Below are 144,179 nucleotides of genomic sequence, written 5' to 3' on the forward strand. Positions count from 1 at the left end.
TGAGCAAAAAATGGTAAAAACCTCTCTTCTACCTTTGCAAGTGATATTTAGTATGGTGCTATCAAAGGACTATCAAGCAATATTAATACATCAGCATTTTCTAGTGTATTTGCAGTTCTGCACTTTTTAAAATAAAAATGGTCTAATAAGCCATAAATTTACATTTCTTAAGTTACCCTGTCTGGCTCCCTTAACAAAATGACTGCAATACAATTTATACAGCAGTGTAAATCTGTAAAACCGTAGAGCTCCAAATATTAATCAGAAGCTTTCATAACAGAAATTAATAAATGGAAGTCCAGAAATTTAATAAGGAATGAAATTTCACAAGCTGTTAAAAGACCAGCAAAGACAGATTTCATAATATTTTATAGGGCATCTAAAGTAAATCCAATACTTTTCAATGGCATTATGAAACAAAAATCACTTAACTGACTGTAGACTTGAGATGTGCTTCAATTCAAGGTTGATATTACAGACTCTTGTCTTGTTTGCTGAGGTGACAATCCTGAACTTCAGTTGGTAGTGCAAACACCTCTGGAAAGCGTGGGACCTGAAAAGGAAGGGGTAGCAAAGAAAGTACTAATACCTGATAAATACAGCTCTGGGATAAACCTGGAGATACGACTGCAATTGAGACAATTTCAGTAGAAAAAAATGCAAATCTTATGTAAGCAAGAATGGAGAGTAATGTGGAATATGTCTTATCTTTCAATACCAATCACTACGTTCTCATCAATGATACTGTAGAATAATTGAGATTACTGTAATAACTGTCTCTCCATTACGTTTTTTTTGTCTCCATTTGCTTCTTGCTGTCATATACAGTTGCTGACAGGACGCTAATAAACACTTTCTTGAATGGTTGCAGCACATCTTTCATTCTACTAGCCTGACTCACAGGTGGGGCCACTAGGTGCCACCACAATAGAAATAATTAAACAATCAGGAAAAAATAACAGAGCAACTTGTAGTGATCCTCTATTTAGAGCAACAGAGATACTATGGGTTTACTTTGTACATTAAATCAGAACTCAGTCTTATTTTTTCCTTTGGCTTAGATTAACCCACATGATGGCAATCTCTGTCATTAGCATACGGCGAGTTCTTCCTTCAAACACTGCCAGTTTAACATATGTTTCATTTGCACAATACCAAAAATAAGACGAGAAAAATCTGCTTGGCTTTCAATAAGTATATGAAACAGCCAGGAATTTTCTTGACAAATAACGAATAACCTGTAACACTGCAAAGGCGAACCGTTCATACTGGCTTTAGCACAATGCTCTGGCGTAGCATGCAGAGGACAGAAGAGCCTGTACAGAAGCCATGTAGCATCTACAGAAGCTGCACCACTGCTGTATCCATTTCATGTGCTCTGCTTAACCAAAACCACTCTCTCCATTTGTAGCTGGATAATGAATATAAAGCTGAAAATGCCATGAAGCAGGTGTTCTGCTGACATCTCAGCCTTCAGGTGGGAGCTGGTGAAAGAAGTGAGGAAGGGAAAAAAAAAGGCCAACTACACACAGTTGGATAAGTCAAAAGAACTGAAACTGAACTTTATTATTTTTTTAAAAAGTATTCTACAATAATGGCTCAGAATACTACCACAACGTACAGGGACAAGGCAGTGCTCTGGGCTATGACTGTAGATTACTCTAGTATATATACGTTTGTAAGAGCTTAAGAAAGGTTGAAGCAGGGACGTTCAACATTTCTTAAGCACGTATTTAATAATTTTAACATTTTCTAGATCTCTCATATTGTAGCAGGATTTATCAAATGCAATGTAGTCACAGAAGTCTTGCATAAATACAAATATTGATACTTTACCTTGAATACTGTATATGATATAAATTCTGCCTTACCTTTAAAAAAATCTCCAGATCATTATGTGACCTGGGAGTCTTTCCTTTTCTTTCTCTTTAAGAGTTTTTAAATATATATATATATTTATATATATTTGCTATCATACATCAAAGTATATATGAATCCCATCATTTCTGTTATATTTTCTGCAGACATGGTCTGAAACAAAATCACCGACAACTAAATCAAATGCTTCCTGGTTATCATAGGAAAGCCAAAGAGGATCTTTCCTCTTTTTCATGTTTCAGTACTAGTATTTTTTTAAACTCGTAAGGATTCTTCATAAACTAGAGGTCCGTAGATCATTTAAAGCAGTCTTTCTTTATAAGCAAATTTACATACTTGGACATGCTTTTGTGAGGCAGTTAGTATCAAAATCCAATAGCATTTCTTACAGAACCATATGACTTTCTGCGATGCAGATATACATTTCATTTCTAAAAAGCCACAGTTCTTTTTCTACATCTGCTCTCATCAAATCCCCAGGATTCATTCATAAAACTACTGCTGTTCCAAATGCTGATGCTGTTATCCCTGCTGAGGATTAAGATGTACACCCAATCTGGTGACATCATCGCGTGGAAGATTGATAAGTAGGAAAATACCCTCCCCAAATCCACAGATAGTCTTTTCTATCTCTAAATCCTCATGATTCATGTCACCCAACAGTGCAATGTGACGAAGACACATCTCTGTGCAGGCTAAGGGTCTTCTTCCATCAAAGGAATCTCTAGGGGAAAAGAAGAAATAGCATTGATTGTTGACTGTAACTTTCCTTTATGCTTTTGCAGAGTATTAGTATTAGCAATTCTATAGAAATAGAATTGCGAAAATCTGAATAAGACATACAGTATCGCCAATTCTAGACCCACTTGCCTTCTAGCACCTATATGAAAATTAAACTACTAAAACTGCCCAGATTTTCTAAAACAAGTTAGGCCTGCAAAAACCTAAATGCAAACATCCTTTCTACTACATTAATCACTGAAACAGCATTCAGTGTAGTCAGGGACTTTTACTGGCATAATTCCTCCCTCCTCCTAGCTGTCCTCTTCCCGTTGTGATACCACAGTTAGCCCCAACCCTATGAAAGCAGGAAGACTTCCTCCATCCAGACCTTCACCACACTCAATTTAGGACACTGGGCTTCAGCTCTTTGCCTAATTACTCTCAGTGACTGTGGAGAGCAGGATCAGAGCCACTCCTTCTAAATGTCTCTGAGGAAAACTATCTAGTTTCCTTAACACACCATATAGCTCCATTAGAACTCAATGAAATTATATCAATGCATGCTCATGTTCGATTTAAATGCAGATGATAATATATGGCAATCTCCGTTCTCACACATGGTCCTGTGAGTACGTTCCCCTGATGCTGTGACTCCTGTGTCCATGGCTTGATGCGTACGTGCCTCAGACTGAACCGTTTACTGTATGCACAGCCATGATGGGTTTGTTAACAAAGGCTGCTAATTTTGTCTGAGTATGAAAACATGATTTGCTTTCCATTTTAAGGAGAAAATCCTGTTCTTTGCTGTGAAAGCCATGGCATGTGAGGGAGTTGTGAGCGTAGGAGCTGAGGAGCAGATGAACACACCAACACAGGCAAGATGATGGTTGGCTTCGCTGCTGTACACAGGTGCTTGCTGACACCCCTGTTGATGAAACTGCTGTTACGGGGTCTGGACAGGAACCTTCTGGCCTGGGATTCAAATCCCTTGCACCACAGCTAGCAAGGACATATTGCAGACACGAAGCTCTATGACCATGGAGTAGTATGGTTCAAAAAATGTCCAGATTAAGATGTGGACAAAAACATGGAGAAAGTACGAGCAAGCCAGGTGGGTTTATTACTGCTCTGACAGTACAAACAAATGATGGCTCCTGTTCACAGACTCACCTATTGCACCTACGCAAGACTCACCATCTGCAATATCGATCCGCGGACTCGTGGACGCCGCCTCCCCAGCAGTGCTACGGGATACGTCAGTTCGATCTGATCCAGGAAGCGCTGCTGCTTGGCATGCTGGGGACGTGTACAAACTTTGGAGCTGTTCAGAGGAGCCTGACCTACTGTCACAGGTCTCAAATTCGCTAGGCAGTGTGTCTGTAATCCTGGGGCCAGGGTAAGCAGGAGGATTCTGATCTTCTGTCTGCAAAATATGCCCCTGGTCTGTGGTAGCTGAGTATCCGGGTGCCAGAGCATTCAAGCCGCTGCTTACAGCTTCATCGTAGGAAGGCAGCATGACAGGAACGCCATCCACCACCACAAAGTCGGGGTCACCCATGGAGCCCTCCTGGTTGCCTCTACGTCAAACACAGACGAGTTATCACAGAGAGCAGGAGCATGTCAGACGTACCTCGGAGCAAACACTGAACTTAAGTAAACACAGCACTTCCTAGTCATGCAAAATGAAGCTACAGGGTCATTAACATTCACAGAAATGTTTGTCTCGTGGATTTGCAAAACTCTGTTCAGGTTGACAGTCAGATGGAATCTGTTACAATCGGAAAAATGAAACCAGTAACGTGAAAAACAATTTCAAGAAGGGAAGGAAAACAGGTGCTTGGAAGAGATAAGGAGCACAATTTGCTGTGCTGTGCACAGTAGGTATCATGGATATAAGATCACAGATGTAGTTCACCAGCCAAAAGTGTCTGAACCCCTGGAAAGCTGCGTGCTAGCGCACAAAAGCATTTACAGCCCATGTAAACAGGCACTGAGATGACTACTACTAGATGACAGGGCTTTGGTGGCCAGATTTGTGGCCTCCTTCAGGTCTTACTTTTAAAGGATGAAGGTTTCCTTAATCAGTACTAAGCTGGTTTCTTTTTTAAGCAAAACATTTCTATTAATTGGGGAAGTCTGCTAAACCCTAAAGTATCTGTTTAGTAGCCAATTAAATCACAATATAGCCCTAGTGGGAGGGAATTGGTCCCAGGTACCTGTAGGACATAAAAATGTCTGAAAAGGAGAGGACAGAAAGCCATTTCAAGAAGCTAGACAAGTATGGGTTATAAAGCTATCCACAGTGCAACCCATTACCCCAAAGATCTTCCTAGTTATGTATATGTGTATGTATATGTATACTACTCCCCATATACTTTATATATGCACATATACATGTATATAAATTTACACATTACTTATATATATGTATACTTTTATGTGCACATAATTATTTAACATTAAGATCACCAAGTCCTTGGGCATGGGGACATATTTGCTGACATACAGCTTTTTCACCTCTCCTCTCTACATGTGGTAGAATAAAGACATGAAAAAAAAGCAAGCGCAGGAAAGAAGTCACACAGTCAAGATCCATAGCAAAGTGAGCAGAGTGAAGACTAGAAACAAGTCTAAACCCCAATACAGTACTAGCTTTACCTAAAATTTAGCATTGCTGCCTTTGGTTTTCCAGTTGTAAGCTGATAATAATAATACCCACCTACCTGTCTCACAAGGAGTGCTGTGAGAATCAATGATAAATGCTCATAGCTGCACAGTATTTTATGGAAATAAAGGAAGATGTAGGAGATGTTTATGAATCATGATTAAAATAATAGTCATGAAGGGAAAGCAAACTTTTAATATAAATTTGTCCATAGAGAAAAAAGAAATTCTTTCTTAAAACTTACATTACTAAGTCTACAGTAGTTAAAAAATTAATTACCCCAGCACCTGAAAATGAGTATTTAAAAATATTGTCAGCTATTTTTACATGCAGAAGCAGCAATTCTCAGTAGCAGAGCTGTAATTACTCCCAAAGCGAATCTGGCAAACTTTGCCTCTTATCTTAGTTGCAGAAAGGACTACTGTGAGTTTTTAGGGATGCCCTTCCACACTGCTGGTTCAGAGACTTCTGCTCAGAGCAGAAGAAGAAGGTATCTGCAAGGCTCGTGAGGCACTCCATCTCCTCAACAAGGAGTGCTGAATGTGAGAACTGAATCAAGGCTCTCAATCTTCAAAAAACCAGAAATCAGTACAAACCTTGGAAGGAAATGTGTCTTAAATTTGGTCTGGAACATCCTGGCTAAAATAACCAGTAGCAGTACTAATAAAACGCTGGTAGCAGTAAATGCCACTATTTTCCATGTAGTCAGAAGGGTCTCCTGTGTATTTGGCCAGGTTTGTTCTGTAACAAAAAGGCAATACAAGAGTTGTGCTTGATTATTACCACTGTTATTTTGTATTAATACTTCAACAATACTCAGAAGTGCCAGTTAGGACAAGACATCACACCGATGTTGTAAAAACACACATGAACTCAATGCCATATACCAAAAGCAACCTTAAACTGCCACAGGAGCTGGACCTTGCTTTTTCCCCTTGACTTTATAAATTTTATACATGCAATCATGACCTTTGCTTATACATATATAAAAATATCCAGAAGATGTTGAAAAATATATTTGAAGAGCGAATGATTGAAATGGTTTAGGATCATTCAGAATCTTGGAAATGTACTATATTTAATAGCATCTTAAAATCAATGTTCACCACTTAACCATGAAACAGATGAAGTTCACCAAGTATTACAGACCAACAAGTTTGCTTTAAAAAAGAGGGACTAGAAGAGGATAGGAGAAATGTCATTGCTGCTCCCTTACCTGTTTTGACACAGTATACTTGGTAGGAGGGGAACCACTCTCCGTACTGGCAGGTGATATACTTGTAGTCATTGGTGAGGGTGTAACCAGGATCACAGTAAAACTCCACCACCGTCCCATGGTTGTAACGCTCACAAGGCCGTGGGTGGCAGATGTAGTCTCCATGACTCACCATTGGAGGTAGTGGACAAACTTGGTCAAATAAACAAAGAGAAAAGGAGAAAGACATTAATGCCAGCAAACCACTGCTGGGTAGCTTCAGTGTGTCAAAATGCACAGGGCTCGCTTCAGGCTCCCTTTCCAGCTCCCTGCAGTTTTCGGTTTGTCTCAGCAGTCCCAGACTGCTGCTGCTGGGAGGCCAGGCACCCATCTGCACCAGCGGATGCATGCACACACCTCCTGGGCGGCAACCTGCGCCGGGGGGGCCGCTTTCGGCTCTCACCCACACCAGCAAGCTCTGCTGTCACCTGCTTGTTTAAAGGCCTGAGAGATGGGATCTGGGAAGCTTCCCATCCTCTGGGGGAAGGGGAGGGTGAGAGGAAGACCAAAGGGGACACATATGCCTATAAGATGGCTATATGGGGATGGAAGGGGACAGTCAAAATAAGGAGAATCCCTCTCCTTATGCATCTCTAATTCACCTGTAATGTCCTATTTCTTGTTTCACTAACATAATTAAATGGTTATATGCACTAATTAAATTCCTAAATATTCACTTTTAAAAATAAGTTTACCATCAACTGTGCTGCAAGAGATGCACAGCACACAACGTTGCTTAAGCACTTACAGTCTGTACTGCAGTAATATTATTGAGTTGAACTTAAACTCTACCAGTATTATTTGTGTTTTGTTATCTCTGAACAGCCTGACTGATCTCAGTGGGACCGCTGGTGGAGTGAGATCTTAAATATTACAGAGGCTGAGCCTGTGTTAATTAAGTACAGTGGTTTACATAAGGTTAGGTAAATAAGAGAGAATTGCAATACAAACATGTGGAACTTTTATTTTTGGCCCTGAAACGGAATGTCCTCTCATATGGCTGGGCAGATGAACTCAGTGGAGAACTGAGGGAGCACTCCCTAGGAAACAGCATCAGGAGAAGCAGCTCGCAAGCAGTATTTTTGTAAGAGAGGAAACTTTTCCACTGAGTAAGTGTTAGTTGATTACTATTTGTTTAAGTGCTTCTAACACAGAGGAAAAAAACCCTGCAAAGTGTAATGATGTCTCAAATGGCTACACACTGACCCAAAAAGGGCTTAAATTACTGGATGGCTGATTTTATTTCCCTTCAGAGGTAGTAACTAACTGGCTCAGTGCCCCATCTACAGGCTGTTCCCTTCACTTCATGCCTCCCTTATGCAGGCAAGACCTACTGCATTGATTTAAATAATGAAAATGCCATCTCTCGGAAGAAGAATCTTCCCAGAAATTACAATTCAGCTGCTTCTCTCTGTGAATCTTGTTACATGAATAATGCATTTCATAAAAAAATACACAAGATATTAAATGAATCTTCAAGAGAGGCTGATTACAATGTGCAGCAATGTCTATTCCCCATCCCCTGGAGACATGGTTTTGTTTGCATTTTCACTGGCAAGCTTAATAATAACTTGAAATCAGAGCAAGTAATTCACATAAAAATTCAGATCCTCAATACTCCACATACTTTTCAAAGTCTCTGGGCCCATAAGAAAGAGGAATGCTTTACTGGAAAGTCAACTCAAGATTGAAAACAATTTTCTTAAGACTAGGGCAAAGGTGTCAGACTGAAATAGCAAGAAAGCACCTTTTGTCCGTATCAGGGATCATTCTTCTATTAAAAAGAAAATGATCAGTCAAAGCAACGATTCTGGCCTGCCATAAGGAAACCTGTTATATTTTTATTATCTACGCTTAGGGCATGAGAACAAAGGAAAACAGCAAGTTAAGCTTCTTTGCAACTGAGTTTTGCCAAGCTACGGCAGGCTGCAAGAGATGTGTAGATGCCCAGTACCTTTCTAGCAATGAGCAAGTAGAGCACACCTTATCACAAAGAGCAAGACTCAGAGAAAGAAATTTTTCTCTCCAGCAATGTACCTGCTGCCTCATCCCTAACATCTTAATGTCATTAAGAGCCAAAGCAGCCTGCTGAATGAAAAAAGCCTCAAAGTTCGTCTCCCAGCAATGTGGATCAGCTCAGGAATGACACATTTCCAGGCAGATTAAAAACAATACACTGTGAGGACAACCCAGATACAGAGCTGTCAGACTGTTTACAAATGGAGATGTATTTTATAAAACCTGAAAACAAGAGCATCTCTCTTTGTGTAGCGTATGTCCCCAGTGCTAAAAAAGAGTGCCACCCCTTCCACTGACACCCTCCATATTTCAAGGGAAATGCTCATCTATTGCTGCTGCCTGGAAACTTCTGCAAACATTTCATTAATGCACTGCTGAGCATTAGTCATGAATTAGTCAAGTTTTTAAGCAGTCATACCTGCCAACAGCTCTTGCATTAAGCATTCTTACAATCAACAGATGCAATGGAGCGGGTTTGAAAATGAGGGTGTTTAGCTCAATTGAAACAGTGCTTCATTCTTACATCAACTGGACTGTCAGAGTCAGGGGTTCTCATTCACTTGGGGAATGCCTCACCACCTCCTGGAAACTTTATGTTCATCCAGTTTCAGGATCCCTCAACATTTGTATGGGCAAACTGGCCCCCATGTACAATCAGTAACACTCAGGTTCAGAGCCTTTTTCCCAAATCAGGTCAAATAAGATACATCACAAACCAAAAATGAACTCGCTTTGAGCTCTGGGCAGTTAGTCATGCAGTTAGTCATACACCCTGTCTCTTCCTCAACTCGATCCATTCCCATGGTCAACCTGGCCCAAGATCCTTTCAAGTCAGTGGAAGGGCAGCCATGAAGTGGCCTTAGTTTTGATCGTAGAAAAGCAAGATTATGAAAGTCTGGAGGGCTGCTGAACACTCTTGGCTCTCAAAGACAGAAGATGCAGATCTAGTTGTCTTACAGGGTCAGATCCCTTACTTATGCTGGATACCAGTGTTATGATACTGGTTACACAGATTAAAGGAATGTGCCAGATCAAGTATGGAGGAAAACTCAGGTGCCAAACCTAAGCCCACTGAAGTTTTCTAGGAAAGTTAAAATTCTAGCATACCCAGTGATCAACCCTAATTGTATTTGGAAATTACAGGCCATGGACTTCAGGGAAATGCATCAAACTTACAGAATGAAAATAGCCATAAACTGACTAAAATAAAAGTGTGTCTGACAAGTACATTTTCACTGTCAAAGCTGACAGCAGTATGAATGATAAATAATCATAGAAACAAATGAATTCTATTTCAGGAAGTTCTTGCAACTTAAAAAAAGCCCTAGGTGCTGTTCTTAAATATGACACCAAATCTTTATTACCCATAGCTTTCAGCATCTTCATTTTATAATGCTTTTGAGACTTTAATGTGCTAATTACAACATCCAGCATGGATAATCCAGTAGTATCTTCTGATGACCAACATGCATGTGTCCTTAACTTCGGAGCTTGTCAGAGGGATGGACATAATTCAAGCAGTGTATGCTTGTGGTTCTGCAGCATGTGATCCTGGGTCTCCAGATCTGTCTTTGTAGAGCAATTGGCCACAGACTGTAAAGGGACTTACAGGAACTTTACAGCTCAGCATTCTCAGCTGTAAAGCTGAATCATTCCTCAAAAAGAACAAGTGTGTTTATTTGGCAAACAAATCCCTTCCGGGATGCTCAAGGCGCTTGTTACTCAAGGAAGTTGAAGGGAGGTATTCCTGATTTGATTTGATGGACTTCCCTGCCTGCTCTGAGGAGCTGCCGGAGCTGAGGACTCTCCTCTGAGATCAGCTATGGGCTTTCTGTTCTGACTGATTTTAATGAAAGATTAGCGCTCTCAGGAAGAGCTTAAAACCTGGGGAGTCAAGCTTTGTGTTACAAACACTGTCACGTACTGGCTTGGAGCAGAGGCAAAGGCAGGTCTGCCCCACGGCGTGCCCCCTCCATGGCAGCCTCCACAGTGCAACAGCCGCATACCTTGGACCAGGGTCACAGCAAGGGTGACACAGGCTGTGGACGCTTAGTGCTCAGACACTAGAGGAGTAAATGGAGTTCACCCAGTAATTTTTCCTACTTATTATGGTCAAGAAGCTTATTAAACTCTGCTCAGAGGATACTGCAGTAATACTGCACTGTTGACACTGGAACTGTAGGAGGGAGAGAAGAGTTTTTTGCATTAGCATATTCTCAATTAACGTTGATGGCACAGAATAAAGATGTCATGCCACTTTTTAAAAGCCACTGGTAGAGAGCTAACAGCGGAGTTACAGATATTTATAGTGCTCAAAACCTTCTTTTTAGTCAATCAGTTCAATGGCTAGTTGGTTTAGTCTTTGGTCAAAGTAGGCGGGGGGTAAATTATCCAGGTTTTTCCCAGCTTTTGTACATGAGCCAAAAAATAAAAGCAAAAATGTCTTGAAATGCAGGGAACTTACTTATTAAAAAGGGCCAGGAATAAACAAGAAGCTTATTTTCCACCTTTGATTTTTTTGCATAGTATATTTTTTTCTCTAGCTACTAGTCTGCCTTTCATGTAGAACATTAGTTGCTTGGTTAGCTGGGTTAGCAGGAAAACCCAGTGTAAGGCCAGTCTTTTTTTGTTTGACATAGGGATGGACAGGGTTAGTGACATTTGCAGCTAATCAAAAATTATGCTTCTTCCAAAAGCACCATGAATGCCTGCTCATTATGCAAAGAATGAGAAAAGATTAAGATGAAACTTCATGATGAGACAGACACAGATAAAAAACTTTCAGTTCCAATGTGCGGGGAAACGCTGGTGCATCTCGCTAGATAGGAAGCAGAGAGGTGGACACAATGTCTGGTTTATGCATAAACTGGAAGAGAACAAGAGCTTCTCCTGACCCTCATTGTCATTCTTGTACATATCAGGATACTAATTAACACCAGAAATCTGGACACCTGTCATCTGGCTACTGCATTCCAACCAATGTTTAATGTGAGCCATGATTTACTCCATGAGACGCAGCAGTATAGGTCCCAGCAGGTCTGACTCTTCCCACTTAAGGTGGCCTAGTGCCCACCTGAGGCTTTATCGACTGGCTTCTGGGGCCTCAGTAAAGATCCTTTTCCATATATTACCTTCATACAAACACATGCTTGTGTACACAGGATCTGAAAATTCATGTTTTTACAGGAACATAGACAATGAAGATTATGTTTGTTCCTTTTCCTGCTTTTTTATGAACACTATGCTAATAAAACTTGGTTCCTTGGTTACTTCAGCGTCATCACCTTTCAGACTAAAACAAATACCGAACTAAGAAGCCTCTCTCTCATATATCTCAACAATTCCTGTCCAGTTCACCTGACAGACCTGGCCATTTCCACAGGTATTGCCAGCACATGAATCACACTTGCACTGCACAGTACAGAGCCTTAATTTCAAGCTCCTCGTCCTCTCACACACACATAACAACACGTTGTATGATAGTGTAATGCCTATATACCATATTCAGTTGATGGAACATCAGTATTAGCATCTTTCACAAAGGAAATATTTCTTAATAGTTATGAGTTTGTAAAAAACAACAAACAAAAAGAAAATAAATCAGTATTGTTAAAAAATGTAGCTGTTAGTTGTGGATTTTTAAACCATAAAGACACTATACTGTTTAATTTGCTAGCCAAAAAGATCTCAATACAGTAACTGGTAGACAAAAATTGGTATTTCTAATGCAATATCAAATAGGGAAATGAATGGGGGGAGGGGGAGTGGATGGCCAACAGGAAGAAGAGGAGGCAAAGAAAATTACTTCTGCACTTTAAATATTTAAAAAAGGATTTTTCTATTCTATACTTAGATTTCAGTTTAAAGTAATGTGCAAAAAAAACCCCAAAACTATTTTAATTCTTAAAATTGCATAACAAAAATCCCCATTCAACTGTCCAGTATTTTAAGTAGGATGGAAGAAAAACTGTTGGACTCAACCACTCATATCCAGTTGAGAGCTTGAAGAAGAAAGAAAGAGGTTTGTAAAAGGAAGGAAGTAGCAAACCCAGTTGCTTTAAAATAAGGCCTGTCAAAACATCTCAGTCTAGAACAGCTGCTTAACGAGAATTTATTTCTAAAGACACTCTTCGGAAATGTAAGCAGAACAGGAAGCATTACTAGAGTAACTTTTTATTTATCATGAACATCAGCTTAAAAATATCCTAAGGATACGTTCCTATAATAAATGCTGCCAGCATTGTGAAGGGAGACTTAGTGCATATTACAGCTGCTCTGGAACAAGTGAGAAAAACTTTGAGACCATGGAATTTGTGTTTTGAAAGTGAAGACATGCTTGGAGGAACTTTTCTGATTACTCATTCCCACAGCAAAACAACAGCACCAATAGTAATACCAGAATAGAAAGTTTAGTGGAAACAACAAAGTGAGCACTAATATACAAGGTAACTCCTATTAAGCCTGACAGTAGACAAGACTTAAAGTAACGAAGATACAAGGTGCTTATTTTGAACTCTGAAGTTGACAGCAAATTTATTTCTTAAAGCCTACAGCAAGAATTATTAAAAATATTGTATTCTTAGCCAATAATTTCCAAATTCTTTTCAATCTTAACCTTCCTCACTTACTTAACCTTCACAATGTCACTTCCATGTTTTCTTCTGATAAGACACTTAACAGTTAAGCAACTTCTCCACCATTCAGCAAGTCAGTGTTCAAGCAACTAGGAACATGCCCCAGATCTCATGGCTCCAAGCTGCTTGCTCTACCCCTAGACAATCACCCCTGGGTAATTCTGTACCAGCTACAATAGAGAGGTAAGCCTTTCAGTGTGCACATAGTGAGAGCACTTTTCACCTTCTACGAAGTGTGGAATGAATTGAATAATTAAGTTTTTAATGAAAAGCTGCTTCTCTGTTCTAGCTTTGACAAACACCATCTTGCTGAAAATTGCTATCACTGACACCACCTGTATGAGTCTAAATGAAGCAGTATAAAACTAGTTTCAAGCCTATTTGAATAATAGTTTAATATTAGCTGGTTCCTAAATGGAAACAGAAGGTGATTTACAATCACTTATTGTACACAGAGCTTCCTTGTTACTGGAGTTATAAATTATGGAGCCCATTTTGCAGTTCCAGTCAGATGAGCTCCTGCAGGAGCATCACGCCAAATTCACACTCATCCTCAACAATCCTGACATTCCCAGCACAGCAACTTGTGAAACACTGATCTTAATGCCAAAGTCTTTAGTTTCAAATGCATTTCACAATGGAAACAGAATGAAACACATCCCAAGTGATCTTTCTACTATAAATGAGAAGATAAAAAGTACAATTTTCATTTAAACAAAAAATTGATGACGAGTTTGCAGCAATGGAGAGCTAGGAGTTCTTTTAGCAAGAGGCCCATAATTATCTTTAAGAAAATCTTTATACTCATTATTCACATGGGAGTGCTTGGAGCACTGTGGTCTGTCTCATTTACAGCAGACTGTTTCAGCTTTCTTCATCACTTGCTTCTAGTTTTGTTTCCTCCTTTTCTCATGAGTAGTTGACTTTATGATCAGTAATGGTGTTTTTAGGACTTTGAGAAGCAGATGCTGGGGACCACATAGACACCTAACAGGAAGGAATCAGAGAGCTTCAAAATTCGTCAAGGCTTGGGTATTTGACAGGCGTCACAGGATATCCCCAGACCTGGAAAAGGTCGAAGTGCTTAGCAGCAGAATGGAGGTGGAGGAGGGGGAGAGAGCTGTTGAGAAGCTGGCTAAGAAAATCAGACAGGTAAAAAGCACCTGATGGGGATGTCTGAAGAAGCCAGTGCTCACTGTGAGCTGGACATATCAGTGTTTTTATGTTATTTTAATCCCTCTTTCTTTAATAGCTTTTTCCTCTTTGTTTATAAGCAAGAATCCCTTGAGCCTGTGTGTGTCACCTACATGAGTCATCAGGTATCGATGGAGAGAAGGAATGCTGGAATAGACAAGCTGTATTCCAGGGCTTAGGTGAAGGCTGAGGAAATCAAGCTATACCACATGGGAGAAGGAAAAACACAAGGTCCCATTCTCAGTGGAGTGCTACTAGGAAAAAAAAAGGGGGAGGAAAACCAGCGGGTGATCTTAGCACTGTAATACCACAAACCAGCTTACAAGACTAGGAAGGGGTGGAAGAGTATCAGTTTCTGTTATTTACGTTTAGTTATCAAGTGCCTGCCTACACTGATTGGTGAAACTGCCACCCTTTAAGTACATTTTTTTATCTCTAGAATTGAACAAACCTAAGCAGCAAGTAGACTTTCTAATGCATAGAGTCTGTAGCTACAGTTTCCTCCATTTGTGGAAGATGTTCTGTGATTGCATTCAAAGAAGTAGCCAAATTTAATGAACGTGTCCATAAAGCACAGAGATATTTGATTTCAAGGTAGACAATGTAGTGTGCTTATCCCTTCTGAGGAGCCCTGACAGATACAGTTAAAGATAAATATTATGAAACAGCCCTCAGGGAGAAATTTTTCCTGCCTTCCCCCACCTAACATTAGCATATTTAAAGCACCATGGATAAAACACTACATGCATCTGGCAGCTAACATGGAACTTCAGGGCAGAAATTATGGCTCCATAAACAAGTTGGGATGTCTGGCTGATTCTGGAAATACTAAGGAGTTTCTGAAAGGTACGCAGGTGATAAAGCAGGTGTAAAACAATGATCTACTGTGACAGTCCTGTGCATCAAGCAGAAACAGAAGACATAAAAGAAACAGATTACAAGTTGTTCTGTTGATTTCTTGAAAAGCTATGAACAGTGGAGAAGGCATCTATTTCAATCACAGCCAAGATCAAAGAAGATTTCTGCAATGCAAAAAAGGAGTAGTCACTTAGAAATATAATGGTATTTATCTTCTTCAAACAATGTCTTCAACTGGGAGACTGTTCTCTAAACCGCCCCATCCCTCATAACGAGAGCTGTAAAAAGCCCACTTCTGTGTATCATTCTGTCTTGAAATGTGGTCTGGTTTTCTTTCCATTTCACTTTGCAGTACACCTGCTGGAGCTAAAAGATTGGATGATTATTAAGCAGTCTATCCACAGAACATGATTTGTCTGCCTAGTATTTTATGGCACTGTGCTGTTTCTGAATTCAGTTCTTTTCCACACCTCTTCGGCTGTGGGTGAATGTGTACAGATGAATTTCAGCATTCTCCAACAGCACAAAAATCCTGATATTCCAAGTCACTATGAGCAGCTCCTTAAAATGCTCAACTTCCACGCTCATACAGGGTGGCCAGATGCATATCGTTTCTGCGCTCCTGGGTGATGAACAAATTAATTGTCTACAGTGCAGAAACACACAGAATTATTGAATTACTTTTTTTAAAAAATACCTGTCCTTTTAAACTTCTTCATCACACTTGCTTTCTAAAACTTAATCACCCTCAGGGTGAAACACTGTCAGCCCATTTCATCCTTTGGATATCAGGCTAAAGGTGTCACTGATATAAAGGTGTTGCCCAAGTAAAGGTGCTTACAGATATTGTTGGCTGCTGCTATTTGAGCATTTGTTGCTGGTTGTCATTCCTGAATTGCAAGAAGTATTGCTGTAGGCAGTGAGTATATTCTGAAATGCCACTCTAGTCAGAGCTATTAAAAACAAGGCTATCAATGCGTCTTATGTTAACATTAACTCAGTTAACTTGGATGACCTCTTTGGCAGTTGAGCAATATTTAATTTATTCTGCCTCCTGCCTCCAAACTGAGTACGTGTAAACATAGAACAGAATCCTGGTATCTACCTCTCTTAATTTCTTAATACCACAGTGTTTCACAACTTGCTTGTATTGCTGCCCTCTGCTCCCTCTACAGGATTTTTATCTGTTGGAGATCTGCTGCATCAACATTATCTTCCCTCATGATACGCATCAGTCTGTCATGTTGGAATTTATCTAAAATGTCAACAAGGAAACACAGAGAGAATTCCATTTGCACCAATGTAGAGTATCTCAGGTTTAGGATTGCCTACTTTATTCTGACTCCTGAACATAAACTGATTACAGGCCGACTTGTATGTTTTTTCTCAGTGTATTGCTGTATGTTCCATCAAGAATTTAAAATATTTTAAGGGCATAGATTATAAATCTTATAGCTCGTGTCAACCACTGTTTATGGCATTAGCAATTGTTATATAAGAATGAAGGTTTTATAAGGTTTCCTTCAAAGTATCCTGCGTATAATTGGTTAGAAAGTTTATTTTGAAATATTAACCAGCTATGGCATTTCACCTGTAGTATCAGCCTCCTCCAGTGCTCTTTCATGTGCTTTACTTTCTAGGTTCTATGTCAGAATTACCAGAACCTCCCTCTAAGTGTCTGTCCTCAGGTTTATGAGAAGAATAATTTTAAAGCTCTGTCCTGTATTCTTGCCTGTCTTTGCAGAATATTTTTTTATTTGTAGCATATTCTAATGGTTTTAATTTTCATATGACTAACTTTTATTTTTCAGAAATTTCCTGGTGCTCCAAGGTAGGGTTTCTTGGGTTCCCTTGCACTTCTTCTGGCTTTGTTGTGCAATTTTCTTAATTCCTTCATTCTCCTATGTTTCTTCCATAGTTTCTATAATTTTCAGGATCCTTCTGTAATTGGTGGTTGCTTAGCAGTGTATCTTTTCACCTCCCCTCAGAAGGAGGTGTTTTGATATACCAGAGTTCTGAAATGCCTTCAGTTTTCTTCTATGTTTTTCCTCTCTTCTACTTATCAAAACTCCCCTTTGAAGTCTATTCCTCATGTTTGTTTCATTTTAATTTTGAATCTACCTACAAAAATTTGAAATATTTTCTATTTTATATTCTTTCAAGCTTAACCTCAGCTGGAGAATCTGTTGATTCTGGCATGCAGAATGAAGTTTTGATATTGCAATATATCTGATTTCCTTCAGGACTAGCTTTTCTGCTCAGCTGGGATGATGCTGAAACCAGACATTCCATATAATAGGATCATGTCTGTTTTTTGCAAGTTCAATCAACCTGTTTTCCCTTTTAAATACAAAGCTGGGAATTCCCAGTTGCACTATCCATACAACTGCTTTATATTCTAGCATTAGCACTGTAATCAAATTCTTCCAGCCCTTCCTCTCTTTGCCTGTTTTCCTCCCCAGTTCTTTATAAGAACTATTCCTTACATCTTCTTGGAATTCTTCCAAAGGGCATGAAAGATTAAAATACAGAGTCCAGATGGCAAGGTGTGTAATTATATACAGATCATGTTTCCAAAGTACTAATGACCAGGCATTTTTGTTTGGTTTTGGGTTTTTTAAAAATTTTTCCAAATCCTGTGTAATGTCTTTGTTCACATTAAAGTATCATATCATAAACATTTCGAGTTCTAGATGTTTTATTTCACAGAGTTCCTTACTAATATATTTTCAAGTGTTTGTTCTCCTCCAATGTTTTTGGAAGCCATCTGATTTTACAGTTAATGATTATACCCCATGTAGTAATCTTAAATTTAAGGTGTTTTCCACCCATCTTCTGCATATCTGATTTTACAGAAGGCAATCACTAACTTACATCAGTTTCTACAGATAGATGATTAACCCCTAACTGGTAATTAAAAAATAATATAAATTAAAAAAAAAATTTCCTTAGATTTTCATGTATCTTTGGAAGTGTCTAGTGAGTTTCAGTACAAAAGAAAATTTAAAAAACTGCATAATTATGAAATTCCACTAGAAAAAAGGATATTAAGAAAGTTAAAGATGTAAATCGAGGACTTAAAGGAGAAGAAAATTCAGGGTTAAGATGCTTTATCTTATCCTCTAAATGACTGTAAAATTTTCTAGCACTGGTAAAACAATATCATTTCCTCTACCATCATTCTCAGATATAGCTGAACCATTTCAGCTGAAGCTTCCCAAATGATTCAGGTTGAGGGAGACACTCAAAAATCCATCCGAATGTTTTAAATCTGGCAAAGGTACAAGCATTTAAGAAGTGGATCTCATACCAGTAAATGCTTGGCAATCTGAGCTAGAGGCATCCTTATTTGCCTGAGCTATAACAACTTCCCTGATCAGATGCAAACAGCTGTTTCTGAGAAGCAACTGCATAACTCTGCAGTTTTGGCTGCACTTCAGTACCAGGTAACAATTATTATATACGGCTGTGATAAAACAACAGTCATTTTAATTATCAGAAAAATTGTCTTCCCTATCAGCAAAAATTAGTCTTTTGCCAGGGCTGGTGGAAGCTCTGTGCTTGGCAATATTGAGAATAAGACTGGACTGAGCATTAGAAAGCATGCTGTACAATGGGAGCTGAGTGGTCCCTGGTGTAACTATTTAAATGGAGCTACAAACCCTTCATTCAGAATTTATTTGGCCTAACGAAGAGGGAAAAACTCACAAGACTGACATATAGTATTTGTGTGATTACACACACATTTAAGAAATTCCTTCTGTGAAGGTTTCAAGAACATATATCAAAATGAGAAAGCTGTAAGCAGCATTGTTTATAGCAGAATAAAAGGTCTAAATGGTTTACTATAGCTTCCAAACAACCATTTCCTTTTAATCATCACCATATCAAAATACTAAGCAGGAAATGTCATTAGAATAAATTTTGAGTTGATCATGGAAATAAATAAATGGAATGCATTTGTTATTTGCAGATTTCCTCTGTGAAAAATACTGCTTGGCGAGATTATGTCTCACACGTAAAAGGAATGTTGAAAAATGAGTTTGACATCAGGATGCAAGGTGCAGAAGAAAAAATATGCAGGGAGGGAGTTTTGTCTGCTAATTAAGAGTAGTGGATTGTAACAAGATTCCTGGAGACTGGCAGTCCTTGCATAAATCACTTGAACAGACACTTTCAAAGGAGGACATCTCAAGTTGATTTACCTTATCTGGATTTAATTTTGAAGTTTGCCGCATACCAGCTGAAGCATCCCTACAACAGAGTTCCCAAGGGGGGTTGTCAGGGGTGACCTTGTAGTGCTGCTGCTCTTTCCTCTGCCCCAACAGAAGTAGGGACAGCCCCAAAGCTGAGGAGAACCTGCTCCTGCAAGCGTTATGCTCTAGACTTCGGTCTCCTGTGGTTCACTCAATACATGCACAGATGGGACGCCAACATGAAATCACCATGGAAAGTTTTAACATTTAGAGAGAGTAATAAGCAAGCAATTAAAAGGGAGGCTGGATCTAAATCAAAACTCAGGAGGCCTCCCAGATGGCAGTGACTTAGCGGCTGGCATACACTGATCCCCTCTATCACAGATCATCATAGTTGACTGGGGATGATAACTTTTGACATGTTATTTAAAATGTAGAACTTTCAGGGCAGCAGTCCTTATGCCATATTTTAAATTATCAGGAAAAAAGAGTCTCTCCATGACTTTATAATACAAGCAATAAACAATGAGCACATGAGTTTTCCCAGGTATTTTGATAGGAGCTGAAATTCTCACCTGTGTTAAGTGAGGGTAAGACACAAATTTTTCTGTTTCATACACTTCAGTGTCTGTATTTTTATGCTCTTATCTTCCTGAACTGGAGAATTTTAATTTTTTTCAAAACAGTTATGATGTTTGGATTAAGCCTAACAGGGCCCTTCTGATTTTTTAAATGTATTTTCCATGCTATAAACAACAACAAACAAACCTTCCAAAAATAGCTTACATAGAGCTGATTTGGGATTAATCTTTTATGGTGTGCTAAATGAAAAAAAAAAATCATTTTGCTATGTCATTCCAAAATTGCAGAGGCATTTTTGAATTTTGGAACTTGAATTTTCAGTTAAAAAGAAGGATCAGTTTATTATTTTTGTGCGGTATATGTCACTTTGGTGATGCTGTTGGCAAATTTTTGCTCTTCCAGAATGCTTAGCATTTAGCTCAGTGACATAAGCCTCACATATGAATTCCTGTAATTGCTTTTACCTAAATTCTACAGGCTTGAAATAGAGCAAAAAAGTAGTCCTTTTAGGGGAATGAAATGTAGAGGATGTGTTTGGATTCTAATGACTTCCTAGGATGTTTCATTCAAGATTAGTATGAAGATGGAGGAAGGTAATTCACAAGGTTTTGACAGTGCATAGAGCAATACATTCGGTATCTTTGTTTTAAATGTATGGGATGCAAACATAAATGCACTACAATATCCTCCATTCCAGCGCTGCAGCTATAGTCACAGATTATTCCTTTTGGCCTGGTACAATTTACCTCTGTTTCACACTGAACAGTTTTTATGTTCCTAATCAATAAATGAGCTCAGTCATTTCAGTTGCAAATCCATCTTTAAGGTTAACTACTACGAGAGACAACAAATATTCAAGCATGCAGCATTGTGTAGCACTGAATAATGTTCGCAGCTGGCACAGCCCAAACTAAGAGTTTCTATAGAGTATTTTTTAGTTTTTCATAGATATCTAACTGTATCTATAGAAACTCGGACCATCTGCGCACGAATGTGAATTCTGTAACTTCCTCAGCATTTTCATTAGAAAAGCTGTGAAGAATTTACTCTTTAAGGGCAAAGCAATCATCATTAAGAGCTTCCTCTCTTGCGCTTTGGACACCGAGAGAGCAAATGTTAGTTAGGGAACACCAAGGGCTAACGGTGCAGTGAACCACAGTAGGTTGCATGCAACAAGACCCAGATACACTCTGCATGGCCTGTGGAAACATTACATATAGCATAACTGTGGTTATAGACCTGAGTTAAAATCATATAGAGCATGCTGGTTTTGCAAAATTGAAAGATAAACAAACAATAAGACATTTACCTTCCACGTCAAGGCACCTAGGTGGGCTATCTGACCAGATAAGGTTATACATGCACTCAAGGAACTCTGCCCCTTCTAGTTTATATCCAGGAAAGCATTGATAATACACCACTGTTCCTACGGGGAAGGAGGACTCGAACTCAGATATGTTAATGTAACTATGAGGAAGAACCAATGGCCTCAGGCAACCTGCAAATTAAGAAGAGGGAGGTATCTTTTATTATAAAGTGCTTATCTCAGTCATCTTCATACATCTTGGTTACAATTCCTAAATTGAGGAGTGCGATATTTTTCATCTTCTCTACTATGAATGCCATGCCTGCATGATCTCCCTCAGATACATATGCTTCATTATCCTGCTTCAAACCCTTTCATTGTTTAGCCCACACGCTTTGCTAGCGTGGGATCCTCTCTCAGCAGATCCAGGAAAGGTTTACTGAAAATGACAGCATTTTGTTTCACAAACATTCACTGGTTTAGCAGATGGCAATTTCTTTTTGAGGTAGAATCTTTAATAAATAAAGATTGTCATTTATATAAACCATGAGTTTTATTCCTCCTCTTAAAACTGACAGGCATGTAAACCATCTTTAATATTAAAACTGCTCCTGTGACAAAGTGCACACAACTATAAAAGATTTGCAGACAGAATTGATGATTTTGAAATTCCAGTTTGAGAAAGTCTAAAGACGTGACTTCCTATGAGCAGTCCCGTGATAAACACTGAACGAGGTCTCAGATTAGGTTATCAAAAGTTAAGGTACCTGTTATCACCAAAAATTGTAAATGTAGTCAGAGACTACATTCTACTTCTGGAATTACTTCTGAGGGATTTGTACCATGGGTGGTACTGAGTGGTGACAGTTAAATGGTCACCAACCATATTTGGTGCAAGAAAGAGCAGTGAATTTAATAGATGACATGACTTTATAATGAGTCATTCATATACATTCAGAGTCTGTTTTGAGTGGGTATTTAGATAAGAGTTTGTACTAGAGAAAAAAAAATTCCTCATGGCCTTAGAAATGTCCCTCTGCATAATATTTAATACTGTTGATTTTTTAATTTGCAATAATGTGGAGGAAAGATGATTAGTAATCAGGGAATGAAAAATAATGCTATAAAGTTATGAGGCTAATAGGAACTGCATTATGGCAATCCATAAATAGGTCTCTTGCCACTACTAGGAATTTGTGAAGGATGTTCACACAACTCTCATAATTTTAAGCCTGAGGGGAAACTAAAATCAGCCTGAGAACTTGTAAGATACTGGCATCTAACAGAAAAAGTCTCAGCAGCACTTCAAGTAGTTATTTTCTTGCAATGGTCTTTTGAGGGAGAGGAACAAAAATAAAAGAAAACAACAGAAAAAGCTTGAAAGCTTTTTACAGTACACTGTACTACCAGAGCAATGGTTTTGATAGCTGTTTTAGTAGCTGGTTATCTCCCTGCTCAAATAAAGCTTCAAGCATCCTATCTACTGGCTACTGCTTGTACCCCTGATCAAGGATGCCCCACACATAACACACCAGTTCCTGCAAACTGAGCAGCCCACTGAGCAGGACGATACAAGCACCCTCCTGTGGGACAGAAGGAGCACAGACTGCCTGAGCAAGACCAAGCTTACTCTTCTCTAAACTGTATCAGGGAAAATTTTGTCCTGCTGGTTCAGAATGTTAATGCTTGTTGGGTTCCTTGTAATGCAGGACAGAGAATTACTTGAACTTGTTGGAGAACCAAGGGTTTTGTGAAAATCCCTAGGTCTCCAAACATCTCAAGCTGCTCGAAAACTTCATTTTGACATTTTCTTTGCTAAAGTAGTTCACATCATTTCAGATCAGTAATTATCATTATTATCTCATGGCAAAAATAGTTAGAGGTTGGATTCTTATACGCTCTACAATCCTTTCGCACTGCTACGGCAGAAAAAAAGGCATCTTAGTGTCATGAGACTCCCCTGCCTGTTGTAATCAAAGGGCCATAGAAATGTAATTGTCAGCCAACCTAGTGCAAGTAGACAAGTGGCTTTGGTGTTATTAGTGCTTGACGTAGCAAAAAGAAAATTCTGGAGACAATTTTGGAAGAGGTTTATAGAATTGGGCAAAATATGGCAGATACTTGAATCTGAATTGCCTATTCTCTACCTGCCTGGTAGTTACAGCACTTGGCTCTTGTGCAATTGATTTCTTAACATTTATTAGCACTGCTTTTATTTTGAAAAGCAGTTTTAAAGCTTTTATTTTGAACAGCAGTTATATCAAATCTTGAGTAGCAGCAATTAATTGTATTTCATAGTATAAATACAGCAACAGAAGAAAGTAACAAGCCAAGGGGTACTTGCGGTACTTTTGCTTGCCCAGGTAATACTGGCTGTCACAAAACTTCCACCTGGATCTCTGGCAAATACAGTACCTGCAAATTAATATTTTGATTCATCTCACCTAACTGCAAGAGTCTTAATCTACCTTAATCAGATGTGAGGTGTACCCACTCTCAAAAATAGGCTGTATACTTCATGCTGCCACACATGATGCCATTGCTGATAAGATACCCCAAAACTAGTGTCCACTTTTTTATGGGTTTGTACAAACTCTCCTTTTCTTTTAGCCCTATTCAGATACAATGTGTGCATCTAAAACACTGAGCTAGCCCTGTAATGTGCCTAAATTTCTACATGTCTGTGCCATAGTCTAAGAGAAGACCTTGGGGGACAGTTTGATGTGCCCAAACCGAGGGTCCTAGCTGTGGAGACCCATGAGAACTAAGCCCCTGTAACTTCTGACTCTGGTGCCCACCAAACTCATCACTTTACAGCAGAAACGCCAAGCCCCAACTTTCATGATTCACCCTGCCACTGTCACTCCTAAGAATGTCCCAGCTCCCCTGTCTGCCTGCCCCGACTCTGCAAATTGATGTGATGGTGTAATTAAGTGCCTACAGAGACCTGTCAGCTTTAGGAGACAACATACGGGTTTGAGGAAAGTTAATACTAACCCAGTCGTCTTAGCACAGGCAGTTAAAATCTTGCTATGCCGTTCAGCTGGTCAAGCTTCTTACCAAGATGTGAATTGGTTAAAAACAAGTCAATGGTACTAAAACATGCATGTTAGAAATGTAAAGGTAATAGCAGCCCAGGATTACAGAATTTCCATTCACTAAAGCTGGCTTATCCCCAGCCATTTCTCACAGTCTGAGTGAAGCTGGGATCCCATGCTACTAATATTACTAGTTCTACAGCTAATGGCTTTTCTGGCCAAAATCATTCTTGTGAATACCCTGAATTTTCAGTCAATACCTATGGTTTAACAGACTGTGAATGTGATCAACAACTCTGCTGAAAACTCTGATAGAAGAACAGGTTCCAGCTTCTCTCCTCTACCCCTGCCCGCTGCACAAGGGAAGGAAAGGTAAATTGCAGCTAGAAGCTTAAATCTTTCCAGAAATTAATTGGTGCAAAAATGTCAATTGCCCATCAGATCTTTTGCTGAACTTCTGATTGATTTAACCCTGATTTTTTTTTGTTAAATGCAATGCATCTGTGTCAGATTTTAGACTAGCAAACAAAAAAGCAATATTTAAAGTAGCATTTTAAGTGTGGGTATGTTCAGAAAGTGGCATCTTCTTTCCTGCAGTAAGCAACAGGGAAGAGAAATCAAAAAAATCTTAGCAGCAGCACTATTCAAATACTGTACAGTAGAGCTTATCAGATCACTGACATCCTTACAACTGTAGAAAAAAATATTGGCAAACTATCACAAGGTGCATGAGCTATAAAACAGGATGTGCTGGTGTACTAAACCTTGACAAATGGGCAGATTATCCCATGTTCCATCGTCTTGACATATTGAAACCATGTTGTCTAAGTCAGGGTAACGGATCTGGAATCCTTCATGACAGCTGATTATTAACTTATCGCCAGTCCTGTATGTCTTGTTATGAATCTCTGCATCTTCAACATGTGGAACAAGGCAATCTGTGACTTCATGAAAAAAAAAAATAGTAACTTAATTAAAAAAACATGGCTAACTATTCGATAATCAAGTTCTTAAGCAAAAGTTATCAGTTAATCTAAGTGCTCTGCTTAAACTGTTTGGAAAATACATGCATTTCAGTAAATATGTCCTTTCCATAGGTAACCATCAGTTACAAAGTCCATAGCACTGTAGTAGAAGCTGATGTGCTACAATAATGGATCATTCCCCCAGACTTTTTTAAACAAACAAAATTAAAAGCGTTTAAGAAGACTTTTTAATTTTGCCCTTCCATTCATCATGTGTGCAAACTACACCGCACAGTCTAACTATTCCAAAGTCCCACGAGAAGGCAGACTCTTTGACAGCACTAAGGACAGGACAAAAGAAAAGATAAAATACAGATATGGGATGAGGAACACAGAAAAACTGCAGTTTTAGCAGAGAGACAGATGAAAATCAGGTACATTTACAAGGGTTTATCCAGATCCATTCCACAGAGTTTGTTATGAGAATGTCTTCACTCCCATCTCATTGATTCTGTTTTAAATCAGGTAATTTTATGTGCCTGAATTCATATGCCTTTAGAGGGCTTGATTTCTAAGGCCCTGAGCAGCATCTCAAGTGCTTGTAGAAGACACTCAACAAGGGAAATGGCTGCAGACCTCTAGTGATACACAGGCATGGGCTCTATTACCTATCCGTGATACATGTATAGGACAGTCCTCTCACTGTATATACTGGGGCCAAAGACACCAAAATATAAAATAAACCCCAGAAGACTAAAAAAATGAAAGATGTTGTGGAAAGTGGAAGGAAGGGGTGAGGCAGGGTAAAAATCCCTCTGCTAATACTGAATAATTAAGAGACAAGCCAAGAGGATATGAAGGAATAATCCAGGTGACTCAAAGTTCATCCTCCTCATAAATGCAAAGTGAGATTAAACAGAAGAGAGGAAAAGATTAAGTATTGGGAAAATATAATCAAAATTATGTTTGTCTGCCAGCAGTCAATCCATGACAGAAATGGTAATAAAAGTTTCCAGGCATCAAAACCTACAAAGTATTTCAAATAAAAGCAAGAGAGTAAAAATATTATAAGCCTGGATTATGTTGGGTTTTTTTTCCCAACACTTCTACCACAAGAGACAATTGACTTCATTTAGGAATGCAATGTTTATAAAAAAGACGACATTTCAGAAGTCCCTTGAGACTTGCATAAAAGAGAAAGTTTCTGCCATTTTCATGGTTAATTTTTGCTAAAGAGGAAGAGGCAGCTCTAAATGTGTATTTAGCAATTAATTGTAGCATGCACAAAGTAAAGCAATAGCAGCAGCTTGCTTGTTTGCTTAGAAGTACAACTAGAAGCAAGATAAACTGTCATTTAGCATAGCTCACGCAAACTACTAAGAGCAAATGCATTTCATAATGTATTTATTTATTTAGGCAAACTAGGGGATCTATTACTCTGAGACTCCATCACTAAATTTTACTAATGTGAAGTTGAAGAGCATTACTTCCCCAGTTAAAACATATTTTCCTTTGTACCTTCCCATTATAGGAATGTTTTCTAAAACACATACTTAGCTAACTTTTAGTATGGGGTCTGGACATACTAGTCAAAAATTTTTCCATTTATCTTGTTACTTTTAGCTCCTTGGCTGCTGCAGCAGGTACCTCCTGCTGCCTGTAACAGGAAGGGCTGGGTGTCTGCCAGGTGGTCCGAGAACCTGCAGCAAGACGTTTTATTAGAATTTATTAATTTATAAATGCCCAAGACTGAGAGGATATGTACCCTAACAGAAGGTTATAAAAATGCACTGGGCTGAGGATGCAGACATCACCTTCAAAAACTGGACCATTTTTTCTCTCTCTCTCTGACAAGTTAATCAGCAAAGGAGACAGCAGAGGATGCCCCATAAGAAATGCCTGATGCTAAGCCTTGAATGCTGTCACGAAGAGAAGAGGCTGCCCTGGGCACCCCTGAGGATGGGATGAGATAGATGGGGATCCTGCTCCATGGCCACGCAGGAGGAGGTTGGAGATGGATGCCAGAAGATAATGTCAATGAACAGCTCACTCTCTTGGCATAACAGCTTTCTGTTGCTATACAAATAAAAGAGGTGTGTATACATACACTGCAGTAAAATATGAGATTTCACTTTCAAAGCGGGGGAAATTGATTCTGTAACAATGATCTATTACAGCGACTTCGTGCCCATTATTCCAAGTAACAGCTATAGATCGAATCATTTTAATCGGCTAGATGTTGGCAGAGAACAGTGATAAGTTGCTCACTGTTCCATCCTTCACCTACAACATCCTGGCTGACTTTGATAACAGGTCTATTATAAGCCCCAGCTAAATGCAAGACCAATGGACCACAGTATTACAGCTCTTTTTGCTGATGCCTTGCGAGCAAATGCTTTCCCACTGGCTGATTTTGTATTGTTTAGCACTTAGTCAGGCATAAATTGCAGTAGCCGTCTCTCCGCAAACAACTGCATTAGCTGGCACAAATTCTGCTTGGAAAAGCTGAGAATAAGTGACTGGATTTTAAAATGTCCTGTCCTAGAAAATAAACTGCTTTATTCTAAGTACTTTTCAGCAAATCTGTGGAAGCTGCTAAACCATTTAAGGGAATACATGGTCTTTAACCAGCATGGAACAGCAACGGCTATGACTTACACTCCTTTCTGGCAGTTTTACACAATCTGCTTATATCAACCATGTGAATATTAAAATGGGACAGCCAAAAGAACACATTTCTTATCTTGCAGAAGCACAAAGAGGTGGGGTGCAGCCAGCAGGCCTGACAGCCTGCCAGGTGCAAGGGCTCATCTTGACCTAACCTTCATGAAGATGCAGCTTTGTACATGAGGAGTTCTTGGCTTTAGCAAACCAAGTGTGTCCTCCATCACAGGAAAATTGGTCTGAAGAGTAAAATTTGTTAAACACTATAGTTATAGTGCTTTAGCTTATGTGCAAATCATGCATCATCTCTCAAAACTGTTTGTTCCAGCCCATGGGGAAGGAGGACCACCTGGACCATAAAGGCAACTCAGAAGGAAGGCATGACCTAGACACTATGGAGATAACCACACCATCCACAGGTACCAGCTGCCTTGGTATGGCTTGTGTCTATTGCAGTTGAACTCTTACCCTCCAAAAACTGTCCCTGGTCCATGATAATCCAGAAGGTGCTTGTAGGAATTGCTTGGGGATTACTGCTTGGCATTGGCAAAAAACATGTCAGGGACCTTTCTAATACTGTAACAGTATGTGCAGTTGCAGAGCAGTGCCCTGGCCCATGCTCTGGCACTGTTTTGTTTACTAGTCTGTATGTAAACTCAAATGCAGAGGTCCAGTGCTCCTGTGTATCTCACTGTGGAGCAGTGTCTGAATTAGCCTTGACTATATCTAACCACAACACCGACAGGCTGGAACAGAAAGGAACAGGGAGAAAGGGTAAAAGGAACATCATGAAGAATCAGTTGAATGCAGGGACAGCTCTTCTGGACTCCGTCCTTTTAAAAGCAAATATTTAAGATCAGTATCACCTGTTTTTTTTCACTAGTGTTAAATCCATAGTACTGTGTTAGTAGGATAGTTCTGTGGATGGCAAACACAGTATTTCAGTGCATATTAAAAAACACTTTCTCTTTATTGTCTTTGTTTGTATTACAACAGTGCACCGAGACTTCACCTAAGATCTGTGGCCATTGTGCTAAGCACAGGTTGCAAAATTCATACAGTGTTTGTAACCAGGTTTAAGAATCAGCAAACACTGGGTAGGACAGATAAGAGATGGAGAAATAAAAATATTTCAGTCATCTCACAGATGCAGAGACAAAAGCAAAGAGAAATGAGTGCTAATGTCATACAGGAAAACTGTAGCCAAACTATGTACTAGTCCACTACTTTCACTGCAGGTTTATTATCCCTGTCAGTAGGAGAACAAGGCACGGAGGACATCTCGAAGGCGTCTGCCTGCAGAAGCACTGGGAGAGAAGGGCACAGCTCTTCGCTTGGTTGCCATCTCCATGTAGACTGTAAATTTAGATTCAATCTCATAGCAAAGAGGTAGCGTTTGTTCCAAGTAGGGTAACAGTCTCAGCAGCCACATTATCACAGTGGGAGAAGATTAGATTAAAGTGTGAACAACATGACATACTGCTCTTAAACAGTAAATACAAAATTCCTACCTTAGAGCTTTGGTATTTATGTGCATAACTCTATTAGAATTGGTGGAAGTTACAGTCACATCATGCAGTAGATCAACATGACAACGTAACTCTAAGCACATAGATTTTTGACAGGGCATTTATTGGGCACCTGGTCATGCAACTTAATTCTCGTGCTGACACTTAGAATCTCCTGCCTCTTAACAAGAGATGACAGACCTATAAAATCAAATTGATTGGATGAAGAGCTTCAGGCAAATGAATTAGTTTTAAAATCAATTACATTCTGAAACAGGTTGCTTTACTTCCTTTAGTAAATAGCATTTGTTTGTGATTGGAGATTGTTCTAGTAAACACGTAACAACAATTAAATGTGCATAACGTAGACATAAAATGATATGTAACCACCCTTAGTTGAATCCAAACTCCTGAGATTAAGTTAAAATGAACTCCAATGTACTGAATGTTTTTACTGCTCAAGCTCAGCTGGCAATATCTGACATTTACATATACTGGGATGAGAGGCGTGTATAGCATACCATAGCACACGTGGCAGCCAGCCCCTGCCTTAAATGGGTAAATGCAACATAAAGTTTATTTTGCCTTGTGATAGCTAATGATGAATGGTAAAACATTAACTTCTTACTTCTCCAGTACTTGCTACAAATTTCAAATTTCTTTTTATATGTCATTACAGAATTTCTGCAATGAGGTCTTTTATGTATGTCATTAGACAGCTGAGAATTACAAACCCTGTTATAATTTCTCCTTAACTGTTCTCCAGATGTGCCATGTTCCTACACAGCCTACCTCCCTGTTGTGCCCCTCGCTCATGATTCTGCTCCCAGTACACAAAAGGATCACTTTAAAAAGCACTTAAGCAGATGCTTAGGTCTCATGGATTGCCACTGAACCTTTGCTTAGTATTTCTTCTGAATCAGTGGTTGTATTGTGCATTGGAAAGAAAAATTAATTCTGTCATCTATTTTTTTTTCCTATTGCTAAACCCTAGGCTTGTTTTAATAATACCTGAGGTATTATTATACCATTAATCAGGAAAGTACTTAAGCACTTGCTTCACTAAATCCTAAATCAGGGTCCTACTCTTCAGTCCCAATAATAAAAAGCATTTTTGTGTATGCCTAATTTTGAGCACAGAACTTTAACAAGACTAATCACATAATTACAGTTATGCTCAAGCTTAAGTGCTTTGCTTGATCAGAACATTGGCTAGCAATCCTTTTTAAATGCTCTGTGCTGTAGAGTAATGATTATCTCTTTAGCAACTGTTGTCACATCATCCATCACATTCTCATCTTCCAATTTCTTTCTTTTTTGAAAACACCTGGCTCAAGTGTTGGTCATACTGATACCAGTGGAAGTTGTGCTGTTGCTGGCATTGTGGTCAGAAACTTCCTCCACAGACTTCCACTGGACTGGGGGGCTTGGGAGGACATTTGAATATTCAGTGAAAGATGTTAATGCTTATTTTAACAACTGCAGTGGATGATACAGGTGCGCATCAAAGATGCACATCGAAATTCCTAGAAGCTACCTGTAGTGGTTAAGAAAACAGATTTTCCAAGCATTATAGCTTTTTCTGGTTGTTCAAATACCCAGTTTAGACATATGCTGCTGTCAATCTACATGTATTTTTTCTTAAATAACCATGAGACAGGGCATTTATGAAAGGGGGCTGTTACAGAAGAGGGAATGATTTTCACACATGCATTATTTTTAAAGGCATCATGTTGTTTCTTTGAAGCTGACCCATGCCACCATTATGACCAGGTGTTACTGGCCCTATGGCCTTGACATTCTACACATCAGCTGTGGTCTCAGTGCATACCATGAGACAGCTCACAACTGTGCCCCTCACAGCTCTGTAGCCTGTGGCCTCACACATGTCCAGGAGCCTGTATTTTGCCAAGACCTCTCCTGCCAACAGGGCAGCTACCTGAAAAACCTCGGACTACTTACCAGCTGCCTCAGGCTACTCTTTCCAGTATCTCATGCACCACTTCCACACAGACCACTGTTTAGGGTTGTTCCCTTCACGTGCACCTCCTGAGCATGGCACTCCCAGGGCCTGCTTGCTCCTGTTGTGGCATGTCCCTTCATGCACTCCTGTCCCGACACAGGATTCTCACACCCATCCACCCATCAGCATAAACAAGTACTTGCAATTTTTATACACGCCGAGTGATGCATGATCCTATGTAGTAAGTGTGTTTAGGAGCCACATAAGTCTTTCACTACTTTTGAATGCAGTCCATATAATTATCTGATTTTAAAAGATGGAAGGCATTCTGAAATAGAATTTATCTTGTTCTACCTTGAAGACAACAAGGCGATGGCTAATGACTTCAGTGGAGAAGTCACGACACTAAAATGTACACACTTGATTTAATTAATACTTTTCATGCCTGTTGATTTTAATAGCTATGTTGACCAAAAATAAATCAACAAAAAGAACAAGTTATATCTTTAATATACTTGGTGAAATAAATTGTTTGTGATGCTTGGATGTATTTTGGCCAAAATTTACAGTTATGATATTCAAATTAATCCTGCTCTATCTAACTCCTAGAAGAAGAAAGTAATTTACCGTCCTAATTATTTAAAACCAAATCCAATTTCAAAAATGTAATACAATAAAAATAAATCCGTTCATGTCATAGTAGTCTGAATTATCTCAAAGTAAACTTCTACTGAGACTTTAAACTTCTGCAGTCCATGCGTATTTGATTGTCCTACTTGAGTCATGCACGTCATAAACAAGAATTGTTTAAAAGTCCTGATTAGTAATATATTGGAGAAAGGAGTATTAAGTGGGCAGCTTTAATAAATTGTTACAGTTTACATATACCGGAGGTTGTTTTTTCTCTCTGCATCAATTTGTAACTAGTTAAAAGGAGGAATGTTTTATCTTTTTTCTTCAGATTTCTTTATGTCCCTTTCAACACATGCATGCGTGCACACACACAGCCTCTCACGGTATAAATTTAACTGACAAATGGGGATTATGGATGGGATGGATAGGAAACTCAAGTATGTGTCAAATGAGACACAGTGAAATGGACTCCAGTCTTTTGTGTTTTGTACCGAGACACACAGACATGGTACATGGACAAGTGAGAAAAAAATGACGCTGGTGAATCGCTTTAAGAAAAGTAACTTACCTTCTTGTAGGCACACAGGTTTATCACTTGGTTTCCAGCTCAGGGAGCCATTAAAGTGTCTCACACAAAGTTTTTTTGAAGTACCATTAAGCCTGTATCCTTCTTGACAATGAAACCGGACTACCACACTTTCAAAGAAAACACCTGCATTGGGTGTCTTGTATCCATGTTCAGGAGCTCCAGGATCAGCACAAGCGTGTAGGTCATCAAACCCTATGTCAGACAAAGACAGAATCAAACTGTGTTCATTTAGTCCACATGCAGCCATAGTCACACTTTTTCTAGGTTTTTCCATTTGATATTTAATCTTAATGGGGGCCTCATATCTTCCATTAATGACCACTAGCAACCCTACTTGTGTACTGGGTACTCCGAACTCGGGAGAGGACAAACCTCCAGCTACAGCAGAAATACTCAGGTGACAGAAATATTCCCATCTTGTCGTGCAGCTACTGAGGAAGCAATGTCAACCACACTCCTCAGCAGCTGACCTGGATAAAAATAAAGCACTTGAGCCAATCTACCAGTAGGAATTGCACAGTAACGTATGTCTAATTACTCTTGGGGACTATGGGATTTTGGAGGTCTGGTACTGTCACTGGAAAGAATAATAATGTGTCAGAAGCAGAAAGGAAGAGGAATTAAAGAAAAGGGCATGAAACCTAGGAGCCATCCAAAGACATAGTAACCACAACAGAAGATGAGCTGCTAGGTACAAAGAGATTTCGAGGTGGGAGGGAGCCCTACCACAGGGAAAAGGGACACTGTGATGTTGGATGTATGTGATCCCCCTACCGTGTTGGCTTGGTGGCCCTACCAAATTCTTAAAATGCTGTTATGGGAGCACTGTATTACTGCATGGATGCCAGAAGGGAGTTTGTAAAGCCTTTAACTTCCACAAAATTAACTGTAAAATAACAAACAAAAACCCAAAAGTTGCAATCATAAAATGTGACTGTTTATCACTTTATCAAACTCATTTCAATGTCATTTGCATAAACTGAAGCGTTTTTTACTGCAAAGCAACAAAGGTTTAGTGCAGCACTGAACAAGTACTGCATACTGAAAGAGCAAATAGCTTTGCAACAGGAACAGCAGGGGGGCAATTAATGCCAGTGGGAGGGATGCCTGGAAAATTTGAAAATCATTGCATTGTAGCTTTAATGTTTTGATTTTAAAAGAATAGTATCAGAGAGCCTCAGCTACTTCCTTCATGATAAGGATGAAGTGCCTCCATGGTACAGTCAGAGATGTGGAAGATATTACAGTAGAAGACTTTTCAAAATAAATCTCCGTTTCAGGAGGCCAAATCATTCCCTCCACCGAAGGGCTTGGTGTGACACTGTGGCAGCCAAATGGAGAGCACTGAAGGTGGTAAAAGGCTCTCGCATTTGAACACTGAATTTCTCCCTTCAGCTACCTGGCTGAAGGCTGCTAGTGGAGAATACACGAAGCACAAGCCAAGTCACTGTGTTGTATGTCCAACTACCTGCCTGCACTAGCAGAGGCAGGGAACACCATTGGGTCACCAGAGAGGATTGCATTTTCCTGACTCCATACATGGCTGATTTTATGTGAGTCCAAGTCACTGCACTGAACTCTCCCACAAAGCTACAATGTCCAGAAGGTGACCTGACGGGCCAGAACCCAGCCCGAATAATTATGTGTCATGCGTGCTGGAGAGAGCCACCACCTTCACCCAGCCTCTGCCCCTCTGCAGTCCTCTGATACCCAGGGCACTTAACCTAAAGAGGATTCACTAGTGTCTCCTCCGTTTGCTGAAGTAGCACAAGAGCAACAGACCATTTGCTCCTATGTGGTTTTACTCCTCCACCCAGTGAAGTTTATCATAGAATCATTCAGATTGGAAAAGACCCTTTGGATCATCGAGTCCAACCATCAGCCCTACTCTACAAAGTTCTCCCCTACACCATATCCCCCAGCATCTCATCTAAACGACCCTTAAACACATCCAGGGATGGTGACTCCACCACCTCCCTGGGCAGCCTATTCCACTGTCTGACCACTCTTTCTGTAAATAATTTTTCCTAATGTCCAGTCTAAACCTTCCCTGTTGCAGTTTAAATCCATTCCCTCTTGTTCTGTCACTAATCACCTGTGAGAAGAGACCAGCACCAACCTCTCTACAATGTCCTTTCAGGTAGCTGTAGAGAGTGATGAGGTCTCCCCTCAGCCTTCTCTTCCTCAAACTGAACAGTCCCTGCTCCTTCAATCTCTCCTCACAGGATTTGTTCTCCAGGCCCTTCACCAGCTTCGTTGCCCTCCTCTGCACTCGCTCCAGCACCTCGATATCCCTCTCGTATTGAGGTGCCCAAAACTACACACCATACTCCAGGTGTGGCCTCACCAGTGCAGAGTACAGGGGGACTATCACCTCCCTACTTCTGCTGGTCACACTATTTCTAATACAAGCCAGGATGTTGTTGGCTTTCTTGGCCACCTGGACACACTGCCGGCTCATGTTCAGCTGCTTGTCAGTTAGAACCCCCAGATCCTTCTCTTCCACACAGCTCTCCAGCCACACCTCCCCCAGCCTGTAGCGATGCATGGGAACTGAAGTGTCAGTGCAGTAGCCAAGTCAAACAAATCTCTGAACTTCACGCCCGCTCATCTGTCGCGTGGCTCAAGACCTCCAGTGCAAATTGCCCAAGACTCTCTATCATTTGCTAACATGATGAACAAGGAGAAATATAGTCATTATGTTCATGGGATTACACACTGTAGGCAACACTTAATAACAGAGAAGGGCTGTCCATTTTTAGGGAAGATAAAAAAGAAGCTTCTTATGCTTCAGGCAGCAAACCCACATCCTTCAATAAAGTCAGTGATGATCTTAATTATTTTCCATTAATCCAAGGGATAACATGACATTTAGCTCAATTTTGTTACTTCAGTAATCTCAGAATTTGCAGTCAAGCAAAGAATATTATAACCCACCTTGAAATATGTATCCTTTCTTACTAGCTGCATCAGGGAAAAGTACACAACTGCCTAACACTATGCCTCTGCAACAACAGATAAAAGAAAGGTCCTGAGGTCACATAAAATTTGCCTGGTAAAAAAAAGAGCCAAGCTCATTTCTCAGTTTTCATTGTTAAATATGCAAAGTTAGAGATTTTGGGACAGTCAGCACAAAACCCAATATAGAAGGCAAGAATGTTATTTTCCCTAGTGCAGCCTAATTCTGTGACCCTACTGCCACTTTTCTGGTGACCTTTCATAAGCAAAGGTTTCCATTCCTCCCAGGGATCATTTTGCAGTAAGTTGGTCTCTTAGGTTCTTATTCTCGAGTGCAGTTTGTGAGCAGACACATCTATCCCCAAGGGGAATTCCCAAGAAGGAACTGGAACACACATGGAAAAATTGAATTATGTACCCTCTAGTTTCTAGAGAGCCAGTAGCCAGCTGTTATTCAGCTACTGAATAAGAGATGACACATGGAATCAGCACAGGATCACTGCTTCCATGCAGCATTTCCATTGCATGTTCCTGAAGCAAGGAAGAAGGAAAATGCCTCAGGGAATACCCAGTTAGGTGGGTTACACATGCAATACAGTAACATTGCATGGTAAGATCATAGAGGCTAAACAAACAAAACCCCAGCCCCATCTTTTCTCCATAGATATCAACAGTAGACTTGACCCAAATCTTAGTCCTACTAAAATCAGTGGGAGTCACTTCTTTTTGAAGCTTCTTTTTGAAGAGGTATATGATCCAGGCACAAAGCAGTGAAGCCAGTGCTGTGCCACCTCTTCCTGTGCTTTGGCTGAGAAGGAGGCAAGGATATGTGCAAGGGACATATAGTGAGGCTGGCTGCTGTGCTGAGGAACCCCCAGTGCACAGAATGCACCGCAGGTGTTTTGAAGGGGTCATTACAATCTAGAGAAGCCAGGAACTGCTCTGGTTTTCACCAGGGTTGCTCCTGGTGCACACAAGAGGTGTGCTGAGTATTTTGACAGTTTATTTATCTGAGAGCTAAGTCCATCAGTCTTTTCCAATTTAAGTATGAAACTTCTGGTACAATATTCAAGAACAACAATGCTGGAACATCCCTGAAAATTGCCATTTTCCAGTTGTCCTTAATGATATCAGACTTGGACCCTTCACATAATAAACCTTTTCATATAATCTCATCTAGTTAAGCTCCACCTTACCAAAAATGACTCAATGCCTGTCTTCAATGAAATAGGGCTTGATAAATTAAGTCTTTTTTTGTCATGATCTTTAGTTTCTTTCCTTTTTCAAAGTGGTGCATTTAAGAGCAGCTACTCAAAGTTGTGATACAGTATTTTTATAATGGCAGGACTAACCTCACGTTATAGACAGGACATCTTTTGCTTTGGTCCCTTTAGAACCTGATAAAACCAGTCAAAAGTTTTCAGCCAGAGCCACAAAGTAAGTCTTTGGAAAGAACCACAAAAGTTACATAAATGGGAAAGCTAATCTTTTAGTTATAATAGAAAGGCATTATCCTGCAGGAAAGAGTATATCAAATAAGATAAAAAAATAACTTAGAACTACAATGGATTCTACTTCTTTACAAACCCTTCAATGAGTCTCTGGGGAGAAGAATGAAATTTTACTTTGGCTACTGGACTTTTTCTCATGGTTACAAAGAGGGAAGGAGGAATCATCAGCACCTACTAGTAAAAACTATACAACACACTTGTCAAATAAAACAGTAAATTTTCATGTTACCTATATAGTAAAAATTTAGTAAGATCAGCAGCCGTCATCATAATCAACACTGCATCACTAGGAACAACTTTATTGGATGCTATTGTATGGCTTCAAATCCCTGAAGTAAAGACTACACAATTACTGCTGGAACTGACTATTTCAGTAATCAAAATAGCTTAATATTTAGTCTAAGTTGCAGACTTTCTGTATCGCTGCACCTTTAAGAGATGTTGTGTAAAATATAATGAACAATAATACCTTCTGATAAGGTTAATAAGTACATAAGGTCATCATCACCACTAAAACATGCACTGGTTTTGCATGATACAGAATATATTTTCGTTTTGGTATTTACCATATTTCTACTGTTGGACCAACATGAGGTCATCAGAAAATAGCAATGCTCAACCTGGATAAAACACAAGCAGTTTATACGGATTCCTATTTTACTTAAATTACTTGGTATTGTCAGTCACATAAAAATGATGTCAAATTAATCAGAAGACTAAAAAATAAGCAATGCCCTTCTTGGGGTGTAAACCGAACCATTGTAATTCATTTGAATGGACTGTATTTCTAGAATTCTGTGTTATAAGTTCTCAAACATACAATGATTCATCTTGTCCCTGATGAAAAACTTGAAATATCGGAAGCCAGGGGAAAATTACATATTTGTGATGACAAGAAATCATGAGAGCCACAACTGAACTTCAGACATGCCTGACAAAAGGCAGGAGGAAGAATCCCTCAGCTCTTCCCATCATTCTCTATTCCTTCACACCTTTTTCTCAGTTTCCTCTTTTGTTTTCCTTGCTTCCCTCTTCCCTCACCTCCATATCTTACAGCTCCTTGTAAATTCATGGTGCTGGTGAGGTGACTTCTAATCTAGATTTGATGGACTTCTTTGCCTCTAAAACTGCTATATAGCATTTCACTGACACACTGCTGATGCATGTTAGCTCAGAAATGGCAGCGCTCAGTCTTGAACAGAGACATCACTCTCATTCCAGTTTGTTACATACACACAGTGAAGGAAAAGTGACATATAATGTGTAATAATATTAAAGATATAGAATATTTTCAATATTTGTCTTCAGTAGGATGGAGAATGGGCTTCTCATACAGCATCACCTGCATTTGGGTTCAGTAAATCAAGTTATTCCTATCTCTGTCGGGGGTAGAGGGAGGCAGAGGCTTTGCAGTTTTGTGGCAGGATCATTGTGGCAGGATCAGACTGCCTGCATGCACATTTTATAAGCAGTCTGTAAACACTGCAGGAGCAGGTTATCTTAGGCCAGCTCTTAGTAAAAAGCCATATTAGGACTAAAGCAGAAGGGCCACAAGTGCAAACATGCTGAGGGCTCGCTTGCCTCATACAAAGGAAAAGTAATTTTCATCCCTTTGAGAGTTTCCGCCCTGTTTCTGTGAAAGCCACACATGCACAGAATTTTGTGCCCTTGGCTGTTCATGCTTCCTTGTTGATGATGTTAATTGAACTATCCACATACCACTGTAACAAGAAAAGGAAGGATGTGCTTCGATTAGCATCTAGCCTTGGAAGTAAAATGAAATTATAAACCTTTGATTTCACTAGTGAAATGCCTGCTAAAATCTAAACTCTCTTTAATTCTTTAAGGGTCACTAACGTTTAAGATTTCCTGAGACTTCAGCATCTTTGTAAAACCCTGTCCTGTTTAAGATATGAATCACAACCTTCCTTGCTATCCTTGCAGAACATACTCCCAACTCCCAGAGCTGTTGGATATCCCTCCTCACTCAGCTGAGCCTTATCCAGGGCAGCCTAACAAGCCACTGGAAGAGAGGGAGAAGTTCAAATCACTTTTTAGGAGAAACAGAACAGCAAATAAGACCTCAGGGGCTGGGTACTTTGCTTAAGCCACAAGCTGGTCTATAAAATGAAGAGCACCATTAAAGTTCATTATTCTTCATGTAACCCAAAAGTGTCATAGCAGAAAAATAAGAAAATCGGTGTGCAATGCAGTTCATGAGCACCAAAATCACCCATCTGCAATAAAAAATGAACATGCAAGCCCTGCACAAAAAGCAACAGGCTCCAAGAGAGGCAACTGATGATTCAAAAGGCTGAAAGGTTGCCTCATTTGTAATTCCCCATTTTTCTTATCTTTCTGTTCCATGCCCTCTTCTCCCCCAACCCTGGCCTCCCACCTGTGCTCTCCATCCTCCTTCACCTCAACCCACCCAAAGCCAACTCACCACCTGCCCTTGCACCCTCCTATTATGACTTCCATGATCCCAAATCTTGCCCACCACCATGCTCATGACCCCTCTTTCTCTTCTCCTCAGTGTGTGCTTGGAAAGGAGCAGTCATGCAGAGATGCTCCTAGGAGCGACGGTCTCAACCTTAAAATCCCTACTCAGGCATGACAACTCCCTGGGCACTTCTGTGCTAAATCAAACTGACAACTCCCTGGAAAGCCTCGGGATTGCGGCTCCCTCCACAGTGGGCACAGGGGAGGGAACAAGAGGAGCTATAAGCAGGACAAAGCACCCATGGAGGGCAAAAGGGGTCTTCCAGGAGCCATGCTGGAGCTGCTTCTGCATGGGAGCCTCGCCAGGGAGAAAGGGGGAAGAGCCGCAGCGTCAGCAGGGCAGGTTCAAGGGCTCTGCATAGATGATTGCAGATGTAATAACAGCATCTCTATTTCAGGGGTCACGGCTTCAATTAGTTAGTCCAATTACTGTTCAACACTCAGGGATGATAGCACACTCCAGCTGGCGCTTGACCAGTGTCATGCAGCAGGGAACGAGATGAATTTTCTACCCATGGAGGTGATCACCATTTTTAATTTTGAATATGAACCTTGATACAGGATTCTTTTATTGCCTTGACATTAGGCTAATGCATGAGGAAAAACCACTTAAAATTGCTGGAAAAGGAAGATGTACTTCAGTAAACCTGCAGAGCACCTCAGTAAACCCACAGCAAACTAAAAAGATACATTTGTTCCTTCTCAAAAATCAGTTTCTTCTAATTAACATCTTAAACAGTGCAGGCCTGTCCCTTTAATCACAATTAATATAGCTATGTCATCTATGTAAATAAACCATTCCATTTATAATGCAAGATGCACTTGTTGCTTCCAGCCTTTTGTAATCCAACAAGTCTGACTGCATAATTTATGAACCCTTATGAAATGTCATATGCTACTGGGTGATCCTCGGAACTTCCCATCACTTAAATGAAAAACAAAAGGCAGAAAGTAAATCTGCTGGTGGTTCTGCTGACAGAGCTCCGTTCTTCTATGTTTTTATTACAGAAAGTTACCATGGCTATCCTGGGGTATGATTCAGGGTGAATAAAAGCCAATTTATCACACAAGAAATCCCACAACCTCCTCCCAGTTCCTAAACATTTAAACTGGATATTTAGTTTTCGAACAAAGCCATCGAAAATTGTAACACTTGCATGCTGAGGCCTAAACTGAGTCCAGTGCAAATCAATCATTAGGCAGAAATAGCTAAAAACCTGAAGACAGAGTTTGTTCAGCCTTCTGCAAATATAAGGTGAATATTTTCTTCATTTCCATTTATTCAGCTAGTTCAGTTTCATGACTAGTTCTATTAAAGCTGCAAACTCTACCAGGAATTAAAAAAGTATAAAACTATGTTTTTCTTTTCTATTCTGTGAAAAAGAAGCAGGTGAGAATGACTGTCTTCTCCAATTTCCTTGTTACAGGTAATATTTCATGTTTCTAAGTGAATTTAAGATATAAAATGTGCTTAAATAAACTTTTTTAATGCATATTTTTTATACTTCGGGTAATTCTAACTACTTTAAAATAATTCTTCTTTAAAATGGTAGTTCCATAATTCTTACCTGAACCCTGAGTACCTATGAGTTCTAACTGCAGACACACTCTGACATAGATGATGAGTTTCTGAAACAATCTAATTAAAAAAAAATCAAATAATCTCTTTTAAACATAATAAAAACAAGGATGCAGTAAATGCATGTTAAACTCTATATATGCTTCAATAAATGGGCACATACCTAACACATCCTCCTGTTCCATATGCTGATAAGGCACTGCAATAAAGATGATATTTGCCAACATGTGCTTGTTGACTGGTGACCCATAAGAATCATCATAAGGAATTAAATATGTACAGAACCAAAATATAAATATATCACTTATGGAAAGATTTTCTTTTTACTGATATAAATTAATGTGAGCTCATTACTTTTATTTAAATCAACCAACCCCACTTATACTTTCATCCTCATATGTAACATTTTATATATTATGTCTAAGGATTTCATTAGAGTTGCAATATTGTCGATGTGGGAATCCAGCCTTAGGTCACTAAAGAGGATTAATAACAACACAGAAAGCTACTAATAAAAAAGCACCAAATAAAATAAAACTATACTCCCATAATTTCAAGAATGTTATGGGCCTGCTGTGTTTTTAAAAAGTAGTATCTAAGTATTGTTGTTTATCTGTCCCATATTTTTAGTACTCTGGAAAAAATTAATTACCGTTACCAAGAGTTAGTTTAAACATTTTTAGTCTAGACAGGCATCCCTTAGGAAATATAGCAAAAAAACATAAAAAATGAATCATGAGCTAGTTACTATAGTAATTTTTCTTCTAGGCCAATAGCATATAATATTATTCATCATAGCAAATCTAAAGTAATGAAATGTCACACTGTTCAGCAGAGATCCTTGTTTCTATAAGATGAAGGAATCAAATACTCAGAGGTATGAGTTGGGGGGTTGATATTTATGCTCTAATCAAATACAGACTTCCCTAGATAATGTTATATTTTTATTGCACACAACAGTATGTTAATGCAACAATTTTTGCTTTTCAGCTGTGCTATAGAAATTGATTTTATACTTTCCCAAGAACAGGCTGAATTGGATATAGGGACAATCAGGATTACTGTGTGAATATTATAATATTAAACTTTTAAATAAAGTGCACACTAGAGAAGACTGAGACACAAGGGATTAAAAAAGCTGGTACATACTCAAAGCAGGAGAGCAGATAAACACCGTTTCCAGATTTTGTACCTGATTCCTTATCACAAATCCTCTGATGCTTTTGGATACTCTGACAGCTCTTATGCTCTACAAGGACTTTTCTCTATATGTACCTACCCATGAAACCATGAGCTTTCTTACATGGGGACTTCATTGTAGCCATCCATTTCTTATTTGCCTTTTCCTCTGTGTACGCTTTGCGTGCTGCTACTTATTTGGTTGGCCTTTCAAAGTTGGGACATTATTTACCTACAGGTCTGGAAGATGTAAAGGAGGACAAGGCGGTTTTGTGGGTTCATGAGGTATTTTCCACATGAGGACTGCCAATGCACCTTTCACATTTGTTTCAGATAACACCACAACACACTTCTACACAAGTAAAGCTTTGAGAAAGCAAGCAGATAATATCCACTGGAAAAAAAACCCTGATTGCTTTTGGTCCTAATCTGGACCCAAGGAGAGCTTCTGATTTCCTTCTATATTGAAAAGTGACTTTATGTTCCTATGTTCTGCTAGTACTGTTAGCATTAAGCACAGGTTTTAGTCTGTTGTTTCCCTTCAAGGGAATGTATTGACTGATTGTTGTTTTCCAAGAATGAGACAAACCCACAAAATTGTATAGAAAGGAAGCAGGGATGCAGCTGGGCACTGATAATGAAGCACAGTCATCAAGTCATCATACCAAAACGCTTTGTACTTAAATTACTCATCTAAAATGCTCTGTCCTGTGAGTTATTCTGTCCATACTGAAAAGACTGGAAAAATCAGTAGTAGGTTAGGATGATGCAGAAGCATATTTTTTTCATTTCTTTTTGATTCATAATTGTGTTCAATTTAATTCCTCAATACAGGGTAAAAACTCCCCTAAAATTTGTTTTGTTTAAACAGTTGGTCAGGAGGGGGACTGTAGCATGCGGGGTTGTCTCCACTAAAAATCCTCGTGTGCCCACTTTCCTGGTGCAGTCCTACCCAAGGACCTCCCAATGGCTGGAAAGCGATGGCAGGCTGCTTGCAGCATCAGAACAAGCAACTCAAGGAGCAAAGTCACAGAAGAGCTAGTTATCAAGATGGAAACAGTTATAATTAAAACGTGTGTCACTACAGAGCCATCATATTTAACCCCTAAAAAAAAAATCCCAGAAAAACAGCAATGACAAATTTCACTGGCACACTCTCAATTTTTGTGGCATCGTCAAAGAACCACTGGTGTGTAAAGTCCCCCCTGGCCCAGTATTTCCCCTTTCAATGCAATCTGTTTCCTCTCTAGCCAGCTTCCTATCAATTCTGCAATTCTTCTATTAATCCAAATCTTCACATTTACTTTCCCTGGTGGCAGTTTATGAAAGTCAAGACAGACAATGTCTGCTGCATTTCCCTTCCCTGGGAAACCAGCTGTCGTCTCAGGAGATTAACAGATTAGTCTGACATGATCTTTCTTTAATACATCTATGCTTTATTTTATATCATACCTTCAAGACTTTTAATCTCTCTACCTTAAAAAAAATTCTAAAATCTTGTGAATTATTGAAGTGAGAGAACCAACTCCCTGATTGCCCAGATCACAGGGTTTTCTTTTTTTTTTTTTTTCTTTAATCTGTGGGTATTACAGATAGTGTTTTAGGGCACTACTGGAAGTCGCTCTCTTTCAGTTATGGATATGGCAGTGAACTTACACAGAAGACGAGGAAGCTGAGGACAGAAGAGAAACCAAAGAAACTGGAGCAGGAACAGCAGGAGCGACTTGGCAAAGGTACAGAGATGGGATGTAGTGACATACAAAAATATGTTAGCTTGGAAGCTGACTGACAGCTGTTTGCATGGTGAAACCACTAGAATATAAGAGAGAAGGAGATAGGAATACAAGAAGCAGCCCAGCAGGGTGCCCAGTAGGCTAAAATGGGGAACTGGAGAGAGACAAGAGGGAAAAGAGGGGGAAACCCTCAGCCCCAGGCAGCAGAGCTAAGAGGGTGGGCAGTGCCTGAAGCACTAACCGGGCATCAGTGTCAGGAAGATGCCTGGCAGGACAGTTTTTGAGGCTGGCAATATGCTATGACAGCCTTCCCAAGGGTTAATGGCCTATCCTTTTGGACCAGAAGAACCTGATTTTTTTTTCTGCTGACACCTCTAAAAACTACAGACTCCATAATGTATGCTGCGTTGACAACACTGAAGTTGAGACTGTCAGGTGAAATCTAATACACCTTATACAATATATACACATCTCTATTAGTCAGTTGGAAGATTGAGAGTTATGGCATTCATGTGCACAGATAATAGGTAATGCTGAGCTACCTGATGCTCAAAATATTTTCATAAAAGCCAATTTGAAAATCACATATACTGGTTAAATTTTAAGGCTATGGGCTTTTGTTCTTCAGCAAGTATTCACATCCCTACCTATCATGAAAATAGATTCTCATCATTTTGAAGGACTAGAGGAAGAGGAAGAATAAGCTGATATTAAATTTTTTTTATGGTGCTGTAAGTTGATTAGCTGGGAGCTAGGAAAGGTCTAGAACTAGCAAAGTGATGGTTCTTTGTTCTTATTCAAGGGACAAGAGTTTTAACCACACAAACAAGCAATTTATTTAAAACTTATTTTTCTTAATAGATATTAATTTGAGGATTTCTGCAGCTTCCTTTTCCCCGGAGTGTTAAATGGTTCTTTTCAGAGCAACAGCTGCAGCAAACCTAGTTAAAATAAAAAGCAGGCGATACACAGATCCATACATATGCTTTGCAAGAAACAGGAAGCATATCCAGATTTATATGTGTGCCAGTCCCTTAGGATGTCATAATTGTGTTTGTTCTTTTAATAACTTTAGGCTCCAGTGATCAGAATAAAAATTCTATGCTGAAGCTAATGCTTCATCCTTAGTTCACCTCACTACCCTGAATTATATAGTAAGCAGCCTTAAATAAATGCAGGAGTCTGGCTCCCTCCTTACATCATAGACTCCAGCCATGCACATAATGGGTTGCCTGATTTAATTCAGGGTCTCTCTTTTCAAATCTTACTTTGTTTTTACAAAATATTTGGCTCAGCCATTTCTTTTTATAACTGCACAGATTTTCGAGCCTGCCTTCCAGTGTTCAGTGAATTGCAGTCTCCACTGATAAAAGCAACACATCAAGCTTCCTGACTTGCAAAAGCAGTTAGGTTATTTAGACAATTATGTTCTTCCTAATTATTATATCTACATTTTACATCTACAGCCTCTTTCTATAAATGTAGCCCAAAATACTGAGCTAGTTAAGCAGCTTATTAAGTAGGCATGGCCTTTCAGTAGCTATTGTGACTACAGCATGCCAGTACTAATCTTATGATTATAAATTATTTTTTACTCCCGTAAGCAGACTACAGATTACCTTATAATGAAGCCAGGCATATATATTACCAGTTTACATGAGGGCCACTGAAACAAACAGAAGTAGGTCATAAACAGCATGGGCTAATGGCATAGTGGTGAGTAGAAAGCCAAATCCCAGCCAGCCAGTAAGTCCAATATGTCTTACTACATTAAGGTTAAAAGTGAGCTGAATGTGCCTAAATATACTGCCACTTGCAGTTTTTGACCACCTTAGAAAGATTTTTTTTCATAATCTGACACCATCTTGAACCTCATTTGAGACTAGAGATGAACTGCTTTAGGAAGGTCAGACAGTTCTTGCAGGCCTTGCTGGATTAGGCAAGACTAACAGCATTGTTTTATTATGCATAAAATTCATGGGTATTTTTTGCCTCCAATAACTCAAACACAATTTCACGATAAAACTCTGAACTTTGCTGTTGATAATGCTGGTAGAAGAAGAACATTGATAAGGTCTCTGCACCAGTTTCCTGACCATTACACTATCTCACCCCTTGGCTCTTCATCATTACCAGTCTTACTGTCCTCCCGAGAACAATAACGACGCTTTTTTCCATATCTCCTCTATTCTCACCCAGCTTTCTTCTGTGGCTCTGTTGGATGCCACTTTCCAAAAATCTCTCTTAAAATCTTTTCCTTTCTTCCCTTCCATTCTACCTGATGGGAGTCACCCACCATGGCTTGGCATCTAGTGTTTGGTGCCAAAACTGCCTTTCTAGAACTGTCTCAAATCCCATGTCTCCTTGTTATTCCCAGTAACGTCTCTGCTCTCATGTCAATCTCTGCCAGGACCCTGAGGGCCTTAATGGCACTGGCTGACCTCACCTGGAACCCCCACTCACACCCTCTGCCCGTGGCCCAGGAGCCCCAGGTGGCTCAAGCCTGGACTCCCAGACCTTGCCTGGGCTATGCTGTAGGTGTGCCTGTCTCCATCCCTGGGCCTGGCCCTGTCTTCTGGGTGGACCTTGGATCCATGTTGTAGCCCTGTCTCCTGCTGCTATGACTGGGTGGGCCCTGGACCTGGTTCATCCCCTGGCTGTTTCTGGGGCTGTTGATGGAGCCCACTACCAGCCCTCAGATCTGCTGAGACCATGTGGGACTGTGCCCTGGTTGGTGAGGGCACAGCCCCACTTCCCTTCGCTGCTTTCCTTTCCTTTCTTTGTGAAGTTCAAGCCCCTCATCCTGTTCTTCCTCACCATACATCCCTATTCTCAGTTCTTTCTGTGCCCTACCTTTCTTCTACATTCTCTCCAGTTTATACTTTTGGCTGCTTTGTTTTTTCTCAGGCTTGAATTTACCTTTTTATAACACCTCCCTATCCGTCCATTTTTCCCCATTCATGTCCAGTTGTGTTTTAAACCCCTTCTCAAAACACCACTTATTTCATTTATCCTTTGCCAGGCACAGCTGCTTTCCACTTTGAGGGTTGTTCCCCATGAGGCCTTTGAGTTTAGACTATAAAATCCAAAGACAAGAAAGCATCATATCACACTTTGTGGTCTCTTACATAGTCTACTCTAACTGTGGCCTGAAAATTTTCATCTTTTAATTATTTTTTTACATTCCTGGAAAAACCTCACAGGTACCTTCTGGAATTACTTCACCTACAATTAATTTTCTGTGAATATGTTGCTGTACCTAAAAACAGAGAGACTGCCATTGATCTGTTTTGTCTTATTGTTAAGAAATACTTGTTCCCAATATGAAAAGAAGTAGCTCTGCTCCTGATTTCTGACTCAAGCCATTTCATAGCCCACATGCTGCTCATCAAAGATGCATCAATCATCACACATCAGTCAGGAGTGACCGCCACAGGTAGTGACAAGTTCCCACACTGAGATATCTCTATGTGTGAAGCGTATGGCTTGACCTAAAGATCTTTGCCACTCACAAAGCATGCCTATCCTCCATGTGTTTAGATCTACTGCTCTCATAAAGTGCAGCATCTTGTGCCCTATCAGCATCATGTTGAAACTAGGTGCAGATATGGAAATGATAACTATATTGTTTTGTTAAAGTTAAAATTAAATGAAAGGCTAAAGGACATATACACAGTACTGTAAGGGGATAAATGCCAACCTCGTGTTTAGTACCTGTCTTAAACATGGGACAGGCAACTTCCCCCTTAGCCCAGATATTACTCAGCCTTTAAGGAAGAACCAATGTCCTTACTAGCCCTTGTCAAAGTGGTCTGCTGGAGAAGCAACCTGAATGTTTTGCTATGCTAGGATTAGGCTTGACTCAGTAAGCACAACCCTGCATACCCTGCGTGCCACTCAGAAAGCAGCTGTGATGAAGGACAGAGACTACACACCAGATGCACATATACACATTCACATATATAAACTTACCCTGGGCTTTAGCTTCAATTGAAACAGAAGGTTGAAGGATTCTTCTAGACACTTCACCCTTCTTCCTGCCTAGCTAATTCATTTATATTGTAAATTTAAACTTCTTAAACTTGGTTGAAAAGGGACTTTCTCAGAAAAAATGCCAACAAGGCAACATTATTGATTGCGCCTGATTCTCTGAGGGAAATACAAAAGCTAAGTTCCTCTCACATGCCCAGCACTTCATAAAACAATCCACCCTATAGCTTACTTGATGCCTTACTAGACATAATGCCTTATAACTCAGTTATCTTAATGAAAATAACTATACATACATATGTCCTTGCACATCTTAAAACTCAGCATGTTTCCTATGTCATAGATACAATTATGCATACAGTACACCACATACATAAGCTTAATTGGAAATGGAGTGAAGATTGATGTAAAATGACTGTATCCTATGGAAAACTTGAAGAAACTGCTACTTCTCAAAGCCTCTGTATGCATGTTTGGCTTGAAACACCGCAGCTTTCTCTTAGGTGGCAAGGGATGCTGTCTCAACTTTATCAGCTGTTCTACGTGGTATGGAGGAAGTACAAGTACAGATAGTCCAAACTGGGATGAATTCAGCATTTTTAAAAATTCATTTAATCACTAATCAGGTAAACTTAATCTGATGCCAAACCTCACATCTTGTTACACTTACTTTTGAAATACAGCATCCCCAAAAGACGGAGGAAATTGTTTTAGTGTGATTTATAACAGTAATGAAGAGGTATATTCTTTTTGGTAATGACATTGTATGACATTTTCTCTTTTGGGGGTAAGCTTCTGAAGTATTTTAATCTGTCTCATATACCATTACAGACTTCAGCAAAACTGTAAAATCCTCAAAAGAATCAGGACTGTATATAAATCCAGTAATAACACACAATCATCTCTCCATTTTAGTTGTATTTATGTTGTAGATACTAGGCTTCTTCAAACTTCCACCAACCAGCAGAAATATGCCAAGTGTATAACCCAGTGGGCCATTTAAAGGGATTTTGCTGTAAATTATGACTGCTACCTTTGTGGGCAGCTTCCAGTACCCAAGAGTGGAAGGGGAGAGGCAGAATGTGAAGAGCAGGGAGTGCAGCTTTCAAACTGAAACTTTCCAAGTATTTGTTCATGACCTACAGAAAATGGATGAACCGGACAGCGTAAGCTCTCTGTGTACAAATGGGAACGGCACTACTGAAAACCAGTCCTTGCTTTGGCAACTGGAAGAGATGTCAATCCTGTCTCTTAGGCTGTCAGAGGCTGCCTGGAGCCTTGTTTAAGCTGGTGTCTGTACAATCAATCTATTGTGGCATACCTAGGAAGCGTGTGGCAGCTGAGCTGCGGCAACAGACTGTGCACGCGCTTCGCCCATGAAATGAAATGAATTAGCTTTAACTTCTTGCATCCAGACTATTTGCCAGATGGATTCCTAACAAACAGCAGAACTGAACTGCTGAATTATTTTACATATGCTTGGAAAGCCTGGGAAAAAATGAACACAAAAGAAGTAACTAATGAGAATTGAATGATGCGTTTTTGAGCGCAACAGACTCCATCATTATTTGAAAAACCTCTGTACATTACAACCTTATTAAAAAAAAAAAAGTCAAAAGTCAAAGTAGTTTCCCATGCTAAGTGAGATAACAGGTCTAATTCAAAAAGAGAGGCTGCGTTTTCACTCAGTAGATCTCATGTCCTGTTCCTATCTGAGCATACTGCTCAATAGCAACGGTGTACACGTGTTAAATATGAGCTTTAGCTCATATTGTGCTGCAAATCCTTCAGCTATCCCTACAAGAAATTACCTTTTCCCTCTTCAGCATGAATCTACATTGCTGCCTCTGTACAACAGCTGCATTATTATTATTATTGCTTCTTTGGGTTTGAGCTTTCAATCTTACTGGGTACTTTGCTTTTTTCATCTTTCTTTTCAAAAAAACCAAAAGCCAAATTAAGTTAACATAGCCACCAGAGGGAGCCTCTGATATCTTGCTAGAGAAGAAAAAAACTATTAAAAGTGACAGAGAAATTAATGAAAATAATTATAGTTAAGAAATTGAGTTCCAAGAAGCAGCAGCTTTGCCTTAAGACCAAATTCTATTTCAGTGTAAGGTTTTGTAAAAAGACGTAATTTATAGCATAACTGGCTCCTTTCAATATGGAAAGCATGCAGAGGAAGGACAAGAATCAGACTGGGATGAGAACAACTTTGATTAACGGTTGCCTCATCTGAAAATGCAGCAACTCTTCAGTCTCGTTAAGTAGCTAGAAGCAATTCAGGTTACTCAAGAGAGTTAGCCTTTTGCAACCAGATATTAATATATAAATACACTAAGGTAGTAGAATAGTATCAGATTTTCACTATCTAGATGTAAACTTTTTAATGGATTTTGCAAAAGAAATCATATAGCTTGTTTCCTATGTACAAAGCCTGTGTGTATACAGGTTTTATATGCATCATGGCTGCCTTGACGAGCAGATGGATGAAAGCAGTTTTTCAGAAAAGACAGCAGAGTTTTCTCAGACCTCTTAACATCTTGCACAATCCCTCTCGTGATCCCTAGACAGCTGACCTTCAAAATGTCATTAAAAATATGAAATATTAAAAATACGCTACTGCAGAGTAGCATCTGTGTTTTATATCCTATTCCTTCCGTGGCTCTTCAGAAGAAATCTGCTTTAAAGCATATATTGTTTAGAGAATGAGAAAGGATATAGCATGTTTGTATCTGGTATCTCCAACAGTTCATTTATTGAAATATTCATTACTTGTTCTAGTCCCTAAACTACTCCTGAATTGCTTATGCCATTTTTGAGAAGACGCTTGCCATACAAAGACTTTATATGTTGTTATCCTTAACTATCATTCTTCTAACCAATAAATTTAGCCAGAGGGGCTCTACTTCACAATGGCAAGAGCTTATGTTTTAGTTTACTTAGGCTGGAACTGGGATGTTTCCCTTTCTCTTCCTACTGACAGAGGAAAATGTTGCCAAGCAAATACCAGACTGATTGCTAGATGATGCATAGTACTTACCATTCTCTCTCAAGATGCTTCTCCTGTATGCTAGGGGACTTCCGTTCTGGATTTTTTTCTATAACTGAAGTAAATATCCTACTGCACTGCACACTGGTAACACTGATCATTTGAAGCTATCTTTCTTTCACATGTCCAAAATAACTCTACACAGGCAACCTGCGTTAAAATAAGTGATAATCTTGAGAAAGACCACAAATGTCTATAGTGGGCTCAGACATAAGAGGACTAGAAGAATGGCTATACGAGCAAGCCTAACTTTAGCGTTCTGTAACCTAAGGGTTTCTGCAGTCCAGTGTCCTTTCAACCTCTTCTAGTATGTCTTTAACTTTAACTGAGTATGACTTTAAGAAGGCAAACTCATGCTTTCCTTCATGTGGCTCCATTCTGACCAACACTCTTCTGGGCAAAAGGGTAGCTTCTGCCTCAGACTCAAGCCCAGTTACTCCTTCCCCTAGGTTACAAAGGGGAAGCTACACCTTCTCCTGCAACCTGAAGCTCCAAATGCGTGGGGCAGGATAACATGCAGCATAGAAATACTGAGATACTTTCGCAAGCACCTAAATGCCTTTTGAGCATTGCAAACGCTGATAATTAATTAATGCAAAAAGTAACACATTGGGCACAATTAGGTAGTTTAAAAATCTTGTTCTAACATTTCCTGAAATCCAAAGCTATGAAGCCAGAGATAAAACAAGCACAAAGAATTTCAGCTAAATGGTTATAAAGTTATAGGGCACTGAAAACAAGGATTTCTACTGAAGCAGCTTTAGCTACAGGCATCACTACCAACTCCACCTTCCCCAGCACAGCACAGCCCCTCTCTACTACACAGCTGCTCATCACACCTAATATAATCATGGTTATATAACCAGCTCCAGCACAAGGCACTTGATATAAATGTTGATGTCATGGTGATTTTTAAAAACAACATTTCTATTAACATTCTGTCTCCAGCTTTCCCAGCTGGCTGACTGCAGACCATTTCCCAAGATGTTCCAGTTCCTCCCTGCAGAGCTTTCTCATGTATCTTAATAATAATTCATAACATTTCTATTGCACCTTTTACTTTGACTCCCACTGACATACTCAGCTGTGACTTTCAGAGCAGCAGTAATACTGTTGTATCTGTGATTGCCTTCAGGATACACCAAGGCAACATTTGTAGGGAAAAGAATATATTTTGCTAGACCAATTAAGATAATTATAAAAAATGGACCAACTTGCAGTCACACAAGGCCTTCCTCACAAAGTCTGCTGTACTGTCTCTACTACAATTATGAACTAGAAAATATCCATTTAATGGCATGCTGGCCAGAAGATTCAATTGATTGGGAATACAAACTAACAAGGTTGCAGGAGTTAAAAGTTTGCAAAGATCTTATATTTAGAACAAGGAGCAAAATCTAATCAAACTAGAAACATATTTTCAAAAGCATCTTTCCTCTCTCTCTTGTCATTCGTCTCTTTATGGACCTCTTTCACCTTTTGATATATGTATGGATCAATGAGTAACTAAGTTTTATGCAGAAAATTAAGAGACCAAGAAATACATGTCAGAACAAAGAAAATAATGTAGATCAATCTAACGCAAAAGCAATAAAGGAGAAAATGAGATAAAATCACTTTGCAGATCTGTTCTTAGCATTTGCCCCCCCAGTTTCAGGAACAAGTACAGCAATCAATCGCACGTCGACATAGATTAGCCTACATCTAGTAGCATACATGCAAGGCCAAAATACAGTGAGAAAATATCAGTGAATATAGTCTAAAATGCATAAAAAGGATTTCCCTTTTGACATGGATGTAAAGTGGTAGCAAGTAAAATAACAGTATGCTTAGTTAGAGGGGGACTGCAAATTTATTCCATGACCCCAACAGTACCTCTCCAGCCCCAAGTAGTTAACTTCTACAACCAAATACAGTTCAACTTCCCAGATCTCATCCAAAACTGGCATCTCTGCTGAGACTGTGAAAGGTCATGAGGAGACAATGTGTGATGCAGACACCTGAGCAACCGAAAAATCCATTTTACATTTGTGAGGTCATTTAATACCTATTTAGATGTCAGCAACTCTTTGTCACTGTTGAACTAAGGACACTGAATCAGGAGCTTAAAATATAACTGTTTCTTTATCTGTCTGTCCAGATTCAAGGTTTCAAGGCCATCGTGGCTTTTATGTAAGCAACTATGAGACACTGCCAACAGAGCAGTCATTTTATTGCTATACAACAAAAATGTTGTCTCTACACATTCAGAATCAGATATGGGAAGAAATGTCTCAAAATGCATATATGTCTATGACATCAGCCATTTTGCATCTTACTTCTTAAAACCATTCAATTAATTTCTGTGCCCTGTATGCTTTCCACACTGGAGAGACCTTTGATCCTATCTCTGCAATGGAGGAGAAATACTTAGGATTGATTGTTAAACAACACCTAACTGTAATATCCAGCATATTCCAATAAAAACCAGTTCATATGACCTTCTGCATCTTTGTTTAAACCAGGCCGGGAACACTCCTGCTAAGCCATCTGTTCCTATAATGAAAGCAACAACACAAGGACATTGAAGAATGTGAGCTGTGCCTTAGCAGTTTGGTCCTACTTGCGCCAAGGCAGCATACGGTCATGTTGTGTGTTCATAAAGACACCAACGCAACAAACTCTTCCTCGTGTCAGCTGAGGATAGTAGCCAGACTATGTTAAAAACAACTATGTCAGTCATAATAGAAATAACAGTGATGATAATAGTAATAACAGACCACAATAGCACTGCCATACATAATGTCTCTAGAGGTTTTTTTATTTTCTAATGGTCATTCCCTTTACTTACACTGCACTATAGACCTTTAACTCTGTATTGAAAGGGTTGCTAAATTGTTTCACCTTGATCAAGTACATTTATTCTGGACTAAAGTTAGAAGAGATATGAAAGAAAGGGGAGGAATGGTAGATTACATGCTGCCAGAATTAAATATTTCTTAGGTCATGTTTTTAGGCTGGAATCATTCAGGGTCTTGAATATAAGCAAAAATGTCCACATGTGTGTATTATACATGCAAATCTTGTTGGATACACTTAAAAAATTCCAGTAGCAGGTCTCAGATTTTTAGCTGCTTCTTTATGTTAGGAACACACCTCAGCCTTGCACCCAACTTGCTGCAAGTTCTGCGCATCATATTCAGTCATTCCACAACTATATAATGTCTATATAACAGAGCGTGTCCTTGACAGGACTGATAGACAAGTCTGATAGGGAGGCTTCCTCTGATGTGTGTTGATATGTGGTATGTCACAGAACAATAGAACCATTGAGTTTGGAAGGGACCTTCTGATCATCTAATCCAACGCCTCAGCTCAAGCAGCATCAGCTAGAGCAGGGTGCCCAGGACTGTATCCAGTCAGGTTTTGAATATCTCCAAAGACAGAGACTCCACCACCTCTCTGGGTAACCAGTGCTCGGTCACCCTCACAGAGAAAAAGGGTTTCCTGATGTTCAGAGGGAACCTCCTGCATTTCAGTTTGTGCCTGTTGTCTTTTGTGCTGCCACTGGGCACCACTGAAAAGAGCCTGACCCTGTCTTTTTCACCCTCTTCCTTCAGGTTATTTTTATACATCAGTAAGACCTCCCGAGCCTTCTCTTCTCCAGGCTGAACAGTCTCAGCTCTTTCAGCCTTTCCTCACATGAAACATGCCCCAGACTCTCTCTCTTCCTAATGCAGCCCAGGATGCTGTTGGTTGTCTTTGCTGAAGGGCACACTGCTGTCTCATGGTCAGCCTGCGGTCCACCAGGACCCCAAGCTGCTTCTCTGCAGAGCTGCTTTCCATCCCGTCAGTCCCAAGCTGACTAATAGGATTTGTAAGAATCTGAAAATGAACTCCCCTTTAAAATGTGTGCCTGTATAACACCAGACTTGGATGTAGATGCATAAATAGCAAAAAAAAAAGGTACTTTAGACTAGGCCAGGCAGTGGAATTTCTTACAGCTGACTATGAAGTGTTGATGAGTCAAACATGAGACTTAAAGTGGAGAGCGCAGCTTCCACTACCCTGACTTAAAACATTCCTCTCAGACATTCACATAGGATCAGAACAGGCAGCTAGTCTTCTGCTTTGGAAACATCTCCCTGGTGTAGTTTGATAAGATTCAATTCTCTCCTGTACAACAAGAGAAGATAAATTTCCAGTGAACACCACAAGGTTTTATGAGGTCTTCTATGAAACACAACCGATCCTCTATTTTGTACATCCATCATTTCAAGCACACAGATGAAACTTTCACTGAGCTATCTTGATTCCCAGGTCTGGCCAAGGAAGAAGTGAATACTTGAAAAGGAAAGTATTTTAAAGATTTTGCTATATTGTGAATATTGCTTTCAATCAAAGACAAGTGGTAGGTAGTCTGTTACAGTCTGGAGTGTCTTCTGGATTCTTTACTTGATATCCACATGGCTTCTGTAATAATAAATACTTCTTTCACTGTGAAGTCACTTACGACTTGAAGTCACGGCCAAAGCACACTACATCTTTCTCATCTTCTGGCTCAACTACCATATCACACTATGCATGGAGGCAGGCAAGGAAGCTCCAGAGTTTATAACTAAGGGAAAGAACAACACAGTCCCAGAGACTCAGCATGCTACATTTGTTTCAGGACCCAAAATCAAATTGATCTTCCAAATCTCGAAGTGAGAAGGTTCCACCCTCACCTTGCAACTGCCCCTTTACAGCCACAGCAGCTGTAATCTCTCAGTGTTCCTCAGACTGAGATGCAAAAGACAAGACCTGTAACTACAACAAATGCAGGTGCAAAGGGTGTCAGAATTTCACCTCTTCTGCAGAGCTCTCATGTATGGAATATGATTGTGATCTCAAAACTTACTGTTACCAGAAAGAAACAAAAGACTCATGTCACGATCTAGGTTTTTCTATAGGAATTTTCTCAATGGGAACAAGTGGAAAAAGTATCAAGAAAAAATTCAGCTATGTTGCACTCTTGCTTAATGCACTGCAGACAGAGGAAAGGGGCAATACATATGGTCAGTCATTGCTTTTTTGACTTTTTTTGCACAAAAAGCTCTAGTATTGCACATGCTTACAGATTAGACAGATGCACAAGGGCAAACTGAGGTTAAAAATGTGAAAGCCAAAGTGCATGGTTCACATTACTTCTGCAGTTCTCTCAATGCAAAATTCTACTGAAAATCAGTCAGATTAATTCTTTTGTTGGAAAATGAAAGCAGGATTGATTACCGATGACCTCAATGCATCTCAAAGGACTGTACGTAGTACAAGGACAGACTGGAAGCTACAGGTGATCAGATCCTCCTTTCAGGAGATTTAGAAGACAGTGATATAGACAGGGTTAGTCTTCAAGAGGCACTCAAAACAAAGAATAGCTTGAATCTTAAGTCTTGAGGATGTTTCTAAAGAAAAATGTGCTTTATTTCAGATATTTCACAATTTAAATCTTTAATATCTCATCAACTCCAGACCCATTATACAAGGCAGAACTTTCCAGAGTCAGAAACAGAACAGAAAGAAACCAGATGTGTGAATGATTGTGTATAAAACCAAAATGTTGTACGAAATATATACAGGGCATTAAGGAAACTGAGGCAGGAGACCACCTCCACTAATTTCTTCAGCCTACACAGACACATGCCAGAAGGACGAAACTATCATCTTCTACATATCTATTCTGTACCATTAGAATTTCGAGCCAGTTAGATCTTTTGCCTAAGGAGTCTTCCCAGCTGGCAATGCTAGCACATCACTGAAAAAACATAAATCTATTTCAAAACTGCATAGAAATACAATTTGGTAACAATTACTTCAGCTATTTATTCCTCCAGATTTCAAACATGAAGCCATGGCTTTCCACCCTTGAAATAAACTCACCCTGCAGGGGGCATACAGGTGACATTCTTACCACTGTGTCCCAGTGAACCGGGGCACACAGAGACATCTCAGCTCCTTCTATATGACAAGTCCAACATGCAGTGGAATCACAGTGGCTCAGCTCATTTGAGGTAGAACTATGGACAGGCATTGCCTTTACTTCACACAGCAGCTTCTCGGTGTGGTCATATAAGCTGTAGAATAAGACAAAGCCAACACTACGGCTATGGATTCCAAGGGTACCCGTAGGCACAAGCAGTGCCTGAAGAATCCAGGCGGTGAGGCCACAGCAGGGACAATATCTGTGAGCAAGAGTGGTGACCACTTCAGAATGAGAGGGAATGCTTTCCTACATGTACAGAAGACACACTCATGTAGGCTTTGAGTAAGGGAGAGGTGTTCATCCTGAATAATCAGTCTTAGGAACTGTCACCTGCTCTGGCAGAGTGCATAGAAGATCCACGCTTAAACAAATATAAATTGTTTGATTTAAGAAATCATTGCCTCCAGCAAATGCTTGAGTATATATTTACATGAAGAACTGAAGAATGAGTAGGTAGAATACAATATTCCACTCCATTCCAGAAGTACATTGCATAAAAACCCCACAAACCCAAGCCTGAAGCAATGTTAAGATTATTTCACTGCATATTAAAAACCTGTAATTTTGCTGTTAAACATGACATTTGGGGCAAGATTCATTAATGGTCTAATAAGAAGTGAATCCACTCATATGGCACATTTGTTTTCAGTAGCAAGGGGTACACGACCTCGTGCAGAGGCTGTGGTAGAGGTTCTCTGTTCAGAGTCAGCACCCAGAGGGCAAAGCCAAGAGTCAGTAGCTGGACTCAAAAGCAAGAGGCCAACATTAAGAGCCACTACTGTTAAAAGAGCAAGATGATACAGGCACTGCCCTTGTTTAGCAAGCACCCAAGTCTGTGAGCAGTTTTGCAGATAGAGTAAGCAGAACTGAACAGCGTGGCTGAAGAAGTGATGAGTCCTCTCATGGGCCTGGCTAAGGGGATCAGACTGTAGCTCTTCCAGTTCTTAAAATTTATCCATTTAGAAACCTTTCTGTCTCAGTTCATTCAACTCGTAGTGTATACAGCATTATCTATTGACAAATAACCTTTATAACATATAGGCACAGAACATTTGTTAACAAATTGTCAGATTTAGTATTTCCCTGGTTGTATCTGATTCATTATGCAACTTGAACTTTATATTTAAATACAGTGCGTGCACACAGTATGTCTTTTGGTATTTGCTTTGTTTTTTTAAATATGTTGTTAAGTGAAAAATGTTCTGCTGTACAAACCAAAGATGTTGAACACAGTAAGCTACTGTCAGTCTTAAAATACATACTAACTTTTCTAACTGCTACATTGCATAAATTGATATTTAGAGTCTGTTTAAAAGCAGATTATTTATGTAACAGTTCATAATAAACCCTGCAGCAACAGTACCATTTTCATGCAAATTTGTACTGAATTTTTTTTAAAAGATATTCCTTTTGTCTAATATTCTTATACAAAGGCAAAACAGTTCCAAAAACAAAGCGCTATTCAGCTATGTAGTTTTTCATCCACATAAATTCTGATCAACATTCATTTTATAAACATAACGGGCGAAATTCAGCTCTGTTATAAATCCAGAGCTGTCAGAATATTCTGTAATTAACATTTCCTGCCTTTGCAGAACACTGGGCAGATGGTCACATTTTAAAGAGATTTCAGCACAGCAGCCAGAAGTCATTCCCCACTAATGGTACCATGCAATTAAGTTGTCTTAGGTCAGGATCCAGTTTCGAAAGATGGTACAAAACCACAACTTTCATGGACTTTTACTAGAAATTTGGGGTAGACTACCTCTGAAAATGAAGTCCTTTGATTAAACCGATGGTCTCCACTACTTTTTATGTTAATAACATTCGATCTTGGGGTGCCACCTCATGTGTCAGGGCTCAGCCCCAGTCAAAGATTTTACATTAAAAGGGAAAATAAATGCTTAGAGGACAAACTGTGGAACCTAAAAGAAACACAAGCCATCTGTTGTCCAAATAAGCTGCAGTCACAATATAGTCTTCAGAGAGAAGGGTCTTCCCTCCTCAGTTTTATAAGTTACAGATCAGGTAGGGCAGAAAAATTTCTGTGTATGGCATTAGGTTACTACAACTGAAGTCTACTGAACAGAAATACCAATTTCTAAATTGGCATAAAGAAAATGGAAAAGTGAGATAAATTTTCTATTTTAAAATGCTTTAAATGTCTCTACAGTATCTCTAGAAGTATGATCCTACAAGGAGAATTTGGAAACTGAATTCCTCTACTTAACTGTGACATTTTACTTCTAATGCAATCCAGAGCATAAATCCTGTGGTCTTCACTGAATCAGGTAACATTCAGAAAATACATAGGAGAGGCCACAGCAGCAGCCTTGTATGAACAACTGGCTGCTAAATGTAAAACTGTCTGGAACAGGAGAACAATTCACTCTCTTTGCCTGTTCAATACTGGCTTTTCCTTCAAAACTGACAGCAATTATTAGGAATTAGTGTCAAGTGACCTGGGACTATGAGACAGATAGGTATCCCATAAGAGTACAGTAAGAGAAGGCCTTCAGGTGAAAGCAACTTCAGATCTGGAGCTAACAAGTGATGACCTATTGAAGGAAGAAGGATCGATGACCAAGTGCAAATCCCTGTTGTACTCAGCCCTCTTGAACATAGAACCATTCAATAGTAATTTTCAATTTTTTTACAAGTCAGCTTTTCAAACCCCAGCTCCTATTCCTGGCTGCATAACTTTGCATTCTGTATTACACATGTATAAAGAACAGGATTATTGTGTGCAACTATATTTTTTCCTCAAGCAATGCATAAAGGAGTGGGCGTTCACATATGTGTAAGGCGTATGTGTGAGCATTCATCCATATTAACATTTTTGGTTTGTCAGTGGCTAGGTCTGTGTACAAGTAATCAAAAGACAGGTTGAGACACAACAAGGAAATCTGCCCCATCTGCAAAATTGAATCAATCATGTGTTGTCAACAGAGATTTAGCTCACAAAGAGCTTGAGTCTTACAACATGTTATTGCCTTAAAGGCCATGCTGTTAAAGATATAAATTAAGTAATTTCTCACCACAGTATTACATCCTTTATTTAAATGTCTAACAAAGAAAGAAACAAACAAAAAATGCAGCTGTCCAAAACTGTTAGCATCCAGGTCTGTAACTCAGTGACCACTGCTAAAACCAAGGTGGCTGGGAGCCTTTCTGAAACCAGCCCTACACATCAGGGATACTATCTGTTTTTTTTTTCTGCCAGCTCAGGTTTTTTGCGTCCTAGCAGTGTATTACAGTTGACACAATTTCTTTTCTCTGAAGAGCAGAGAGAACAGAAGTCTTCTGAGTTTTGCTTCTCTGCATGCTCAGGGGATCTGAGAAAGCAGGGAGAACAGATGGGCGAAGTAGCATGTGCAAAAGTATCTCTGAACCCAGCAAGTCACTCAACAGAAGACCTAGAAGGGACACTTCAGCTGTCACATTCCCTAAGGTATCAGATAACATTTTTGGTGCTGTTTTTTTGTTGTGGGTTTTTTTTTTAATCACAGGCATTTTAATATATTAAGCCTAAAATGAGAATATCTGTGGGACTTCTGGCATTGACAGCATTCTGCTAGTCCAACTAACCAAAAGGCTCTGTTCACTGGGTCACAATTTATGACTATCAAGAAAATGGCTTGGATTATGGTGTGACTCCAGAGCTAATAGAAACCACTACAATTAGCACGGGGAGGGTACAGCTGAGCAATGTTCCCACCGTGGTCCTTTATTTCCTGAGTCTGGGTAGCTCCTCACAAGAAAAAGGATTTACATCCTAGCAGCATTTAACACCCACGGACCCTGACAGATTTAGCAAAGAGGTACAGTGATTCATTACACAGAGGAGGGATTAAAAATGGTGATGACGTGGCTAAATTGCCTCCACTGTGTCTTTAAACACCAACAACCTCAAAGCAGCCATTTATGATACTTGAAAACTTCCTGTGCAATTGCAATTGCATGTCCACAAGCAAAGGTCATGAAGCATCCCCCGGACATGAACGCAGCAAGGCCAGGAAAAAGACAACCTGGCAAAAAACCCTGTCTGTGCAGGTAGTTACTGAACAAAACCAGTATTTCCCATTTCATGCATTACAGCTTTAAAAATGAATGAGTCAAAAAAGCAAGGAGAGAGGGGCATAGCATAAGCTCAGTGGCATCACTGTGCCCCAGGATATCATATAATGAATACAGAAGAGCTCAAATATACAGAGAGACTGATTCTACTTTCACTATCTGCAATCAGTATGTTTGCTCTGGGATAAAACAAACATCCATAATCAATACAAGGAATGCTGGACTATGCCTCATATACTCGAGCAACTGATCAAGAAATAATTCATCTCTGTGCAAAGCTTACCCTTGTAAGTCTGACAAGGTCAGCGTCACTTTAGGTTATCAGCTGCTGGGAAGTGCTGGCTGAGTTAAAACTGCCTAAAGCAAGCTTTAAACTTACATACCCGACTTCTTTGACAAAATGTCTGTGTCTTACTTATCTGAGTTTGCAATCCCCTGACAATGCAAGGCACATTCTTCCCCCGTATTCCTTATTCACTGCCCTCACTTCCCTTTTTGGCTCAGATAAATCTTCGATATGTAGCAGACTGAGGCTTGATTACAGAGAACATACTAGTATCACTCAGTTGACATTCACCATCACATGTCCTTCTTAAGAAATAATTCAAATTAAATACTGGTAAGTTTTTTTCCAGGAAAAGGTTTCTGTATGTGCAGTTTCCCACTGTGATTAAAAAAAAAAAAAAATCATCTTTTCTTAACTTAATGTACAATCAGTAATCTCCTTATCAAATATCCTGCAACACCATTTCTAGTTACAGTCTAAGACCTAAACCCCATATAATCTGAATGCAGGTTTTACCTTTGGTCATACTCTTAGCAGGTATCCCAGAGGCAGTAGCACCTCTCTGGTCTGTCCTGTACCTTCACAGTAGATCAGGGCCTTTGCTTCACTGAAAGTTTATGGACTTATTTGAGTTTACTTCAGTGCCTAAGCCAATTCTATCACAGTTAACTTCCAAAGTCATTTAACTGTTTTTTAAAAGATGTAAGCATGTTTTTTTCTTTCAAATCTGACAGTACCACCACTCACCTTTACTTAGAAATTCAGCGTTAGAAACTGGAACTGCTTGGGTGCTGCAGGGGATTTTAATGACCAGTTCATTTCCCAGGTAACCCTGGCAGGACTGCAGAGGCTGTGCAACCTGCTAGGCTTTGCAGCACTCTACAAGACCAGGAGCAAAAGCTTTCAGAAATCAGTGTAATTTTCCAAATTGAATATGGATCAGTTAACCCACAGGAAAATGTGATTCTTTCTTTATTGTATCAGTACTACCAAATGTTTCACCTCTGAAAATTATTCTTTAAATATAAAATAATTAACATTCTGAAGGGAAATGGAGAAAATATTTATGCTTTGACTAGCACAAACCCGATCCAAAGACTTCTGTGTTGCTGCTTCAGTTAAGCCAATCACCTTTTCTACTTTGGCTGTTTCTAGCAACAGTCCAAGTTGCGAAGTGTCTGTCCTTAGAAATATAAGCAAGGACCCATACCATACAAGAAAAGCAGAGAGCTTTCTCACTCTCAAGGAGTGAGCCCATTATGAAAAGAAACTGAACAGATGCCTAACACCTTGCAGAAGTCTGATTAAAAACAGAAACATGAAGGTTAAAACCCCTCAGCAATATTGGATTGTTCAACAAAAGACGCATCTGGTATGGAAAGATGAGCTAAAAATGATAGTGAGTGATGCCAGTAGCAGTGTTGCTATTTAGCTTTACAAATTCAGGTCATTAGGCTTATACATACAGAATCACTCCCTTCCTACCACAGACCATGAAATGATAGTAAGGACATGAGCATGCTGGAATTGGGCACCAACCAGCCCTTGGTTTCAAAACTCAGTAGGACAGCTGGAATAAACAAAACTAATACAGTCAAGTTCAATAAGAGAATCAAGACTGAAATTACCATTACAACTAGGAAGAAAAGGGAAGCTCTACATAAACCCTCTGAATAACACATCCCTCCATCCCTTTTTTCCCCATCTGTACATCCCTGTCTTTTTTTTACTGTCTTTTTTTTTTTGGCATTTCAGATCAAGGCAAATGATTATAAAGTGTTTGTGAAGAATTTTCTTAAAAGCTAGCTGATCCAGACAGATAGACCAGATGATCTGTAGAAGGCTGCACAGGAGCCAAATTACAAAAGAAGCACATTAAACATTTTTTTAAGTGCCTTGTAGCTTCCTAGAGAATCTCCCAGAAAAGGCATCAGTTCACCTGTTCGTTTTATTTTCAGGTAAGTACTTTTGAAAATAGGTCAGAGGAGGAGATAAGTATAGACTGACAAGGCTGTAAGGGAGCAAGAACGAGTAGTCTTCAGATGGTGAAAGGAGAGGCTGTATATCCAACCTGAAGGACCAGCATCATCTTGTGTTCTAGAAATACGAGATTTTTTTCACCCCTACATGTAAACTGAGGCATTGTTTTAGAACTGTTTCATAAGGCCAAATCATCTCATACAATCCCCACTCACCCCTACCTCCTTCATTCCCAAGGGCAAGTGTAGGAGATAAAACAGCGGATCCAAATTTGCTCTTGTAGGAAATTTGGCAGCGCTGCTAGCAATCAGAGTCCCCATGGCCTGAATGACTGCCTCAGAGCGAGAAAGGAAATTCACAGGAAAAAATGGAAAGCTGATGAATAGGAAAATCCCTGCATCACCCTATTTCCAAAGACGTTCGGATCAGGGAAAAAACAGCAAATGGTATTTCCAAGCTAACAAATAGCAGTATCGTGTTAACATTCACAGTAAGCTGCCAGTCTCATTGGCTCCTGAAACGCTGCTGCAGCTCCCCGTACTGCTTTGGTTTTGTACTTCAGAGGAGATTTTATGATAACAGAATCACTTGACTGCAAAGACAGAAAAAAAATGGCATATGGCAAATCATTTTTTCTAACACTATATGTACAGATACACTATCAAAGGACTTTTTCCTCTCCATCAAAACAACCGAAAAATTAAATTGAGATTAAGTATGGCAAAAAGTGACCATAAACAGCAAATGCTAAAATGACTACACATTTGCAACTGGGAGCTGTTACACTGTTTTGTTGGAAAAAATAATTATCAGAGTTCAGATCAGATTTATAAAGATTTGCTCTGGAAGTCTGCTTTTTTAAATCACACCTTTAAACAGGCCAGACTGGCAAATGTAATGAATCATTTATCTGCGATACTAATGCACTGCAGCAAAATCTTTTTAGCTGACATAATCCTGAGCAACTTTAAATGAGTGCCCCCTTATATTTTTTTATATTCTATTAATGCTAGCATTCTAAAAAAATATTTACAATTCTTTTCAGTCTGCTTTATCAAGTTAGATCACTGTAAACGTGGCCTGGCCAACATACTAACTTTCTGAACTGCACACATCTACTTGCTCCAAGTACAAGGTTTCTCAGACAGCCTGTTTGAAGAACCAAGAAAACTCCACCACATGCAGAACTCAGAGTTAAAAAATGCATTCATTAGTAGCATCCCAGCAACACACCTCCTATCACATCAAGGCTACTGCAAAAAGGCATCTTTCACCCTGGTTTTGATAAAATTCCTCTCCCCACAGTGAATGCAATTTATCTAATGGATTTCTCTTTGAAATGAGGAATGAAGTCCTTCTCTGTAATGTTACTGTATATGAAATAAAAATGAAATAGAATCTAAATATACCCAACACTATTCTGCTCTCCATCCCTCACATGAATCCAATATCATTCTTGCACCCAAAGAGAAGTGTAAGAGGCAATGCTTATCCATGCTCATCCATTTTGCAGCGTAAAAAACAACCTTGTAAATGTTAAGAACAAGCATAAGAACCTTGAAATGACTGTCAATGAGAGTAGTATATTTTTCAGAATTTCTTTGCTGGTTTTTTTTTTAGTTTCTTACTCTTATCAGCATATATGCACATCTCTCTCTCTCTAAGATTAATAAGGACACGCTTAGGTGCATTAGTGCATGGGGGCATACAAAGACAGTTATGTACACCTCCTTCATCCCTCCTTTATAACCAGATGCCCCTGCTAGTCCATATGCCCTTTCCTGCAATTTCTTCCACTGCACCTCTTACAGCTGGTGTGCAGTGGTGTGTCCCATCATGACCCAGTTTCAAGAGATCATAGATATAAAGGAGTTGGGCTTCATCTATGCATACTTTGCAATAATTCATGCATTTTGTTTGGTGAGTATTTTCACTACGATATTTCCTTTGGACTAAAATATCCTAGCCTCTGCAAACCAGCTTAGTCTTGGCAAAATCAGACCTAGATTGTACCTTTCTTGTGCTGGTCTCTAAGACAGATGCACTGGATAAGAGCAACAGTGACAGATGATGCACAGGCTATCAGCAGTGAATGGCTCTGCTAGATTTGAAAGATGGATTCTTCCATCTGGGCAACCATTTCTGAGTGTCATTCTTCAAAAAGAGAAGGGGCTAAAGCCTGAAACAACAACCCTGCTCTTTGGGACATGAATCATATAGCAGAGAGAGAGGGAGAGTTTTAAAACGTGGGTACTGCGCTGGGAGAGGTATCTGAATGCTGTCAAAAGACCAGACTACGGCAGTGTAACTTACATAGGGGAACACAAGACATAAAAGAGGGGTGTAATCAGGATAATGTTTGGAAATTAAGGATTTTGTTGCTTCTGATAGATCTACACCGTTGATGCTTCTAGACAGAAGTAGGGCTTATTTGTTTTGTTTCTTGCCTGCCACTGTGACTGAAGGACTTGCTGAGGAGCTCAAAGGGAGGTGGGACACCAGGTGACTGGAGCTGGGCTAGCTACTGCCATGGGGGGTGAGAGGGATGTGCTGTTGCAACCAGCTCACCCGTGTAACTCCTGGTGGTATTAACCTGGAGTTACATCTAATGAAAAGAGAGGCTGTAACCTCCGTACTTCTCCCCTGGCCTCATAGAAGAACCTCAGGTCTCAGAGAAGAGAGCAAAAAAGGAGGGCAAAAAAGAGAGTGTGTGTTTGTATGAGTCAGTGATGGGAAGAACTGCCCAGGATGATTATCTCTGAAGCTCAGGAGGGACAGAATGGGTATTAGTGTTGCAGTTGCAGCAGTGTGTTGCTCCCCCAGAATGGCTGTGACTGTACTTTTTGGGGGTCATGGTTCCTCTTCAGAGGCAAGAAGGATGTTCTGCATTTTACAAGACCAAGACAAATGTCTGTGTATTCTCTTTTTTACTATTGCTCATGATAACGCCATTTTATCTTAATTCCTTCAAGATTACTGCAAAGCTGGTAATTGCAATCAAGCTATTTTATAAGTCCAATTTTCAGGAGACCAAATTATTTATTATTTATTTTCAGTTCTAAGTGGATCATTTGTGTTTTCTCTGAGTAATATGATGTGTACAAAATATCCCTAAAAATGTCAACTAAGTGGAGAGATACAGAAAAATGACTGTTTGTCTCCTAAGTACCCATGGCTTTCAGAATACAAATCATTATTACACAAACACAGGAATAGCATGGTAGGCTTACAGAGAATTAGTAATAGATAAAAGACATACTATATACCATGAAGTTCTTACAGCTAAAAGATTTACTGAATCAAGTAGTCCTGTTGACTTCAATCCTCACACCACCGCAGTCCTCCTCTTGCTAATTCAGCTCTTTGCATTGCTCTAAACCTCTTGAACTTTAATTTTAGCCTAAAAAAGCAAGTCCTCCCCACACACTCCCTAATATCCCCCACCTCTCTCTGGGCCAATCCAGATTCCAGAATGACACAATCTTTCTGGATATCCACCATCAGTACCCATTTTACTGGGAATGGGAACTCAGGCACTGGTGGTGACAGCTGTAAGTAGCTGCTTCTAAAAATTCCAGTTAAAACTGTTTATTTGCAAACACACATGGAAGTCTTAAGCTACTGACTGGTTTTTGTGTGGATCTAATCTATTACCATGGGCTATTCAGTATATACAACTTCACTCAGTCTACAGAAGTAAAATACAAATTCACTTGGGTGCAATCTAGTGTGGCAATAAGCATACTGTTTACATCACGATCAAGTACAAAGAGTTGGTCCAATATCCCAAAGGAGAACACACTGTGTAAACAAGCATCTTTTACAGGAAGGCTCTGGGATTTATTCCTGATTCTTTCCAATTGTGACTTATCTTTGCAAGCCCTTCCAAACTAGCAAGTCAAAGCTGACCTTTTTGATAGCTGCTGGTAAGATATGTGATCTCATGTTAAACACAAACTTAGCTGTGACCTTAACTAAGCTAGAAGAATCAAAGTTCCACCATGAAGAATCACAATGGCTCCTTCTACGTTGGTAGCAACATATGAAAATAGGGCAGTTACTGCTAAACCTTAGCTCCCAGACTGTTAACTAAGATCTAACTTTTCAGAGACACTTTGCCGGGCTGGAGCAGTCAGGATTCTTCCCATCCTGACCCAGGGAGGTGGTAGCAGCAGTCAGGATGGCCAAAGACACAGCTCTGGCGGATTTGCACCCACAGGCAGCACAGTGGAACAAGTATCACTTGGGAATCCCACACTAGAGATGTAAAACCACAGAAGGTCCTACATTACAGCAAAGAAGATTCGAATTAGACTTTAGGAAAACCTTTTTAATGCTTAAGTGAGTGAAGCACTGGGTCAGATACTCAGGGAGACTGTAGAGTTTCCAACATAAAGTCTTGAATGATAACTTCCCTGAGGTACGTATGTGGGTCCTGTTCTGGGCAGAAGGACAAACTACAGGTGCTTCTGAGGTCTTTTCCAGTCCTATTTCTGTGACTCTGCTCTCAAGTCTATTGTCCCACCTCCAGAAAGACGGAAACAATTTTTTTGTTCCATACTTTTTTTAGTGTATGCATTCACTCGTGCTAATGACAGAAGAGAGAACAGGATGCCACGTTTACAGGCTTCCACTTCTGAGCATCTTCTCCTCCCTCCCAGCACGTATGGAAGCTTTTCTCTTGAATCTGTATGGTGCTCTCCAGTCTCCTGACAGATCAACAACTATGCGTGCTGCTGCCTTTCTGCAGTACCAAAAGAGAAGATCTGAAGGCTCTGCATTTTCAAAGACAACCTCTTCTTTTTAGCGCATTCTCTAGGTCTCCGGAATGGGAGTCCAGTGATATAACAATTCCCCTGATTCATGTGCGTGCTGTATCCTGCTTTTTCTTTAGCAGTGTACAAGAGTTTATTTTTAGGACACTATCTCACGATACCCTTGATAACCCAACTTCTACATAATCTAACCCTTAGTAACCTAACCTATTTTCTTCTTCAATCTATTGTAAGCCCTGTCTTTCCTTTTCGGTCTCCAAGCAAACTTTTTTTTTTTTTCAGATCTTGTAAATTTTTACTAAGTGCAGAATTTGGCTTTACACAGAAACTCTGCTGCACCCTTAGCCCTGGTGTGCTTCCCAGGTCTGCATTTTGCACAGCTTCACCACCGTTTGCAGTAAGCAAATGAAACAGCGAGGTACCACGCACTATACTTATTTCATCCGTCTTACACTTATACATTGCACCTTATGTTTTCATGAGCAAATAGGTGTAAGATGAACTCATTTTTTACAGGAGTGCAGTATATATCCACTGATTTCTAAACTGCAATGGGCAGTATAAGGCAGTGGCACTCATGTCACAGTCTGCATGGAGTTACCTGGTCATGCAATGCTCTTCTCTCTAACTGATCAAGTATATTAGAATTATTTAAAAATCACATGCAATGCTTTTCTAGTTACCCTTTCATGTAAACTATGATCACAAACCACATGATCAAGCAAGGCAGAAATATCATTCCTATTAATAAATGCTTTGCACTATGAGAAACTGCATGATACCATTTTTCAGTGCTCAACACTAACTTATAACATTTTCTTATTTTTTATTATTCCGAAGAAGATGTTTTCAGTGTCTGGAAAAAAGCTGTGTGCTATCTCAGACATAAAGGAGTGAGGCAAATAAACCACACTGGAAAAACTCCCTCTGTGATTTGCTTAAGTAGCAATTTATGTGAATAGGAAATCTGCTGCTCATTTCAGTTAGAAGAGACGCACAGCCAAAAAATCCTATTATAAAGGCTGCATCACACAAATGTGGATTAGGAATTTCCCTAAATTCTATTTACAGAAGAAAGTGCTGGATGAAGATCATAGAATCATAGAAACATAGAATGGTTTGGTTTGGAAGGGACCTTAAATATCATCTAGTTCCAACCCCCCTGCCATGGGCAGGGACACCTTCCACTAGACCAGGCTGCTCAAAGCCCCATCCAACCTGGCCTTGAACACTGCCAGGGAGGGGGCAGCCACCACTGCTCTGGGCAACCTGTGCCAGTGTCTCACCACTCTCACAGTAAAGAATTTCTTCCTTATATCTAATCTAAATCTACCCTCTTTCAGTTTAAAACTGTTACCCCTCATCCTATCACTACACCCCCTGATAAAGAGTCCCTCCCCATCTTTTCTGTAGTCCCCCTTTAAGTGATGGAAGGCCGCTATAAGGTGTCCCTGGAGCCTTCTCTTCTCCAGGCTGAACAACCCCAACTCTCTCAGCCTGTCCTCATAAGGGAGGTTCTCCAGCCCCCCCGATCATTTTTGTGGCCTCCTCTGGACCCGCTCCAACAGGTCCATGTCCTTCTTATGTTGGGGGCCCCAGAGCTGGACACAGCACTGCAGGTGGGGTTTCACGAGAGCGGAATAGAGGGGGAGAATCCCCTCCCTCGCCCTGCTGGCCACACTTCTCTTGATGCAGCCCAGGATACAGTTGGCTTTCTGGACTGTGAGTGCACATTGCTGGCTCATAGTCAGTTTTCCACCCACTAATACCCCCCAGTCCTTCTCCACAGGGCTGCTCTCAATCCACTCTTTGCCCAGCCTGTATCTGTGTTTGGGATTGCCTCAACCCATGTGCAGGACCTTGCACTTGGCCTTGTTGAACTTCATGAGGTTTGCATGGGCCCACCTCTCCAGCCTGTCCAGGTCCCTCTGGATGGCACATCCCTTCCCTCCAGCGTGTCGACCGCACCACACAGCTTGGTGTTGTCAGCAAACTTGCTGAGGGTGCGCTCAATCCCACTGTCCATATCACCAACAGAGATGTTAAACAGCGCCGGTACCAACACCAGTCCCTGACGAACACCACTTCTCACTGCTCTCCGCTTGGACATCGAGCGTTGACCACAACTCTTTGAGTGTGACCATCCAGCCAATTCCTTATTCACCAAGTGGTCCATTCGTCAAACGCATGTCTCTCCAATTCAGAGATAAGGATGTTGTGCAGGACAGTGTCAAACACTTTGCACAAGTCCAGGTAGATAATGCCAGTTGCTCTTCCCTTATCTACCAACATTGTAACCCTGACATAGAAGGCCACCAAATTTGTCAGGCACGATTTGCCCTTAGTAAAGCCATGTTGGCTGTCACCAATCACCTCCTTATTTACCATGTGCCCTAGCATAGTTTTCAGAAGGAAAATGCTCCCGTGATCTTGCCAGGCACAGAGGTGAGACTGGCTGGCCTGTCGTCCCCTGGGTCTTCCATTTTTTCCTTTTTAAAAATGGGGGTTATGTTTCCCCTTTTCCAGTCAGCGGGAACTTCACCAGACCACCATAACTTATCCAATATGATGGATAGTGGCTTAGCCACTTCATCTGACAGTTTCCTCAGGACCTGTGGATGCATCTCATCCATAGACTTGTGCACCTTCAGGTCCCTTAGATGGTCTCGAACCCAACCTTCTCCTACAGTGAGCAGTTCTTCATTCTCCCAGTCCCTGCCTTTGCCTTCTGGACTTGGGCAGTGTGGCTGGAGCACTTCCTCCAGAGAAGAGATCCAGAGGATCTCTTCCCTGTCTATGGCAAGATCTGTTTCTTACATAAAATGTGTCTTTAAGTAATTTAATTTTTCTATAGTAACCTCCCCATCTATGAAGGTACATAACATATTTTCCTTTATAAAGTGCTTTGAACTCTATGGATGAGAAGGGCTATATGAAAAAAGTCACATTTTTATCACTATCATTACTATTAACCTAACACAAGCAAGAATATTTGTCAAATTATGGGTTTAATGAGATATGCTTATCAAAAGTAAGTAGTGACACTTGCAGAAAAGCCTATACATATAAAAAAGCCTATATATATGAAGCATACACTACTTTCTAAAGTCGGTCATACTGACAAAAACAAGGCTTGTTTAACACAGAATGTTCCTGATAAATTCTGGAACTTCCCTACACAGCAAAAGCTTTGTATAATCCCTTAATAATGAGCAGAAAAGCAACCCAGAATGGACACTACCCAATTTAATGTTGATACGATTCAGGGGTCACCCATCATGAGTGTGAAAACACGTCCGACACATTTTCCCCCCAGAAGCTCAGTGAGCACAGATGGCACCAACAACCTCTTCACTGTTTTCAGTACATGGAGAAACACACACCCAGATTTAGATAAATCCTATCAGCAGCCCAGCTGTTCAGGAAAAGCCACTGGGAGCACCCTCTGAAAACCAGGCGGCCAAACTTGACAGAAGCAATGGGCTACAACAGTCAGAAGGCAAGCGTGGACACTGAAAACTGCTGCTATAAACCACTCCACTGCGAAATCTAATAGATGTACAGCCTGTAATTGGTTCCATAATGCTATGCTTGTGCCACATCGAAGAGAGTAGCTGAGAAGATGCAAAACCAAGTGAGGAGATGTTGGTTTCACAGTTAAGTTACTGAATTTGGTAACATACATGTACCTTTGGTCCCCTTAATATGCTAGCAAGGCACATTTTTACACTTACTGAACCAAATGGTACACACTACACTGCTTTATCCCTCGAGCTCATTTTCTAAGTTATGTTCACCACTAAGTGCAGCACAGTCTTTCATTCACATTTGCACTGGCATATAGCAAATATTAATTTGGGCCACACTTTGTTACCTTTTTCATGCCTAAAACCTCACTGAAATGCACAGCACAATTGAGGTTTTCTACTTTTAATAATGTGTATTTTGCTGTAAAAAAAAAAATGAATCACAATCAGAAGTAGACAATATTTGGGAAAAAAACAGAGTACATGATCAACGCTGTAGAAAAAATCCATAAGAAGCTGTAAAAGTCAAAAAAGATAACATCTTCCTAATTCTGTTAAGAATATTTAATTATTAATCCACATAGCAACAACAAAAATCATGGATGTTAAAGAACCTTCTATTTTGGTAAACTTCAGTTTATACTTTGTTAAAATCCCTATTTCTCACTCCTGTAACATTTCTTTGGGAGGTTCTCAAACTACCTCATAACATGCCCATGAAATAGATCACTTATCTGCTTTACAGATGAGAAAAATCAAGCAAAGCATAATTAATTTATTCTTCTAAAGTTGTAATCATCCCTAATACAGAGATCAAAGATTAGTGTAATTCTGGGAGTAAGGGAGCAAAACAGAGAAGAGAAGTTAACCCCAGTCTCCAAATCCCATGGTAAATCAGGGATAAGGCTCCCTCTTGCAGGGTGCTAAGAAACCGATTTAAAATTAATCTATCAAATATGCCCACCTCTCTCAAGGCTGTAAGCAGAAGGATGTGCCGCTAAGACAAATGATGAGCTGCCATCCTACGATGTCGCTGGCCTTGCCACTTGCAATCAGAACGGCTACAAAATGGTACTTAACTGCTAACTTAAGTCTGCAGAGACGAGAATGGAGGTTGTATGAGACAGATGTGGGATTGAGAATAAGATCGTGTCACAGTGGGAAAAATATGCTTCTCCAATAAGCTGGAGGTTAAAAACAATCTTGCGAAATAACTGATGATTTCATCAAACATACAGAGAACTCGAGGCTGAAATGTCTATTTTGTGTGACAAGCAAAGCAGACGCACTGAGAGGGAGTGAGTTAACATTAACTACAGACTTACCGAGAGGGTATCAGAAAACATCCTGATTTTTCAGAAAACCTTTTTTATAATCTCAAAAGTGCATGCAAGGCAGCTAGGGGGACTCTCTGGCTGGCTTCTCTTGCCAAAAACAACTGGAGGTTGACAAAAAGTAAGCCCTGTGGTGGACCTGCATCATCAGCACACACAAAAACTTGTATTACTCCAAGGAAACAAGTCCACCACCCTCAGAAAGCGGAGGGATGTGTTTTTGGTAGCCAGTACATCCAAAGGCAGTGGTTAGATACTACAACCAAGGCATAACCAAGACTTCAATCAAATGCAATAAAATCACAGAGCAGTAAAAATTCAGCTTTGGTCTAGAAAAAAAAAACCCACCACTGTTCTGCATAGTATCACTAACATTCAATATAATGTTTGAAGGCTTCACAACATGCCAGATTTCTTTACCATCATGCATGATGTATAGTACTTCCCATCTTAAAGGCGCACACCGATATGAAGGATGTTGCCTGCAGGACAGGGAAACCCAGCAAATTGATTGCAACGCCAAAAAAAGCAGTAATGTGGGATGGGAACAACCGGCCAGGTAGCAGCCCTGCAGGAACAAGCCTGGCAGCTACAGGGAATCAGAAGCTGAATATACACCGTATGTCATAAAATGACAGCAAAGGTACCCAGGACATCTGAGCAGGAGCGGAGCCTCTAAGGCATGGGCAGCTATTTCTCAGCTCTGTTCAGCACTGACGAGGTGCTGGGCAGTGTATTCGGCAGAGACATGGCTCCATGGGAGCAAACTCATGGTCTGAATGACCAGCAGTCTAGAAGGTACGATGTAGACTTAGGAAAAGTTTAGAGAAACTGGAGCCATCCAGTCGTTGGAGGAACTGGGGTCTGCATTTCTGCAGCAGAAGACCAAAGAGATGGAACAGAACATGAAAGACAGCCAGAAAGCTGAGGAGCAGCAGCTCTGCTGAACGTCTGCTACGAACAAGATGGGAAATAGCATGTTTCAACAGCAGCAAGGATGCTTTAGGTTACACCTTAGGAAGAACTTTCTAGCGTAAAGGCTGATGAAGCACTGGCAGAGGGTGCTTAAAAGAGAGGTGGAGACTTTCTAAGAAGAAGATTAAACAAATGTCTTGCAAGAAGAACATGAGCACACCTGATCCTGCTTGAGGCCAGGAGGCAAGACGAGGTGACAGTCCATGGCCCCATCCGAGCCTACAGAGCTGTTGCATCCCTGAGCCTCTCCATGGGGCCATGCAGAGGACACTGTGGAAGAACAGAGCTCATCCAGCTGACCTAAGACAATAAAGCAGACATGCGCCCAGGAGACACACCAGTACAATGACAAAATTCTAAGGCCACATAACAAATCTCAAAACCAGAATCTTACTGAACTTTTTTTCTCCCTCTCCTTTTAGAATTCCCCCTCTCCGCCAAAATTTTAATATAATTCCAGGATTTTGAAATATATGTAAAAATATATTCTTACAGCTATGATCTCCATACTACAGGTTTAACAGCGAACTCCGTACAATGCCTTAAAACTCCAAACCAACTTGTCATCAGCACCATCCACTTGCGCATTTCATTTTTCCACTTACTAGCCTTCCCACCCTACTCCTACTTTCATATTTTCTTTTTTTTTTTTTTTTTCCCCCCTACACTATGGAATTACAGCAAAAAGCAAGATAAACAAAGATGATTAGATGAAAGCCACAAGCTGAAGTATGAGAGATTTGGTATCAGCAGGGTTAAATACATCAGGGAGGAATGAGATATATTGATAGCTGAAAGGTTTGTTCATCTGAGTTCACTTCTACAGCAAATTTTCTGCTAGATCCACTTTTGAGAAAGTCAGAATGTAATAAACAGAGTTATTCTCTGTAGGGTTATTGACAAGGAAAAAAAAAGAGTTATAAGTAGTATTGATTTGGGGTGAAACGGTAGAACGTGACAATCAATAGAGCTTAGTCAGATATAAAATAGAAGAAGTCACACAAGTCATGACAGGATTATTAGAGGAGCCAAATCCTGGTATCAGCTAAGGAAGGGAAGAAGCTATAAATGGGATCCAAAATGTAAGCTGTGGATTGCTTTATAGAAAAAATATAGAAAAAATAACCCTAAACTATTCATTTTCATTTTTTAATATGAGATGGTTTTTATTTCAGCATATTGTCACTGCTGTTTTTCTAAAGCTTTTGAAACAAATTCTTTCCACCTCCATAGTATTTTCATTAAATGTCATCAAAGCTCTTTTCAAATCTCTGAGAGAAGTATGATTATCCTTATTTAACAGATAATGAGAAGATAGAAAGAGATTGGGGCTACATTTTCCAAAGCAGTCAGTAATGCTGGGTGCCTTCTGTCTGGATACGCAAATCCATAAAATAAAAGAGTCCTACAGAAACGGAATTTTCAAAGTTCCCAGGAAAGTACAACGTTGGTTGATGTCAAAGGCTGCTTACAAGTTCTCAAACTCTGGGTCACAGGCTGGGGAGCCAAAAGCTGAGCCTTCACAGCAAGCTGTGTAAGCACAGTAAGCTCGCTCACAGATACGACAGAGCCTAAAATAGGAGACATCCTAATTTACAGTCCTCTGTTCTAATTACAAAGCTCATTATTTTTACCACTCAAATGACTCAGGGTGAAAAAACCCCAACCACCATACATTCTACCATGTGAAAGTTCTGTACATTTACCGGTATATATACAGTGCCTAACTCCCGAGTACAACCACACTGGAAAATAACAGCAATAATAACTTAAGAACAGCAACGAATACTTCTCACTGGTTATTTTACCCATGCACAATCGTTCAGTGTATTGCCTTCTCCTAGACTCTGGAGCCGAAAAAAATAATTCTTGAAAGATCCTAAAATGCCTTACAAATGGAATTTGATACAGAATTAGTTACACTACCAAGGTGAAAGACAGCAGTGTTAATAACAATCAACATCACACAAGAATTTATTGCAGGCTGCGATGAAACCTACTACATTCAAGGGAGACATAAACCATATTTTGAAGAACCTCTTTCACTAATCAGCTAAATAAATGCCGACAATCAAACTGTGGGATACACACAGCCTCAGGGAGGAGGGGGCCTTGGAACAGCCTCATTTTTATGAATGGAGCCATAAGAAGGAGGTTAGAGAAAGACAGGGGCTCACACAAGTCCAATTGTGAGGAAGGCACAGGACAGGCAGAATGGCACCACCGCGCTGAAACGCGAGCCGGCCAGGAAACCAAGGGTAACGCAGTTGCAGGAAAAAAAGCCATTGATTTCTAAAGAGGGATTCTTAGGGACTGCAACAGTTTAAAAGCTTGTTTAGCTGGAATCACATTTGCAGTCATGGGATTTCTATTGGAAAATGGCATTATCGTCTCCAGATAGAAAACTAGGAGTGAATCACATCAGGAGGAGGATGGACAAGACGACCTTTTGAGGTCCTCTTCAGCCGTATTTCTGTAAGTCTACGTTCAGTGACACAAAACACATCTGGATCAGAGCTGCCTGGGCTTAGGCATTCAAGTTAGGAAATTTTGGCATAAGTCTTTGGCATGAGAAGCCTGGGCAATTTTTATATTGGACTCTGCCTGCCATTAGTGATGTGATTCAATCATAAAATGGCTTATTCCCCCAACACAAATATATAATACCATGCCGGAGTAGAAATGTGAAGCTGCTCTCATTATCACAGCTAAGTTCATTTTACAGCAAAGCAGTTTACTTTAAGACTTTTCCAGCAATCCAAGTCTAATTATGGAATCAATTTAGAGTAATTTTGTAATTAAACGTACCTGCTGAAAATATCTCACAGGCTCAATAATTTAAAATGATAGTGTAAAAATGTAATTAAAATGAAAAAGGCCAAATAAGTCTGGGTCGCTCCTCCACGAGGCGAGTGCTGAAGGACGTTGCATTTTCAGCCCCAAATCGCTTGCTTCTTCCCCAAATTTCTGCTTCTCCCAGCTGCATGGGGATTTACCACTAAGAGCCACCGGAGAGATGTCCGAGCGGACCGCGGTGGGGGAAGGCGCTTTCTTTTCCCCCCCACCCCCCCACCCCGCTTTTCAGTTACAAAAATCACGCCGTTTCAAAATCGTGCTGTACTTACACAGAGCTACTGCTCCCTAGCAGGGCGCGGGGTGAGGCTCCCTCCTCCCGGGGGTCCCCACGCGGGGGGCCGGAGGCTGCGAGCACGGGGGGGCTGGGGGGGGGGGGGGGGGGGGTGTCAGGACGGAGCGGCGCTTCGCTCCCTCGGAGGGCGCCGGGCGCAGGGGGAGGAAGTTTCCCCGCTCCCCCCTCCCCGGGGCCGGGGCTGCGGGGGCGGCAGGGGAGGGGGGGGCCGGGCCCGGGGGCCGGGCGGAGGAGGGGGCCGGGGCCGGGGCCCCGCACTCACCGCCCGCCGCCGGCCCCGGGCCGAGGCTCAGCGCCAGCTGCAGCCACAGCGCCGCGGCCAGCGCCCGCCGCCGCGCCGCCGGGGGGGCCCCGCCGCCGCTCTCCTGCTTCCCATGACACATCTTCTGCCCGCCAAAGGCATCCGGTTCGCCGCCGCCTGCAACGAGAGACCCGCTCCGCCTCGCCGCTGCCCGGGGCTCAGCGCCGGCTCCGCGGGTCGCCCCCGCCGCTCCCGCACCGCCCCGCGTCCGTCCGTCCGTCCGTCCCCGTCCCCCCCCACCCCACCCCCCCCCGCCCGCCCCGGGGCACGCACCCGCCCGCCCCGCCGCCCTCCCGGCCCCGCCGCTCCCCCGGCCGTGCGCCCCCGCGCTGCCCCGCCGCAACCCCCCGCCCCTGCCGCCGCTACCTGCGGGCCCCCCCGCCCCGCCAGCGCCGGCGGGCACCTCCGCGGCTGCTGCCGCCGCCTCCGCCGCTGCGGCTCGGCAGCCTGACGGGGCCGGCCGGGTGCGCACACACCGCGCACACCCCCCCCACACCCCCCCCACCCCGCGCACACCCACGCCGCACACGCAGGCTCGCCGGGCCCTACCTGGGAGGGGGGCAGCGGGGAGCCGCAGCGCGCACCTGCCCGGCCCGCCCGTCCGCGGCCGCGGAGCGGAGCGCCGCCGCGGGGAGCCCTGCGCTGCGGGACCGCCGGCGCCCAGCGGCAGCGCGGGCAGCCCCGCCGCGGCGCACACGCATGGCAGCCGCGGGCAGGGCTGCGGCGCCCCTCCGCGCTCGGCGTGGCGTGGCGTGGCGCGGCGCGGAGTGGCTCCCCGCGGGTGTCCCGCCGGGTGGCAGCCGGCGAGGGGGGGGGCTGCCGGCGGGGCGCCCGGGCGGGGCGGGGTGTGGGGGGGGGTCTCCCTGCCCCGCACCGGGGGCACCCAACACTTGCAAGGGCAGAGAAAGGCGGAGTTGAGGCTCTCGCTCCTGGGGGGCTCTGATCGTTGTCACTTCAAAAGGGGCTTCGTGGGGGGCAGCGCTGAGGGAGCATCTTTAAGACGCCCGATGCTTCCCCAGGGGGGCATGACGCGAGATGTGAGAGGCGGTTTATCAGTGCTGGTGCCAGTGCCGCACTGTTCGCTGTTTGGGGGGTCAGAAGGTGCATTACAGAGTGCTGTCGCCCATCAGCTGCCGTGAGCAAAGGCAGCACGCCCAGGCCTGCCGGCTGAGGCAACTTGCCTGTTGGAAAGCGGCACCCAGCTGGATTTAGTCAATCTGTGACATTAACTGCCACGAATCACTGAATCGGAGACACTGTCTTGTGGCTTAAACAGCTGGTGTACAGCTCCGTGTGTCCTGGTGCCTCTCACCATGCACTGACTTCGGGGTATTGCCCTTTACCCTCAGCTGGGCGCTGCAGGCCTTCCCTTGCTCAGAGGCAACAGAGGGTCTCCGCTGGCTGAGGAGCTTGTAGAGCTGGTGTTTGAGAAGCAGATTAAGGTGTGCAGCACGCTCCCGGGACACAGCAAGGGGAAGAAAACCAGGGACAAGAAAAGACGGATCTGTGACAAAACATGCCTGAACTCAGTGCAACCCCCTACCCAAAGATACAGGGGCTCCTGCAAACAGTGTGTGGAAATAGCACATCCTGGTGCTTCGAAGTTCATAGTCAATATTGGTAAAGGTATACGTGCAGTTGGAGATGCTTTCAAGTGCCTCAGCTACCTGATGCTGTCTTCTCTGAGTTAAAACTTAAGGCTATTCAAGAGGGATTTTAGCTCAAATCAGTGCATCGTGTATCAGTTCAAAGAGCAGTGTAAGAAGTGTAGTTCTTTATCTCTTTACTCTCCCCTGGAGGAAATGGGTATCTCATAGTGAAATACAGGTCTTCCATTAAGAAAGGAAAAGTATGTGGCCAATTTTCAGCTAAGAGAGTGTTTTATCTCTGAGGTACCTTTTCTGCTCCTTTTAAATAGGAAAATTTGGAAACTATAGAGCCTTTTCACCCAAGCATCATTTCCTGACCAGGTGAGTTTTCACCTCCCAAGCCAGTCCAAAGAGGGAGTTCAAGTTAGTAATAGCTCTCTTAAGCCGAGTAAATACAACACAGGCACAATTACATGATAGAGATGATTCTTTGGAGGCAATAAGCTGTTGGCTACTACAAGTGGCAGGACAGCGAAATAACGCAGCAATTCCTATTATCTGTAATAGAAGGATCTTCATTTTTAGGTTTGATAGCTTTATTTTTTGAAATCAAAATAGCAAAAGATAATGTCCCTAGCCAGCTAGTGCTATTCCTGTTTTGCAGTGATTAAAATGCAAAGCGCTGGATGCAAAGTCTGCCTTCAGCATGGATGGGGGCAATACACCCAGATATATACTGACCTTCCAAGGAGGAAGAGATGAATGAAGTAATGTCTGTCAGTGTTGATGGGTATTACTTAACCCTTGTTTCTGCCGTTTGCTCCTATCCCCATGTGTGTGTGGCTGTGCTCCTGATGCCATTCAGCCTGAGGAAGGACAACCAAGGGCTCTGGGTGTTTGTCAGCCACCCCTGGTGAGTGGGAGTGCCACCGCTCCAAACAGCACTGGGAAATCAATGTTCACTTGCGCAGCAGCTCTTCTTCAAAATCTTAACGAATTGTAAAAATTCACCTCTTGCCAAGCAGCATGGGGATATAGGATGCAAGATGGTGATGGTGGCTGAAGGGCTGGGGGGCTGGCCCCCAGTGGGTGAAAGAGTTTGGCGGGCATCCCTGTCAGCCAAGAGCAGGGAAGGGCTCCTGCAACCCAGGAAAGGCCAGAGAGAGTGAGGAGAGGCAAGAAGTGGAGAAGGATGGAGCCTGAGGCAAGCCTGACCTCAGAGAGGCAGAGAGGAAGGAGCTGCTCTGCTTTGGCTTGGACTTCATTTCTGGAAGGGGTGGATTGCCTGAAGGGATACAACAGCTCAGTGACCAAAACTGACATCTGTAATCAATTTTTGTGCATCCTCCTGAGCTGAAGTGGGGCCAGAGCAGTGATCAGCAGACTGGACCAGAAGCTCTGAGCTGCCGTTACACAGCACAGACTGTAAAATACGGGAGGGTTGGTCCCTTGACGATCCCCCTCAGTGTTTCGCCTGCCACAGATTTTGTGATTTTTGTGCCTTCCCACTCTTGGTTGCCCCTCCACTATTTATTTTAAGCAAGTTTACAGCCATGCCTCAAACCTGTAGGGACTAATCCTAAATTGCCTCCAGTGGGGATAACCCCTCACCAGCACTGGTGCAGATGGGTTGGAAACAGCTCAGAGAGATGACTTGAGTTTTTTTTTCTCCATATGTCCTCTCAGAGCTGCCTCCATCTCCCTGCACTGCCACTGTAGCTAAAAATGCCTCTTGTCAGCAGCCGTCCCCCAGAATGAAGGCGAAAAGTGCCAGCGCTCATCTGCACCCACCAGAAGCAGGTTGCTGTTGTTCTGGCACGTAAAGATCGAGGTGGTGCCGGTAGCGAAGGGAGGTCTCCACTTCCTCACGGTGGGTCATGGGTGCTGCCATGTGGTGAGGAGGCATTTCTGGCCAGCTTCACCCTTGTCAGAGGGAGAGGGCTTCAGCTTCCCTTCAGCTGGTGCGCACAGCAGGCTCCTGGCTGCTTCTAGCAAGTGTAGGGTGCACATCCCAGCTAGATTCTGGCTGTTTGAGGGCTGTTTCTGGCTGTTTGTGGGACCTTCTCTTCATAATCTTCTTCACGAGTAAAATGTTGTGCTTATATATGAAGTCACAGGATTTCATTTTTATCTTGCCATACACACCCATCTCTTTCATTCTCTTATTTTTACCTTCCCATGTGCACTCATTTATTTGATTATCTTATTCTGAGGTCTGTGCTGGATAAAAGGCTAGGTTGAAAAATGCAACTAAATGCATCCAACCCCAAAAGTGGTCCCTCGCTCCAAGCCAAGTGACAAGAGCAGTAACATTGACTCTGCTCAGGACTAGGCAACATGAAGACCATACCCACTCCACACAGCGTTAGACTCTGGGTCCTTAATACAATATAATCATTTTCTCTTGGTGTAAAGGTGTAGGAAGTGCCATCCAAAGCATCCAAGGCAATGCGAGAGCCTGTGTTATTGCTATTCCGAGTGCTGCTCTTGCAGTGTGAACCTGATGGTCAGTGTTGCATGGCTGGTGCCGCAGCATGGGAAAGTGCTTGATGATGCTCAAGGATGCAAAGCTAGGACAAAAAGGGGACAACAGAAGCCAAACCTGGTGTAGTCTCATTCACACTGCTTATTGGGACTGTGTCTGGACTAAACTATTTCCAGAAGTGCAGACAAGTGTTGTTTCAAAGGGAACAAATTCATTCGCTCCAAAAAAGAGTGAATTAACACGAGTGCAGAGTGGACAATGTGGAACCAAGGCCTGTGAGTGAAAATAGGGCAGACACACCCAAAGAGCTGCTCAGTATCTAAGGCAGGAGTCAGATGGAAGGGAGGCTTTTAAGTCCAAATTTGCGATACAGCTCTCCTCCCATAACTGAAACAGCTATTTCTTAGCCTGGGATATGCCCAAATTCATTTGGTTCTTGCCTTTTTACCTGAAGCCTTTGGACACCCAATACTGCAGTTATTCCAGCAGTGTCCCATGCTCAGTAGCTCAAGTGCCTGAGCCTGCCCAGGACCAGGAGACACACATGGGACTGCGAGTGACCTGCCCCATTGGGGCACTCCTTGATGCCAACCAGCTCTGGCTTTCCATGGAGAAAACTCTGCCAACTAGGTCAGAGTAATGTGGTTCTGCCCACGTTTGCTGGACACCTTAACAGTTAGAGCTCTCATCCAGGAGCTGGGAAACCAAATTCCCTTGTCTGAAGGAGCTCAAACCTGTATTTTTTGTCAGTGTACAGACACTGTAGACACTGAAGCTACATCTACATAAGTACATTAAACAGTTCTAGGCCACCAAATCTCATTTTTCTGTATTGCTAAATTGTTATGACAGCATTAGTGTGGGCTACCTAACACTCCAGTTGGCCTCAGTGCATGAGAGTGGTCAGGGGCACCTTTCATTTGCTACAAAAATGTAACCCAAAATGTTGGGTACTGTGCCTCTGTGGGATTAAGTGTTTGGGATTTTTTATTTATCTCATTAAGATATTCCTTCTCCATATTTTACCTGCTCAAAAACAAGGTCAGAAGGAATTGTCCTAGTGATGTGGCTGTTTGGTAGATAAGTTTCATCTTTTAGTTAGATTCCAGCAAAGGTGAAAAGGATGTAGCTATGATTTTTGCTGAGGTTAATGAGAGAATTTATTTGTGGCAGTGTGAGACTGTAAAAAAGACACCAGGGCAGGTTAGTTGCAGCTGAATGAGTATAAGGGTGGTCAGTCCATGGGGAAAAGAACAGCTTAACACAGAAGTCTGCAATTAATTATTTTAAGATATAAAATGCCAGTGACTAGCATTGAGATTTGCTGGCAGAATATCATTCCAGGCTCTAAGTACATATTGTTGTGATACATCCTCCAGACCTCCTGGCTGCAGACCAGCTTCCTTTTTCATCGGCCACAAGGAAGAACTATTGCTTCCCAACCCCTCAACCCACAGGTATCATGTTGTTAAACACAATTCTGCATGTAAAATTAATAAAAATAATTCAAGAATCATCCAACAAAATGCAGGGCGGTGGTAAAGGGAATTCTGAATGCCTTGTAAGGCACAAAACTATTAAGGGCTAAGATTTAATAGTGACCCTGTCATCTCCTTACGGTAGATAATAGCCTAAGATATGTGGCATTTCTTGTATTCTTAACAGGCTCAAATTTTCAAGCATTTTCAAATAAACACGTGACTGCTGATTTTACTTGTTTGTTAAACCCCCTTAAAAATCAGATAAGACATTCAGGCAATTTCTTCATACCTGGAGTATGCTATATTTCTGTTTTAGCTTAGAAATATTAATGAGCCAGAATTTCACAAAAATAAGGTGTGCATGGATGACCTGGGGAGTCGTAATTATTAAACCATGTACAAATACACAGATGCTTTTCAAATAAAGGTTTTTATTTTCTTAAGTGCTAATGTTGATGTCTTACTGTTAATATTCAGGAGTGAATGAGTTCCTGAGTATTTTCCAATCTATTTCCAAGTGTGTTCTGGTCTGTACCAGAGCATGCCTGGAGACCCTCCTCTTCATCGTGATATTGCCTTTGCTTGACTCTGCAAGAGGCTACCCCCCACACCTCTCTGGGTAGATTTGTATTGGAAGTCTTGATTTCATCACTTCGTTTCATCCCTGTCTAAAAAGGCCAGCTTTCTCACCTACATCTGCCTGAAGAAGGTGATTGCCGTCCACTCAGTAATTGCAGGGACTGCAGGAAAGCAATTATTCTAAACAGAATACTTTAAGGTGATTGCTTAGAAGAGAGGCTTGCCTCATAAGTGTGCTTTCAAGAACAGGTATGCAATTAGGAGGATAATTATTTTGATAAATTCTGAACCACTAACAATTATGATGGCTCAATAAAAGCAGCCCTAAAATTGTTGAGTCCTGATTCTGCAGATGCTAAGTGCTGGCTGCTTTCAACTCCTACCAAATTCAAATGGGAGTTGAAGGCATTCAATTTCTCACAAATTCAGGATTTAAGAAGAGGCTTTCCCTTCCCTAAACATTAACCACTCTTGTTCGAAGGGAGGGGAGGCACCCTGAAAAAAATGACAGGAATATGAAAGGAGAATTCTTTTTCCTTCACTGAGCCATTAGCACTGACAGCCATAAAACCACATCTGGGACCAATACATAAACATTAATAACCAGCCATCAGTGTAGTTTTACCAATTAGTGCTAATTACATTTCATTAGAAAAACTGGCAGCATAGGGAGGGTGGAGTTTGAACTACTTTTTTGTTTCCTACTGACCTACATAACTAATCAAAAGTTTTAATTAACAGAAAACTATACTTCATTTTTATTTTCTTCAATATAGTTTAGAGGAGATTACAGAAAAAAATCATACCTGGCTAATTGGGGAACCGGACTACATCTCACTTACTGGGAGGTCTGTTCTTCAGCTGAACACATGGAGATTTTTGTACTTTTCCGATTATAGCCAAATTGTACTTGCAGCTCGTCCTGTGACTACATTTGGCCCTTGCTTTCCATTAGACAGTAATTTCCAGCAGAAGAATGTGAAGTGAAACAATTCCAGGACCTGAAACAATTTAAATCGGTTATGAGTGCTCTTCTTTTCATCCCCCTGGATAAGAAGAGGCTAGCAAATACAAAATGCAATATGCAGTGTTTGATTTGAAACACCGTTCTAAGCATGAATGGTATTCATCACCTTTAAGTATAAACTCACAATAAATTTTTCTATGCCCACAGCACACTTAACACAGTTCATTTTCTTTGCATTATAATACCAGATGTTCTGCATAAGAGGATCCAGTGTCTTTCACCTCCAGCTCACAAATTCATTACTCACTGCAGGTTGGTCTGTGTAATTTAAGGTGCTCAGCCCCATCCATTTTCCCACTGGAAAAGTTTCCAAATCCTACACCTTCCGGCCCTTTTCACCAGTTGGGCAGAGGCAGCCAAGAGCGGAATGAGGAAGCACACATCCGAGTGCCATGCACCTCTGGGGTGGGCGACACAGCCCATTACATAGGGAACTGCACAGGGACATCAACACACAAATTCCTTCCTGCCACTGCCTGATTTTACAGCTACAAGCAAGTCCCTTGGACTCAGCTCCCCCAAAGGGTACTTAAATTCAAAACTGCAATCTCCAGACACCTGCTCAGCTGCAATTTAACTCAAAGGCACTTCACTATTTCTTAGTAAAAATTCCCAGGGGTTTGGGGGTGTGTTTCAGGCTGTGAGCTCAGCCTCCGCAGCAGGGATCTTGCGCTTGCCTAGGAAGCGGTGTACCTCCGTGTGCTGGATTGACAGGAGTGCGTAAGCTAGCAAGATGCTTCCGATAAGAAGGGTGTCTTTCAAACCAGAAGGGATGTGCCTTCCCTTGTCCAAACTGAGCAGCTGAGCTTTCCACCCAGGTGCAGAAGAAATCCACGGCCCAGGGGGATTCAGGCCCTTGGGTCTCATGTCTCTGCAGGGTGTGTATAGACACAGTGTATTTGGCTAGAAGCATTTAACTAACCATGTAGAAAAGTAAAAAAATGTGCTCTACCTTTTTCCTCACATAAAGAGCAGCTTTATATATTCCTTCAGGACACAAGGAAAGAAGAAGGAGGAATCAGAGTGGAGTCCCCGTGAGAGAGGAGAATGAAAGAGCTGGAGCAGATGTGTTCACACACATTCTTTGAAAGGCTGTGGCATGAAGAGAGCTGCTGTTTGAGAACCTTTCCAGTGCAAACACCCGTACCTTTACAGTACGGAAAGCAGAATAACAGAAAAAGGCAAAATGTCACAATTTTATAGCACTACATAATGGCTTTCTAAGTTGCTGAGACTTTTTTATTTTGAGTCCTAACCAAATGCCATGCCAGAGTGCATTACTAACGTGTTCATTTGATCATAACACATGATCAAATATGAATTTGGTAAGAAATGATTTACATGCATCTTATATATTCCATATCTACACATTTTTATGATTCTTGATAGAGATATAGCAGTTTGTTTTAAGTTCATTTTGTAGCAAAGCCATGCAAAAGCTACAAAAATATAGTTGTGTCTTTGTTACACTAGAATTTCTGTAACGTTCTTGGGCATCTGTTCTGATGCACACATCAAAGACCACCGTATCAGGTTGCAAAACTTTTAGAAAAATCCACAATGTAAAGCAACAGCCATATAGCTTGAATTAGTGTAGTCAAAAGAAGGGGACCAGAAAAAATCCTACTAGACAGTGATCGGCATTAGCAGACTTTGAAGAAGCAGAGATTTGGATCTGACTGTTCTCATCTTTAATTTCCATGTTTATTTTCTGGTTTTTTTTTCATGTAGTCACAAAAATAACTCGATTCAGCTATCGCCACATTACCACTGAGTTGTGCCAATTGTATCAGCTGTTCATTTGGCTCTCAGTACAGGCAACATTTCGGGTTTGTTCAGGTTTCTCCCTGCATGTTATCCTTCTTCCTTTTTGGTGCTGCATTTTTGTAGTTGAATATCTGTCAGCTCTTATCAGGTGAGACAACAAATCTAAAGCTGTCTAGAAGAACCATGACCACCATTACTGCATACCCTTGCCACCCTGAAATTCAACAGGAAAATCAACAGGATTAGTTTAAAGGGAAGACTAAACCAGATTAGGTTGGATTAGCTATTCTCCTTTAGCAAAAAACCTCCTAAACAAAACACAACAAAAAATAAATAAAAAATAACATCAGCAGTTCTTAAAAGTGGGGGTGCAAGAATCATAGAATCATAGAATGGTTTGGGTTGGAAGGGACCTTAAAGAAAGTCAGGATAAATGTATGGTATGTATCAGGATGCGTAGCAGTCCCTCCCCTCTGTAGTCCATGGAGGGGAATCATGGAATCATAGAACGATTTGGATTAGAAGGGACCTTAAAGATCATCTAGTTCCAACCCCGTTGCCACGGGCAGGGACACCTTCCGCTAGATTAGGTTACTCAAAGCCTAATCCAACCTGGCCTTGAACACTGCCAGGGAAGAGGTATCCACAACCTCTCTGTGAATCTGTGGGTCAAGAGCCATTGGACAACTGAAGGCAGGAGAGGGGGGTGAGAAATAAAGGCATGGTTGGAATTGAGGTTAGTTACCCTGTGACAATCTGTTTGGGACCAGAAGACATGAGAGAGTCTGGAGGAGGAGAGGGCAGCAGTCTGCCAATGACACTTTGCCTGTGGCAACAGCATGGGTTGGAAAAGCCTCTGAAATGATGCTGCCTTCCTCTCTTCTTCACATTCTTGCTTTCTCTACACAAGGTCTACTGCACCCTTCACAGACAACAGCTCCCCAGAGCAAGGGCTGAAACCGTGCTTAGCTATGCAGATGAAGGATTTCTGGTTTTTTTCTGACTAAGATGACTTTCAGGTATTTGGATCCCCATGGGCACTGTCTAATTCTTCATGCTTGCTAATGAAAAGTGAATCCATCCAGGTCTAGTCTTCATCAACAGGTTAATTGTCATAATATTAATTATTCCTTTTTATTAAGTTTAGTGCCATTTGAAAACTTTGTCCTTCTTTGTAGTTAGATGTTAAGGTTATATTATTTATATGAGGTGATTGCTTTCTTTAAAGTGTAGAACACAAGCTGAAACATAAACTAATTTCTCTGGTATAGCAATGTCAACATGTTTTTGGTGCATAAAACATCAGGTATTGTATACATGGATGGAGCCACGTACGGTGGCGATGATGTCAAGAGCTTCAGGTGACAAGCTTTCAAAATTTAATGCTAATTAGATCTTCACCTGATCAGACCTTCTATGTGTCCCTCACCATTACATTTCTCTCAGTTGCCCCAGTATATTCTGTATGCTGAAGTGTATTAGTGTCCGGTTAAACCTAAGTTTCCAGAAGGGCACCCGGTTGTCTTGTGGCAGTTTGTTCAAACCGTTAGTTACTTTTCATGTGAAAATAAGAACCTCAACCGTCCAACTTGAATTTGTCAACTTCAGATCCCAAACAATGATTTCTCAGAGCCTTTTTCATTTGGACTTAAGAGTCCCTTTGTAACTGTACTTTTTCCCATGGAAATATTTCAATACCACATTTGAACCACTTCACGAGATTCTGTAAAGTAAGCTCAGCAGACAGAGCTCTCTATGTTTCTCACTCCAAGAGTGTTGAACAGCAGCTCCAGGGCCAACTGGCACAAGGAGAGGCTGAGCAGGAGCAGGACCCCCAGATGACAGGGACAGGCTGCCTGGTCCCAGCTGCCTGAAATGGTGGTCCATGTGGTCTGGACCTGCTCAAGCCACCACTGTGCTCCCCACTGTTGCAGTAGTAAGGGAAAAGCACTGCTGGGCAGAAATGGCCTTGGCTGAGCTTGCTCCTGCCCTGAAAGCAGCAAGGAGATGGGGACTTTTGAGTTTCCACTTTTGCTAGCCACTGCCACCAGCTCAGTTCCGCTGAGCTCCTCTGCAAAGGGAGGGAGAAGCCTGTGCAGAGGTGGAAAAGTCTTTGCTCAGGCCTGTGAGAAAGGGCAGGGAGAAATGGACAGTCCTCTTGGAAGGTGGTTCCTTCTCTTCTTTGGAGCAACAAACTTCAGGCTTGCTTTCACTGTTGAGAAGCTCATAGTAGCCCATGACCCTTTTCAAAGGATTTACTCCATGCTGGGTGATGACAGCTACCAACACCAATGCTGGCTTTGTGGGGAGCTATCACTGTCCTGCACAGCAGTAGCTCCCTACAAATCTCCTAATGAAAAGCCCAAACTGCCTTATGCCCAATCAGAAAGGAACTGAAAGAATTCACTGCCATGCCTTTCTGTCCCCTCTCCATTCCCCACACTTCACGAGTTCTCATCTATAATTGATTGTTATATGTTACCCTTTTTTATTGATTGTACATCACTGCTTATTCCCAATTTCTGCTTGCGTTTTCTTCACAGAGTCTGGATGGCCTTTCAGGCAACGTTGTCATCTTTCCTGCACTGGAATCACAGCTTTTTGGCTATTTAATGAGCTCTTCTTGAAAGAGCTCACAGTTCTCCATCACATTTGCTCCTTCTGAATTTTTTTTTTTCTCACTATCAGTCTCATCACTTTTTCTTCAGCTTTGGGAAACTAGTCCTTCTGAAACACTAAAAATGTGTAAAAGCCTGTTCTCTTTTGCCCATTTTGAATATTATCAAGCAGTAAATAAATTTCCCTAGTTGACCATTTAGCTTTACCTGTCACAGAAGGGTCAGGAATAGATTTGGTGTGGGGTGGGTGTTCTAGGTTAGGAAGTTACCTTTGTAACTTTTAGAAAAAATGCCTTCAAAATAATCTCAGAGGATATCGCAGTTCCTTCCATGCACAAAGCTTGTGAAGAAAAGAGGAATTGTATATGCGAAATTTTGTTGCAACTGATTTGAATCCAGGAGTTCTTGTTCGGTCCATCATAGTCGAGTCAGAAATTATTTTCCTAGCATCTGAGACTGTTTGGGTAGCAGATTGTATTTCAGCTGATGATTTATTTATGAATCTGAGGAAAAAGATGATTTATGACTGGAAATGTGGGATAAATTGTAAAATTTTACCTATATCCAAAATTGAAGCACAAAACTTCAGCCTATATTTTATTCACAAGCTTCCTTCCTAATATATTATTTAGCAAACATAACATTATCTCATAACATGTGGTCTTTGCCCCAAAGAGTTTGCAGTCTCATTCAGCCACCAAAGATTTTTAGCTGAGGAAAGCATAATGAAGTAATTAGTTTTGAAATAAACAGACATCATTTCAGATTAGAGAGGATGCACTTTAATTAAGGCATCATCCAGGAACCTTCCCCTGCAAGGCACACATTCTGCACTAGCGATGGCAAAAGATGTTATGCAAAGGACTTCACTGAAAGCAGAAACCAGTCCTCTTAGGTTATGACGGTGAAATAATTTTACCTGTGTGTAGGTCATAGGTCCATCAGCAAAAGACAAAGGATAGTGATTTCAAAAGCCATACGTTATGTTTAATCCTCCTTACAATATACTGAGGGCACTTCCCTGCGGTTTGATTTTGCTAGGAATTGAAACCATTAAGGTGCACAGTCCTCAGGCAGAGTTACAGTGCTGAGAATTATTCCACCACAGTTCAGTGCAATTTACCACGTCTCATAATGCCTGAATACAAGCAGCCCATGAATGCAAATGGGAAGAATAATTCCATTAAATTATTTTTATAACTGCATAATTTTAGTAATTAAAACCTTTACTTATACTGATACAGGAGCAAGCAGAATATTACACTAATGCACTGCGCTTATTAAATTTTTAAGGTTGACTAGTAAATTTGTGGGTGATGCAAGCTGTAGTTTAAAAGCTTTGAGGAGAAAAACAGTTGAACAGCATTTTGATTAGTACAAATATATTTATGGGAATTGTTTCCCCAGATTCAGTTTGGTGGGAGCAGATGGGCTGTTGCACATACCTGATTCTATGGCTATTTTGCTGTGCTTCAGATTTTCCTGAGGCACAGGTGTTTCTAGGCAACATTTACTGAATTCCCCGAGGAAAAATATCAGCATAGGAAAAGGAAAACTAAAACCTGCCTGACCCAGGAGCTGTACCAAGTTAGCCTGTTGTCTAGTCCTTCAGTAATTCAGGGTCAAAGAAATATGCTTATTTATTTCTTTGGGCTTTGGGTCAAGCTTTTAAGTTATGATCTGCAAAACCAGTGAGAAACCCAAACTGGGCAAAGTCTGAGAGATATGTAAGGGAACACTGAAAGTAAGTTGCTCATCAGATACTGATAATCATTCAGTCATCTCCATAAGAATGCTCAGGACATGGAAAACAAATGCAATATGCATTACATGAAAATCCTGATTTTATATTTTTTTTATCCTGTCAAAACCCCTGCATATCCCACAAAAAAGTACATGTAAGGGAGCAGGGCTCTTTACAGATTTAATCACAGTGTCTGGTCCCAAGTTAGCTTAAAGGAAAAAGAGAGAAGTCATCTCACCTTTCATAATTCATTAGAAACATAAGCTAGACACTACAATTGATTCAGAAGAGTACATGACACTTTTTTCATTGCCTCTTCTTTATTTCTCTGCCAGAAAGCTCTTATATCTCAGCTTCTTACAAGATTGTTAAATTACTAGTCAGAAGAACAAACCTTTCAAAAGATTTAGAGGTTTTACCTTCCGGATTATATACCATGGTGATTTAATGCCAACATGCTGCGGTGCTGACTAGGGCAATTTCATTCATAAGAATTTATGGGCTACTCAGAATACATCCCAAATGATTATTATAATTATCTGACAAGTTGTTCTGTGAGCAGGGGGACTGATGTTGTTCCCATGTCCCTCCAGCCCCCTCCCACCCCAGGCATCCCATCTCTCTCTGTCTCCCTCATCAGCCCCTGGCTGTGGCTGGGGCAGAGCTACAAATGTCCCAGCCATTGCCACTGGTGCCACACAAAACCTGCAAAGGCTTCTACGCGTAAAACCAACGTGCACAAAAGAAGAAACAACTGGTTAATTGTCCTGGTAGAGAGAGGCTTTCTTTTCCTGATGCCTTCAGAAGTCTGTTTATTGTCACTGCTATCCAAGCAAAGGCAGGTTTGCCATGACAGCTTTAGGCATCTGCTGGAAACCAAGATCACAGATCCTCTGTAATTCATGGGGATTTGCCTTTGACCTCAGTAGTTAAAGGATCGTTATTGAAATCTTTAGGCTCTCTGCTTGCCCCTGTTTGTACTTGCACAGGTCATATTGATGATTATACCTCCGATGTCTGATCAGAGGTAAGTACACATACGAGCATTACAAACAGAAAAGTCCCGGCTGAGAATGTACAATTTACTGTTTCGCCTTATCCGTGCTCTGCTTTGACTACAAGAATGTGTCTTGTAGTCTTTACAAATCGTAAAGAAACGAAACACAGCTACAAAAAGGGAGTACAGCGGGGCAAAATTCTGTTTTCTCACCCTGGACTCACTCTCTGGAGCTATGCAGCTGAAGTAAGTGGATTTACACTCAAGTAGATCAGAGCAGATTTAGTTCCTAGACAGTTACCCAAATCTGCCTCATCTCATCACTGCCATGGTTGCTGTTTAAAACTGTTGAGGAATGACACCTCCGTTCAACACTGCCCACAGATCTGTAATTTCAACTGTACAATGGCAAGGTTTTAGCTGCTGCTGAATTTGGCCTTTACTTTGGTTCTTCAAGAAAAAAGACGTTCATAGTCCTAGCATTTTCTTAAGCAGCATCCATAGTGCTGCTCACTCACATTAGCACTAATTTAACTTCAGCTCTGATCAAGTCATGTCCTGAATGGCTTTAAGGAAGGAGAAATACAAAGTTGCTTTTGATCTTCCTAATAGCAGAGCAAATCGGAAACCTCCCCAGAAGTGATTAGAGTTACTTCACTGGAAAACTATCATTAAGCCAACTCCTAAGATGCAAAATAGTAGCTAATTACACACTACTGATAGGAAACAGGATGATCTCATACACCTGCATGTTGCTCCTAGCAATCATAGAAAATAGGCCTGGAAAGAACCCCAAGAGGTCCTCTGCAACGTTTCTGGATCGTTGATCTGTGATTCCATGATCTCCCATAGAAGCTCATGCCATTCACTGTGGATGTGGAAAACAGATCATTCCCACCATCTTTGCAACTGCTCCCTGTGTAGTAACTGAAGACTGTTACGATGTCTTACTTTAATCTTCTCCAGAATAGCATCCCTGGTTCCTTCAGTATTTTCTTATATGTATTTTTTTTCTAGATCTTTGATCTTTGGTCATTATCTTTGGCGCCTTCTAAGCTCTCACTTTAGATCTGTTTGGACTCTGATGTGACAAGTTGAACACAGAAACTTGAAAGCAAAATGCCAATGTATCCTACTAGGTGTGACTGCCTTTGTAGGAAGCACGGTCCTAAGCATGTGTCTGAAACACAGCATCATAGGCCTTCTGATCTAAACGGCTTGCTTTTCAGCCTCTGCAGTATCTCTATCACCTCTGGCTGATACATTACATATCCACCTGTGATAATAATTCTGGAGTCATCATAAGCTCTTTCTTGGTTTTCAGGTGCAATTTTTGTCAATAATTCTAAACCAGAAGAGTTCCTGCACTTTGAGAAGATGAACTGGTTAACGCCCTGAGACTGTGTCTCTCCTGGCTGAATTCTCTTGGTATTTAGACTGGCCCTGCTCTCCACTGGAAAGTTTGCTGCTAGCTTTGTTTATCAGAGACTGCAATAATTAATTTCCTATTGCTTTCCAGTGATGATGGATTAACCTATTTAAGGATTTGAGGGAAGACTCCAGCTGTGAAGTGAAAAGCAGAACCCCAGTGGGCATTGCCATTGTGGGCACCAAGAAAGTCTGAGAGTCGGCTGCCTGTCCAGAGAATCCATGAGTGGGCATTTCCATGTAAAGTGAATCTAAAAACCAAGGCTTCCTGCCATGCTCAATTGCCTAGTATTACAAATTGGAAAGTTAAAGGCTGTGCATAGCCACCAGTAAAGTAAAAGCTTCTATGCATAACAGACAAAATACTTGACCACTGTACAGTATTTGTAGGAGAAATAATCTGCAATCCCATCCAAACTGCAGAAGGAGGAAATACATTAAAAACAAATCACATTATAGTGTTTATGCTTATGTCTTGCATAAATGTCTTGCTCTCTATAAAGTTTGACTCTGATGAGAAGGAAAGCTGTGGGAGGAATGATTATGTGCTCATTTTCATAGAAATGATCCACCAGTTTCTGATGAAAACAACATAGAAGCGTGCTTGAAAGACACCAGTTCTGACATCAGCTCACTACATTCATTTTCTTCTACAAATAACTAAGTCTTGAGATAAATCTGAAAGTGCTTTATTCTCTTAGGAAAATGAACAAACTCAATTATGGAATGGTAAGTTTGATACTGAAAACTCAACAAACTACAGAATGGCATTCTTTTGCAGTAATATTTGGGTTTATGTCTTGTTTGGGGTGCAGTCACTGAAGAATTTGATCTATCACAGCAAAGTGGATGTGTCATCTTCTGTGAAGCAGTCTGACATGCATTTATTGTGAGAGAGAAGCCAGCAAGCTGCTGATTCTCTCTTGACTCTCTCCTCACTGTCTAAAACACATAATAGAAAAAGACCCACAACTCAAACCCCAAAGCTAAACAAAACACATATGTAGTTCTACATTAACTTAAATAAGGATTTGTTTTAAACCTTACAAGCTGTCATATCCAGCAGCACTAAAAAGACACATAAAAATTAAATCATTACTCACATCCAGGCAGAAAAGAATGCCATTATGCATGTGCAGTTCACTAACACTTATTGAAATAACTTCTGAAAACACTGCCCCACATTCTACTGTGAATTCAGCACAAAGAGTAAAAAGGTTGTTTCATATGTATCTCAACAGTCTTACCTAGTTGGGCTTTAAGAGAATAAGGTATTTTCTTGAACAGAATGTCCAAAATTTAAATCCATACAGGGTCATCAGGCATCTTGGAAAATTTTTACTTTTTCCCTCTTCATCTTTAATATTTTGTCTACAGTAAATAATGAAGATCTCATCCTCCCTTAGTGCTGAGATCTTGGTCTTCTCCTAGATAATGTCCTGCAGATTTTCTGGACTGGGAGATACATTTCCAGCTTCTTGTGGTGTGTATCACTGTTCCCATTGCTATGAGAATACTCACTGTGTACATGAATGTTTTTCTGTGTTGTAGCAGGGAATCTGAATAGCTCAGTACTCAGACCGTTCATTTCCTTTCAAAATCTGTGTGACTGCATTATATGACACAGAGTAAGTCTTTTATATTTAAATAGATTAAACAGAGAATGCCACAGTGGTACGGTGAGATGAATTTGTATTTATAACAGGAACGTTGTTTGTTACAACCACTTCAATAGAAAGATAACTGGATGAGCTTCCATGTTATTAATTCCTTTTCATGGTGAAAAAGCCTAGTATATCAATTGACAATGTATTTTACTTTGCCTTTATATAATATGCTTAAGTTTTCTTTAGTCGAATCCCTAAAGAGCAGGGGAACTCAGTTCAGCTGAACTGGCCATGCTGAGTCATAACAATTCAAAAGTTGAGCAAGCAGAACTCTAATTATCCCCTGGCCTTCACCATAGATCAAAAGTCTCTCTGGGAAAAGTTTGGTGAATATGACTAAATGACAGCAGAAATCTTATCCATTCAGATCCTTCTAGCTAGTTACTGCTCTAGGGATCAAGTAATGGTCCCAAACTCCAGTTTTCACATTGCCTCCTGCAATTTCAAAGTAACTAGATGTAATCTGAACAGGTATCCTTTTTACATCATGGCATTGTGCAAATTACATCTGCTTTATCCAAGAAATTTGCAGCCAAGAGGAATCATGTACTTAAAACTGTCAAATTAGTGTGGCTGCATCTTCAAGGGTCACATAGCTAACATGCAAGGTAAATTACATCAGTGGAGCTGTTCACAGTAGATCAAATACTTCAAAGTGCTCATGCCTCCTTGTGAGTGCAACAGGTGGGATCAGATTCATGTGCAGAAATTCTCTCTCCTCTCTCTTTGGCATTGATCACCAGACCTGGCATGCAACCCAGCACTTATAGCAAGACTGGTGTACTCCCAATGGGTTCCTTGCGGTCTGGACACTTCTATTAGCAAAACCCTAAGAAAAAGGATCACTGACCTTGAGAAACTTCAGACCCTGTGGTTGACATGTGTGGAAGATGTGGAGTAAGAGGCAGCTTTGAATAGAGTCGGAGAATAAAATCAAATAAAGCATCCTCTGAACTACCCTTTACTATGTTGGCCTACTCAAGAAGACACATGGCTGTTTCTAAAGGTGTGAGTCTTGGGTCACATCATTCAGCCAGCAGCCTGGATGCTGCCTCTGACACAGCAGAGTGGATCACCAGCAGCTATGGAGAATGCCGTGGTGTACTGGGAGAGGTCTGTACCATATGTCTTCGAAGTCCTCACTTAGGCAGGAGTAAACCCACTCTACTCATGCTCCAAGCTAGCATAGAGGCATGGTGTTATCTCTCAGCAGAATTTAATAATACAGGCCTATTTCACTAGCCCAGACTTCAGACAGGTCTGAACACCAGACAAGTTATTTCATACTCACCCACACAAGAACAAGTAGACACACTCTGGCCACATCAAACATGATGAAAATGCTAGCTCCCTCTGAACAAGGACCTTGAGCCAACCCACTTATTTACCACAGAAATCACTGGTAGTTTCCTGGGCATCTGGGTTTTCACTACAAGTCTGACTCAAGAAGAAGTCGAGAACTGCTCTTCACCTGGACATGTAATGACAAGAGATCATGACAAAATGATATAAACATCTTCAGGAGAGGAGCTGAAGGTGTTGCTTACTAACTTTGTCTGCAAAGTGATTTTGTTTTCATACCCAAGATACACAGGAATATGGAAACAGTAGAGTATTAGCAAGATCATCATTCAAACCTAATGACTTCATGAAGCTCAGTGCAGAAGAGTAATTTTTGTGACTGAAATTTTAGATGACACAAAATGGAAGCATGTGAGCAAGAAAAGCAAAATGTAAGATTAAAGAATTCCTCCCGCTTAGCTCTCCCCTCAGATTCCTCTCTGTTTAACCTTAATTAGTTGATTAACTTCTTATGGGTGTTCTGCGACAAGTAAATCTGAAGGACAGATTTGGAGACTCTGAGCAATCTACACTGGGGGACCACCCAAGCACCCTGATGTGGTCTGCTGAAGGTCTGAGAAGGTGTTTAAGATACTTGAGAGGAAAGCACGTAAGCAACAGTTCAAATCTGAAGTAGATAGCTGAAATCTAATTAGAATTATCTCTAATTAGAATTACCTTAAAATACCTCAGAAGAAGGTATTTTCCAATGCTCCAGCAGTTTCCTACGATATCTATGATGTCTGGCATAGTACATAGATCACTATGCCTTGCTCCTAAAGGTCAGTGACTGTTAATTAAAACTTCACTGTACACCCATCAATTGAAGGATGTCTCCTCAGCTTGCCATCTGGAAGGTTAATAACGGACAGATTTGCAGCCCATGCTGCAACATGCAGATCCAAAGATGAATTTCACACACTTCTGATTGCAGCAGCTGTTCAGATCTGCATTTTGGGATGGTTCACAGAGAAAGAGCCCCTTCTGAAAGTTTGGGTTCAGTGTCAAGGCTTTAACAGGGACTGATTCTGGTGCTGGAGACACTAATGTTGACGACTCTAATGCTGGGCATGTAAATAATAACCAACAGTAACATGAAAGGATGACAAGTGATTTTCTGTGGCCATCTGTGTGGAGAGAGAAACTGAGTCTCCTGGATGGACACCACCCGAGGCCACTTTGTCCAGCAAACAACTTCAGCCAATATTTGCTAAACATATTCTCTTACATGATGTTGAGCCTCAGGCTTGGAATTCGGGTACAAGTAATAACATGGGCAGGTTACAGCTTCTCCTTTAGCATCAGAGATGAAAAAATTAGCAAAATCTTCCTGGACAATGAACTTATATAGCTTCTTTGTGACTCTTCTGAATGTTTTGAGGGAAGTGCTGGTGATACATTCACAGCTATGACACTGGGAATACATAACCCCCACGATGGCAGTCATAAGCATTCTTAACTCAAACTCCTTTGATTGTCTCAGCTCACTCTGTCCAGAGAACATCCCACTTCATTATATCTTTCAGTATTAAATAACTGGTGTTTGCTTGTGCCCGGCATTTGTAAAGGTCTTAGAACCAACAAATCCTGTGCTTTAATACTGGTGTGTGGCTTTGGCTTCCTCTTATGATCTCAACTAATTTAACCATTCTTTGCATCCAAGCTTTGCCTAAGAGGTGCAGAGGAGCACAATGACATATAACCCTGGGATGCCGTTCATACTTGGAAAATGATACTGCATTCTGCACCCTATAACCCATGTAGGGCTGTAGTCTTTTACCACACACAGATCAGCCACTGAAGGGCAAAGATGCTCGATCAAGCTGAGCTGTCACATGTGCGTGGAGTCGTGTTTCCTGGTAACACATTGCAGCCCTTATAATAGAAAAGCAGCATCCAGAACTGTAGGCAGGGTCCCCTGGAGAGGAAAAAATTACAGGTAGAGAAAAGGCTGTTATTTGGTACAATATTATGACGCTGCTTAGCATTTTGATCTAGTTCTGTTTGGGAAGACATCTTGTGATGGAGAATGTCTCCTCTTATCAGCAATGGACCGCAGCTGCTGCACAGGGATGAGAGGTCTTCAGGTGATCAGCTGCACTGGGAATAATTTGAAGAGAGTTAATTAGTTCAGGGTAAACCAAGAAGGGATCTGATTAGCCAGAGTACTAAAAGCCAATTACTTCCAGAACACAGCTAAATGGCTTTACAAAGCCAAGAAAATACAGCATCTGATAGCTTTTCCAACACATGAGCTCTGATCACTAAAAAACGACCTCTTCTTGCTCTCCCCAGAAAATTTAGTTCTAGATGAGAACAGATTTGGGAGGGGTTTTGCTTTTTTTTTTTTTAAATAAATAATTTTTGCAAGGGCTTGTCAGATACCCAGTTACTCAGAGCAGGCTTTAATGTGGAGAAAAACTCATCACCATGAATAAGGATTTCTTTGAGAACCACTGTTTGAAGCAAACTGATCTTCCTTGCAAAGTCAAGTTGTCTCTTCTTCAAGTGGAGTTTGTTCTCAGACAATCTGGCCACCTTGGGAACAGCATCAGGTCAGCCTCCTACCAGCTGGTCCTCTCTTCTCCGACAAGAAGAAACTGTCCTGTGTATAACTAAGTACTCAATAATTTCCTTCACATGGGTTGCACATTAAAATATCGAAGAACTCTGCTTGTGGCCTTAGCCCATAGCTGGAACATTGGACATTCAAACACATTCAATAGCTTGCATAACATTAATATAAAAACAAAAGGATGCTCAAGGCAGGCTAAGCTAAGAATGTGAGCAAGAGGTGGACCATCTGTGGGCTGGTGTGTGGCTGCCTCTGTGGCTGCTAACACTCAATTCCAGCTGGACCTGTCAGCTCCTTTCTTGTAAGCATGCTGTCAATGCAAATTGACAGGAATCCCTGGGATTCGAGCCTCAGAACATATTCCCTTATGCAACGCTAATTGTTCACAACAGGACAGATATCGCAGGAGAAGATGTTTGACTAATTGCATATCAAATTGCACCCAAGCCAAAAACCAGTCACAGAAGAGGCAGTATATAAATTCAGATAGGGTGAAATGGGATCATGTGAATGCATGAACTCAGCCACTTAGGTTCTGCTTAAATTCTCACTGTAAATATTCAGCAGAATTTGCAAGGCCATAAGCTGATGCTCTGCATGAATGTGAATTGCATCCGTAGCATGTATTGTATAATTCATGAGAATAGCCACACAGGGTCATACCAAAGGTTCATTTAGCTCAGCTTCCCGTCTCTGAGTCTGAACAGTGAAAGATGTGTAGGAAAAAAGTGTAAGAAATGTGATGCTCCTTCCCCCGCTGTACCCTATATCTACTGACTAGTTCAGGGATTCAGGAGGCTGTTCCTGCTTCCCAGAGCTTAATGGCCCATGAGAGACCTTTATTCTCTGATTCTGTCTAATTGCTTCTTCGGCCCGTTCATACTTGTGATATTCAAAACATCCTGTGGCAAGGAGGTGCACAGTTTAATTATGTATTGTGTGCAGATGTTCTTCCTTTCCTTTATTGTGATTAATAATTTCATGTGTTGCCTGCTAATTCCTGTGTTATAAGAAAGAGTGAACAATCTTTCCTTACTCATTTTTGCAATTTTCACTTCCTCCCATAGAGTGCTGTGTATTATTGGGAGAAAATTAAACCTTGAACTGACTTATCTGAAATATTAAGGTGATAAGAGATCACATCTATTTGTTAACCTCCAGCCATATCTTTATAGTGGGCCTGTTCTGAATTCCAGGTACTACGAATTGTGTCTCTGTAGTGTTCAGGCTTTGAATACAAATTAGAGCATGAACCCACCTCCAGCATTATTATCCATTGGGCTACTGGGATTTAGAAACTCTTTGTGTCTTGTCTGGTTACTATGGCCATTCTCAAAGTCTGTTATTTCTATGCTTTGTACCATATCTGTAAGTACAAGACTATGCTTTGTGTTGCCTTCAAAGATACAGCATTTCAATGAAAATCTCTCCATGTTCACATGACAGAGGTTTCAGCAGACCCCCAGATGTGAAGACCAGAAAGAGCCCCAAAATCTTGAATCTAACAGGAAATCAGCCCTGTCCCGCCCTCCTCCTTGTCTTCACACATAACATTGTGCAAAATGGTGTTATGAAGGTCTTCCTCTGCAACTGCTCCACCCATGATTGGCTTCTCCATCTTATTCAAAGTCTCACATATATCTAGTCTCATTTTATACCATGTACGCATCTCCTAATAATGTACCAGATGCATCCTCCTGATTGCTTGCCAAGGGCAACAGTAATTTTTTCTTTCTCAGGGGAAAGTCATATTCATACATCAGTTCTCTGCCTTCATGCCAGAGACTCTCTCCCTTGATTCTTGTTTTCAAAGCCACTCATACAAAATGCACAATGGGTATGAAATGACAGACAATCAGAGCACCTGTATTTTGTATTCACCCAGCACTAGCTTGAGTTCTCAGCACCCTTATAGCTTTGTTTCTGTTACATATTATTTCCCCTTGCCATGTCTTAATTTGACTGTAAGTTCTCAAAGGCAGGAAAGAAGTGATATTTACTGTGCATCACTTCTTATTGCCAGTGTCTGGGACAATTAACAAGTAAAGTATGCACACCCTGACAGTGGTTCACTTCAAGTGTAGAGCATTCCTGTTCTCGCCAAGGGGAAAGAATGGAGTGCAGTTCCCAAGACCTCAGGTTTTTTAAGCTCCTTTTAAAATGACATTTCTGTAGAGAACAGAACATTTAGTTGAGTCATTCTGAGCAAACTGGATGAAATCTTCCTGTTGCAGCTCTATGTGATCAATAGGGGGTGCATCATTTGAGGGGAGTATTTATACTACCTAGAGTGCTAGTTTGGTTTATACCATTGCTGTGAGTGAGGGAATTCTGAATAAAATGCCCAACAATCAGTGTGCAAGTATGACGGCTGCAGGTGACAGTGGATGCATAAGGACCTTCAGCCCTTCCTGGCCACCATGCCCTGCCTATGTCTTGCCCTCACTCTGACCTCATGGTGCTGCTCCTTGGAGATACCCAAAACTTACCAGGACGTGGTGCTGGGCAACCTGCTCTAGGTGAGACTGCTTGAGCAGATGTTGGACCAGATGACCTCCACAGGCCCCTTCCAATCTCCACCCCCCTGTGTGACTCTGTGCTGGTTTCACTCCTAAAGCACCTCAACTCAGCCCTGATGCCCACTGGAAAGAATGCTGGGACAAGGGACAATCCCAAACTCCTCCTCGAGGATTCATCACAAAACAACAGCTCCCCACTGCAGAATATCCTGTGGCAGACTCAGTCAGAAGAGAGAAAAGATCATTTTATTGTAAACACCAACTGTGGGGGCCCCGGAATCACAGTGGTTTAGCTGGTGAAAATGAATCAGCACCTGCAACAACAGAATCAGAAAGCTTCGATAAACTCATAAAGGCAGGAAGAGGCAGGGTTTTGTTGCCCTCTCTTTGGAGAACACTGTTTATGAGGAATTGCTTATGGCCCAGAAGAGACAGCTATTGTTGGCATTGGCTACAGGGTGGCTCTGACACCTTATCCCCATGGGTAATGTCCTTAGTGCCCTGAACATGTGCAGAGATGCACAGTGCCCCTGTACCATGCAGCAGGGCTCAGTTGGGAGCCCCTGCAGCACTGCCATGGAGTTATTTCCAGACCCTGCACAGCACCATCCCTCGCCATCCCTTGCCAGTGAGTTCAACTAACTTAGAGGAGTGTTGAGAGTGGTGAAAGATGGGCAGCAGAGCCTGGTACACACCTGGGGTTCCTGACCTGTTGGACCTTCCTGCATCATTTCATTGGTCCATCCCCAAAACCTTCTTCTCTCTTTCTCCTCTTCTTTTCCATGCAGCTTTCACTCTCCTCTCCCCACGCCTCTTTTCTTTTTTGGTTTCTCTTTTTCTCCTTGTCCTGGGGAGAGCCTGCAAACCTTTTCATCCCACAATGGGATTAGACAGGGACAGCCACAATCCACTGGAGCCAGTTCTGTTTTAAACCAAAGTGAGCTCATTTTGCCTTCTTTCCTCTGAAAGCCTTGTCAGTTGTTCAGGATGCCCCAGAGAGTCTGCCACATTCTTGGGAGTGACTGGAGGCAAAGCTGGAGGTACCTAAACTGGAAAGGTTGGAATTAACTGATGGCAAGAGACGACCTCGAGTGGTAAGTGACTATTTGGCCAAATTACCACCTTAGCTCTCCAGAGGAGATCCCTTTGGCTGGTTTGCATCAGTCACATTTTGGACAGTACTCCCGCCCGCACAAAATAGACTTGAGGAAGCTCTGATGAAGTAGGTCCTGAGCAAAACCCCTCTGAAGTTGACAGCTACTCCCCTCTGTCTTTTTTGTATGTATTTTGTGGTCCTATGGTTTGGTTGAGCACAATATCAATGCATTTGAGACACAATCTTGCAAGTTTCCATTACTATGTACCATGCCGGGAAGTGGAGGAATAACCAAAACACACACCAGCTCTACTGCCAGACAGAGGCACAGCACCAACTTGGTCTCATCAGAAACTCCACTCCTACACCAGACACATTGTCACTGTGTTTGGGGAGCTGACATACATCTCCCATTCCAGACTCCACCACCATATCTCCCCCAGCTTCTGTGAGGACATCGAGCAGAGATGAGGGTGCATGCAGCAAGGCTTCTGCCTGATGCTTGGTGTCTGCTATGATTGCAGGGACACTTTTCCAAACACAGATCAGGAAAGCAAAACCATGTGCACCAAAGTGACTTCTTGAAAGCGAACAACAGCTAAAGCAAAACCCACCCAAACCCTAACAGTTCTATTTTCAACCCTATGATGCCATGTATGCAGGCTTAAGCTAATCTGAAGAGCAAAACATTCATGTCCCGAGAGCAGTGGTCAAAGAGAGGCCATGGGACAAATGGTGCTGAGAGGACAACATTTGATGTCCAGCCCTGCCAGAAACGATGCTGAGGTTTCTGGTGTCCAAAGCCCCAGCTGGGAAAACCTTCAGTCCCTGCTCCTCGGCCAGAGCCGGGAGGAGCTGTGCTCCCTTCTTCCCTGAGTGTCACCCCGCAGGTTGGGCACCCCAAGGGAGGAGGTCACCTGGACGAACAAGGACACCCGCTGGGCAGCGGCCGCCGGACGTGATTCTGCGGGACAGGGAGCCTCCCTCTGCTGCGGCTCGCGGCCTGGGGGAGGGCAGGGCGAGGGCTGGGCGGGGCTGTCCCGCTGTGCCGCCGTGTTCTCAGGAGACTGCGAGCCGGAGCCGCTGAGCCAGAGCCCCGGTTCCAGCTGCCGGCTCCCTGCCCGTCCCGTCCCGCCGCACCGCTCAGCACCGCGCTGCAGGCAGGGCAGGGCAGGGCAGGGCAGGCTCCGGGAGCGCTGGCCTGGCGGTTCCCACTGACGGGCTCTTGCTCTCTTTCCCTTTGCAGCGGGAGGGAGCGGCGGCCGCACCAGCAGGAAGAGGAGGGGTCTGCCCTGGCCGTTTGCGCTGCGGCGGAGCCCGTCCGCAGAGTCACAAAGTGACAGAGGAAAGACTCTCCCTGGGGAAGAGCCATCCGCGTGTATTTGAAATGGAGGGAAACTTCCCTACCGTTTTGCTTGTAGGTGGAAAGTTGTGGATCAGAGAGGAATTCTACATCTTCCATAGCATAGCGCAGGCAACTGGCTGTACAGCAGTATTTTTTTGTTTGTTTAATGTTTCCTGGAAGAGTCTTATGTTGGTACCGAGTAAGGCAGAGTGTCAGACAAAGTAGCTCATTGAACGGGCATGATACGGGGAAATTTACTTGCCTATTAAAAGCCCCATTGCTCTAGAAGTTGCATCTTTTTTCTCTAGTCTTGTTTCTTGGAAGGGGGTGGGGGGAGGGGCGCGCAGGGTTTATCCTCATACCTCCTAAAACATGCATTGTAGCAGTCCAGATAGAATACGCCTTTCTCCTGTACCTTTTCTTTTTCGAACATGGTGAATTCAATCTGCTGATCAATAGCCCACTGAGTTCAACAGACACCTTTGAATTTTATCCTTTGGCTGAACAGCCAGATGCAACCTCCTGTCACTGGTGCTAGCACCAGTAATGCAGATCATCTGCTCTCTACTAATCTGGGCTATTTACTATCCAACAGTCTACGCCAGAGTACAGCCCGATACAACGTTGCACGTAAGGTCAGTACTACCAAGAGGTGTGACATTCCAATGAAAAACGAGAGAGGCTGTACACCTTTTAATGGCTTGAAGGGATGACAAGGAGAAGCACTGTATATATAACACCAAAAACCAACCAAAAAACAAACAAACAAAACCCAAAAAAAGGATTTTCCCCCTCCATTTCTGATCATTCTGTGACAAAGCCCTGCGCCGCATGATGCGCGTCCTGTCCACATTCAGTGATGCGGATGACGGGGCAGAGCGCACCCTCAGACAGCTTGCAGAAGGCACACGACCGGGAGGAGAGGCTCCTGCAGCCGGGAGTTGTGTTGCCAAGCAGAGGGCCCTTGACAGGCTGGAGAAAGGGGCTGCCAGGTGCCTGCTGTCGTTGAAGAAGGGGAAGAGGGAAGAGCAAAGTCCTGGACCTGGGCAGGAAGAAGCCTTTGGAGCCGTATGTGCTGGGGGAGACCCAGCTGGCAAGCAGCTGTGCAGAGCCCTGGGGTCATGGTGGACCCGAAGTTGAGCAACTTGGAGCCAGCAAAGTACCCCTGGGGCAACGGGGGCTAAGTGCATCCCGGGCTGCAGCAGGCAAACCACTGGCAGCAGGCGGAGGGAGGGGGTGCTTCCCCTCTGCTCTGTCCTGCTCTGGGCTCCCCAGCGCGAGACAGCCAGGGCCACGCTGGAGAGCACCCCCGGCACGAGGCCCCGCCCACTTTCCGTTGGCCTCCCAGCGGCGGCCATTTTGGAGCCAGCAGCCACCAGAGCCGGCAGCAGGGGGCTCTGCTGGCACCGAGCAGCGCCGGCAGGAGGCAGGCTCTGGCCGAGCAGCACTCCCCGGCACCTGCACCTCACTTGCCATCCTCGCTGTCGCCGGCTGGGCCGCATCCCAGAGCGGTGCAGAGCGAGGGTCCTCCTGTCCCGGGCAGGATGGGCCAGGCCAACTGCTGCTGGCACTCCAGGTAGGATCCCCCCTGCGGCTCAGGGATGGGTGGGCACGGCCGGGCCTCGCAGCTGCAGCCTTTCTCATGCCCGCCGCTCTCTGCTCCGCAGGGAGGCTCTCACCGACGCCGAGGCGGTGCTGAGCACAGACGTGTGGCTGACCCGGGGCCACAGGAGGAGCGAGAGGCGCCTTCTCCTCCTCCAGGAGGAACTGGTCATCGCCAAGTTGCGGTAAGACCCTCAGAGCCCCACTGCCTTTCCCCCATGCCTGGCCCTGGCACCAGGCCAGGGACACTCTGGCACCAGCCCCAGGCCCTGGGGCCTTGGTGCTGGATGCACCAATGTCCATCCCAAGGTGTCCTGGTTTAGCCAGGATAGGGTTAAGTTTCCCCAGCAGTGGGGAGGGAGCTCTAGCCGGGTTATTCAATACCATGCTGACGTCAGGTCCGGGCGCCCAAGCGCGGGAAGATTGGTAAACGCGTGGGGTGGGGTCGCTTCCCTCACTGCTGTATCTGTATATCCCTTGTTGTGTTTATTGTTATTACTGTTATTGCTATTGCTATTGTTATTGTTGTTGTTCGGTTTGTTGCTGTTGCACTGCTGTATCAAACCTCTCCTTATCTCAGCCCCGGGGTCTGTATTTCACTCCCTGCCCCGTTCCGGTCGGAGGGTGGGGGAGGGGCAGCGGCAGCGTGGTCTCGGGTCCCGGCGGGGCCTAAACCACCACAGCCTTTTTGGTGCCCAACGTGTGGCACGAGAGGGTTGAGATAAGGACACAAGGAGAAGGTGTGTTAGAGCCATCTGTTAGGTGCCATTTTTCTGGTTTTATTCGTATTTGTTTGATAAGGAACATTTGCAGTGCTGGCCAACTTGCTTGCGTGGTGGGGCTGGATTAATCCTTATATCCCCTGTGTGTTCCCAGTGCTGGCGTTTGTTATCGGTGGAAAATGTGTCAAGGGTTTTATTTTGCTATACTGGCTACTGACTGCTTATAATGTGCTTGCATCACTGCTTGTGCGGGTGAACCGGTAGCTGTTTGCTGCCTGGGCTTTCGTTAGGGGTCTCACCGCCTCTGTGGGTGAGCCAGGGGAAGAGATGCTCTCGGTTTTTGAGAGTTTTAGCTATCCTTGGAGCACCCAGGCCAGTGTGTTTGCGGCACAGCGCTTTCTGAATGTCTGCCAGATCTTGTTTTGGGCCATGCGGTACTTCTCCAATAATGGCACCACCCGGAAACCTGCCCCGAGGGCAGATAGTTATAAATGGCAAGGTGTGTGGGAAAAGATGGGCAAGTGCCTGAGTCAGTGGTCACCCCCAGTGCTTTGGGATCTCACTCCCAAACAAGTGCAGAGTCCTGATAAACTGGTGGAGTGTTTGGAAAAGGTGTGTTGCCAATCTGACAAACTCCGGGAGACACAACTCGTTGCGATGTGCTGGGGGCTTGCCCATGCCTACCGTGTCATCTTTAACACTGATCACTGCCCTCAAGGGGGAGAAAGGGCTGCAGGATCTGAAAGTGAACCTGCTGGTACAGCAGCTGGGCCAGGGGGACAGGCAGTGCCAGTACCAGTCGCCTCCACCAGCACAGCAGCTGGGCCAGGGGGACAGGCAGTGCCAGTATGAGTCGCCCCGACACAGAAAACCAAATATACCAAAAAATCCCCTCGCAGTGCACAGGGTGATGATGAACCAGGCCCATCACGAGAGCAGGAGGAAGAGCCGGAGGTAACCACCCGATCTCTATCCCTCAGTGAGTTGCGAGATATGCGGAAGGATTTCAGACGCCTTCCAGGCGAGCAAATTTGCACCTGGCTGCTCCGATGCTGGGATAGTGGAGCTGGTGTTTTGGAATTGGAGGGGAGAGAGGCCAAGCAGCTGGGATCTTTAGCCAGGGAGGCTGGTATTGACAAGGCCATAGGGAAACAGGCTCAAACCCTCAGCCTTTGGAGGCGACTCCTGCTCAGTGTAACGGAGAGGTGCCCCTACAAGGATGATGTTCTGTGTCGGTTAGGCAAGTGGACCAACACGGAGAAAGGCATTCAGAACCTCAGGGAATTGGCTGTGTTTGACATGGTTTATGGTGATCTCAATGATGGCCCATGGATCCAGATCAGGTCCCTTGCACACAGCTGATGTGGCAGAAGTTCCTGCAAAGTGCACCAGAGGCACATTCCAAAGCACTGGCAGTAGCGTCCTGGTGGCGAGACACCCACACTCAGACAGTGGACGAAGTGGCTGGCCAGCTCCGGCAATATGAGGGAAATCTCCCTTCCTCCCAACATGCCTGGGTTTCAGCTGTAAGGGAACTGTCTCAGAGGCTCCAGAAAGTGGAAGAGGACATGTCCTACATTCCACCTGCACGGGCCGATGTCTCAGCCATTAGAAGCAGGCACTTCCCCACCCAAGAGAAGGGCAGTGGAAGGGACACAGCACGGGGTACCCTGTGATTCTTCCTCCGCGACCATGGAGAAAACGTGAGGAGGTGGGATGGACAGCCCACTCCCGCCCTAGCTGCACAAGTACAGCACCTGAAAGGGAAAGCCACCATGAAAGGGGAGTCTTCCAAGAGAGACGCAGCTCCAGTGTCCGGTCGGAAATCCCCCAGACAGAATAGAATGGCCAACGTTATGCTTGACCTTCTTGAGGGGACAAGTGAGTCATTCTTGCAGGAGTCACTCTTAGAACAAGTGAGTGATGGTGAGCAGGATTAGAGGGGCCCTGCCTCCAGCCAGGTGGAGGAAAGGGATAATCGGATTTACTGGACGGTGTGGATCCGATGGCCTGGCACATCAGACGTACAAGCATATAAGGCCTTGGTAGATACTGGCGCACAGTGCACCCTGATGCCATCAAACTACAGTGGGGTTGAACCCATCTGCATCTCCGGAGTGACAGGGGGATCCCAACAGCTGACCCTATTAGAAGCTGAAGTAAGCTTAACTGGGAAGGACTGGCATAAGCACCCCATTGTGACTGGCCCAGATGCCCCGTGCATCCTAGGTACAGATTACCCGAGGAGAGGGTACTTTAAAGACCCAAGAGAGTACTGGTGGGCCTTTGGTATAGCTGCCCTGGAGGAGGTTGAGCAATTGTCTCCCTTACCCGGCCTCTCAGAAGATCCCTCAGTGGTGTGGGATTACTCAGTCGGTAAACGCGTGGTGTGGGGTCGCTCTCCTCGCTGCTGTATCAGTATATCCCTTGTTCTGTTTATTGTTATTACTGTTATTGCTATTGTTATCGTTCTTGTTGTTCGGTTTGTTGCTGTTGCACTGCTGTATTAAACCTCTCCTTATCTCAGCCCCGGGGTTTGTATTTCACTCCCTGCCCCGTTCCGGTCGGAGGGTAGGGGAGGGGCAGTGGCAATGTCCTCTCGGGTCCCGGCAGGGCCTAAACCACCACACAGGGGCAGGTGGGGGGCAGGGCTCTGCCCGGGGGCACCCCAAGGCGGCCACCTCCAGCTCACTGCCTGTCTCTCTTCTCCGCAGACGTGGCACCACCCTGCGCCCACAGCTCCGCCTGGCCCTGGACCAGCTGTGGGTGCTGAGCAGCGGGAAGGAGGCGGCGGGGGACGTCAAAGAGGAAGAGGAGGAGGAAGGCAGCGACGACGACAGGACCTCCATCATCTTCATCTGGCCCAGCGGCACCTGTGTTGCCACTTTCGGGTGAGTCATGGTGCCACGTCCCACAGCCAGGCAGGAGAGGGTCCCAACCGTGCCCACGCCACCCTGTGAATGGCCTCTGCCCTCCGTGCAGAGCCTGGACAGGGAGCGGGCTGCACGCCGGCAGGGAGGGATGGGGGTGCGTTTCCACATCCTGCATCCCCTGGTCACCTTTTGGTCCCCAGAAGGCAAGGGCAGGAGCAGCTGCTCTGGCAGGACACAGGGAGCCAGGGCTTGGGCAGCACCCCTGTCCTGCCCCACGGGGCCTCGTGCTGCCCCTCAGCCCTTCCCAAGGGGCAAGGCTGTGCAGGGGCCCAGGGGCTGGGGGGCAGTGGGGCCTGACGCTGGTTCTCCTCTCTTTCTGCAGCTCCCGGGCACTGAAGCAGCTGTGGCTGGGCAAGCTGCTGGGGTAAGCTAGGGGGGTGCTTCAGGCGCGGCCGGATGGGGGAACACAGCTCCCCAGATGGGGAGAGCTGCCGCTGTGGCTGCGGGCAGCTCTCAGGCAGAGCTGCCTGACAAGGGAGAAGAGGTGGCTTGGGGCTCAGCCAGCTCTCTCCCTGTCCTTTCCCGGTGACAGGACACCCGAAGGAGCCACGGGAGCCCGAGTAACCAACATCCCGTCCATCAAACTCCTGCAGAAGGAGCTGAGCCGACGCCACGCCGTAAGTGTCTCTCTCGTCTGGCCGCTGTCCCCGAGCGCTGGCCCTCCAGCCGAGCAGCAGAGGCGTCGCTGCTCACCTCCTTCCACTCTTTCTCTCCTGCCCAGTGGAAGACATTCAGCGCCAAGAAGAGCCTGGAGAGGCTGATGGAGGACCAGGCAGAGGTGAGAACGGCTGCCTTTCACCCGCCTCTGGCTGTGCCGGGGTGCCAGGGCTGTGCGGCGAGTGGGGTGAGCCTGTGCAGGGGGGAGGGAGGGTCCCGCGGTGCCACCCCGGGTGCAAAGAGCGTTGGGGAGCCACCAGGAACGCCGCATGTCCCCGCTGGTGGTGCTGGGGGGAAACCTGCCGCGTGAGGCAGAGAGCCCAGGAGGGCAGAGGGTCCTGGTTCTTGCAGGCTGATCCCAAGCAAGGGCCTCCAACAGCCCCACCTACCAATGAAGGCGGACTTTGCCGCTCACCAGGTGAGTTTGGGGACGAAGGGCAGGGAGGGCCTTCTTTTCTCCTGGACCGGCACGTCTGCACAACTGAGGATGCTGCCCTTTGGCCAGAGGAAATCGGTGCGCATCACGCTGCAGCAGGAGAGAGCTGAGCGCTCGGGACCCTTCCACAGTGCTGAGCACTCGAGGTGCTGCCTGCCTGAGCTCTGTCCCCAGAGCCGGGCAGATGGGTCCCTGCTCCGCGGCCAGAGCCGGGAGGAGCCGTGCTCCCTTGTTCCCTGAGTGTCACCCCGCAGGTTGGGCACCCCAAGGGAGGACGGATGTCACCCGGACGAGCAAGGACACCCGCTGGGCAGCGGCCGCCGGACGTGATTCTGCGGGACAGGGAGCCTCCCTCTGCTGCGGCTCGCGGCCTGGGGGAGGGCAGGGCGAGGGCTGGGCGGGGCTGTCCCGCTGTGCCGCCGTGTTCTCAGGAGACTGCGAGCCGGAGCCGCTGAGCCAGAGCCCCGGTTCCAGCTGCCGGCTCCCTGCCCGTCCCGTCCCGCCGCACCGCTCAGCACCGCGCTGCAGGCAGGGCAGGGCAGGGCAGGGCAGGCTCCGGGAGCGCTGGCCTGGCGGTTCCCACTGACGGGCTCTTGCTCTCTTTCCCTTTGCAGCGGGAGGGAGCGGCGGCCGCACCGGCAGGAAGAGGAGGGGTCTGCCCTGGCCGTTTGCGCTGCGGCGGAGCCCGTCCGCTGCCCCGGCGCCAGGGCAGGCGGGCTCCGACTGCAGCAGGGCGCTCTTTGGGCAGCCCCTGGCAGCCCTCTGCGGGGAGGCCGGCACGCTGCCCCGGCCCATCCAGGTAGGCCAGCCTGGACAGGGAAGCCCCAGCCCTCCCTGCGGCTGCTCCAGAGCCGCTGTCCCCAGCGGCTGCGGGGGTGGCTGGGGCACGGGGCTTTTCACCCACGGCCACCGCTTCTGGCGCCAGACCCTTTGCGGGGGGGGCGGAGCCCAGCCTGGGGCAGAGCTCTGGCCTCTGCCGTCACTTGTTTCTTCAGCCAAGCAGCTGTTCTCCTGCGTCTCCCGCAGGAGCTCGTGGACATCCTGCACCAGCGAGGACCGTCGACGGAGGGGATCTTCCGCAGATCCGACAGGGGGACGGCGCTCCAGAAGCTGAAGGAGGACCTCGACCGCGGCGCAGATGTGGACCTGGCAAACCAGCCTGTCATCCTGCTGGCTGCCGTCCTGAAGGTGAGCGCTTCTGCCCTGCAGCTGGAAGAGCTCCTGGCTGGCCTGGAACCTTCAAAGGCTCACCTGAAGCCCTTGGCCTTGCAGGACTTTCTCCGCAGCATCCCGGGCAAGCTGCTCGTTGTCGGCCTCTACGAGGACTGGATGCAGGCCATGGAGAGGCCAAGCAAGGACACCAGGGTGGAAGCGCTGAAAGTGTGAGTGTGGCCAGCAGCCTGCCTGTTGAGTAGGGAGTGGCAGAGTCCTGGGACTTGCCTGAAAAGGGACGGGCTCCTTAGAAGGTTGCACTTTCTGGCAGCTCGCATTTGCTGGGCTGGGGTTGCATTTCGGGGGAAAGGGCGTGGGCAGGGAGCCTTCCCTTGCGTGGGCTTGGGTGAAACCAGGAGCTGGGAAGCAGCAGTGTGTTTTCTTCCTGAAGCACAGGAGCCCTGATCACTGCCTGAGAGCACCTGGAAAGTGGCACAACACAGACACTGGCTCCCACCTGCCCTTGTGCAAGCTTCAGGGACAGCTGTGGGCAGCATCTGCTTCCATAACGTTGTGTTCCTGCTCCCTCAGGGTGGCCGAGAAGTTGCCTGCAGCCCATCTCCTCCTCCTCCAGCGCCTGATCTCGCTGCTGCAGAGCATTGGCCACCACGTGTCCACCAGCAGAATGACCGCCAGCAACCTGGCCATCTGCCTGGGGCCAAACCTGCTGGGCCCACCCGACGAGGACCTGCTCCCGCTCGAGGCCATGCTGGAGGTGACCGAGAAGGTACGCTGTATTGACCGGCTGCCTGCAGCCTGCCTGGACCGTCAGAGCTTGCTCCTCTCTCGAGTAAATGATGGTGGAGTGGCTGCCTGGAAGAGCAGCCCCACAGCCACAGCCTTCTGCGCAGAAGCAAGGGTCAGGAGCAGGAAAGGCTGCTTGGCGCATTTTCAGACACCTGCGCTGAAACCAAGGCTTTGATGTGTGCAGGTGAAGCTGCTGGTGGAATTTCTCATTGAGAACGGCAGTGACATCCTGGGGGAGGAGATGGCTGTCCAGATGTCACCAGAGCCCATGGGCAGATGCACAGGTAGGAGGAGGGACTGAGGGCTGTCACGGCCTGAGCAGACAGCGGGGGTAGGGCTTGGTGTGGGTTTTGCTTTAGCTGTTGTCCACTTCCAACAAGTCACTTTTCTGCACACGCTTTTGCTTTCCAGAGCTGCCTTTGGGAAAGGAGCATGGCCCGGCAGGCGAAGCAGACGTGGAGCACCAGGCAAAAGCCTTCCTGGATGCACCAGCCTCTCTGCTCATCCTCCAGAGAGCAGCAGGGGGAGATGCGGTGGTGGGAGCAGAATCGGCGGAGGTATGGCAGCTCCACGAGCGCTGCGACAATGTGTCTTAGGTAGGAGGGTAGTTCCTGTTGGGTCCAAGCAGCTGCTGTGCCTCTTCCTGGCATTCGATCTCTTGTGGCTTTGCATTTTATTTCCCCCCACCCCGGAATAACACGCTGTAAGTAAAACTTGGGAGGGCGGAAGAAATTCTGGCAGAAGGAAGTGGGCCAGCCTTCTCTTGCCCGGCAGGGGATCGCAGGCTCTCTGCTGAATGGCCCCACAAATGAACTGTCACACCCCCACGTGAACCCTGTGTTCCAGAGTGAGATCCTTGGGAGAAAGGGCTAATGCAAACCGGCCAAAGGGATCTCCTCTGTAGAGCTAAGGCAGCAACGTGCCAAGCAGTTGCTTACTACTTCAGGGCATCCCTTGCCACCTGCTAATGACGACCTTTCTGTTTTAGGCACGCATTGCTCCGTCTCCAACCACCCCCGAGACCACGGTAGAGGCCCTGGGATGCACAGAGGAACCAAAGAGCCTCTCAGAGCAAAGAAGGTAAAATGAGTCAGCTTTGGTTAAATCAAGAACTGATTCCAACTGATCCTGGCTTTACCTATCTAATCATGCTGTGGGATGGAAAGGTTTGCAGGCTCCCGCCAGGAGAGCGCCAGCCAAAGGAAAAGAAAGAGAGAAGAGGCCTGGGCAGAAGAGACGGACCCCCACCAGGCGAAGAAGAGAAGAAAGAAGAAGATGGGGACTGCAAAAAAAGCAGGGAGGTGCAAAAGATCAGGAAGCCCCAGGTACGTACCAGGCTCTGCTGCCCATCTTTGCCAACTCTCCACACTGCTCTAAGTCAGTCCAACTCTCTGGCAAGGGACGGCGAGGGGATGGTGCTATGCAGGGTTTGGAAATAACCCCGTGGCAGCTCCCCAGGGGAGCCCTGCTGTGTGGCACGGGGGCACTCTGCACCTCTGCATATGCGCAGGTCTGTAAGGGCATTACCCATGGGGATAAGGGGCCAGAGCCACCCCAGAGCCAATGCCAGCAGTAGCTCTCTTCTGGGATATCAACAATTCCTGTTTCCCAAAGAAAGGGGAACCAAGCCATGCCTGTTCCTGCCTTTGTGCTTTACCAGTGCTTTCTGGCTCTGTCGTTGTAGGTGCTGATTTCCTGTTGCCACCTGAAGCCCTGTGACTCCTGGGCTCCTGCAGTTAATGTCCACAATAAAAGGACATTTTGTCTCTTCTGAATGTGTGTGCCATACGATATTCTGGACGAGGTAGAAGTTGTTTTGTGACGCACGCATCCTTGTGGAAGAGTTTGGGATCATCCCTTGCGCCGGAATCCTTTCCAGCAGGCATCGGGGCTGAGTTCAGGTGCTTGAGGCGTCAAACCAAAGCACAGCATCACATAGAACCGCTGAGGCTGGGAGGGACCTGTGGAGGTCCTCTGGTCCAACCTGCCTGCTCGAGCAGGGTCACCTAGACCGGATTGCTCAGGACTGTGGACTAATGGGCACCTTCCCTTGTCACACAGAGCATCCTCATGGGGGGAAAAGGGATGCTCTGGAGAGTTTCTGGCAAATCTCTGGAGAAGAGCTTCTCCCTGCCCCTCTACCAGGGGCTTTTTCAGCTGGTGGGTGCAGTCAGCACTGCAGGAAAGAACAGGCAGCAGCCACCGCAGTCAGCACTGCGGGAAAGCTGGGACCGCGGAGACCCTCCCAGGCTCTCCAACCCCAGCCTAGCCCAGTCCAGACAGCGTCCACAAGAGTGGTCTTCCATCCCTTTTCCCAACGTGCTGAACTGCCCTTAAAGCATTAACCACCGGGCTGAAGTGCTAAGGCTTGGACAATAGGCCCAAGCCAGAGTTGACCTATAGAGGAATCCTGTATATTTTGTACCTGATAACCATTGTGCTAGTAGGTATTGTACTAGGTTATAACAAACCGCCTATCCTGATGTAAAAAGCGCTAAAGTGTTGAAGTGTTGAAGCCTGAACAACAGGCCCCGAGCCAAAGCTGCTAACTTAGTATGTAGTCATTAACGATATGTGTATGGTCATTAATGAAAGATGTAGCTTAGATATCATAGACTCCTGACTGATGATGAATGTAATGGAAACATGTCTATCCTGAATGTATCTTTCTTCTTCTTGGCATAGAGGTAAGTTAACAAGGCCATGAAGCCTGCTGTCCGGCCTTGGGACCAGACGTGTGGCCTTGTTCTAAAAAGAACATAAATAAATTAGATAAGCAGGGAAACTCCCTTAGCTTCTCCCTTGAGCCCTGGCCAGGCTCCGGGGGAATCTAATGTGAGAGTGAAACCAGACGTTCCGCTCAAAACAGAGGTGCCAGCTATTCTGGCTTGCTGATTTTGGGCTATATAAGGCTGGACCCGCTCACAGCGACTTTGGAAGCCTCACCTACGGGTGGACGCACCGCGTAGGATTTCCCACTTGCCGGGAAAGGCTCTCCAAATCCTCGCTGTAACCGGGGCTGCCCAGCCACTGCGGATCCGGATGATGGTAAAGTATGCAAGTGGTGATGGATCTTTCTTAATCCCTGTTCTCTCTCTCAGGTAGTAATGATTTGATGCATGACCCTGTATTTTCCTATTTGTTTAAGTGCGCTATTGTGTCTTTTCGTACTGTATGTTTTCTGTATTATTCTGTTATTTAGCTATTTCCAGTAAAATATGCCTGCTCTTTTCACTCTGGTGTCTGAGTTTAATTGGTATCCCTAATCAGCAAAACACGGGCCCACAATCTTTCTGGTTGGAGTGTAAAATAGCCAAAAGATGCCGGTTTCCTGCATTCTTCCTGCAAAGACTCTGATTTCCTGCATTTTTCCTCAAAAGGGCAGGTTTTGAACTCTCTTCATCGCTCCTATTTTAATCAAGGCATCGCGCAGTATCAACAGTTCCACCAGACACACACCATCCAAAGCTGACTATGGATCCCCTTTTTGCCACGGGGAGGGCCTTTCGCACAGACGTGTCCCTGGCTGTGCTGGCTGCTCGGTGGGTGAAGGTCATGGCTCACAGTGGAGTCTGTCTTTCGCCACGATGGTCATTTCCAGGGAGAGCAGCTTGTTGTATTGACCAGGACCCTACAGGGAGAACAGAAGGGCAGGGATGCAGATGCAACACTTGCCACAAGTCCAGCGGAGCAGCTTGCTCCAGCGCGGCCCACTGTGACTTTCTGTGCTGCTGGAGCTGTGCGGATGCTCAGGGGACAAAGGGTTAAACCTGAGTTACCTGCATGAAACACAGCTGTCGCCAGCCTCGGTGCAAGCTGACGCAGGAGCTGGTCCTGACAACCACCAACCCAGGGCACGGAAAGCTTTGAACAGCTGTGACTGTTCTGGAACAGACCGTGCCTCGTGCATCCGCTTCTATTAACAACTCTTCTCCTGCAGCAGAAAAGGAGTTTGAGATCTTGCTCACGGCTACAGGAGGACGGTGGTGGCCTCGGATGGTGCGTGAGGCTCGGGGCTTGCCTTGCCTATGAGCAGCTATGCCCACAGAGTGACAGAGGCTTTCCCTGGGGAAGAGCCATCAGCGCCCATTTGAAATGGAGGAAAACTTCACTACGGTTTTGGTTGTAGGTGGAAAGTTGTGGATCAGAGAGGAATTCTGCATCTTCCATAGCGTAACAGAGGCAACTGGCTGTAGAGCAATTTTTTGGTTTGTCTAATTCTTCCGGGAAGAGTCTTATGCTGGTACCGAGTAAGGCAGAGTGTCAGACAAAGTAGCTCATTGAATGGGCATGATACGGGGAAATTTACTTGCCTATTAAAAGCCCCATTGCTCTAGAAGTTGCATCTTTTTTCTCTAGTCCTTTCTCTTGGAAGGGGGTGGGCGGAGGGGCATGGAGGGTTTATCTTCATACCTCCTAAAACATGCATTGTAGCAGTCAGGATAGAATATGCCTTCCTCCTGTAGCTTTTCTTTTTTGAACGTGCTGAATTCAGTCAATTGCCCACTGAGTTCAACAGACACCTCTGATTTTTACCCTTTGGCTGAACAGCTAGATGCAACCTCCCGTCACTGGCGTTAGCACCAGTAATGCAGATCATCTGCTCTCTACTACTCTAGGCTACCTACTATCTAACAGTCTAGGCGAGAGTACAGCCTGATGCAACATTACACGTAAGGTCAGTACTACCAAGGGGTGTGACATTCCAATGGAAAACGAGAGAGCCTGTACACCTTTAATTGGCTTCAAGGGATGACAGGGAGAAGCACCATATTTGTAATACACACACACACACAGAAAAGTGGATCTTCCCCCTCAATTTCTGATCATTCTGTGACAAAGCCCTGCGCCGCATGATGCGCGTCCTGTCCACATTCAGTGATGCGGATGACGGGGCAGAGCGCACCCTCAGACAGCTTGCAGAAGGCACACGACCGGGAGGAGAGGCTCCTGCAGCCGGGAGTTGTGTTGCCAAGCAGAGGGCCCTTGACAGGCTGGAGAAAGGGGCTGCCAGGTGCCTGCTGTCGTTGAAGAAGGGGAAGAGGGAAGAGCAAAGTCCTGGACCTGGGCAGGAAGAAGCCTTTGGAGCCGTATGTGCTGGGGGAGACCCAGCTGGCAAGCAGCTGTGCAGAGCCCTGGGGTCATGGTGGACCCGAAGTTGAGCAACTTGGAGCCAGCAAAGTACCCCTGGGGCAACGGGGGCTAAGTGCATCCCGGGCTGCAGCAGGCAAACCACTGGCAGCAGGCGGAGGGAGGGGGTGCTTCCCCTCTGCTCTGTCCTGCTCTGGGCTCCCCAGCGCGAGACAGCCAGGGCCACGCTGGAGAGCACCCCCGGCACGAGGCCCCGCCCACTTTCCGTTGGCCTCCCAGCGGCGGCCATTTTGGAGCCAGCAGCCACCAGAGCCGGCAGCAGGGGGCTCTGCTGGCACCGAGCAGCGCCGGCAGGAGGCAGGCTCTGGCCGAGCAGCACTCCCCGGCACCTGCACCTCACTTGCCATCCTCGCTGTCGCCGGCTGGGCCGCATCCCAGAGCGGTGCAGAGCGAGGGTCCTCCTGTCCCGGGCAGGATGGGCCAGGCCAACTGCTGCTGGCACTCCAGGTAGGATCCCCCCTGCGGCTCAGGGATGGGTGGGCACGGCCGGGCCTCGCAGCTGCAGCCTTTCTCATGCCCGCCGCTCTCTGCTCCGCAGGGAGGCTCTCACCGACGCCGAGGCGGTGCTGAGCACAGACGTGTGGCTGACCCGGGGCCACAGGAGGAGCGAGAGGCGCCTTCTCCTCCTCCAGGAGGAACTGGTCATCGCCAAGTTGCGGTAAGACCCTCAGAGCCCCACTGCCTTTCCCCCATGCCTGGCCCTGGCACCAGGCCAGGGACACTCTGGCACCAGCCCCAGGCCCTGGGGCCTTGGTGCTGGATGCACCAATGTCCATCCCAAGGTGTCCTGGTTTAGCCAGGATAGGGTTAAGTTTCCCCAGCAGTGGGGAGGGAGCTCTAGCCGGGTTATTCAATACCATGCTGACGTCAGGTCCGGGCGCCCAAGCGCGGGAAGATTGGTAAACGCGTGGGGTGGGGTCGCTTCCCTCACTGCTGTATCTGTATATCCCTTGTTGTGTTTATTGTTATTACTGTTATTGCTATTGCTATTGTTATTGTTGTTGTTCGGTTTGTTGCTGTTGCACTGCTGTATCAAACCTCTCCTTATCTCAGCCCCGGGGTCTGTATTTCACTCCCTGCCCCGTTCCGGTCGGAGGGTGGGGGAGGGGCAGCGGCAGCGTGGTCTCGGGTCCCGGCGGGGCCTAAACCACCACAGCCTTTTTGGTGCCCAACGTGTGGCACGAGAGGGTTGAGATAAGGACACAAGGAGAAGGTGTGTTAGAGCCATCTGTTAGGTGCCATTTTTCTGGTTTTATTCGTATTTGTTTGATAAGGAACATTTGCAGTGCTGGCCAACTTGCTTGCGTGGTGGGGCTGGATTAATCCTTATATCCCCTGTGTGTTCCCAGTGCTGGCGTTTGTTATCGGTGGAAAATGTGTCAAGGGTTTTATTTTGCTATACTGGCTACTGACTGCTTATAATGTGCTTGCATCACTGCTTGTGCGGGTGAACCGGTAGCTGTTTGCTGCCTGGGCTTTCGTTAGGGGTCTCACCGCCTCTGTGGGTGAGCCAGGGGAAGAGATGCTCTCGGTTTTTGAGAGTTTTAGCTATCCTTGGAGCACCCAGGCCAGTGTGTTTGCGGCACAGCGCTTTCTGAATGTCTGCCAGATCTTGTTTTGGGCCATGCGGTACTTCTCCAATAATGGCACCACCCGGAAACCTGCCCCGAGGGCAGATAGTTATAAATGGCAAGGTGTGTGGGAAAAGATGGGCAAGTGCCTGAGTCAGTGGTCACCCCCAGTGCTTTGGGATCTCACTCCCAAACAAGTGCAGAGTCCTGATAAACTGGTGGAGTGTTTGGAAAAGGTGTGTTGCCAATCTGACAAACTCCGGGAGACACAACTCGTTGCGATGTGCTGGGGGCTTGCCCATGCCTACCGTGTCATCTTTAACACTGATCACTGCCCTCAAGGGGGAGAAAGGGCTGCAGGATCTGAAAGTGAACCTGCTGGTACAGCAGCTGGGCCAGGGGGACAGGCAGTGCCAGTACCAGTCGCCTCCACCAGCACAGCAGCTGGGCCAGGGGGACAGGCAGTGCCAGTATGAGTCGCCCCGACACAGAAAACCAAATATACCAAAAAATCCCCTCGCAGTGCACAGGGTGATGATGAACCAGGCCCATCACGAGAGCAGGAGGAAGAGCCGGAGGTAACCATCCGATCTCTATCCCTCAGTGAGTTGCGAGATATGCGGAAGGATTTCAGACGCCTTCCAGGCGAGCAAATTTGCACCTGGCTGCTCCGATGCTGGGATAGTGGAGCTGGTGTTTTGGAATTGGAGGGGAGAGAGGCCAAGCAGCTGGGATCTTTAGCCAGGGAGGCTGGTATTGACAAGGCCATAGGGAAACAGGCTCAAACCCTCAGCCTTTGGAGGCGACTCCTGCTCAGTGTAACGGAGAGGTGCCCCTACAAGGATGATGTTCTGTGTCGGTTAGGCAAGTGGACCAACACGGAGAAAGGCATTCAGAACCTCAGGGAATTGGCTGTGTTTGACATGGTTTATGGTGATCTCAATGATGGCCCATGGATCCAGATCAGGTCCCTTGCACACAGCTGATGTGGCAGAAGTTCCTGCAAAGTGCACCAGAGGCACATTCCAAAGCACTGGCAGTAGCGTCCTGGTGGCGAGACACCCACACTCAGACAGTGGACGAAGTGGCTGGCCAGCTCCGGCAATATGAGGGAAATCTCCCTTCCTCCCAACATGCCTGGGTTTCAGCTGTAAGGGAACTGTCTCAGAGGCTCCAGAAAGTGGAAGAGGACATGTCCTACATTCCACCTGCACGGGCCGATGTCTCAGCCATTAGAAGCAGGCACTTCCCCACCCAAGAGAAGGGCAGTGGAAGGGACACAGCACGGGGTACCCTGTGATTCTTCCTCCGCGACCATGGAGAAAACGTGAGGAGGTGGGATGGACAGCCCACTCCCGCCCTAGCTGCACAAGTACAGCACCTGAAAGGGAAAGCCACCATGAAAGGGGAGTCTTCCAAGAGAGACGCAGCTCCAGTGTCCGGTCGGAAATCCCCCAGACAGAATAGAATGGCCAACGTTATGCTTGACCTTCTTGAGGGGACAAGTGAGTCATTCTTGCAGGAGTCACTCTTAGAACAAGTGAGTGATGGTGAGCAGGATTAGAGGGGCCCTGCCTCCAGCCAGGTGGAGGAAAGGGATAATCGGATTTACTGGACGGTGTGGATCCGATGGCCTGGCACATCAGACGTACAAGCATATAAGGCCTTGGTAGATACTGGCGCACAGTGCACCCTGATGCCATCAAACTACAGTGGGGTTGAACCCATCTGCATCTCCGGAGTGACAGGGGGATCCCAACAGCTGACCCTATTAGAAGCTGAAGTAAGCTTAACTGGGAAGGACTGGCATAAGCACCCCATTGTGACTGGCCCAGATGCCCCGTGCATCCTAGGTACAGATTACCTGAGGAGAGGGTACTTTAAAGACCCAAGAGAGTACTGGTGGGCCTTTGGTATAGCTGCCCTGGAGGAGGTTGAGCAATTGTCTCCCTTACCCGGCCTCTCAGAAGATCCCTCAGTGGTGTGGGATTACTCAGTCGGTAAACGCGTGGTGTGGGGTCGCTCTCCTCGCTGCTGTATCAGTATATCCCTTGTTCTGTTTATTGTTATTACTGTTATTGCTATTGTTATCGTTCTTGTTGTTCGGTTTGTTGCTGTTGCACTGCTGTATTAAACCTCTCCTTATCTCAGCCCCGGGGTTTGTATTTCACTCCCTGCCCCGTTCCGGTCGGAGGGTAGGGGAGGGGCAGTGGCAATGTCCTCTCGGGTCCCGGCAGGGCCTAAACCACCACACAGGGGCAGGTGGGGGGCAGGGCTCTGCCCGGGGGCACCCCAAGGCGGCCACCTCCAGCTCACTGCCTGTCTCTCTTCTCCGCAGACGTGGCACCACCCTGCGCCCACAGCTCCGCCTGGCCCTGGACCAGCTGTGGGTGCTGAGCAGCGGGAAGGAGGCGGCGGGGGACGTCAAAGAGGAAGAGGAGGAGGAAGGCAGCGACGACGACAGGACCTCCATCATCTTCATCTGGCCCAGCGGCACCTGTGTTGCCACTTTCGGGTGAGTCATGGTGCCACGTCCCACAGCCGGGCAGGAGAGGGTCCCAACCGTGCCCACGCCACCCTGTGAATGGCCTCTGCCCTCCGTGCAGAGCCTGGACAGGGAGCGGGCTGCACGCCGGCAGGGAGGGATGGGGGTGCGTTTCCACATCCTGCATCCCCTGGTCACCTTTTGGTCCCCAGAAGGCAAGGGCAGGAGCAGCTGCTCTGGCAGGACACAGGGAGCCAGGGCTTGGGCAGCACCCCTGTCCTGCCCCACGGGGCCTCGTGCTGCCCCTCAGCCCTTCCCAAGGGGCAAGGCTGTGCAGGGGCCCAGGGGCTGGGGGGCAGCGGGGCCTGACGCTGGTTCTCCTCTCTTTCTGCAGCTCCCGGGCACTGAAGCAGCTGTGGCTGGGCAAGCTGCTGGGGTAAGCTAGGGGGGTGCTTCAGGCGTGGCCGGATGGGGGAACACAGCTCCCCAGATGGGGAGAGCTGCCGCTGTGGCTGCGGGCAGCTCTCAGGCAGAGCTGCCTGACAAGGGAGAAGAGGTGGCTTGGGGCTCAGCCAGCTCTCTCCCTGTCCTTTCCCGGTGACAGGACACCCGAAGGAGCCACGGGAGCCCGAGTAACCAACATCCCGTCCATCAAACTCCTGCAGAAGGAGCTGAGCCGACGCCACGCCGTAAGTGTCTCTCTCGTCTGGCCGCTGTCCCCGAGCGCTGGCCCTCCAGCCGAGCAGCAGAGGCGTCGCTGCTCACCTCCTTCCACTCTTTCTCTCCTGCCCAGTGGAAGACATTCAGCGCCAAGAAGAGCCTGGAGAGGCTGATGGAGGACCAGGCAGAGGTGAGAACGGCTGCCTTTCACCCGCCTCTGGCTGTGCCGGGGTGCCAGGGCTGTGCGGCGAGTGGGGTGAGCCTGTGCAGGGGGGAGGGAGGGTCCCGCGGTGCCACCCCGGGTGCAAAGAGCGTTGGGGAGCCACCAGGAACGCCGCATGTCCCCGCTGGTGGTGCTGGGGGGAAACCTGCCGCGTGAGGCAGAGAGCCCAGGAGGGCAGAGGGTCCTGGTTCTTGCAGGCTGATCCCAAGCAAGGGCATCCAACAGCCCCACCTACCAATGAAGGCGGACTTTGCCGCTCACCAGGTGAGTTTGGGGACGAAGGGCAGGGAGGGCCTTCTTTTCTCCTGGACCAGCACGTCTGCACAACTGAGGATGCTGCCCTTTGGCCAGAGGAAATCGGTGCGCATCACGCTGCAGCAGGAGAGAGCTGAGCGCTCGGGACCCTTCCACAGTGCTGAGCACTCGAGGTGCTGCCTGCCTGAGCTCTGTCCCCAGAGCCGGGCAGATGGGTCCCTGCTCCGCGGCCAGAGCCGGGAGGAGCCGTGCTCCCTTGTTCCCTGAGTGTCACCCCGCAGGTTGGGCACCCCAAGGGAGGACGGATGTCACCCGGACGAGCAAGGACACCCGCTGGGCAGCGGCCGCCGGACGTGATTCTGCGGGACAGGGAGCCTCCCTCTGCTGCGGCTCGCGGCCTGGGGGAGGGCAGGGCGAGGGCTGGGCGGGGCTGTCCCGCTGTGCCGCCGTGTTCTCAGGAGACTGCGAGCCGGAGCCGCTGAGCCAGAGCCCCGGTTCCAGCTGCCGGCTCCCTGCCCGTCCCGTCCCGCCGCACCGCTCAGCACCGCGCTGCAGGCAGGGCAGGGCAGGGCAGGGCAGGCTCCGGGAGCGCTGGCCTGGCGGTTCCCACTGACGGGCTCTTGCTCTCTTTCCCTTTGCAGCGGGAGGGAGCGGCGGCCGCACCGGCAGGAAGAGGAGGGGTCTGCCCTGGCCGTTTGCGCTGCGGCGGAGCCCGTCCGCTGCCCCGGCGCCAGGGCAGGCGGGCTCCGACTGCAGCAGGGCGCTCTTTGGGCAGCCCCTGGCAGCCCTCTGCGGGGAGGCCGGCAAGCTGCCCCGGCCCATCCAGGTAGGCCAGCCTGGACAGGGAAGCCCCAGCCCTCCCTGCGGCTGCTCCAGAGCCGCTGTCCCCAGCGGCTGCGGGGGTGGCTGGGGCACGGGGCTTTTCACCCACGGCCACCGCTTCTGGCGCCAGACCCTTTGCGGGGGGGGCGGAGCCCAGCCTGGGGCAGAGCTCTGGCCTCTGCCGTCACATGTTTCTTCAGCCAAGCAGCTGTTCTCCTGCGTCTCCCGCAGGAGCTCGTGGACATCCTGCACCAGCGAGGACCGTCGACGGAGGGGATCTTCCGCAGATCCGACAGGGGGACGGCGCTCCAGAAGCTGAAGGAGGACCTCGACCGCGGCGCAGATGTGGACCTGGCAAACCAGCCTGTCATCCTGCTGGCTGCCGTCCTGAAGGTGAGCGCTTCTGCCCTGCAGCTGGAAGAGCTCCTGGCTGGCCTGGAACCTTCAAAGGCTCACCTGAAGCCCTTGGCCTTGCAGGACTTTCTCCGCAGCATCCCGGGCAAGCTGCTCGTTGTCGGCCTCTACGAGGACTGGATGCAGGCCATGGAGAGGCCAAGCAAGGACACCAGGGTGGAAGCGCTGAAAGTGTGAGTGTGGCCAGCAGCCTGCCTGTTGAGTAGGGAGTGGCAGAGTCCTGGGACTTGCCTGAAAAGGGACGGGCTCCTTAGAAGGTTGCACTTTCTGGCAGCTCGCATTTGCTGGGCTGGGGTTGCATTTCGGGGGAAAGGGCGTGGGCAGGGAGCCTTCCCTTGCGTGGGCTTGGGTGAAACCAGGAGCTGGGAAGCAGCAGTGTGTTTTCTTCCTGAAGCACAGGAGCCCTGATCACTGCCTGAGAGCACCTGGAAAGTGGCACAACACAGACACTGGCTCCCACCTGCCCTTGTGCAAGCTTCAGGGACAGCTGTGGGCAGCATCTGCTTCCATAACGTTGTGTTCCTGCTCCCTCAGGGTGGCCGAGAAGTTGCCTGCAGCCCATCTCCTCCTCCTCCAGCGCCTGATCTCGCTGCTGCAGAGCATTGGCCACCACGTGTCCACCAGCAGAATGACCGCCAGCAACCTGGCCATCTGCCTGGGGCCAAACCTGCTGGGCCCACCCGACGAGGACCTGCTCCCGCTCGAGGCCATGCTGGAGGTGACCGAGAAGGTACGCTGTATTGACCGGCTGCCTGCAGCCTGCCTGGACCGTCAGAGCTTGCTCCTCTCTCGAGTAAATGATGGTGGAGTGGCTGCCTGGAAGAGCAGCCCCACAGCCACAGCCTTCTGCGCAGAAGCAAGGGTCAGGAGCAGGAAAGGCTGCTTGGCGCATTTTCAGACACCTGCGCTGAAACCAAGGCTTTGATGTGTGCAGGTGAAGCTGCTGGTGGAATTTCTCATTGAGAACGGCAGTGACATCCTGGGGGAGGAGATGGCTGTCCAGATGTCACCAGAGCCCATGGGCAGATGCACAGGTAGGAGGAGGGACTGAGGGCTGTCACGGCCTGAGCAGACAGCGGGGGTAGGGCTTGGTGTGGGTTTTGCTTTAGCTGTTGTCCACTTCCAACAAGTCACTTTGCTGCACACGCTTTTGCTTTCCAGAGCTGCCTTTGGGAAAGGAGCATGGCCCGGCAGGCGAAGCAGACGTGGAGCACCAGGCAAAAGCCTTCCTGGATGCACCAGCCTCTCTGCTCATCCTCCAGAGAGCAGCAGGGGGAGATGCGGTGGTGGGAGCAGAATCGGCGGAGGTATGGCAGCTCCACGAGCGCTGCGACAATGTGTCTTAGGTAGGAGGGTAGTTCCTGTTGGGTCCAAGCAGCTGCTGTGCCTCTTCCTGGCATTCGATCTCTTGTGGCTTTGCATTTTATTTCCCCCCACCCCGGAATAACACGCTGTAAGTAAAACTTGGGAGGGCGGAAGAAATTCTGGCAGAAGGAAGTGGGCCAGCCTTCTCTTGCCCGGCAGGGGATCGCAGGCTCTCTGCTGAATGGCCCCACAAATGAACTGTCACACCCCCACGTGAACCCTGTGTTCCAGAGTGAGATCCTTGGGAGAAAGGGCTAATGCAAACCGGCCAAAGGGATCTCCTCTGTAGAGCTAAGGCAGCAACGTGCCAAGCAGTTGCTTACTACTTCAGGGCATCCCTTGCCACCTGCTAATGACGACCTTTCTGTTTTAGGCACGCATTGCTCCGTCTCCAACCACCCCCGAGACCACGGTAGAGGCCCTGGGATGCACAGAGGAACCAAAGAGCCTCTCAGAGCAAAGAAGGTAAAATGAGTCAGCTTTGGTTAAATCAAGAACTGATTCCAACTGATCCTGGCTTTACCTATCTAATCATGCTGTGGGATGGAAAGGTTTGCAGGCTCCCGCCAGGAGAGCGCCAGCCAAAGGAAAAGAAAGAGAGAAGAGGCCTGGGCAGAAGAGACGGACCCCCACCAGGCGAAGAAGAGAAGAAAGAAGAAGATGGGGACTGCAAAAAAAGCAGGGAGGTGCAAAAGATCAGGAAGCCCCAGGTACGTACCAGGCTCTGCTGCCCATCTTTGCCAACTCTCCACACTGCTCTAAGTCAGTCCAACTCTCTGGCAAGGGACGGCGAGGGGATGGTGCTATGCAGGGTTTGGAAATAACCCCGTGGCAGCTCCCCAGGGGAGCCCTGCTGTGTGGCACGGGGGCACTCTGCACCTCTGCATATGCGCAGGTCTGTAAGGGCATTACCCATGGGGATAAGGGGCCAGAGCCACCCCAGAGCCAATGCCAGCAGTAGCTCTCTTCTGGGATATCAACAATTCCTGTTTCCCAAAGAAAGGGGAACCAAGCCATGCCTGTTCCTGCCTTTGTGCTTTACCAGTGCTTTCTGGCTCTGTCGTTGTAGGTGCTGATTTCCTGTTGCCACCTGAAGCCCTGTGACTCCTGGGCTCCTGCAGTTAATGTCCACAATAAAAGGACATTTTGTCTCTTCTGAATGTGTGTGCCATACGATATTCTGGACGAGGTAGAAGTTGTTTTGTGACGCACGCATCCTTGTGGAAGAGTTTGGGATCATCCCTTGCGCCGGAATCCTTTCCAGCAGGCATCGGGGCTGAGTTCAGGTGCTTGAGGCGTCAAACCAAAGCACAGCATCACATAGAACCGCTGAGGCTGGGAGGGACCTGTGGAGGTCCTCTGGTCCAACCTGCCTGCTCGAGCAGGGTCACCTAGACCGGATTGCTCAGGACTGTGGACTAATGGGCACCTTCCCTTGTCACACAGAGCATCCTCATGGGGGGAAAAGGGATGCTCTGGAGAGTTTCTGGCAAATCTCTGGAGAAGAGCTTCTCCCTGCCCCTCTACCAGGGGCTTTTTCAGCTGGTGGGTGCAGTCAGCACTGCAGGAAAGAACAGGCAGCAGCCACCGCAGTCAGCACTGCGGGAAAGCTGGGACCGCGGAGACCCTCCCAGGCTCTCCAACCCCAGCCTAGCCCAGTCCAGACAGCGTCCACAAGAGTGGTCTTCCATCCCTTTTCCCAACGTGCTGAACTGCCCTTAAAGCATTAACCACCGGGCTGAAGTGCTAAGGCTTGGACAATAGGCCCAAGCCAGAGTTGACCTATAGAGGAATCCTGTATATTTTGTACCTGATAACCATTGTGCTAGTAGGTATTGTACTAGGTTATAACAAACCGCCTATCCTGATGTAAAAAGCGCTAAAGTGTTGAAGTGTTGAAGCCTGAACAACAGGCCCCGAGCCAAAGCTGCTAACTTAGTATGTAGTCATTAACGATATGTGTATGGTCATTAATGAAAGATGTAGCTTAGATATCATAGACTCCTGACTGATGATGAATGTAATGGAAACATGTCTATCCTGAATGTATCTTTCTTCTTCTTGGCATAGAGGTAAGTTAACAAGGCCATGAAGCCTGCTGTCCGGCCTTGGGACCAGACGTGTGGCCTTGTTCTAAAAAGAACATAAATAAATTAGATAAGCAGGGAAACTCCCTTAGCTTCTCCCTTGAGCCCTGGCCAGGCTCCGGGGGAATCTAATGTGAGAGTGAAACCAGACGTTCCGCTCAAAACAGAGGTGCCAGCTATTCTGGCTTGCTGATTTTGGGCTATATAAGGCTGGACCCGCTCACAGCGACTTTGGAAGCCTCACCTACGGGTGGACGCACCGCGTAGGATTTCCCACTTGCCGGGAAAGGCTCTCCAAATCCTCGCTGTAACCGGGGCTGCCCAGCCACTGCGGATCCGGATGATGGTAAAGTATGCAAGTGGTGATGGATCTTTCTTAATCCCTGTTCTCTCTCTCAGGTAGTAATGATTTGATGCATGACCCTGTATTTTCCTATTTGTTTAAGTGCGCTATTGTGTCTTTTCGTACTGTATGTTTTCTGTATTATTCTGTTATTTAGCTATTTCCAGTAAAATATGCCTGCTCTTTTCACTCTGGTGTCTGAGTTTAATTGGTATCCCTAATCAGCAAAACACGGGCCCACAATCTTTCTGGTTGGAGTGTAAAATAGCCAAAAGATGCCGGTTTCCTGCATTCTTCCTGCAAAGACTCTGATTTCCTGCATTTTTCCTCAAAAGGGCAGGTTTTGAACTCTCTTCATCGCTCCTATTTTAATCAAGGCATCGCGCAGTATCAACAGTTCCACCAGACACACACCATCCAAAGCTGACTATGGATCCCCTTTTTGCCACGGGGAGGGCCTTTCGCACAGACGTGTCCCTGGCTGTGCTGGCTGCTCGGTGGGTGAAGGTCATGGCTCACAGTGGAGTCTGTCTTTCGCCACGATGGTCATTTCCAGGGAGAGCAGCTTGTTGTATTGACCAGGACCCTACAGGGAGAACAGAAGGGCAGGGATGCAGATGCAACACTTGCCACAAGTCCAGCGGAGCAGCTTGCTCCAGCGCGGCCCACTGTGACTTTCTGTGCTGCTGGAGCTGTGCGGATGCTCAGGGGACAAAGGGTTAAACCTGAGTTACCTGCATGAAACACAGCTGTCGCCAGCCTCGGTGCAAGCTGACGCAGGAGCTGGTCCTGACAACCACCAACCCAGGGCACGGAAAGCTTTGAACAGCTGTGACTGTTCTGGAACAGACCGTGCCTCGTGCATCCGCTTCTATTAACAACTCTTCTCCTGCAGCAGAAAAGGAGTTTGAGATCTTGCTCACGGCTACAGGAGGACGGTGGTGGCCTCGGATGGTGCGTGAGGCTCGGGGCTTGCCTTGCCTATGAGCAGCTATGCCCACAGAGTGACAGAGGCTTTCCCTGGGGAAGAGCCATCAGCGCCCATTTGAAATGGAGGAAAACTTCACTACGGTTTTGGTTGTAGGTGGAAAGTTGTGGATCAGAGAGGAATTCTGCATCTTCCATAGCGTAACAGAGGCAACTGGCTGTAGAGCAATTTTTTGGTTTGTCTAATTCTTCCGGGAAGAGTCTTATGCTGGTACCGAGTAAGGCAGAGTGTCAGACAAAGTAGCTCATTGAATGGGCATGATACGGGGAAATTTACTTGCCTATTAAAAGCCCCATTGCTCTAGAAGTTGCATCTTTTTTCTCTAGTCCTTTCTCTTGGAAGGGGGTGGGCGGAGGGGCATGGAGGGTTTATCTTCATACCTCCTAAAACATGCATTGTAGCAGTCAGGATAGAATATGCCTTCCTCCTGTAGCTTTTCTTTTTTGAACGTGCTGAATTCAGTCAATTGCCCACTGAGTTCAACAGACACCTCTGATTTTTACCCTTTGGCTGAACAGCTAGATGCAACCTCCCGTCACTGGCGTTAGCACCAGTAATGCAGATCATCTGCTCTCTACTACTCTAGGCTACCTACTATCTAACAGTCTAGGCGAGAGTACAGCCTGATGCAACGTTACACGTAAGGTCAGTACTACCAAGGGGTGTGACATTCCAATGGAAAACGAGAGAGCCTGTACACCTTTAATTGGCTTCAAGGGATGACAGGGAGAAGCACCATATTTGTAATACACACACACACACAGAAAAGTGGATCTTCCCCCTCAATTTCTGATCATTCTGTGACAAAGCCCTGCGCCGCATGATGCGCGTCCTGTCCACATTCAGTGATGCGGATGACGGGGCAGAGCGCACCCTCAGACAGCTTGCAGAAGGCACACGACCGGGAGGAGAGGCTCCTGCAGCCGGGAGTTGTGTTGCCAAGCAGAGGGCCCTTGACAGGCTGGAGAAAGGGGCTGCCAGGTGCCTGCTGTCGTTGAAGAAGGGGAAGAGGGAAGAGCAAAGTCCTGGACCTGGGCAGGAAGAAGCCTTTGGAGCCGTATGTGCTGGGGGAGACCCAGCTGGCAAGCAGCTGTGCAGAGCCCTGGGGTCATGGTGGACCCGAAGTTGAGCAACTTGGAGCCAGCAAAGTACCCCTGGGGCAACGGGGGCTAAGTGCATCCCGGGCTGCAGCAGGCAAACCACTGGCAGCAGGCGGAGGGAGGGGGTGCTTCCCCTCTGCTCTGTCCTGCTCTGGGCTCCCCAGCGCGAGACAGCCAGGGCCACGCTGGAGAGCACCCCCGGCACGAGGCCCCGCCCACTTTCCGTTGGCCTCCCAGCGGCGGCCATTTTGGAGCCAGCAGCCACCAGAGCCGGCAGCAGGGGGCTCTGCTGGCACCGAGCAGCGCCGGCAGGAGGCAGGCTCTGGCCGAGCAGCACTCCCCGGCACCTGCACCTCACTTGCCATCCTCGCTGTCGCCGGCTGGGCCGCATCCCAGAGCGGTGCAGAGCGAGGGTCCTCCTGTCCCGGGCAGGATGGGCCAGGCCAACTGCTGCTGGCACTCCAGGTAGGATCCCCCCTGCGGCTCAGGGATGGGTGGGCACGGCCGGGCCTCGCAGCTGCAGCCTTTCTCATGCCCGCCGCTCTCTGCTCCGCAGGGAGGCTCTCACCGACGCCGAGGCGGTGCTGAGCACAGACGTGTGGCTGACCCGGGGCCACAGGAGGAGCGAGAGGCGCCTTCTCCTCCTCCAGGAGGAACTGGTCATCGCCAAGTTGCGGTAAGACCCTCAGAGCCCCACTGCCTTTCCCCCATGCCTGGCCCTGGCACCAGGCCAGGGACACTCTGGCACCAGCCCCAGGCCCTGGGGCCTTGGTGCTGGATGCACCAATGTCCATCCCAAGGTGTCCTGGTTTAGCCAGGATAGGGTTAAGTTTCCCCAGCAGTGGGGAGGGAGCTCTAGCCGGGTTATTCAATACCATGCTGACGTCAGGTCCGGGCGCCCAAGCGCGGGAAGATTGGTAAACGCGTGGGGTGGGGTCGCTTCCCTCACTGCTGTATCTGTATATCCCTTGTTGTGTTTATTGTTATTACTGTTATTGCTATTGCTATTGTTATTGTTGTTGTTCGGTTTGTTGCTGTTGCACTGCTGTATCAAACCTCTCCTTATCTCAGCCCCGGGGTCTGTATTTCACTCCCTGCCCCGTTCCGGTCGGAGGGTGGGGGAGGGGCAGCGGCAGCGTGGTCTCGGGTCCCGGCGGGGCCTAAACCACCACAGCCTTTTTGGTGCCCAACGTGTGGCACGAGAGGGTTGAGATAAGGACACAAGGAGAAGGTGTGTTAGAGCCATCTGTTAGGTGCCATTTTTCTGGTTTTATTCGTATTTGTTTGATAAGGAACATTTGCAGTGCTGGCCAACTTGCTTGCGTGGTGGGGCTGGATTAATCCTTATATCCCCTGTGTGTTCCCAGTGCTGGCGTTTGTTATCGGTGGAAAATGTGTCAAGGGTTTTATTTTGCTATACTGGCTACTGACTGCTTATAATGTGCTTGCATCACTGCTTGTGCGGGTGAACCGGTAGCTGTTTGCTGCCTGGGCTTTCGTTAGGGGTCTCACCGCCTCTGTGGGTGAGCCAGGGGAAGAGATGCTCTCGGTTTTTGAGAGTTTTAGCTATCCTTGGAGCACCCAGGCCAGTGTGTTTGCGGCACAGCGCTTTCTGAATGTCTGCCAGATCTTGTTTTGGGCCATGCGGTACTTCTCCAATAATGGCACCACCCGGAAACCTGCCCCGAGGGCAGATAGTTATAAATGGCAAGGTGTGTGGGAAAAGATGGGCAAGTGCCTGAGTCAGTGGTCACCCCCAGTGCTTTGGGATCTCACTCCCAAACAAGTGCAGAGTCCTGATAAACTGGTGGAGTGTTTGGAAAAGGTGTGTTGCCAATCTGACAAACTCCGGGAGACACAACTCGTTGCGATGTGCTGGGGGCTTGCCCATGCCTACCGTGTCATCTTTAACACTGATCACTGCCCTCAAGGGGGAGAAAGGGCTGCAGGATCTGAAAGTGAACCTGCTGGTACAGCAGCTGGGCCAGGGGGACAGGCAGTGCCAGTACCAGTCGCCTCCACCAGCACAGCAGCTGGGCCAGGGGGACAGGCAGTGCCAGTATGAGTCGCCCCGACACAGAAAACCAAATATACCAAAAAATCCCCTCGCAGTGCACAGGGTGATGATGAACCAGGCCCATCACGAGAGCAGGAGGAAGAGCCGGAGGTAACCATCCGATCTCTATCCCTCAGTGAGTTGCGAGATATGCGGAAGGATTTCAGACGCCTTCCAGGCGAGCAAATTTGCACCTGGCTGCTCCGATGCTGGGATAGTGGAGCTGGTGTTTTGGAATTGGAGGGGAGAGAGGCCAAGCAGCTGGGATCTTTAGCCAGGGAGGCTGGTATTGACAAGGCCATAGGGAAACAGGCTCAAACCCTCAGCCTTTGGAGGCGACTCCTGCTCAGTGTAACGGAGAGGTGCCCCTACAAGGATGATGTTCTGTGTCGGTTAGGCAAGTGGACCAACACGGAGAAAGGCATTCAGAACCTCAGGGAATTGGCTGTGTTTGACATGGTTTATGGTGATCTCAATGATGGCCCATGGATCCAGATCAGGTCCCTTGCACACAGCTGATGTGGCAGAAGTTCCTGCAAAGTGCACCAGAGGCACATTCCAAAGCACTGGCAGTAGCGTCCTGGTGGCGAGACACCCACACTCAGACAGTGGACGAAGTGGCTGGCCAGCTCCGGCAATATGAGGGAAATCTCCCTTCCTCCCAACATGCCTGGGTTTCAGCTGTAAGGGAACTGTCTCAGAGGCTCCAGAAAGTGGAAGAGGACATGTCCTACATTCCACCTGCACGGGCCGATGTCTCAGCCATTAGAAGCAGGCACTTCCCCACCCAAGAGAAGGGCAGTGGAAGGGACACAGCACGGGGTACCCTGTGATTCTTCCTCCGCGACCATGGAGAAAACGTGAGGAGGTGGGATGGACAGCCCACTCCCGCCCTAGCTGCACAAGTACAGCACCTGAAAGGGAAAGCCACCATGAAAGGGGAGTCTTCCAAGAGAGACGCAGCTCCAGTGTCCGGTCGGAAATCCCCCAGACAGAATAGAATGGCCAACGTTATGCTTGACCTTCTTGAGGGGACAAGTGAGTCATTCTTGCAGGAGTCACTCTTAGAACAAGTGAGTGATGGTGAGCAGGATTAGAGGGGCCCTGCCTCCAGCCAGGTGGAGGAAAGGGATAATCGGATTTACTGGACGGTGTGGATCCGATGGCCTGGCACATCAGACGTACAAGCATATAAGGCCTTGGTAGATACTGGCGCACAGTGCACCCTGATGCCATCAAACTACAGTGGGGTTGAACCCATCTGCATCTCCGGAGTGACAGGGGGATCCCAACAGCTGACCCTATTAGAAGCTGAAGTAAGCTTAACTGGGAAGGACTGGCATAAGCACCCCATTGTGACTGGCCCAGATGCCCCGTGCATCCTAGGTACAGATTACCTGAGGAGAGGGTACTTTAAAGACCCAAGAGAGTACTGGTGGGCCTTTGGTATAGCTGCCCTGGAGGAGGTTGAGCAATTGTCTCCCTTACCCGGCCTCTCAGAAGATCCCTCAGTGGTGTGGGATTACTCAGTCGGTAAACGCGTGGTGTGGGGTCGCTCTCCTCGCTGCTGTATCAGTATATCCCTTGTTCTGTTTATTGTTATTACTGTTATTGCTATTGTTATCGTTCTTGTTGTTCGGTTTGTTGCTGTTGCACTGCTGTATTAAACCTCTCCTTATCTCAGCCCCGGGGTTTGTATTTCACTCCCTGCCCCGTTCCGGTCGGAGGGTAGGGGAGGGGCAGTGGCAATGTCCTCTCGGGTCCCGGCAGGGCCTAAACCACCACACAGGGGCAGGTGGGGGGCAGGGCTCTGCCCGGGGGCACCCCAAGGCGGCCACCTCCAGCTCACTGCCTGTCTCTCTTCTCCGCAGACGTGGCACCACCCTGCGCCCACAGCTCCGCCTGGCCCTGGACCAGCTGTGGGTGCTGAGCAGCGGGAAGGAGGCGGCGGGGGACGTCAAAGAGGAAGAGGAGGAGGAAGGCAGCGACGACGACAGGACCTCCATCATCTTCATCTGGCCCAGCGGCACCTGTGTTGCCACTTTCGGGTGAGTCATGGTGCCACGTCCCACAGCCGGGCAGGAGAGGGTCCCAACCGTGCCCACGCCACCCTGTGAATGGCCTCTGCCCTCCGTGCAGAGCCTGGACAGGGAGCGGGCTGCACGCCGGCAGGGAGGGATGGGGGTGCGTTTCCACATCCTGCATCCCCTGGTCACCTTTTGGTCCCCAGAAGGCAAGGGCAGGAGCAGCTGCTCTGGCAGGACACAGGGAGCCAGGGCTTGGGCAGCACCCCTGTCCTGCCCCACGGGGCCTCGTGCTGCCCCTCAGCCCTTCCCAAGGGGCAAGGCTGTGCAGGGGCCCAGGGGCTGGGGGGCAGCGGGGCCTGACGCTGGTTCTCCTCTCTTTCTGCAGCTCCCGGGCACTGAAGCAGCTGTGGCTGGGCAAGCTGCTGGGGTAAGCTAGGGGGGTGCTTCAGGCGTGGCCGGATGGGGGAACACAGCTCCCCAGATGGGGAGAGCTGCCGCTGTGGCTGCGGGCAGCTCTCAGGCAGAGCTGCCTGACAAGGGAGAAGAGGTGGCTTGGGGCTCAGCCAGCTCTCTCCCTGTCCTTTCCCGGTGACAGGACACCCGAAGGAGCCACGGGAGCCCGAGTAACCAACATCCCGTCCATCAAACTCCTGCAGAAGGAGCTGAGCCGACGCCACGCCGTAAGTGTCTCTCTCGTCTGGCCGCTGTCCCCGAGCGCTGGCCCTCCAGCCGAGCAGCAGAGGCGTCGCTGCTCACCTCCTTCCACTCTTTCTCTCCTGCCCAGTGGAAGACATTCAGCGCCAAGAAGAGCCTGGAGAGGCTGATGGAGGACCAGGCAGAGGTGAGAACGGCTGCCTTTCACCCGCCTCTGGCTGTGCCGGGGTGCCAGGGCTGTGCGGCGAGTGGGGTGAGCCTGTGCAGGGGGGAGGGAGGGTCCCGCGGTGCCACCCCGGGTGCAAAGAGCGTTGGGGAGCCACCAGGAACGCCGCATGTCCCCGCTGGTGGTGCTGGGGGGAAACCTGCCGCGTGAGGCAGAGAGCCCAGGAGGGCAGAGGGTCCTGGTTCTTGCAGGCTGATCCCAAGCAAGGGCATCCAACAGCCCCACCTACCAATGAAGGCGGACTTTGCCGCTCACCAGGTGAGTTTGGGGACGAAGGGCAGGGAGGGCCTTCTTTTCTCCTGGACCGGCACGTCTGCACAACTGAGGATGCTGCCCTTTGGCCAGAGGAAATCGGTGCGCATCACGCTGCAGCAGGAGAGAGCTGAGCGCTCGGGACCCTTCCACAGTGCTGAGCACTCGAGGTGCTGCCTGCCTGAGCTCTGTCCCCAGAGCCGGGCAGATGGGTCCCTGCTCCGCGGCCAGAGCCGGGAGGAGCCGTGCTCCCTTGTTCCCTGAGTGTCACCCCGCAGGTTGGGTACCCCAAGGGAGGACGGATGTCACCCGGACGAGCAAGGACACCCGCTGGGCAGCGGCCGCCGGACGTGATTCTGCGGGACAGGGAGCCTCCCTCTGCTGCGGCTCGCGGCCTGGGGGAGGGCAGGGCGAGGGCTGGGCGGGGCTGTCCCGCTGTGCCGCCGTGTTCTCAGGAGACTGCGAGCCGGAGCCGCTGAGCCAGAGCCCCGGTTCCAGCTGCCGGCTCCCTGCCCGTCCCGTCCCGCCGCACCGCTCAGCACCGCGCTGCAGGCAGGGCAGGGCAGGGCAGGGCAGGCTCCGGGAGCGCTGGCCTGGCGGTTCCCACTGACGGGCTCTTGCTCTCTTTCCCTTTGCAGCGGGAGGGAGCGGCGGCCGCACCGGCAGGAAGAGGAGGGGTCTGCCCTGGCCGTTTGCGCTGCGGCGGAGCCCGTCCGCTGCCCCGGCGCCAGGGCAGGCGGGCTCCGACTGCAGCAGGGCGCTCTTTGGGCAGCCCCTGGCAGCCCTCTGCGGGGAGGCCGGCACGCTGCCCCGGCCCATCCAGGTAGGCCAGCCTGGACAGGGAAGCCCCAGCCCTCCCTGCGGCTGCTCCAGAGCCACTGTCCCCAGCGGCTGCGGGGGTGGCTGGGGCACGGGGCTTTTCACCCACGGCCACCGCTTCTGGCGCCAGACCCTTTGCGGGGGGGGCGGAGCCCAGCCTGGGGCAGAGCTCTGGCCTCTGCCGTCACTTGTTTCTTCAGCCAAGCAGCTGTTCTCCTGCGTCTCCCGCAGGAGCTCGTGGACATCCTGCACCAGCGAGGACCGTCGACGGAGGGGATCTTCCGCAGATCCGACAGGGGGACGGCGCTCCAGAAGCTGAAGGAGGACCTCGACCGCGGCGCAGATGTGGACCTGGCAAACCAGCCTGTCATCCTGCTGGCTGCCGTCCTGAAGGTGAGCGCTTCTGCCCTGCAGCTGGAAGAGCTCCTGGCTGGCCTGGAACCTTCAAAGGCTCACCTGAAGCCCTTGGCCTTGCAGGACTTTCTCCGCAGCATCCCGGGCAAGCTGCTCGTTGTCGGCCTCTACGAGGACTGGATGCAGGCCATGGAGAGGCCAAGCAAGGACACCAGGGTGGAAGCGCTGAAAGTGTGAGTGTGGCCAGCAGCCTGCCTGTTGAGCAGGGAGTGGCAGAGTCCTGGGACTTGCCTGAAAAGGGACGGGCTCCTTAGAAGGTTGCACTTTCTGGCAGCTCGCATTTGCTGGGCTGGGGTTGCATTTCGGGGGAAAGGGCGTGGGCAGGGAGCCTTCCCTTGCGTGGGCTTGGGTGAAACCAGGAGCTGGGAAGCAGCAGTGTGTTTTCTTCCTGAAGCACAGGAGCCCTGATCACTGCCTGAGAGCACCTGGAAAGTGGCACAACACAGACACTGGCTCCCACCTGCCCTTGTGCAAGCTTCAGGGACAGCTGTGGGCAGCATCTGCTTCCATAACGTTGTGTTCCTGCTCCCTCAGGGTGGCCGAGAAGTTGCCTGCAGCCCATCTCCTCCTCCTCCAGCGCCTGATCTCGCTGCTGCAGAGCATTGGCCACCACGTGTCCACCAGCAGAATGACCGCCAGCAACCTGGCCATCTGCCTGGGGCCAAACCTGCTGGGCCCACCCGACGAGGACCTGCTCCCGCTCGAGGCCATGCTGGAGGTGACCGAGAAGGTACGCTGTATTGACCGGCTGCCTGCAGCCTGCCTGGACCGTCAGAGCTTGCTCCTCTCTCGAGTAAATGATGGTGGAGTGGCTGCCTGGAAGAGCAGCCCCACAGCCACAGCCTTCTGTGCAGAAGCAAGGGTCAGGAGCAGGAAAGGCTGCTTGGCGCATTTTCAGACACCTGCGCTGAAACCAAGGCTTTGATGTGTGCAGGTGAAGCTGCTGGTGGAATTTCTCATTGAGAACGGCAGTGACATCCTGGGGGAGGAGATGGCTGTCCAGATGTCACCAGAGCCCATGGGCAGATGCACAGGTAGGAGGAGGGACTGAGGGCTGTCACGGCCTGAGCAGACAGCGGGGGTAGGGCTTGGTGTGGGTTTTGCTTTAGCTGTTGTCCACTTCCAACAAGTCACTTTGCTGCACACGCTTTTGCTTTCCAGAGCTGCCTTTGGGAAAGGAGCATGGCCCGGCAGGCGAAGCAGACGTGGAGCACCAGGCAAAAGCCTTCCTGGATGCACCAGCCTCTCTGCTCATCCTCCAGAGAGCAGCAGGGGGAGATGCGGTGGTGGGAGCAGAATCGGCGAAGGTATGGCAGCTCCACGAGTGCTGCGACAATGTGTCTTAGGTAGGAGGGTAGTTCCTGTTGGGTCCAAGCAGCTGCTGTGCCTCTTCCTGGCATTCGATCTCTTGTGGCTTTGCATTTTATTTCCCCCCACCCCGGAATAACACGCTGTAAGTAAAACTTGGGAGGGCGGAAGAAATTCTGGCAGAAGGAAGTGGGCCAGCCTTCTCTTGCCCGGCAGGGGATCGCAGGCTCTCTGCTGAATGGCCCCACAAATGAACTGTCACACCCCCACGTGAACCCTGTGTTCCAGAGTGAGATCCTTGGGAGAAAGGGCTAATGCAAACCGGCCAAAGGGATCTCCTCTGTAGAGCTAAGGCAGCAACGTGCCAAGCAGTTGCTTACTACTTCAGGGCATCCCTTGCCACCTGCTAATGACGACCTTTCTGTTTTAGGCACGCATTGCTCCGTCTCCAACCACCCCCGAGACCACGGTAGAGGCCCTGGGATGCACAGAGGAACCAAAGAGCCTCTCAGAGCAAAGAAGGTAAAATGAGTCAGCTTTGGTTAAATCAAGAACTGATTCCAACTGATCCTGGCTTTACCTATCTAATCATGCTGTGGGATGGAAAGGTTTGCAGGCTCCCGCCAGGAGAGCGCCAGCCAAAGGAAAAGAAAGAGAGAAGAGGCCTGGGCAGAAGAGACGGACCCCCACCAGGCGAAGAAGAGAAGAAAGAAGATGGGGACTGCAAAAAAAGCAGGGAGGTGCAAAAGATCAGGAAGCCCCAGGTACGTACCAGGCTCTGCTGCCCATCTTTGCCAACTCTCCACACTGCTCTAAGTCAGTCCAACTCTCTGGCAAGGGACGGCGAGGGGATGGTGCTATGCAGGGTTTGGAAATAACCCCGTGGCAGCTCCCCAGGGGAGCCCTGCTGTGTGGCACGGGGGCACTCTGCACCTCTGCATATGCGCAGGTCTGTAAGGGCATTACCCATGGGGATAAGGGGCCAGAGCCACCCCAGAGCCAATGCCAGCAGTAGCTCTCTTCTGGGATATCAACAGTTCCTGTTTCCCAAAGAAAGGGGAACCAAGCCATGCCTGTTCCTGCCTTTGTGCTTTACCAGTGCTTTCTGGCTCTGTCGTTGTAGGTGCTGATTTCCTGTTGCCACCTGAAGCCCTGTGACTCCTGGGCTCCTGCAGTTAATGTCCACAATAAAAGGACATTTTGTCTCTTCTGAATGTGTGTGCCATACGATATTCTGGACGAGGTAGAAGTTGTTTTGTGACGCACGCATCCTTGTGGAAGAGTTTGGGATCATCCCTTGCGCCGGAATCCTTTCCAGCAGGCATCGGGGCTGAGTTCAGGTGCTTGAGGCGTCAAACCAAAGCACAGCATCACATAGAACCGCTGAGGCTGGGAGGGACCTGTGGAGGTCCTCTGGTCCAACCTGCCTGCTCGAGCAGGGTCACCTAGACCGGATTGCTCAGGACTGTGGACTAATGGGCACCTTCCCTTGTCACACAGAGCATCCTCATGGGGGGAAAAGGGATGCTCTGGAGAGTTTCTGGCAAATCTCTGGAGAAGAGCTTCTCCCTGCCCCTCTACCAGGGGCTTTTTCAGCTGGTGGGTGCAGTCAGCACTGCAGGAAAGAACAGGCAGCAGCCACCGCAGTCAGCACTGCGGGAAAGCTGGGACCGCGGAGACCCTCCCAGGCTCTCCAACCCCAGCCTAGCCCAGTCCAGACAGCGTCCACAAGAGTGGTCTTCCATCCCTTTTCCCAACGTGCTGAACTGCCCTTAAAGCATTAACCACCGGGCTGAAGTGCTAAGGCTTGGACAATAGGCCCAAGCCAGAGTTGACCTATAGAGGAATCCTGTATATTTTGTACCTGATAACCATTGTGCTAGTAGGTATTGTACTAGGTTATAACAAACCGCCTATCCTGATGTAAAAAGCGCTAAAGTGTTGAAGTGTTGAAGCCTGAACAACAGGCCCCGAGCCAAAGCTGCTAACTTAGTATGTAGTCATTAACGATATGTGTATGGTCATTAATGAAAGATGTAGCTTAGATATCATAGACTCCTGACTGATGATGAATGTAATGGAAACATGTCTATCCTGAATGTATCTTTCTTCTTCTTGGCATAGAGGTAAGTTAACAAGGCCATGAAGCCTGCTGTCCGGCCTTGGGACCAGACATGTGGCCTTGTTCTAAAAAGAACATAAATAAATTAGATAAGCAGGGAAACTCCCTTAGCTTCTCCCTTGAGCCCTGGCCAGGCTCCGGGGGAATCTAATGTGAGAGTGAAACCAGACGTTCCGCTCAAAACAGAGGTGCCAGCTATTCTGGCTTGCTGATTTTGGGCTATATAAGGCTGGACCCGCTCACAGCGACTTTGGAAGCCTCACCTACGGGTGGACGCACCGCGTAGGATTTCCCACTTGCCGGGAAAGGCTCTCCAAATCCTCGCTGTAACCGGGGCTGCCCAGCCACTGCGGATCCGGATGATGGTAAAGTATGCAAGTGGTGATGGATCTTTCTTAATCACTGTTCTCTCTCTCAGGTAGTAATGATTTGATGCATGACCCTGTATTTTCCTATTTGTTTAAGTGCGCTATTGTGTCTTTTCGTACTGTATGTTTTCTGTATTATTCTGTTATTTAGCTATTTCCAGTAAAATATGCCTGCTCTTTTCACTCTGGTGTCTGAGTTTAATTGGTATCCCTAATCAGCAAAACACGGGCCCACAATCTTTCTGGTTGGAGTGTAAAATAGCCAAAAGATGCCGGTTTCCTGCATTCTTCCTGCAAAGACTCTGATTTCCTGCATTTTTCCTCAAAAGGGCAGGTTTTGAACTCTCTTCATCGCTCCTATTTTAATCAAGGCATCGCGCAGTATCAACAGTTCCACCAGACACACACCATCCAAAGCTGACTATGGATCCCCTTTTTGCCACGGGGAGGGCCTTTCGCACAGACCGTTTGCGGGGGGAGGGAGCCCAGCCTGGGGCAGAGCTCTGGCCTCTGCCGTCACTTGTTTCTTCAGCCAAGCAGCTGTCCTCCTGCGTGTCCCGCAGGAGCTCCTGGACATCCTGCACCTGCGAGGACCGTCGACGGAGGGGATCTTCCGCAGAGCCGACAGAATGACAGCGCTTCAGAAGCTGAAGGAGGCCCTGGACCGCGGCGCAGATGTGGACCTGCCAAGCCAGTCTGTGATCCTGCTGGCTGCCGTCCTGAAGGTGAGCGCTTCTGCCCTGCAGCTGGAAGAGCTCCTGGCTGGCCTGGAATCTTCAACGGCTCACCTGAAGCCCTTGGCCTTGCAGGACTTTCTCCGCAGCATCCCCGGCAAGCTCCTTGTTACTGAGCTCTACCAGGACTGGATGCAAGCCATGGAGAGGCCAAGCAGGCAGGCAAGGGTGGAAGAGCTGAAAGTGTAAGTGTGGCCAGCAGCCTGCCTGTTGAGTAGGGAGTGGTAGGGGCCTGGGACTTGCCTGAAAAGGGACGGGCTCCTTACAAGGTTGCATTTTCTGGCAGCTCACATTTGCTGGGTTGCGGTTGCATTTCGGGGGACGCCTTGTGCAAGCTTCAGGGACAGCTGTGGGCAACATCTGCTTTCTTAACGTTGTGTTCCTGCTCCCTCAGGGTGGCCGAGAAGTTGCCTGCAGCCCATCTCCTCCTCCTCCAGCGCCTGATCTCGCTGCTGCAGAGCATTGGCCACCACGTGTCCACCAGCAGAATGACCGCCAGCAACCTGGCCATCTGCCTGGGGCCAAACCTGCTGGGCCCACCCGACGAGGACCTGCTCCCGCTCGAGGCCATGCTGGAGGTGACCGAGAAGGTACGCTGTATTGACCGGCTGCCTGCAGCCTGCCTGGACCGTCAGAGCTTGCTCCTCTCTCGAGTAAATGATGGTGGAGTGGCTGCCTGGAAGAGCAGCCCCACAGCCACAGCCTTCTGTGCAGAAGCAAGGGTCAGGAGCAGGAAAGGCTGCTTGGCGCATTTTCAGACACCTGCGCTGAAACCAAGGCTTTGATGTGTGCAGGTGAAGCTGCTGGTGGAATTTCTCATTGAGAACGGCAGTGACATCCTGGGGGAGGAGATGGCTGTCCAGATGTCACCAGAGCCCATGGGCAGATGCACAGGTAGGAGGAGGGACTGAGGGCTGTCACGGCCTGAGCAGACAGCGGGGGTAGGGCTTGGTGTGGGTTTTGCTTTAGCTGTTGTCCACTTCCAACAAGTCACTTTTCTGCACACGCTTTTGCTTTCCAGAGCTGCCTTTGGGAAAGGAGCATGGCCCGGCAGGCGAAGCAGACGTGGAGCACCAGGCAAAAGCCTTCCTGGATGCACCAGCCTCTCTGCTCATCCTCCAGAGAGCAGCAGGGGGAGATGCGGTGGTGGGAGCAGAATCGGCGGAGGTATGGCAGCTCCACGAGCGCTGCGACAATGTGTCTTAGGTAGGAGGAGGGGAGTTGCTGTTGAGTCCAAGCAGCTGCTGGGCCTCCTCCTGCCGTTCAGTCTCTAGTGGTTTTGCATTTAATTCCCCCCCCCCCCCCCCCCCCCCCGCAATGGAATGATACACTGTAAGTAAAACTGGAAAGGTGTTTTCTCCAATGCCTTCGGCATGTGCTTAATCAGAGGAGAGACCTACCAAACGCCACAGACAGATAGATTTCAGAAGCAAAGCCTCCCAGCCCAGAAGGTTGTATTGCACCAAATGGACATACATCCGCAGAGCTCTGTCTTGGTAGGGCAGAAGAAATGCTGGCAGAAGGAAGTGGGCAAGCCTTTCCTTGCCTGGCAGGGGATCACGGGCTCTCTGCTGAACGGCCCCCACAAAGGGACTGTCCCACACCCATGTGAACACTGTGTTCCAGAGCGAGAGCCTTGGAAGAAAGGGCTGATGCAAACCAGCCAAAGGGATCTCCTCTGTAGAGCTAAGGTAGCAACGTGCCAAACAGTTGCTTACTACTTCAGGGCAATCCTTGCCACCTGCTAACGATGACATTTCTGCTTTAGGCACCCGTTGCTTTGTCTCCCCACCACCCCTGAGACCATGGTAGACTGCCCGTGATGCGCTGAAGAGCTGATGAAGAGCCTCTCAGAGCACAGAAGGTAAAACGAGTCAGCTTTGGTTAAATCAAGAACTGGTTCCAGTTGATCCTGGCTTTACCACTCTAATCATGCTGTGGGATGGCAAGGTTTGCAGGCTCCATCCAGAAAAACGACGGCCAAAGGAAAAGAAAGCGAGAAGAGACCTGGGCAGAGGAGAGGCCGTGCCACCAAGCAAAGAAGAGAAGAGAAGAAATGAAGGGGACAGAAAAGAAGCAGGAAGGTGCGAAAGGTCAGGAAGCCCCAGGTGTGTACCAGGCTCTGCTGCCCATCTTTGCCAACTCTCCACACTGCTCTAAGTCAGTCCAACTGACTGGCAAGGGGCGGCAAGCAATAGTGCTGTGCAGGGTTTGGAAATAACCCCATGGCAGCTCCCCAGGGGAGCCCTGCTGTGTGGCACAGGGGCACTGTGCACCTCTGCACATGCACAGCTCTCTAAGGGCATTACCTTAGAGGGGATAAGGTGCCAGAGCCACCCCGGAGCTAACAGTAGCCAGCAGTAGCTCTCTTCTGGCATATCAACAATTCCTTGTCAACTCTGTTTCCCAAAGAAAGGGGAACCAAGCCATGCCTGTTCCTGCCTTTGTGCTTTACCAGTGCTTTCTGTCTCTGTCGTTGTAGGTGCTGATTTCCCGTTACTGGTTGAACCCCTGTGACTCCTGGGCTCCTGCACCTGATGTCCACAATAAAAGGACATTTTCTCCCTTCTGACTGTGTGTGCCATATGATATTCTGGACTAGGTAGAAGTTGTTTTGGGATGAAGCCTAGTGGAGGAGTTTGGGATCATCATCCCTTGCGCCAGAATCCTTTCCAGCAGGCATTGGGGCTGAGTTCAGGTGCTTGAGGAGTCAAACCGAAGCACAGAATCACCAGGGTAGGGACACCCTGGCACCTGGCCCCAGGACCTTGGTGCAGGTTCACCAATGTCCATCCAAAGGACAGGTTGGGGGCAGGGCTCTGGCCAGCGATACCACAAGGATTTTGCCTCCAGCTCATTTCCTGCGTTTGCTCTCTACACCGCCCTGAGCCCTCAGCTCCACCTGGCCCTGGACCAGCTTTGGGTGCTGAGCGGCGGGAAGGAGGCGGTGGGGGAGAGAGAAGAGAAAGAGGAGAAATGCAGCAATGAGGAAAGTACCTCCATCATCCTCATCTCGTGGCCTGTTCTGCTGCGGGACTGCTCTCTAATCTCGGCCTGGTTCTTGCAGGCTGATCTCAAGTAAGGTCGTCTGACAACTGACCAGGCTGGAGCGATGGGCTAAGGTCACCTGTAGGAGTTTCAATAAGGCCAAATGCCGGGTGCTGCACTTCGGCCACAACAACCCCCAGCAGCGCTACAGGCTTGGGGAGGAGTGGCTGGAGAGCTGCCAGTCAGAGAGGGACCTGGGGGTGTTGATTGACAGCCGGCTGAACATGAGCCAGCAGTGTGCCCAGGTGGCCAAGAAGGCCAATGGCATCCTGGCTTGCACCAGAAATAGCGTGGCCAGCAGGGACAGGGAAGTGATCTTACCCCTGTACTCGGCACTGGTGAGGCTGCACCTCGATTACTGTGTTCAATTTTGGGCCCCTCACTACAAAAAGGACATTGAATTACTCGAGCATGTCCAGAGAAGGGCAACGAAGCTGGTGCAGGGTCTGGAGCACATGTCGTACGAGGAGCGGCTGAGGGAACTGGGGTTGTTTAGTCTGGAGAAGAGGAGGCTGAGAGGAGACCTCATCGCCCTCTACAAC

General features: G+C 45.9%; 2 protein-coding genes across 3 annotated transcripts; one reads left to right on the forward strand and one right to left on the reverse strand.

Annotated features, from left to right (window-relative positions):
* Positions 1-2,428: 2,428 nt before the first annotated feature.
* On the reverse strand, positions 2,429-78,163 carry SUSD4 (sushi domain containing 4). Of its 2 annotated transcripts, none has more exons than XM_074864861.1 (9): positions 78,128-78,163; positions 77,540-77,695; positions 32,650-32,862; positions 25,113-25,292; positions 21,314-21,502; positions 6,483-6,674; positions 5,863-6,007; positions 3,796-4,178; positions 2,429-2,602 (listed from the first exon to the last, which is right to left on the reverse strand). In XM_074864861.1, exons 2-9 carry the CDS (start codon positions 77,658-77,660, stop codon positions 2,574-2,576), a joined length of 1,452 nt encoding a protein of 483 aa, XP_074720962.1. In that variant the 5' UTR covers positions 77,661-77,695; positions 78,128-78,163; the 3' UTR covers positions 2,429-2,573. The 2 variants fall into 2 exon arrangements, with proteins under 2 accessions (XP_074720962.1, XP_074720961.1); XM_074864860.1 differs by lacking the exon at positions 78,128-78,163 and adding an exon at positions 77,945-78,033.
* A 56,640-nt stretch (positions 78,164-134,803) lies between these two features.
* LOC141941653 (T-cell activation Rho GTPase-activating protein-like) lies at positions 134,804-136,858 on the forward strand. The gene is made up of 4 exons (XM_074864623.1): positions 134,804-134,830; positions 136,121-136,230; positions 136,592-136,787; positions 136,835-136,858. Exons 1-4 carry the CDS (start codon positions 134,804-134,806, stop codon positions 136,856-136,858), a joined length of 357 nt encoding a protein of 118 aa, XP_074720724.1.
* The last annotated feature ends 7,321 nt before the right edge of the window (positions 136,859-144,179 follow it).

The sequence above is a fragment of the Strix uralensis genome, chromosome 3 (assembly GCF_047716275.1).
Source record: "Strix uralensis isolate ZFMK-TIS-50842 chromosome 3, bStrUra1, whole genome shotgun sequence".
NCBI lineage: Eukaryota > Metazoa > Chordata > Aves > Strigiformes > Strigidae > Strix > Strix uralensis.

What these genes read in the sequence shown, in the direction of transcription:
- LOC141941653 (XM_074864623.1), top strand. Translation starts at nt 134,804, where the DNA reads ATGAAGGCGGACTTTGCCGCTCACCAG. An exon ending in CGGACTTTGCCGCTCACCAG is followed by an intron (nt 134,831 to 136,120) that starts GTGAGTTTGGGG and finishes TTGGCCTTGCAG; the next exon opens with GACTTTCTCCGCAGCATCCC. An exon ending in TGCTGGAGGTGACCGAGAAG is followed by an intron (nt 136,788 to 136,834) that starts GTACGCTGTATT and finishes GGACCGTCAGAG; the next exon opens with CTTGCTCCTCTCTCGAGTAA.
- SUSD4 (XM_074864861.1), bottom strand. Translation starts at nt 77,660, where the DNA reads ATGTGTCATGGGAAGCAGGAGAGCGGCGGCGGGGCCCCCCCGGCGGCG. An exon ending in TAGGTGCCTTGACGTGGAAG is followed by an intron (nt 6,675 to 21,313) that starts GTAAATGTCTTA and finishes TATTTGACCAAG; the next exon opens with TTTGTCCACTACCTCCAATG. An exon ending in GCGGATCGATATTGCAGATG is followed by an intron (nt 2,603 to 3,795) that starts GTGAGTCTTGCG and finishes CTTTTCCCCTAG; the next exon opens with AGATTCCTTTGATGGAAGAA.